At 41.9% G+C, this 144179-nt stretch overlaps 1 protein-coding gene across 1 annotated transcript; it reads left to right on the forward strand.

The window, feature by feature from the left end:
- Nucleotides 1–31370: 31370 nt before the first annotated feature.
- LOC115113522 (cadherin-11-like) lies at nt 31371–108223 on the forward strand. Its single transcript, XM_029641286.2, has 12 exons — nt 31371–31816; nt 88067–88577; nt 89390–89684; nt 90381–90500; nt 93160–93327; nt 97602–97789; nt 100514–100767; nt 101200–101336; nt 101943–102064; nt 102253–102370; nt 105880–106131; nt 106562–108223. The coding sequence occupies exons 2-12, from the start codon at nt 88338–88340 to the stop codon at nt 107056–107058; spliced, it is 2391 nt and encodes a 796-aa protein (XP_029497146.1). The 5' UTR covers nt 31371–31816; nt 88067–88337; the 3' UTR covers nt 107059–108223.
- Nucleotides 108224–144179: the final 35956 nt, after the last annotated feature.

Here is a 144179-nt window from a genome sequence, read left to right on the forward strand (position 1 = left end):
ATCTCTGCTGTGCATCATGACATTTATCATGACATCTGCCTCTCATCACTTACCCCTACACCCCTCACCCACGGTCATGCACCCACCACGAAAGGGTGTGATGGCTAGTGGTGTTAGCACCCTGATATCTTTTCAAAGAGATTCTTTGCATGCACAAGTAGGTGTGCTGTGTTACATAGGGCCGTAGCAGTGTCCAGACTATAAATTATTAAATATCCTTATGCACAGGTTTCAAATGCAAAGCCTGAGACCATCGCAAAGGTAGGCAATAGTGGATGAGATTACAGAGTGTTTTCTTAGCCTCAGCAGAAAAGGCTTCAAACATGGTTGATGGTTCCCTATAGATGTAATTCATATAGGACACCAGCGCCTAGGTTTCAATACCAGACATAGTGAATCAAAACTGTGGCCCATGGTCAACCCACTGGTTCCCTTTACATTGGAGAACTGAAATCGATAGATGAGCCCAAGATTACTCAGCCACAGGGCCCAATTGGTAGGATGGGGAGTGGGAAGAGGACATGTACATTTAAAAGGAGAATTGGTGATTCCGATCACTGATGGATTATGGTATTGGTAGAATGGTGGGATTACTTTAACGATAACAGTAATCACAAGATACTTTTGGTCATGTAATGTATGTGGACACCTGCTTGTCGAACATTTAATTCCAAAATCATGGGCATTAATATGGAGTTGGTCTCCCCTTTGCTGTTAGAACAACCTCCACTCTTCTGTGAAGGCTATTAGGCCTGGCTCGCAGGCAGCGTTACAATTCAACCCAACAGTGATCTATAGGGTTGAGGTCAGGGCTCTGTGCAGACCAGTCAAGTTCTTCTACAACGATTTCAACAAACAATTTCTGTATGGACCTCGCTTTGTGCAAGGGGCATTGTCATGCTGAAACAGGAAAGGGCCTTCCCCAAACTGTTGCCACAAAATTGGGAGCCCAGAATCGTCTAGGATGTCATTGTATGCTGTAGCGTTAAGATTTCCCTTCACTGGAACTAAGGGGTCTAGCCCGAACCATGTGCGGCTGCTCGGCCATGGAAACCCATTTAATGAAGCTTCTGACAAACAGTTATTGTGCTGACATTGCTTCCAGAAGCAGTTTGGAACTAAGTAGTGAGTGTTGCAAGGACAAACAATTTTTTGGAGTTGCAATTCAACGGCTCAGACACGAGACGTATGTGGCAGGGACTACAGACAATCACAGACTACAAAAGGAAAACCAGCCACGTCGCCGAGACCGATGTCTTCCTTCAAGACAGGCTAAACCCATTCATTGCACGCTTTGAGGATAACACAATGCCACCGACGGGACCTGCTTCCAAGGACTGTAGGCTCTCCCGCTTCGGGGCCGACGAGAGTAAAACATCAACATCGTGTGTCAACACAAACGGTATCCCTTGCCGCGTCCTCAGAGCATGCGCAGACCAGCTGACCTGTGTGTGTTTACGGGCATATTCAATCTCTCCCTATCCCAGTCTGCTGTCCCCACATGCTTCAAGATGGCCACCATTGTTCCTGTACCCAAGAATGTAAAGGTTACTGAACTTAATGACTATCTCCCATAGCACTCACCTCGGTCATCATGAAGTGCTTTGAGAGACTATATCACCTCTACCTTACCTGCCACCCTAGACCTACCTCAATTTGCTTACCGCCCAATAGATTCACAAACGATGCACACTGCCCTATCCCATCTGGACTAGAGGAATACCTATGTAACAATCCTGTTTATTGACTACAGATCAGCATTCAACATATGCTAATACCCTCCAAGCTCATCATTAAGCTCGAGGCCCTGGGTCTTGGACTTCCTGTCGGGGTGCCTCCTGGTGGTGAAGGTAGGAAACATCACCTCCACTCCGCTGATCCTCAACACTGGGGTCCCACAAGGGTGCATGCTCAGCCCCCTCCTGTACTCCCTGTTCAACCATGACTGCGTGGCCAAGCACACCTCCATCTCAATCATCATGTTTACAGACGACACAACAATAGTAGGCTTGATTACCAACGATGACGAGACAGCCTACAGGGAAGAGGTGAGGGCTCTGGGAGTGTGGTGCCTGGAAAACAACCTCTCACTCAACATCAACAAAACAAAGGAGATGATGGTGGACTTCAGGAAACAGCAGAGGGTGCATCCCCCTATCTACATCGAATGGACTGCAGTTGAGAAGATGGAAAGCTTCCAGTTCCTTGGCGTAAACATCACGGACAAACTGAAATCATTATTTTTATTTTACCTTTTTTAACTAGGCAAGTCAGTTAAGAACAAATTCTTATTTTCAATGACGGCCTAGGAACAGTGGGTTAACTACCTGTTCAGGGGCAGAACGACAGGGCCATATCCCCGACCTTGTCAGCTCAGCGATATGAACTTGCAACCTTTCGGTTACTAGTGCAACGCTCTAACCACTAGGCTACCCTGCCACCCCAAATGGACCACCCACACAGACAGTGTGGTGAAGAAGGCGCAACAGAGCCTCTTCAACCTCAGGAGGCTAAAGAAATGTGGCTTGTCACCAAAAAACACTCACAAACTTTTACAGATGGACAATTGAAAGCATCCTGTTGGGCTGTATCACAGCCTGTTACGGCAACTGCCCCACCCGCAACAGCAAGGCTCTCCAGAGGGTGGTGCGGTCTGCCCAACGCAAACATTTTGCCCTCCATGACAACTACAGCACCGAATGTCACAGGAAGGCCAAAAAGATCATCCAGGACATCAACCACCCGAGCCACTGCCTGTTCACCCCGCTATCATCCAGAAGGCGAGGTCAGTACAGGTGCATCAAAGCTGGGACCGAGAGACTGAAAAACAGCTTCTATCTCAAGGTCATCAGACTGTTAAACAGCCATCACTAGCACATTAGAGGTTGCTGCCTATAGGCATAGACAAGAAATCACTGTTCACTTTAAGGAATGGAACACTAGTAACTTTAATAATGTTTACATATCTGGCATTACTCATCTCATATGTATATACTGTTTGCTATACTATTCTACGGTATTTTATTCCCTTAATAATGTTTACATATTACCCATCTCAAATGTCTATACTGTATTCTATACTAATCTACTGTATCTTAGTCCGTCCGCTCTGACATCGCTCGTCCATATGTATATAGTCTTAATTCATTCCTACTTTGATTTGTGTGTATTGGGTATATGTTGTGTAATTTGTTAGATATTACTTGTTAAATATTACCCTACTGTCAGAGTTAGAAGCACAAGCATTTTACTACACCCACAATAAATTCTGCTAATCACGTGTATGTGACCAATAAAATTTGATTTGAATTTGACTTGAAAAACAGCCCCAGACCATTATTCCTCCTCACACCAAACTTTACAGTTGGCACGAATCATTTGGGCAGGTAGCATTCTCCTGGCATCCACCAAACCCAGATTAGTCCGTAGGACTGCCAGATGGCGAAGTGTGATTCATCACTCCAGAGAACACGTTTCCACTGCTCCAGTGTCCAATTGCGGTGAGCTTTATACCACTCCAGCTGATGCTTGGCATTGCGCATGGTGATCTTTGGCTTGTGTGCGGCTGCTTGGCCATGGAAACCGATTTATGAAGCTCTCGAAGAACAGTTCTTGTGCTGATGTTGGAGGCAGTTTGGAACTAAACTCAGGGAAAAAAAGAAACGTCCTTTCACTGTCAACTGCATTTATTTTCAGCAAACTTAAGATGCGTAAATATTTGTATGAACATAACAAGATTCAACAACTGAGACATCAACTGAACAAGGAGCACAGACATGTGACTAACAGAAATGGAATAATGTGTCCCTGAACAAAGGGGGGTCAAAATAAAAAGTAACAGTCAGTCTCTGGTGTGGCCACCAGCTGCATTAAGTACTGCAGTGCATCTCCTCCTTATGAACTGTGCCAGATTTGCCAGTTCTTGCTGTGAGATGTTACCCCACTCTTCCACCAAGGCACTTGCAAATTCACAGACATTTTTTGGGGGAATGGCCCTAGCCCTCACCCTCTGATGCAACAGGTCCCAGACGTGCTCAATGGGTTTGAGATCCAGGCTCCTCGCTGGCCATGGCAGGACACTGACATTCCTGTCTTGCAGAAAATCACACACATAACGAGCAGTATGACTGGTGGCATTGTCATGCTGGAGGGTCATGTCAGGATGATCCTGCAGGAAGGGTACCACATGAAGGAGGAGGATCTCTTACCTGTAGCGCACAGCGTTGAGATTGCCTGCAATGACAACAAGCTCAGTCCGACGATGCTGTGACACACCGCCCTAAGATCATGACGGACCATCCACGTCCAAATCGATCCCGCTCCAGAGTATAGACCTCGGTGTAACGCTCATTCCTTTGACAATAAATGTGAATCTGACCATCACCCCTGTTGAGACAAAACAAGGCGGTGGCCCGTTCTTGTAGGTTCATGCTCTACAACATCTGCAGAGTACGACCCTGCCTCACACAGGAAGCAGCGCAGATCCTAATCCAGGCACTTGTCATCTCCCGTCTGGATTACTGCAACTCGCTGTTGGCTGGGCTCCTGCCTGTGCCATTAAACCCCTACAACTCATCCAGAACGCCGCAGCCCGTCTGGTGTTCAACCTTCCCAAGTTCTCTCACGTCACCCCGCTCCTCCGCTCTCTCCACTGGCTTCCAGTTGAAGCTCGCATCCGCTACAAGACCATGGTGCTTGCCTACGGAGCTGTGAGGGGAACGGCACCTCAGTACCTCCAGGCTCTGATCAGGCCCTACACCCAAACAAGGGCACTGCGTTCATCCACCTCTGGCCTGCTCGCCTCCCTACCACTGAGGAAGTACAGTTCCCGCGCAGCCCAGTCAAAACTGTTCGCTGCTCTGGCCCCCCAATGGTGGAACAAACTCCCTCACGACGCCAGGACAGCGGAGTCAATCACCACCTTCCGGAGACACCTGAAACCCCACCTCTTTCAGGAATACCTAGGATAGGATAAAGTAATCCTTCTCACCCCCCCCTGAAAGATTTAGATGCACTATTGTAAAGTGGCTGTTCCACTGGATGTCTTAAGGTGAACGCACCAATTTGTAAGTCGCTCTGGATAAGAGCGTCTGCTAAATGACTTAAATGTAAATGTAAATGTAAAACCGCGACTCGTCTGTGAAGAGCAATTTTTGCCAGTCCTGTCTGATCCGGCGACGGTGGGTTTGTGCCCATAAGAGACGTTGATGCCGGTGATGTCTGGTGAGGACCTGCCTTACAACAGGCCTACAAGCCCTCAGTCCAGCCTCTCTCTCAGCCTATCTCAGTGTGAGCACTGATGGAGGGATTATGTGTTCCTGGTATAACTCGGGCAGTTGTTGTTGCCATCCTGTACCTGTCCAGCAGGTGTGATGTTCGGATGTACCGATCCTGTGCAGGTGTTGTTACACGTGGTCTGCCACTGTGAGGATGATCAGCTGTCCGTCCTGTCTCCCTGTAGCGCTGTCTTATTCATCTCACAGTACGGACATTGCAATTTATTTCCCCGGCCACATCTGCAGTCCTCATGCCTTCTTGCAGCATGCCTAAGGCACGTTCATGCAGATGAGAAGGGACCCTGGGCATCTTTCTTTTGGTGTTTTTTAGAGTCAGTAGAAAGACTTCTTTAGTGTCCTAAGTTTTCATAACTTTGACCTTAATTGCCTACCGTCTGTAAGCTGTTAGTGTCTTAACGACTGTTCCACAGGTGCATGCTCATTAATTGTTTATGGTTCATCGAACAAGCATGGAAAACAGTGTTTAAACCCTTTACAATGAAGATCTGTGAAGTTATTTGGATTTTTACGAATGATCTTCGAAAGACAGAGTTTAGATAGTGAGTGTTGCAACGATTATTTTTTTTACATACTACGCCGGGGCAGCTCTAGCAGTGCAGAAATTTGACGAACTGGAAAGGTGGCATCCTATTACAGTGCCCCGTTGAAAGTCACTGAGCTCGTCAGTAAGGCCATTTTACTGCCAATGTTTGGCTATTGAGATTGCATGGCATTGTGCTCGATTTTATACAACTGTCAGCAACAGGTGTGGCTGAAATAGCCAAATCTACTAATTTGAAGGGGTGTCCATATACTTTTGGATATATATAGTGCGGACCAAAAAATGATTGGTTAAGCCATTATGATCAAAATTCATCTGATGCGAGTCTACTGGAGATTTCAATGGAGAACACTTTATTATCAACCATCATATTCATGACACTATACACTTTTAACTTAAAATCTGATTTCTGAAAGCTTGAGTAATGCATTTGGGATAAAGTAACTAAACATGATTGTTTCTAATTATCAGGTTGTTTGGTAGTGAATGGCCCCACAGTGTTGCCTCGAAATCTGTCAGACACAGATGGTGATAAAGATGAAAAATTCTGTAGAGAGAGATGTTTTGAGAACATGATATGCTATGTTTGTGTGTGTCTCTCTCTCTCTCTCTCTCTCTCTCTCTCTCTCTCTCTCTCTCGCGCTCTCTCTCTCTCTCTCTCTCTCTCTGTGTGTGTGTACAGTGCCTTGCAAAAGTATTCATCCCCCTTGATGTTTTTCCTATTTTGTTGCATTACAACCTGTAATTTAAATAGATTTTTCATTGGATTTCATGTAATGGACATACACAAAATAGTCCAAATTGGTTAAGTGAAATTTAAAAAATGACACATAATTAGTTAAATAAAGTCCACCTGTGTGCAATCTAAGTGTCACATGATCGGTCACATGATCTCAGGAAATATACACCTGTTCTGAAAGGCCCTAGAGTCTGCAACACCATTAAGCAAGGGGCACCATGAAGACTATGGAGCACTCCAAACAGGTCGTGGAGAAGTACAGATCAGGGTTGGGTTATAAAGAAAATATCAGAAATTTTCAACATCCCACAGAGCACCATTAAATCCATTATTATAAAATGGATAGAATATGGCACCACAACAAACCTGTCAAGAGAGGGCCAACCACCAAAACTCATGGACCAGGCAAGGAGGGCATTAATCAGAGAGGCAACAAAGAGACCAAAGATAACCCTGAAGAAGCTGCAAATCTCCACAGCGGAGATTGGAGTATCTGTCCATAGGACCACTTTAAGTCGTACACTCCACAGAGCTGGGCATTACAGAAGAGTGGACAGAAAAAATGCCATTGCTTAAAGAACAAAATAAGCAAACACGTTTGGTGTTCGCCGAAAGGCATGTAGGAGACTCCCCAGACAAATGGAAGAAGGTACTCTGGTCAGATGAGACTAAAATTGAGCTTTTTGACCATCAAGGAAAATGTCTGGCGCAAACCCAACACCTCTCATCACCCCGAGAATAGCACCAGTGAAGCATGGTGGTGGCAGCATCATGCTGTGGGGATATTTTTCATCGGCAGGGACTGGGAAACTGGTCAGAATTGAAGGAATGATGGATGGTGCTAAATTCAGGGAATTTCTTGAGGGAAACCTGTTTCAGTCTTCCAGAAATTTGAGACTGGGACTGAGGTTCACCTTCCAGCAGGACAATGAGACTAAGCATACTGCTAAAGCAACACTCAAGTGGTTTAAGGGGAAACATTTAAATGTCTTGGAATGGCCTAGAATCTGTGGTATGACTTAAAGATTGCTGTACACCAGCAGAACCCATCCAACTTGAAGCGGAGCAGTTTTGTCTTGAGGAATGGCCAGAAATCCCAGTGGCTAGATGTGCCAAGCTTATACAGACATACCCCAAGAGACTTGAGGCTTAAATTGCTGCAAAAGGTGGCTCTACAATAGTTATGCATGCTCAAGATGTTTGTTTCACAATTAAACATATTTTGCTGGTAGGCATGTTGTGTAAATCAAATTATACAAACCCCCCATAAATCCATTGTAATTCCAGTTTGTAAGGCAACAAAATAGGAAAAATTCCAAGGGGGTTGAATACTTTCGCAAGCCACTGTATGTGTGTATGTGTGTGTGCTTGGGGGAGGGGGATCATTGACCAACTAGCTTGTAATTGTAAAATGTTAGAGGGAAAAAAAGCAGTTTTGTTCCTACAAAATCTTTCGGTCTGTTTGGTTTCGAAATGTTCTTCCTGTTTAGTTCATGTGTTGCATGAATCTGGCTCTTTTTTTTAACTGTGTGGCAAAGACGGAGACAACAATCCGAATAATTCTGCGGCCCGTTGGGAATTTACAGTTGTTTGTCTATTAGAGGAGTCTTTAGAGGAGTGAGAAAATCATCATTGTCTTCTGCAGCTAGGAAGGAGATCAGCTGGTGCTAACCCCACTGTGAGGGTAAGTGCTCCAGCTTGACAGAATCAGATCAGACTTTTTCAAGTGACTTTCTGGATATACCTGACTGTCACTATTTATTTTACTCAAATTGATGATGTGCCACCGTTGCTTATCCAGACGTATCCTCTCACTTTCAGACGCACGACAAATAGTCCCTGGTGAGTGACGAATACCTTGTTGTCGGATTGCCAGGCTTCTGTTGGATATGTCTTTGGCTTCCTGTTTCCCGGCTGTAACCCGTTTCATCATGCTGGCAGACAGTGGCACTCCCTATACAAGATGCCAGGAAAGCCATATCAACCCAAAAGACTCAACTTAAGCTGACAGTTATCATTCAGTCCCCTGCTAGTTGAGTTATTCATTGGCTCCGTATGGATTTCTCTACCGATAATATGACGTTGAAAGACGTAGGCCTACCTCAGGTACACATGTACAAAATACAACAATATTACATCCATCATGTCACTTGAGTAAATATACGTTCAGTGATATTATGGAGAGGGGGGAGAACTCCCATCAGCCATGACATGTTGACGCTCAATAGTGGGAGAGTTGTTTCTTTTAACAACAAATACAAAATGTGGAATAGGAAAGCTGTGACATATCTGGTGACAGGTTGCAAAAAGCTTTTTTCCTGGTGAAGAGGTGGGGACTTCACACTGGACAGGGTGCCTGTGGTCTCATCGGAGGACACCCCACCTCCCCCTTCCACTCAGCTGCCTAGGGGGAAAAAACAGATGAAGAGACGAGGAGAGATGTGACAACCAACAAGCAGTGCTATTCCTGAAAGTTAGGGCCTTGGTGAACTGCTGCAGAAGAGACTCTTAAATGCAGGGGAGCAGCACTGAAATGGGCAGCCTGAAAGGCTGGCTGTACTCTACACTACCTCTGATTCAGCCGTCAAATGTGCAATTGCCACAAGCTGTGAAATAAAATTATCATTGAATGCATCAAAATAACAGGCTCTAAGGCAACAGAATGTGAAATCTGTGTAAGGAGGCCAAGTATTTCTTTAAACTTCTGATAAAGGTTTTACTATGGTAATCAACAGTCATATCACCCCTGTTATAGCTACCATCTGGATCACCTCAGTTCACCACTCCAACCCAGCCTAACCCATTACTATCTTCCCCTCTATTTTTCTTCCCTCCAGTTTCCATGCTGGTTTGGAGATTCTGCCTATCTGGAGCTGTTTTCGCTGTGTCCTGAAAGCCTGTCAGGGGAAGACTTCAGCTTCCATGGCATTAAAGCATCAAAGGAGGCCGTCTGATGTTCCGAGAACAGAGGAAGTCATCATACACAATGGGCCAACACAACCCCAACACTCAGTCCCAAACCGATCCAATTAATCATGTATGATTCGGTTTGTATCTCCTAGCATACTCACATAATGGGACGAGTGATAAAACATTTCCCTTTTTCTCATACCGTATTTATACTGCTGGAAAAAATACCACACATACATTTGAAATGTGCTTACAATACTATACATACAATGGTTATTATAAAGCGCCTGTGCCTTTATCCCACTAAAGTCCTCTGTGTTTGAGAGTGAAAGAAGGCTTTAGATCCAGATATTACATTTGAAGAGTTTCTTAAGTGCTCTTTGTGTGTGTGTGTGTGTGTGTGTGTGTGTGTGTGTGTGTGTGTGTGTGTGTGTGTGTGTGTGTGTGTGTGTGTGTGTGTGTGTGTGTGTGTGCGCATGTGCGCGTGTGTGTGTGCGCATGTGCGTGTGTGCGTGTGTGTGTGTGTGTGTGTGTCGGCCCTGAAAGACCCGACTGTTTAAGTAATATGACATTCTCATAAGAATACATTATTGTGCCTCTAGGTTGCAGGGTGAAAACATTGCAAAAGGTGTTGAGAGATGCTGCATCTTGCATCCTTTTATCCCTAGACATCCCTAGTTGTTTGTGGTATCGGACAATGCAATATTTATATATACATATATATATATATATATATATATATATATATATATTTTCTTCACACAAATGGGTTTGTGACATGTGAAATGTAATCTATGAGAGAGAGCATCAAGGACAAACACATGAGCCAAGCAAATCACTAACCTAAGACTTATGATGGCTTGAATGTATTTTGATAGACCTTCACATGTTTTAGTGATACTTGTTCTTACTGTGGGATTTAACCAGATCAGCCATGCTGCCCACTCACATTAAGCCACTTCATCGTGTAATGAAGAGTGTGGTCGGTCTTTGAATGTGAATGGGGGCCACGCATGCACGTGACATCTCCTTAGCAGCTGTGTGCCCAGCAAGCGCACACTAGAGAAGTGCTCTGTGTCTTCGTCGGCGTTGGATGCAATTTAATAATTTAAAGCAATTAACACTGGCAAAGGCCGAGGCATGCAGCGTCCATCTTCCACTGAGTGTACTGCTGTTTGTGTCACAGAAGAATCTCTGTTATCCCAGCGCTCGCAGCTGGCCGCGAGGCAACCAATGAGTAATATCAGAGCCCACGTTACCAGGCTCAGTAAATTGATGCTGGCAAGGAGCCTGTGTTTATCAGAGCCACCATGATAACAGACATGCCTCACATGTTTCTGTTTGTTTCAGCATACAAGCATACTAGCATACTTTGCATGTTCTTAAAACAGGGTTGCGAGCCGATTGTGGCACGCAGGTGGTTTTCTGAGCAAATTGTATTTATTTTTTAGCATTTTCATTATTGGACATACTGTGAATGACACCAGGAAATCGGCTCCAAGTGATTTAAATTGAGGAAATCTGTTCCCAAGAATGCACACGCGTAATAGAGAGACACGTGATCGTATACAAATGTAAGCAAGATATTATGAAAATGATGTTTTAGTCAAATATATCTGTTTGGGTTTCTTGCAGTCAATTTGTAGTCTACAAATTATTTGTTGTTATGTTCCGGCCCCCCGATCATCCTCTCAAGAAAAAAAATCTAGTTGATGATTTTTGGCCTAAAACCACCTCTCTATCCATGTTACTATACAATTGCTTACCTTGGTTGTGGATTTGACAAATAGGCCTAATCCAAGTACAATATAGACTACAATCAGAATCCCAAATGAATTAATCCTCTAACTATCACATGGGTTATCCTTATTCATAACGTGGACACTGTGAAACAAACATGTATTCTGGTGTACCATACGTCTGATATTGCCACATCCTGACCATAGAAAGCCTGTATTTTCTATGGTAGAATAGGTCAGGGCATGACTAGGGGTTTTAGTCTAGTTTATTATTTCTATGTGGGGTTCTAGGTTTAATTTTCTATGTTGGGGTTTGTGTGTCGCTCTGGATAAGAGCGTCTGCTAAATGACTTAAATGTAAATGTAATGTGTGTGATTCCCAATTAGAGGCAGCTGGTAATCGTTGTCTCTAAATGGGGATCATACTTAAGTTGCATTTTTATTCGATATTGTTTATGTTTAGTTGCCTGTTAGCACTGCATTGTCGTCACGGTTCATTTTTATTCTTTATTGTTTTGTTTTTTCTAATAAATATGTGGAACTCTACATACGCTGCACCTTGGTCTGACCATTATTACAAAAGACGTGACAGATATACCACAGTGTCTTCTGCTGTCCAGTCCTTGAATGGGAATATTTCCCTACCTAAACAACATAATTGTGTGTTATCTACTGTGATTTGGGTGTATTGTGTATTGTTTTGTTCTCAACTAGCTATCTTCACTCACTATGACTTGCACAGGGAATTATTATGGCAGCCCTGAAAGGTCAAACCTTACCAGACTGTAGTAGAACACTAATCATCTCTGCCAGCCTATTTCCCACACTGACATTCTCTCATTTGTTATGAGCCATCCATTCACTTCAAAGTGCTGTGGGCCACAAGTGGTGTTTTGCCTTTTCCTCTTAAATAAGAATGAGGGAGGCTTAGTTAGGGGGCTGGAGGAGAGACAAAATACTCCCGTCAATAGCCTTGTCTCTAACATGAAATAGAAGGCCAACCTTATGCACAATTTGTTTAGTTTGTCTTGTAAATGCCCACTGGAAATGCAACATGTCAACCTCCCCGTCTGATACCAATCTCCTAGACTGGTGTCCTACTGTCTGAGACGTAGCTTAGCAATTTATATAATCTGTTAGGCATAGCCAATATGAAATATGACTCACTCTCTAACCCTCTCATGCTTTGGGATTGGATAACATCATCACCTGCCAGAGTAGCGTCCGTTTAGATTTCGAATTGATTTCAAAATGTCATTATAAAGAAGGTGTCTGTGTCACATCAATCTCAAAGATGGTGGTTATACTGGTGGTTGTAGCAGGAGCACTTATGGTGGTAGTTGTAAAAGGCAATGTAATGGTAGCCACAACAAGATGGTAGCCATACTGTAGTAGACTATCAGGTTGCAATAGTAGCAGTTTTGTCATGCTATCCGTTTCTCTGTTCTATCCCTAAATACAATGTCCTTAAAATAGCAAGAAGCCCCCAGTTCCTGCCCCACTAACGAGATCCCTATGCCTGGTGTGTAGACAGTCAGAATTATTACAGAGACGTCCATTTACCAAAGCATAGCAGACGAGGGGGGCAAATGGAAAAGGATAATTTGATTAAGACCAGAGAGCCATGGATAAGTGAATGGGACTTCAGAGCTTCGTGTTTGTAGCTGTGGTATCTCCCAGAAGATAGACCCTATGATCAGATTTGTTCCTACAGGATAGGGCCCCAGGCAAACCAAGCTTTAATATTTGGACCAGGCACCAACTCTGATTGAGAATCTGCTGCTTCACCTAAACCCAGATGGTAGGAATCATCATAATTGTTATATGTACTGATGCTGTCTTCAGCCTTTTTGACACAGTGAGAATGTCATTCACGCCAGTGTGTACAGACAGCAGGCTGAATGAGTCCGTGTGTATTGTAAACAGCTCTGCATTTAAGGTTTTCTGCTATATAGTCATGACAGTGTGGGCGATTGAAAAGTGCTAAATCAACCTTGGTCAGCAGATCTCAGGATCAGAAGTCCCCCCTCTCCGCTGGTCTAGCCCATTTCTGTCTCCCCTCATTGGACTTCCTGTAAACAGTTGCACAATCATTCTTAAAAGCTCTTTTAAAATTATTATTTTTTCTACATCTACTTAATTAAAATTGCTTGTATACCTTTGTTGTAAGGGTAGTGTCCAGAATACACTGGACTTGCCGCATGCATGCATTGCAGGAGCCTGAAAAGGTTGTTTTTGTGTCACTTAACCATGTGCCTCTCAAGTCCCCTGTCAATCCAGGAAAACAGAATTAAACACAAAGGCCAGTTAACAAGGTCCCGAGACATTGATAGATTGGACTGATTTGAGTGTCCCTGAAAGTAATTCACATATTCCAATTGTTTTGTTTTGGAACCTGATTAAAGGAAAACTCCAATGCAGCCTCAGGTTAGCAAAACATTTGAGGCACATACCGTGATAAATACATTTTAGAACATAAACCCAAACACCCTTGGAGTCAAATGCAAAAAGTTCTCAAATGTGACACATAATCCACGACAAGAAAGTCTCTGAGCTCTTCCTCTCTGTCTCTGGTATGATCTTCTGTGTGAAGAAATCATCTACTTGACCCTTCCCCGGCGGTGAAGGCTGATAGAAGCCCTCCGGAGAGCACAGTGGAGACGGAGCCCTTTCTCTCTGCAATGCCATTAGAGTCAACTTGCCTCTCAAACAAACAGGCAGACATCTGTGACATTAGTGTCCTCTCTCCACTCAGATGACCACAGTCCCTGGGGCACTGTGTATCTCTGGACCTGCCATTGGACATATTGAAAGGGGTTGAACATATTTATTTTAGAAAGGGCTCTTCAGAGACTTCCTTTTTGTGCTGTAACTACAAGCCAGAAGGACACAGTGGCTGTCTCACTCACTGCTGCAAGATGTGAAATACTGTAGATCCTACATTATATCACACTACTTGCCAGAGTTTTCTAGATATAAGTTGCCATATAGCATGTTTGGTATATTCAGACTTAAAATGTGTAATCATTGGCAACATTGACATTATTTGGGTTTGTTTAGAACAGGGATGGGCAACTAGCGGGCCGCGGGCCAAATGACCCCCTTTTGTAGGGGTCATCAATTTCCAAATGTGGATCTCAGAATCGTAGAATACACAAGGCACAATTTTGACATTTGGTTGTGCATCGGCAGTTTTCCTCTTGTTATGTCAGTCACTGACAGTCACTCAATTAGCCCATGTCAGCAAATTTTGGGGGATTGGTCAATTAGTCTAGCGGCCAGCTATCTTAACTTGTAGTAATCATGGTCGATTTACCAACTGGGCGGGCCCCATTGATTTTGTTAGTCACTCAGATATTATATTGAAAACTGAAAACATTTCTCTCCACCTTATGGCAACAACATGTCGCTTAGGCTAGGGCCAGCTCTGACTGCATGTGTGGGTATGAATGTGGGTATGCAAGACGCTGCGGCCCCCGCATGATTTTTGGTGGCCCCCACCCCCATCCAAGTTGCCCATTCCTGGTTGAGAATCTTAATGCACATTTTCTAGTGGAAAGCCATGCACAATTCAAAGCCCCACTTACGCACATCTGTTGTAGCAATAATTGCCTGTGAGCAATCAAAAGTCGACTTTGAGTCTTTGACCCCTAATTATGGTGATTGAGTGATTAGGGAAGCAGGTGACCAGAAGAGATCAAGATGCTCTTTCAAAAAATGCACAATGATCAAACAACAAACTTGGCAGCAACATAAACACAACCAACTCGAGCACAGATGAAACAACTACAGTATTCTCATGACACATGAACAGTCACACACACCAGTGAACAATTACACAGTTGAAGCTTTGATACACTGTTAGAATTTCCAGTCTGTTTCACTCCACATAAGCCATTTTGCTGGTGCATGGCATTCATTTCTACCATACACTGCTTTCGGAAAGAATACAGACCTCTTGACTTTTTCACATTTAGTTAGGTTAAAGACTTAATATAAAATGGATTAAATAAATAAAATCCTCAACAATCTACACACATACACGATAAAAACAGTCTACACACAATACACCATAAAGACAAAGTGAAACAAGTTTTTAGACATTTTTGCAAATTTATAAAAAAATATATACATATTTACATAATTTACAGTTGAAATCGGAAGTTTACATACACCTTAGCCAAATACATTTCAACTCAGTTTTTCACAATTACTGACATTTAATCCTAGTAATAATTCCTTGTTTTAGGTCAGTTAGGATCACCACTTTATTTTAAGAATGTGAAATGTCAGAATAATAGTACAGAGAATGATTTATTTCAGCTTTTATTTATCTCATCACAATCCCAGTGGGTCAGAAATTTACATTCACTCAATTAGTATTTGGTAGCATTGCCTTAATTGTTTAACTTGGGTCAAATGTTTCGGGTAGCCTTCCACAAGCCTCCCACATTAAGTTGGGTGAATTTGGTCCCATTCCTCCTGACAGAGCTGGTGTAACTGAGTCAGGTTTGTAGGCCTCCTTGCTCGCACACACTTTTTCAGTTCTGCCCACAAATTTACTATGGGATTGAGGTCAGGGCTTTGTGACGGCCACTCCAATACCTTGAATTGTTGTCCTTAAGCCATTTTGTCACAACTTTGGAAGTATTCTTGGGGTCATTGTCCATTTGGAAGACCCATTTGCGACCAAGCTTTAACTTCCTGACTGATGACTTGAGATGTTGCTTCTATATATCCACGTAATTTTCTACCTCATGATGCCATCTATTTTGTGAAGTGCACCAGTCCGTCCTGCAGCAAAGCACCCCCACAACATGATGTTTCCACCCTCGTGCTTCACGGTTGGAATGGTGTTCTTCGGCTTGAAATTACTTCTGTCATGCACAAAGTAGATGTCCTAACAAATAGCCGAAACTATAGTTTGTTAACAAGACATTTGTGGAATGGTTGAAAAACCAGTTTTAATGACTCCAAACTAAGTGTATGTAAACTTCTGACTTCAACTGTACAAAGGTCCAACAGTTGACAGTGTATGTCATAGCAAAAACCAAGCCATGAGGTCGAAGGAATTGTCCGTAGAGCTTCAAGACAGGAATGTGAGGCACAAACCTGGAAAGTGTACCAAAAAATGTCTGCAGCATTGAAAGTCCCCAAGAACACTACATCATACTTAAATGGAAGAAGTTTGGAACCACAAAGACTCTTCCTAGAGCCGGCCAAACTGAGCAATTGGGGGAGAAGGGCCTTGGTCAGGGAGGTGAACAAGAATCCGATGGTCACTCTGACAGAGCTCTAGAGTTCCTCTGTGGAGATGGGAGAACCTTCCAGAAGGACAACCATCTCTGCAGAACTTTACCAATCAGGCCTTTATGGTAGAGTGGCCAGATGGAAGCCACTCCTCAGTAAAAGGCACATGACAGACCGTTTGGAGTTGGCACCTAAAGAATCTCAGACCATGAGAAACAAGATACTCTGGTCTGATGAAACCAAGATTTAACTCTTTGGCATGAATGCCAAGCATCACTTCTGGAGGGAACTTGGCACCATCCTTATGGTGAAGCATGGTGGTGGCAGCTGTGGTGATGTTTTTCAGCGGCAGGAACTGAGAGGCTAGTCAGGACTGAGGCAAAGATGAACGGATCAAAGTACAGAGAGATCCTTGATGAAAATCTGCTCCAGAGCGCTCAGGACCTCAGACTGGAGTGAAGGTTCACCTTCCAACAGGACACCGACCCTAAGAACACAGCCAAGACAATGCGGGAGTGGCTTTCGGGACAAGTCTCTGAATTTCCTTGAGTGGTCCAGCCAGAGCCCGGACTTGAACCCTATCGAACATCTCTGGAGAGACCTGAAAATAGCTGTGCAGCAACGCTCCCCATCCAACCTGACAGAGCTTGAGAGGATCCGCAGGGAAGAATGGGGAAACTCGCCGAGTACAGGTGTGACAAGCTTGAAGTGTCATACCCAAGAAGACTCGAGGCTGTAGTCGCTGCCAAATGTGCCTCAACAAAGTACTGAGTAAAGCATCTGAATACTTATGTAAATGTGATTTTCAGTTGTTCTAACATTTCTAAAATCCTGTTTTTGCTTTGTCATCATGGGGTATTGTATTTTAGAATAAGGCTGTAACCTAAGAAATTGTGGGAAAAGTCAAGGGGTCTGAATTCATTCTGAAGGCACTGTATGTCTTAAGCTGCCACCATTAAAAGCATAGCTCAGTGCCTTTTCCACTAATGCACCTCACTGCAGTGGAAGTTAAGAGCATTATGCAGGTGTTACAAATATCACAAAGGAGAACTGAGAAGGAGCAATGGGATAGAATATATGAGATTTCCTTCTCTGTTTGAATGGTGCACATAAAACAAGATCATTACGCACACAAACCCTAAATATAGAACATCAGTCCTTTCAAACTTAGTCAGTGAATAAAGGGGTTGGTTGGGGAGACAGATGGATATGACTAACACTTCCTGGAGACTGTTTCTCAAGTCTAATCCATGAAATGGCTATCCCTCAAAATGTGGTTACAAATAAAAGCAAAATAAATTTGGTCATCTGCCAAATAGTGTTCCTCAAATTATTTCAGCACGACCCAGCGAAACAAACTTCCTGTATCTGGCTCATAGCTCCCAGGCAATGATATTCATCGATTAATTATACAATTATTTTCCTGCTTATGTGCACTGAAATACGGTGAGTTTGGCAATTGTCCACATTTTCGAAATCTGTTGCAGTTCTTTTGAATTATTTTGTAGTTTTATTCCCTTGTAGCTAATAGGAAGGGTTAAACAGTTTGTACATGCATTTTTTTTTATCTATTCCAGCATTCTTGATAAGTGAGGGAAATATTTAATGCATAACAATAAATTGCATATTTATTTCCGAGCAAATGTTATCTGGAATTAATTCCTTTTTTTGTTGTTGTTTCTGGTCCACGAAATCCTACGACATCTATATTAACATATGCAGTGCAGAGTGGAGTGTGGTCCCTGTTCATGAGATATTTAATCTCTTTGGGCTTGACATTTGAAAGCTTCCATCCCCACCTCGTCCCTATCACATCAAAGAGAAGTGATATGTGCAAATCCAGCATTGTTGTTTCCATTGCTCATGTCTCGTGTCTCAAATCACCCTTAAACCATTATCTACTCTTAATGTCATTTCACATTACACCACAACCACCTCTTATAAATTCCTTATGCAAAAAAAAGAAATTGTGTGGAGGTAAAGTGGGAAGAATTCTCTGAATAGCCTTGCTTAATTTGACATGAACAGAGTTCAGATTATTCAGCAAAACTGATACAGAATTCTGAGTCATTAGATGAGTGTAAATTCATTTTTTAAGTCAGTTATGAACAAATTCTTAATTACAATGACAGCGTAACACTGGCCGACGCTGGGCCAATTGTGCGCGGCCTATGGGACTCCCAATCACGGCTGGATTTGATTCAGCCTGGATTCAAACCAGCGACTGTAGCATCACCGCTTGCACTGAGATGCAGTGCCTTAGACCGCTGCACCACTCACGTTCGTTCCAGGGGGCCTGGAGCACAGGTGTGTAAAAAGCATTTGCTGGGTAAAAAAACAAACAAGTCTGGTGATTAACTCTTTAGCTGTTATTAATACAATGTGGCACGATGCTTTGTCATGGAGGCCATGTATTGTTGCTGGTGAGACGCTCTGGCCCCTTGTTGGCAGCAAAAACAGGCTTCAGAGTAAGCCAGCTGTCCACTAAGTTGGGTCCACTAAGTTAGGATTTCAGTATACTCAACCAACAGACAAGGATCTGTTATGGATAACTAAGAATAACTAAAGGCAGTAAAAGAAAGAAAAAGGAAACTATGGTCATACCCCATAAAACCCCTTCAAATCCCTGAACAAGAGCCCATTTCAACGCTGTAGAGAATCCATTGTGAAAAGTCTTGAGAAATCGCAGTGTAAATATTTATAGAGACCTTAATGATGCATGGGGCTTGGACACTGTCTCCAGTGAGGTTTGTATTAAACAGAGCTGCAGAGGTCATGATGGGTGTGTCAGATTACTTGGCCACATTGGCATATGAAAGAGAAAGAAAAAGGCTGTTGTCGGCCTGGAGTAGGATTTCTTCTTGTTACAATGTGGAGGAGGTATCATGTTGCAATATGTGTGGCACATTATTGTGAGTGTGATGGATGGGGTAGGGTGAGGGGCAATGCCAAGGCCTAATGTGGTCCAGTCCAGGGTCCCCAACTGGGAAGGATAACGTCTCTGCCTCTGTCTAAACACAGGGCCAGTTATTGACAGGTACAGTATGGCTCAGGTGATGTTTGGGCTGATTAAGATTGCTTTTAGCAGAGTGAGAAAATTATTCTCCAAGGTTGTAATACATTGAAAAAACAGGGAATGATCGTTTCTTTGTTTTACTTAGCATATCAATGACTGAAAGCTACTTTAGTCACTTCTTACATAATTACTGAAGTAGCACATTTGAAACAGATAGGACTTATATAGCACTTTGCAAAGGGGGAACAGACTTCATCCACTATATAATGTACCAGACTCCTGGGTGATGTAACTGTGACTGTGTCCATTTTGTGGCAGGAAGCCCACCACCACATATCAGGCATCTGTGGAGGTATGAATAAATATGGGAATTAATGAATGTGACCTTGGGAAATAGTGATAAAACTCTTGGTGGGAGAGGGTTGGAACAGCTTTCCCTATGGTTTTGTTGTGTTTAAGCAGCACGTCTAGGTCTGGATTTCATCAAACTAAATAAGATCTGCCACTGACTAAAACAAATCATGTGTGTAGCTTTGTTTGTTCCTTGTGTGGAGATGCTTCAAAACTTTGTTTACTGAAGTGGGGGATTTGTTTGTCTCTTATCATGGGGTTCAGAGAGAGGTGAGCATGCAAATGATTCTGGTTTTAGAATTGTCTGCATGTGTTAATACACAAGAGTGCAGAATAGATAGACAGCTTACTGACATATCCAACTTTTTTACAGTGTGCATATCATATGAGCCAAGTCATAATAATTAATAAATATCAAATACAGTACTGCATGTATTTCAGTGACCATCCTTTGTCAATAGACAGAGGTTATGTTTGGGCTATCACACCACAGGAGATCAGATTAGCAGGCCACACATGTCAAAAGGAGGAGGAGATAGTAGACACAGTATATGGGAGATGGACTGGAATAGGTTTCCCTCTAAAAGGTCCATCTAAGGGTCCTGCTGCCTGCCCCTGATCCAGCAGGGCTCTATCCTATGTACTGGATATCACCAACGCAGCAGCCCCCGCCGCCCGCCTGGCCCACACCCTCTGTTTGGTCTGTGAGATTCTCATTTCTGCCCAGCAGCTTGTTTCCTTTCCATTAGCTGGCGCGGCACAGGCCCACGTTGATTCAATTACAACCGCTGTACGTGCCAATGGCTCCCCTGCTCCCCAGCATTGCACCGCCAGCCAGACCATCCATCCCCGCTGCCTTATCACGCCAACTGTCCAAGGCACCACTGAGTATCCCCATTCAAATGTAGGATCTGTCACCTATAAGAATAAAGAGAAGCGAGAACAAGAGACAAAGGCACTCTCACAAACCAATACTGTCTTTTTATTCAAGTTTAACATTGCTGCTGCCCTAGTCATTACGATCAAACTTTCAACGAGTGTCAATAGTTATACTAAATCAAACTTCAGATTAAATCAAACCTTTTTTGTGTATGTGGATTTCTTTGATTACAAAATGAGTCTACTTTTTACGTTAAGGATGCTAGCATTAACTTGAATTAAGGTATTCCTTGGCAGGGTAGCCTAGTGGTTAGCGTGTTGGACTAGTAACCAAAAGGTTGCAAGATCAAATCCCTGAGCTGACAAGGAAAAAATATGTTGTTCTGCCCCTGAACAAGGCAGTTAACCCACTGTTCCTAGGCTGTCATTGAAAATAAGAATTTGTTCTTAACTGACTTGCTTAGTTAAATAAAGGTACAAATTAAACATTAATGTATTCAGAAATGTGGTGTCTTTCTTCCAATGACAATATCTAAGAAGAGCCTGTAATGATACATCTGTCAAACACGGCATATATTTAACAACTCAGACACTAATTAGCCTGAGTTTGATCAAAAAAGGCTGACATCATCAGAAAAAGAACACCATAGACACCGACATGATAAGCCCTGCTAATAATGTTTGCATTTAATTATTCATATACCCTGTATTTTGTACACTCCTTCAGAGAAATTGTTTCAGAGGCTAACATTTATTGGTGTTCCCGTGGAGACGCATTGCTCTGTGAATAATTGTTTAATAACTTCAAAATGTACAATGCGGTTATAGCCAAGAACAACAGTATTTTTTTCTGGCCATGTGACCTAACCAGGAAAAACTCAAATGGCCTTAGTTACAAAATAATGTGAGAAGAAAGTCATATTGGTTGGCTTTTTAATAAACCACATCCTGCTCATCTTCTTTGCCTACTCTACTCTCGTTTTTCTTTAGCAATTACGTCCTGGTGTGATTAGGTAAATGATGCAGTACAGTTTGTGTTTTTACTGTCTCTAAGCACAGCGGGGTACCCTGACTTCTCTCTCTCTCTCTCTCTCTCTCTCTCTCTCTCTCTCTCTCTCTCTCTCTCTCTCTCTCTCTCTCTCTCTCTCTCTCTCTCTCTCTCTCTCTCTCTCTCTCTCTCTCTCTCTCTCTCTCTCTCTCTCTCTCTCTCAGGAAAAACAGTCCGTGCTCCAATGCCCACCGACTGATATCAGATATCTTGCTCTCCATGATGGGAGCTGCTCTGTTTTAGTTTTAATCTGTTCTCCCACAGCATCAAAGCATTTGAATCATCATCTTTAACATGCTCTGTGCGCTGCCTGTATATGCCTCAGATTTTGCAGCAGAAATCAATCTTTTAGGGTGGAGACTTTTAAATAGGACCAGACAGAACTAAACACCATATTTACATTGTATATTCTTCAGAAGCTATATTCATTGCCGTAATACATAGCTATATTCTTCAGAATTCAGATTGTAGGACATTTTGATTCCTGATCTCTGGGAGTCACAAAGATGGTTAGCCTACATAAGCCAATCACTACTCTTCAGGTGTTTTGTCATACAGCATATGTGTTAGTGCAAAGTTATTTGCCCCATACCTTATTTGTTGAAATTATAATTGGTTCTATATATAGAGCAATGTCTGATGTGTATTATTTTACTTAGATCACTGGCCCAGTTCCCACCAGACTCAAAAGAGAAACAAAATGGTGGTTCACATCACAGCCAATAAAAGGAGAGAAGGAAGGTGTTGTTCTCACCCAATGACTAATTTGTGCTTTTAGAGAACTGATTCAAACCTGCCACACTTGCTGATTGCTATGCCATCCACCAGTGTCACCTCAGACATGGTATCTGTTTTTCCTTCCCTCTCCCTGCTTTAGCCTGCTAAATGCGGCTGTATGAACAGTGAATCCATTACCCCAGCGACAGCCAAATTCAATTATTAGACGGACTAATAATCTGACGGAATTGATCGTTCACTATATTCCCAGCCAAATGGCCAATGCAGGAAGGATCATGTTTGATATGCCTTGCTGTAGGATAGGAATAGAACTCTGTGGCTGAAAATGAGCTTTCACCACCCAGAGTGGAGGGCCACTGTTTCATTTGTAATCTGATAATCAAACACATTGTTTGATTAGGCTATGTTTATTACATTGTATGTCCAATGTAAAAAGAAAAAATATCTGAGTCTTTGCTTTACATGATTGGTCCTCCCTCATGCAGAAAATATATTTGTTCCTATGGAAGGCCATTCCCGCCACCAATTTGGGCCCAGAGTTTTCCCTGATCTGGTAGGCTAAACTAACCAGGTAAAACTTCGGATCCTAGTTGTAGGGTATGACAAAGTAATAAATCAGCTGTAAAACCATGTTATGTGGGCTATGATGGGACCAGATTCTTTCTAATCAGGTCATATGTTGTTTTTTTTCTAAACGGGGTGGCTACAGTTCCAGATTATCTGGAAACCTGATTTTCCGTGGCAAAAAATACAGAGGTTTCTTGATCAGCGATGAACGTCTTTGTCTGCTGGAGCCTACAATCTTCATGTTGTACACAAAGGACTTTTGATTGACATGTTCTAACTACTGCATTCCATGCCTCAGCAGGTCATTAAGCATACACTTGATTTCATGTTCTTTTTATTCAGGAGGCGAGTTAGGCTACAGGCATCTTTTTACATGTTGTACCCAAAGGACATGATCAACATGTTCGTACAAACTCGTACAAAGTCGTTTTTTGTCCCAATGCAAAAGTGGGGAGTTACACTAAAGTGTACAAAACGTTAGGAACACCTGTACTTCCATGATTTGTTTATTTATTTATTTTATTTATTTTTTACCTTTATTTAACTAGGCAAGTCAGTTAAGAACAAATTCTTATTTTCAATGACGGCCTAGGAACAGTGGGTTAACTGCCTGTTCAGGGGCAGAACGACAGATTTGTACCTTGTCAGCTCGGGGATTTGAACTTGCAACCTTCCGGTTACTAGTCCAAGGTGAATCCAGGTGAAATGTATGATCCCTTATTGATTTCACTTGCTAAATCCACTTCGTTCATCCATGCTTCACGGTGGGAACCACACATGCAGAGATCATCCGTTCACCTACTCTGCGTCTCACAAAGACACAGCGGTTGAAACCGATAATCTCAAATTTGGACTCATCGGACCAAGGACAGATTTCCTCCAGTCTAATGTCCCTTGCTCGTGTCTCTTGGCCCAAGCAAGTCTCTTCTTATTATTGGTGTCCTTTAGTAGTGGTTTCTTTGCAGCAATTCGACCACGAAGGCCTGATTCACACAGTCTCCTCTGAACAGTTGATGCTTAGATGTGTCTGTTACTTGAACTCTGTGAAGAATTTATTTGGGCTGCAATTTCTGAGGCTGGTAACTCTAATGAACTTATCCTCTGCAGCAGAGTCTGGGTCTTCCTTTCCTGTGGCGGTCCCCATGAGAGCCAGGTACATCATAGCGCTTGATGGTTTTTGCGACTGCTCTTGACTGACCTTGTCTTAAAGTAAAGTAATGAATTGACCTCATCCCGTCAGTAGAGGATGCCTGGTTATTCTTTAAAAGTGCCTTCATCACCATGTTAAATAAGCATGGTCCATTCAAAAATGTATGAACCAGGAACTGATAAACTCCAGACCTGACTGCCCTTGACCAGCACAAAAACATCCTGTGACGTACTTTATCAGCATCGAATAGCCCTGTGATATGCAACTTTTCAGGGAGGTTAGGCAGTTTTGAAAACTATATAGGCAGTTTGGAGAGCTAAGGCTAGCTTTTTCAAACAGAAATGTGCATCCTGTAGCACAAACTCAAAAAAGTTCTGGGGCACTGTAAAGTCTTGGAAAATAAGAGCACCTCCTCCAAGCTGCCCACTGCACTGAGGCTAGGAAACACTGTCACCACCGATAAATCCACAATAATTGAGAATTTCAATAAGCATTTTTATACGGCTGGCCATGCTTTCCACCTGCAACCCCTATAACTAGCCTGTTCAACCTCTCTTTCGTATCGTCTGAGATTCCCAAAGATTGGAAAGCTGCCATGATCATTCCCCTCTTCAAAGGGGAAGACACTCTTGACCCACACTGGGACAGACCTACATCTATCCTACCCTGCCTTTCTAAGGTCTTCGAAAGCCAAGTTAACAAACAGATTACCGACCATTTCGAATTCCACCGTACCTTCAATGCAATGCAATCTGGTTTCCGAGCTGGTCATGGGTGCACCTCAGCCACGATCAAGGTCCTAAACGATATCATAACCGCCACCGATAAGAGACATTACTGTGCAGCCGTATTCATCGACCTGGCCAAGGCTTTCGACTCTGTCAATCACCACATTCTTATCGGCAGACTAAACAGCCTTGCTTTCTCAAATAACTGCCTCGCCTGGTTCACAAACTACTTCTCTGATAGAGTTCAATGTGTCAAATCGGAGGGCCTGTTGTCTGGACTTCTGGCAGTCTCTATGGGGGTGCCACAGGGCTCAATTCTCGGGCCGACTCTCTTCTCTGTATACATCAATGATGTTGTTCTTGCTCTTGGTGATTCTCTGATCCACCTCTACGCAGACGACACCATTCTATATACTTCTGGCCCTTCTTTGAACACTGTGTTAACTAACTTCCAGATGAGCTTCAATGCCATACAACTCTCCTTCCGTTGCCTTCAACTGCTCTTAAATGCAAGTAAAACTAAATGCATGCTCTTCAACCTGCCCGCCTGTCCAGCATCACTACTCTGGACGATTCTGACTTACAAATACCTAGGTGTCTGGTTAGACTGTAAACTCTCCTTCCAGACTCACATTAAGCATCTCCAATCCAAAATTAAATCTAGAATCGGCTTCCTATTTCACAACAAAGCATCCTTCACTCATGCTGCCAAACATACCCTCGTAAAACTGACCATCCTACCGATCCTCGACTTCGACGATATCATTTACAAAATAGCCTTCAACACTGAAGCTGGAGATTCATATCTCCCTCACTAGCTTTAAGCACCAGCAGTCAGAGCAGCTCGCAGATCACTGCACCTGTATGTAGCCCATCTGTAAATAGCCCATCCAACTACCTCATCCCCATACCATATTTATTTATTTATTGTGCTCCTTTGCACCAAATTATCTCTACTTGCACATTCATCTTCTGCACATCATTCACTCCAGTGTTTCATTGGTATATTGTAATTACTTCACCACCATGGCCTATTTATTACCTTACCTCCCTTATCTTACCTCATTTAAACACACTGTATATAGACTTTTTTCTACTGTATTATTGACTGTATGTTTGTTTATTCCATGTGTAACTCTGTGTTGATGTATGTGTCGAACTGCTTTGCTTTATTCTTGGCCAGGTCACAGTTGTAAATGAGAACTTGTTCTCAACTAGCCTACCTGGTGAAATAAAGGCGAAATATATATATTTTTTAAATGTCATCTCTCTTTGCTTATTTGGGCTGTTACCATAATATGGACTTGGTCTTTTACCAAATAGGGCTATCTTCTGTATACCACCCCTACCATGTCACAACACAACTGATTGGATCAAACGCATTAAGAAGGAAAGATATTTCTGACTTGCATTCCAGGTGATAACTGTAACCTTTATTTAACTAGGCAAGTCAGCTAAGAGCAAATTCTTATTTACAATGACTGCCCACCCCGGCCAAAACCGGACAACACTGGGCCAATTGTGCGCCGCCCTATGGGACTCCCAATCATGGCCGGATGTGATACAGCCTGGATGAAGCTGGTTGAGAGAATGCCAAGAATGTGCAAAGCTGTCATCAAGGCAAAGGGTGGCTAATTTCAAGAATCTTAAACATAAAATACATTTGGATTTGTTTAACACTTTTTTGGTTGCTACATGATTGCATGTGTGTTATTTCATAGTTTTGATGTCTTCACTATTATTCTACTATGTAGAAAATAGTTTTAAAAAATAAAGAAAAACCTTTGAATGAGTAGGTGTGTCCAATCTTTTGACTGGTACTGTATACCATATTAGATCACATTCACATTGTCGCTTAACACAAATAAATAGGCCTGTTTTAGGATATGAATAGATAGCTTAACCTATAAATGCATGACGTTACCGCCTCGTTTCCTCTGGACAGAGGGAATCAGAGTGCATAGGCTTCTTTAGGCTACCTGCAGCTGTGGTTGTAATCAGTAGGCTACACGAGTTGACAAGTCATGACAAAAGTCAGTCTGAAGAACTATACTTTGAGCCTCTTCTCAACGCTATTGTGTCAATATTTTTATTACACCGAATCAAAGGTGTTGAGACAAATGCAAGCTCCCCACACGTTTGCCGAAGGCCCTGCTGTGCTAATCTCAACGTGGATAGATGGAAATCACAACATAATGCTACAAATGAAGAAACATATCATATACGTACGGTGCATTCAGAAAGTATGCAGACCCCTTGACTTTTTACACATTTTGTTACGTTACATCCTTATTCTAAAATGTATTAAATTGTTTTGTTTCCTCATCAATCTACACACAATACATAATGACAAAGTAAAAACTGTTTTTTAGAAATATCACATTTACATAAGTATTCAGACCCTTTACTTTATTGAAGCACCTTTATGTAGCGATTACAGCCTCGAGTCTTCTTGGGTATGACGCTACAAGCTTGGCACACCTGTACTTGAGGAGTGTATCCTATTCTTCTCTGCAGATCCTCTCAAGCTCTGTCAGGTTGGATGGGGAGCATTGCTGCACTGTGGGGACCAACTCCATATTAATGCCCATGATTTTGGAATGAGATGTCCGACAAGCAAGTGTCCACATACTAATATATATATTAGTACTAATAGTACATACTATATATATATATATTAGTATGTGGACACTTGCTCTGTGCAGGCTAGTCAAGTTCTTTCACACCGATCTCGACAAACCATTATCAAGCTGAAACAGAATAGGGCCTTCGCCAAACTATTGCCTCAAAGTTGGAAGAACAGAATCATCCTAGAATGTCATTGTATGCTTTAGTATTAAGATTTCCCTTCAGTGGAACTAAGGGGCCAAACTCTGAAAAACTGCCCCAGACCATTATTCATCCTCTAACAAACTTTACAGTTGGCACTATGCATTCTGGCAGGTAACGTTCTTTCCTGCATCCGCCAAACCCAGATTCCTCTGTCAGACTGCCAGATGGTGAAGCGTGATTCATCACTCCACGGAACGAGTTTCCACTGCCCCAGAGTCCAATGACGGCGAGCTTTACACCATTCCAGCCGACACTTGGCAATGCAACGGATTTGTAAATGTGATCTTAGGCTTGTGTGTGGCTGCTCAGCCATGGAAACCCAAATACGTTGAGTGTTGCAACTGAGGACAGATGATCTTCAGCACTCGGCGGTCCCATTCTGTGAGCTTGTGTGGCATATCACTTCGAGCCATTGTTGCTCCAAGACGTTTCCACTTCACAATAACAGCACTTACAGTTGACCAGGGCAGCTCGAACAGGGCATACATTTGACGAACTGACTTGTTGGAAAGGTGGCATCCTATGATGGTGCCACGTTGAAAGTCCCTTAGTATTAATATGTTTTTTAAAAATTCAGGGGGTGCTGCACAACCCTCAGCACCTCTACTTCCCACAGCTATGCCAGTAGCTATTTGAACAGCAACACTATAAAAGTCATTCTAACAACTTTCAGTGCTAAGCCTATTGTGGTTGGAGATATGCACAGCTTCATTCAACTTGTTTCGGTGGTAGCCTAGACCTTAGCCAACTTTCAGACAAGCATTCGGTTTATGAAACATTGTCAGCACTTAGTGTACATGGTCCGCTAATTATTATACATTTTGCGGTAATTAAAAGTATTATATTACTCACTTTACCAACGTATCTACCAGTTGTTACAATGTTTCCAGCAGGGGTTTAATATCTCCCTGTTTGTTATTCTGAGAATATAAATGTATGAGCTCTTCATTATTTCTGCTTTGAGGTATGCACAATTTGTTCTATGCTGATTCAGCTAGGAATGTCATGCCATGGTTATGAGTGTAATAGGTCTACTGTGATGTCTTTCGTTTCACTATTTCAAAATTGTATTTATTTTTATTTTTATATTACCTTTACAGTGGGGTAAAAAAGTATTTAGTCAACCACCAATTGTGCAAGTTCTCCCACTTAAAAAGATGAGAGAGGCCTGTAATTTTAATCATAGGTACACTTCAACTATGACAGACAAAATGAGAAACAAAATCCAGAAAATCACATTGTAGGATTTTTTATGAATTTATTTGCAAATTATGGTGGAAAATAAGTATTTGGTCACCTACAAACAAGCAAGCTTTCTGACTCTTACAGACCTGTAACTTCTTCTTTAAGAGGCTCCTCTGTCCCCCACTCGTTACCTGTATTAATGGCACCTGTTTGAACTTGTTATCAGTATAAAAGACACCTGTCCACAACCTCAAACAGTCACACTCCAAACTCCACTATGGCCAAGACCAAAGAGCTGTCAAAGGACAACAGAAACAAAATTGTAGACCTGCGCCAGGCTGGGAAGACTGAATCTGCAATAGGTAAGCAGCTTGTTTTGAAGAAATCAACTGTAGGAGCAATTATTAGGAAATGGAAGACATACAAGACCACTGATAATCTCCCTCGATCTGGGGCTCCACGCAAGATCTCACCCCGTGGGGTCAAAATGATCACAAGACCGGTGAGCAAAAATCCCAGAACCACATGGGGGGACCTAGTGAATGACCTGCAGAGAGCTGGGACCAAAGTAACAAAGCCTACCATCAGTAACACACTACGCCGCCAGGGACTCAAATCCTGCATTGCGAGACGTGTCCCCCTGCTTAAGCCAGTACATGTCCAGGCCCGTCTGAAGTTTGCTGGAGAGCATTTGGATGGTCCAGAAGAAGATTGGGAGAATGTCATATGGTCAGATGAAACCAAAATATAACTTCTTGGTAAAACCTCAACTCGTCGTGTTTGGAGGACAAAGAATTCTGAGTTGCATCCAAAGAACACCATACCTACTGTGAAGCATGGGGGTGGAAACATCATGCTTTGGGGCTGTTTTTCTGCAAAGAGACCAGGACGACTGATCTGTGTAAAGGAAAGAATGAATGGGGCCATGTATCGTGAGATTTTGAGTGAAAACCTCCTTCCATCAGCAAGGGCATTGAATATGAAACGTGGCTGGGTCTTTCAGCATGACAATGATCCCAAACACACCGCCCGGGCAACGAAGGAGTGGCTTCGTAAGAAGCATTTCAAGGTCCTGGAGTGGCCTAGCCAGTCTCCAGATCTCAACCCCATAGAAAATCTTTGGAGGGAGTTGCAAGTCCGTGTTGCCCAGCAACAGCCCCAAAACATCACTGCTCTAGAGGAGATCTGCATGGAGGAATGGGCCAAAATACCAGCAACAGTGTGTGAAAACCTTGTGAATACTTACAGAAAACGTTTGACCTCTGTCATTGTCAACAAAGGGTATATAACAAAGTATTGAGATAAACTTTTGTTATTGACCAAATACTTATTTTCCACCATAATTTGCAAATAAATTCATTAAAAATCCTACAATGTGATTTTCTGGAGAAAACTAATTCTCATTTTGTCTGTCATAGTTGAAGTGTACCTACGATGAAAATTACAGGCCACTCTCATCTATTTAGGTGGGAGAACATGCACAATTAGTGGCTGACTAAATACTTTTTTGCCCCACTGTAACTCTACATTGTTGTAAAAGGACCCAGCATTTCACTGTTAGTCGACACCTGTTGTCTCCGAAGCATGTGTCAAACACAATTGGATTTCATTGGATTTTAGAGCGATGCACGTAACATCACCTCTCTTGAGAAGTGAGTCGGTATGACCGAATCCAGGTACAAGGGTTGACAACCGGTAAGCCTATTTATGACCGTCTGTTTCAGACCTTAGGGTGAGAGTTAGGCGGTAGACAGCAAGTTTTGTACAAATATTTTCTGGATCCATTTGGTGTATATTCAATTTGACTGCTAAACACAGATCAACTGGCTTTAAATAAAACACCCGACTTCTCCTGAAAGACTTGTCCAGCGCCTACATGCCACCTCCCTTGGCCGTGAGACACCCATGTCAGCTACTTTACCACAGCTCCCAACGTTTCTATGCAGTTAAAAAGCTAATACTAAAATGGTATCTGCTTACAGTTATATTAACTAATAGCAACGTAATGTTACGTGCTACCATAAGCTACAGCTGTAGGTTTTCCTTTCATTTGGTTGTATTTCCCTACAGCCTGATTAAACAATGGCTCAAACATTGCAGCATTGGCCGTAGTACAGTGGGCTGTTAAGGTTAGTAGGGGTAATAATGAAGGGAAGCTAACCTGTAATTAGAAGCAAAACTGTTTCGCATTGTAACTACTTCACTTTATTCACCCTGGAAGTTTTTATTTTCATTTGATGTACATTTATTTCGAAGATGAGTTTTGTCTCCATCTCCCTTGAGTGTCCTCGGTTCCCAGGGAGGGCTTTACTTCCATCCGCCTCTTTTGATTGGGCGAAGATTTCTAAACCTTGTGTAACCACTCGTGCTGTTCTTTTGCACTGTTTGGGTCTGGAAACGTGCGACAGATGCGAAACTGCTTCCATCTGGTATCGCAAGGAAGTGGAAAAGGGGGGTGATTCTACTTAGGCGCCCTCGGCAAGACATCCTGCTTGCATTGCTACTAAGATCTGCGAGCTTCATTTCGTTTCACTAGAAAGCTGGAGAGGACGTGCGTTCCTAAACGGCTGCACCGGATTGTTCGTTGGGGATGCTACGGGTTTATTCCTTTTCTCTTGATACCATACTCGCACTAGGCGTCTAGTTCCACTGTCTTCACAAACGGTCCACGGTATTTCTCTTATCCAGTGGAACTCACTGGAGGAGAGGCGCTTGGACCAGGAGTGATAACGCAAGGACGGGTCGAGTTGGATGTTCATAGCCATAAAGAAGTGGTCATAGTCTGGAGCTGCTAATGGGACAAGCAGTGGACTGGCAACATTGAGTCTGGTTTCACTCCAAGCAAGGTAAGGGATTTAGCCCATAGTTTTCGTCTTATCCATGTATTTTAGTACAGTTGTACAATTTCTGGAGTGATTTCAACTGGAAATTGTGATAGTCCTGCGATTGGACCGGAATTGCTTTTCCAAATTATAAAACCTACACCTCAGATGCGACATTTTTTATACATTTAATACGGAATCTGAGTGGACTGTGTCCATTGTATGTCCAGCACTTTAAATGCAGTAAATTAGGGTTATAGGCGATTTATTTTGATTCTCACCCGGACTGTAAACAAAGCCTATATCGAATTATCTCATGTCGTTTACTTTTTCATACATCCTCGGTTTCTAATCGGTAACCTGTCGGGCCAATGACACATGGACTATTCACGGCTAGTTTGACATGGGTAGGCTGTACTATATATTTGCGCCCCACCAATCCATTTTCAAGTTTTTGTGACGAATAGCATACACGGTAACTTTCTCTGGAAGTGTAGGGTATACGGGCATACATTTCATATCACGAGTTTGTAGTTAAATAGCTAATTGACCTGAATTGGATGGATGGCCAAATATAATTTATATTCTATTTATTTTAATGCGGGACGATATTACACTTTCTCTCCTGCCTCCATTCATAATACGGTTTTTGTTTTTCGTAATTTATTATATTATATTTTAGAGTCAGTTTAATTTCTTAAATTGTGTATTTTTTGTATTTATTGCCCTTTGCTAGCAGTCGTTTGAATCTTTAGTTTAGTCTACTTCTGAGTAACGGTGTTAGTGATAACAGGTTGGTGTATCATTTACAGCTGAATACAAACTGAATGGGGCAAAAACAATTTTCCCCTTGTTGCGTCTCTAACCAAGGCGATATAGCCTAGTGCACATTTTCTGCTAAACTACTCAGCAATTCATGTGAAATGTGAATTTCAGAATTCTCAGGCATTGTAAAATGTTTTCAATATGTTTTATTCATAGGGAGAAGGTCGCCTAAAGAAATGTAGTTGGTCCATTGCGTCGACTGTATGTATTCACAGAACCCTCAGTATTCATGTCCACAGCTCAAGATTGCTGCTTTCAAGATGAAAATAATCTCCCCTCCACCCGCTACCCCTCTATATCCCCACCGCACTGTTGCTCAGCGAAATGTATACTCTGCTTCCCTTCATGTGCTCCTGTAGGAACCATACTAATTTAACGTTCTCCTTATTGAACATGCTTTTACTGATATTATTGATCTGTGTTATGCCCTAACAAGGCATTGGAAAGAAAGAATGCACATCATAGGGTTTATAATTGAATTAATTGTACTTAATGGTGGTTTTAACCCTCAAATAAATTCCCAATGCTTAATTTGTTGAAACAATAATGAATTAATTTTAAAAGAAAGTGTAATAATGCTTGATGGTGAAATCGTTTGAGCAGCACTACCAGAAGTGAATGAGTCACATCAGAGGAGGCTTAGCTCCAATCACAACTCCGAGGCATTGGTGTGTGACTTGACTGCTGAAAATAGTTGACATATACATAGATCAAAGAATCGCATAGTTTGCTTCATCGCTTATTCTATAGCCTATTTCAAATTCACTAACAACATTTTAAAATCAGTTTTAAAAAAATAATAAAAAATAAAAAACCAGAATCATAGTTAGCCTTCCTGTTAACTGTACAATTCTCTGAATGATCGGTTTAGTTTCTGACTGACCAGACTTAAATAGTTGAATGACAAAACCGAATGGACCTCGATAACTACAGGTACAGGCAACAGTCTTGAAACCTCCAGAGGAAGAAAATAAATGTTTTCAAGGAATCAATAGAGGGTGCTGTTGTTCTGTGGACAGCTGGCCCGGTTTGCTTACAGTACCTCGGCACGAGTCTCTGAGGGCCACTCAAAAAGATGGAGCGCCACCACCGGTGTTGCCCATGGTCCCAGGGGACGGTGAATTCAATCTAACAGAGGCTCTGGCTAATGCTGTGGCACTTTGTCAGGATTAACATCTTTCAGTGGCTTCTGTTACCTTCGGTGTCACGTTACCACCTTGGAGTTCTGGGGAGGGGAGAAAAATGGGGCACCGGTTTCCTGCTCTGCTCCACGCTCTGCTATTCCAATTCCACATTACTGTGGGTCGATAGAGGAAGAAACTCCATCATTTTCAAGGAATAAAGGCATTTGTTATTTTGACTGCCAACTGGAGCTTTTCAATGAGTTATTTTTCTACTTCGGAAGAAAAAGAAGGACAGACTCAAAAGTTTGCCCTTTTTAAAATGTAGACTCCATGCACAGCCATCAGCTAAATGGAAATAAACAGCTCTCAGTTTGCCGACCTTGAGCTGAAAGAAATATTTGAATATTGTCATATATTTTGGCAGTAAAGCACAATGTCTTGTTTGGCCTTGTGTCTTTTAGTATGGATTCTAATCATAAGGTAGTCTACAAATGACTTGACTTGACAATATGACCATTTTTAAACACACAGTACCTGGATAATTATTAGTGGATGTCCCCTAGACCTTGGACCTCCTGGGGGTGCATGGCAGCCTAATTAAGACGTCAAGTTATCTGAATATGTGACCCCTTTTCTTACCCTTGCTTCCCTGTTACTGTCCAATAGTATGCTGATATGGGACGTCTGTGTCCCTCCATCAGAAGCTAGTAGGGTGACAGATTGGATTGAATCACATTCCTCATGCCGTGGGACCTAGATTAGGGGACCCCACCATTTCACAATCCAAGACAGAAGATATTCGGTGTCTACTGCTTGGGCTTCTTTTCATTCCCTGTGCGTTTATGTCGTTTACATGTTGTTCAGGTCATGTGACAGACATTAAGGTCAGGCGACGTGGCTTTTAGGCAGTCATGATATGCTCACGCCATCTATCGCACAGGCAATGGGACATGAAAGCAAGGTATTACAGCTTTGATGGTTGAACAATATCCTTGGCCTTTTTTTAGATGGACATTTACGGGGACTTTGAGGATGAATTAAGATAGTAATAGTCAAGTAATAGAATAACCACCAGGTCTCATTTAACGAAGCATTCTGGACAAAGAATAATCTTGAATAGTGTTTATATCTATTTCCATAAACTAATTACAGCATCGATAGTGGGTGGACATATTAGAGATTTAATATACAGTTACAGAATTATGCAGTACTAATCTTGCTTGACACTGATAAAAGTATGACCATGGCTCAGTTTATTCAAAGCTGTCCTTGTTGTTGCACTCCGCATATTGCTGGGTAAATCGCTATGTGGGCGCACAGAACACTGTCACTTACCCTCAAGAGCATCATTGATAATGATTTCATGTTCAAGCGATATTAACATGACTTATTTCTACTTATGTACATACTTGTTGTGTTACTGAATAAGACAATCATAACACATGTAGGAATGTCCAAGTAAATTACATAAATTACACCTTTGTACAAGAAAAACTGGAGCACTTGGGCTGGTAGACTTGACCCTGAGTGTGTAAAGATACTTACTACAAGACCAGAACACCATGTTCCTTACATGCCACCTTTAGTGTACAACATTGTAACCTGAAAGGACTCTTCGTAAGGCCATATCAAGTATTTAGTTTCTATCTTCACCCTTAAGTGCAAGGCTATGTGTGAGTCAATGTCTATTTCAAGGGTGTCAACATGGAGGCCACCTTCTCCTTGGGGTGCCTTTTCATGACAGTAACTTGTGCAGAAATATGTTTTGCTTTCTAACATTGTATTTTAATGCAATGCTTCTGATTAACATACTGGAGGAGTCCTAATTAAGCAATAAGGCCCGAGGAGGTGTGGTATATGGCCAATATATCACGGCTAAGCGCTGTTCTTAACCACGACACAACGCGGAGTGCCTGGACACAGCCCTTAGCCGTGGTATATTGGCCATATATCACAAGCCCCGAGGAGCCTTATTGCTATTATAAACTGGTTAGCAAATCAAATCACATTTTATTGGTCACATACACATGGTTAGCAGATGTTACTGTGAGTGTAGCGAAATGCTTGTGCTTCTAGTTCCGACTACGCAGTAAAATCTAACAAGTAATCGAACAAATTCACAACAACTACCTTATATACACAAGTACACACACGTAAAGGGATGAATAATAATATGTACGAATAAATATATGGATGAGCGATGGCGTGCGGCATAGGCAAGATGCAGTAGATGGTGTAGAATCCAGAATATACATATGAGACGAGTAATGTAGGATATGTACACATTATCACATAAACAAGTGATACCTCTATGTAAACATTATTAAAGTGACGTCATTTAAAGTGACTACTGATACCTTTATTAAGTCCGTAATTAGATAATTTACTGCTCTAACGTAATTAGAGCAGTACAACTAAACTTTTTGTCATACCAGCCAATGAGAATTCAGGGCTCAAACCACCCAGTTTATAATACTCTCTGGAGCTTGTGTATAGAAGGGTAGCTTTGAAAGTGCACGGGAATATGTCACGCCTTATTGCTGGTGATCAACTCTGAAGCTGTGCACAAGCTGTGTGTATGATATGAGCATCAGCATCTATGTGAGTGTGGATATGTGGACACATGCTCAAACTGTGTCCATATGTGTGTCAAAAGCACAAGCTTTAACATTACTGAAGGCCAACATGCCAAATGCTGCATGTAAGCTTAACTGATTATGGGGTTGATTTAGGTAGGGCCTCATTTACACTACCAGCGTTGCAGTCTGAATTATCCACTCATTAAAACAGGCCTCTCAGGAACATTCTAATGCCTTTATTAACCTTCCGGTTTCCTGGAGGGGACATGTTGGCTGAACTGGATTGGATGTCTGGCAGCAGCATGCACAGTCTTTCTCTGATGTACCATTCACGCTTTGATCAAATGGCGTATTATCATATTGCTTTTCTTTAAGCTTGATGCTTGTCATATGATGTTCTAACAAATTCCCCCTCATAACTTCTGTGTCTATACATTTTTGGATCACATGCACTTGGGAAAAGGGGGTAAAAGTCACACAAAATGATACAATTCCATAATCGTTTGAGAATGGCAAGTGTTGTACTGTACATTTGCTCTGAGTATCTTTTGTCAACTGGAAGGCTTTTTGTCACGAGAGGGTTTGGCTGAATTTCACCCTGACCTTCGAAAACCTCATGACAGACTTTCCTATTACATTTACATTCTAGTCATTTAGAAGACTCTTTTATCCAGAGCGACTTACGGTTAGTGCATTCTTCTTAATAGACAATGGTGGAGACAGTATCTGTCTTTAACATCCTTGGCAGGCTAAGGCTACTAATGTATAACTCTGCAATCAGCTTCTGCTGCACAATATATCTGCATTCTTTCAACATTCTTTGACGCTTCATCTATCTTCCCTCTTTCATGTAAGGACACAATTCATGTGGATTCAGGGCTCTTTGTTGTGTAAGAATGCGCCTGCTCATGGAGAAACTGTCATGGGATATACAGTGCATTCGGAAAGTATTCAGACCCCTTGACTTTTTCCAAGATTTGTTACGTTACAGCCTTGTTCTAAAATGGATTCAATTGTTGTTTCCCTCATGAATCTACACACAATACCCCCATAAGGACAAAGCAAAAACAGGTTTTAAGAAATGTTTGAATTATAATAAAAAATAATTTTAGAAAATGAAATATCACATTTACATAAGTATTCAGACCCTTAACTCAGCACTTTGTTGAAACACCTTTGGCAGTGATTACAGCCTCGAGTCTTAGCTATGACGCTACAAGGTTGGCACACCTGTGTTTGGGGAGTTTCTCCCATTCTTCTCTGCAGATCCTTTCAAGCTCTGTCAGGTTTGATGGGTAGCGTCGCTGCACAGCAGGCAACATCCACACTGAGCTAAAGGGTAGAGCTGCCGCTTTCAAGGAGCGGGACTCTAACCCGGAAGCTTATAAGAAATCCCACCATGCCCTCCGACGAACCATCAAACAGGCAAAGCATCAATACAGGACTAAGATCGAATCGTACTACACCTGCTCGGTTGCACGTCGGATGTGGCAGGGCTTTCAAACTATTACAGACTACAAAGGGTAGTACAGCCGAGAGCTGCCCAGTGACACGAGCCTACCAGATGAGCAAAATTACTTCTATGCTCGCTTCGAGGCAAGTAACACTGAAACATGCATGACAGCATCAGCTATTCCGGACGACTGCGTGTTCACGCTGTCCGCAGCCGATGTGAGTAAGACCTATACACAGGTCAACATTCACAAGGCTGCAGGGCCAGATGGATTACCAGGACGTGTACTGTGAGTGTGCGCTGACCAACTGGCAAGTGTCTTCACTGACATTTTCAACTTCTCCCTGTCTCAGTCTGTAATACCAACATGTTTCAAGCATACCACCATAGTCCCTGTGCCCAAGAACACTAAGGTAACCTGCCTAAATGACTACCGACCCGTAGCACTCACGTCTGTAGCCATGAAGTGCTTTGAAAAGCTGGTCATGGCTCACATTATCCCAGAAAACCTAGACCCACTCCAATTGTCATACCGCCCCAACAGATCCACAGATGATGCAATCTCTATTGCAATCCACTCCTGGACAAAAGGAACACCTACGTATGTGAGAATACTATTCATTGACTACAGCTCAGCGTTCCACACCATAGTGCCCTCAAAGCTCATCACTAAGCTAAGGACCCTGGGACTAAACACCTCCCTCTGCAACTGGATGCTGGACTTCCTGACGGGCCGCCCCCAGGTGGTAAGGGTAGGTAACAACACATCCGCCATGCTGATCCTCAACATGGGGTCCCTTAAGGGGGGTGTGCTCAGTCCCCTCCTGTCCTCCCTGTTCACTCATGACTGCACGGCCAGGCACGACTCCAACACCATCATTTGCAGATGACACAACAGTGGTTTGCAGATGACACAACAGTGGTAGGCCTGATCACCGACCACGATGAGACAGCCTATAGGGAGGAGGTCAGAGACCTGACCATGTGGTGCAAGTACCACAACCTCTCCCTCAATGTGATCAAGATAAAGGAGATGATTTTGGACTGCAGAAAAATAAGGAACGAGCACACCTCCATTCTCATCGACGGGGTTATAGTAGAGCAGGTTGAGAGCTTCAAGTTCCTTGGTGTTCACATCACCATCAAACTAACATGGTCCATGCACACCAAGACAGTCGTGAAGAGGGCATGAGACTGAAAATATTTGGCATGGGTCCTCAGATCCTCAAAAGGTTCTACAGCTGCACCATCGAGAGCATCCTGACATGTTTGATAATTGCCTGATATGGAAACTGCTTGGCCTCCGACCGCAAGGCTCTACAGAGGATAGTGAGTATGGCCTAGTACATCACCGGGGCCAAGCTTCCATGACCTCTATACCAGGCGTTGTCAGAGGAAGGCCCTAAAAATTGTCAAAGACTCCAGCCACCCTAGTCATAGACTGTTCTCTCTGCTACCACATGGCAAGTGGTACCGGAGCGCCAAGTCTAGGTCCAAGAGGTTTCTAAACAGCTTCTACCCCCAAGCCATAAGACTCCTGAACATCTAATCAAATGGCTACCCCAGACTATTTGCATTGCCCCCCCCTCCCTTTACTAATAACTCTGTTATTATCTATGCATAGTCACCTTAATAACTCGACCTAATGTACATATTACCTCAATTACCTCGTCTAACCGGTTCCCCTGTACTGGTACCCCCTGTAAATATACCCTCACTATTGTTATTTTACTGCTGCTCTTTAATTATTTGTTACTTTTATTTCTTCGTTTTTTCTGGTATTTCTCTTAAAATTGCATTGTTGGTTAAGAGCTTGTAAGTAAGCATTTCACTGTACGTTCCACACATGTATTCGGCGCATGTGACAAACACCTTTTGATTTGATTGATGTTCAGGTCTATCCAGAGATGTTCGATTGGGTTCAAGTCTGTGCTCTGGCTGGGCTGCTCAAGGACTTTCAGAGACTTGTCACGAAGCCACTTTTGCATTGTCTTGGCTGTGTGTTTGGCATTCAGGCCAAGGAGTTCAATCTTGGTTTCATCAGACCAGAAATTCTTGTTTCTCTAAAAGTCCTTTAAGTGCCATTTAGCAAACTCCAAGCGGGCTGTCATGTAGGTTTGCACAATTTGGGGAATATTCAGAGGTGGAAACTTTCTGTGGGAATTTACGGGAATATATGGGAATTAATGGGAATATATGGGAATTAACGGAAATATATGCAAATTAATATTAATACCATTTAAATGTAGACGTTTTTTGCATTGGATATATTTACCATATCATATGGAGACAGAAACCTAAACCTTTTACCTTATCAAAAGTAGACATAATTGCAAATTATTAAATACTTCCAATAGAAAAATATATATGTATTATTAGTTGAACTGTAATGAAATTAGTTGACTCTTCACATGGGATGATTTCACTGAACAACAAAAGAAAGTGAATATTGAATGATCCCCAATGATCCTTCGCATCTCCCAAAAACGTAAAATCTGTAAAATGATAAGTGTAGAAACTAAAGCTTCCTCTCAGGCTTCCATGTCTTCTCCTTGGACCTCCTCAATGTCCACCTCTTGAACATCAGACTCTGAGGCCTCATCACTGTCACTTTCCAACTTTGTTGAGGATGGCTCATTGTCAGGCTCAATTAGCCTCAAATTTGCCATGGATGGCCACCAATTTTCCAACCCTTGTATTGGTCAGCCTGTTGCGTGCTTTGGTGTCCTGTGTGTTCCCAAACAAGGACCAGTTGCACTCTGAAGCAGCTGATGTTGGTGGGATTTGGGGGATGATGGAGGCAACAGGGGAAATAGCCTCAGATCCACAAAGTCCCTTCCACCAGGTGGCTGATGAGATATGTTGGCATGACTGCCATATCCCATCTCCATCTCAAAGCCCTTGCTTGGAAGTGTATTTCGCCAGACTGCCAAGAACCTTGGCCTCATCCAGGCCAAGGTGGCGAGACACGGTAGTGATGACAACATAGGCCTTGTTGATCTCTGCACCAGACAGGATGCTCTTGCCAGCATACTTGGGGTCCAACATGCACACTGCGGTGTGTATGGGCTTCAGGCAGAAGTCTTCACACTTTTTGATGTATTTCAGAACTGCGATTTCCTCTGCTTGTCGCAACAGTGAAGTGGGCAAGGCAGTACAGATCTCTTCTCTTACATCTGCAAGCAGAGTCTGAACATCAGACAGGATGGCCTTGTCTCCCTCAATCCGTGCAATGGCTACTGCTAAAGGATTCAGTAGTTTCAGGCTGCTTTACCACTCTCTCCCAAAATAAATCATCCAGGAGGATCCTCTTGATGGGGCTGGCCACATTGGCAGACTGTGATATGGCCATTTCTTGGAGAGACTACTTCCTCTCCAGAAGACTGTCAAACATGATGACAACACCACCCCAACGGGTGTGGTGCTCTTATTCTTCTCAATTTGCTTGGTGAGGTAGATTGCTGCTATAACTTGATGACCCTTCACATACGTAACCATTTCCTTGGCTCTCTTGTAGAGTGTATCCATTGTTTTCAGTGCCATGATGTCCTTGAGGAGCAGATTCAATGCACGAGCAGCACAGCCAATGGGTGTGATGTGAGGGTAGGACTCCTCCACTTTAGACCAAGCAGCCTTCATGTTCACAGCATTGTCTGTCACCAGTGCAAATACCTTCAGTGGTCCAAGGTCATTGATGACTGCCTTCAGATCATCTGCAATGTAGAGACCGGTGTGTCTGTTGCCCATTGTGTCTGTGCTCTTGTAGAATATTGGTTGAGGGGTGGAGATGTAGTTAAGTGTTCTTTGCCCACAAACATTTGACCACCCATCAGAGATGATTGCAATACAGTCTGCTTTCTCTATAATTTGCTTGACCTTTACTTGAACTCTGTTGAACTATGCATCCAGCAAATGAGTAGATAAAGCATGTCTGGTTGGAGGGGTGTATGTTGGGTGAAGAATATTCAGAAATCTCTTCCAATACACATTGCCTGTGCGCATCAGAGGTAAACCAGTTGCATGCACAGCTCAAGCAAGACATTCATCAACATTTCCCTGACTACATTCCTCCATTGAGTCAAAAAAAACTTCTGATTCCAGGAGGAACATGAGCTGTTGCTATCGATTAGGTGTCTGATTCATGATTTTCACCTCTAATAGAAGTAGAGGGACTTTTGTCAGATGTTGCTTCTTGTGAGCACTGAGGAACTTTATGCACTTGGCCAGATGATTCTGCATCTTTTTTTGCATTCTTCACATATGATTTGGCACAGTATTTGCAAATGTACACAGCTTTTCCTTCTACATTAGGTGTAGTGAAATGTCTCCACAGATCATATAGTGCCTGTAGCATTTTCCAGTAAAGATGAGAAAAAAATGAGTAAAAAAATAAATAAATCCATGTACAGACAAATAGTTAAGCAGTTAGATTAAACAACTCATTTGTAAGATAAATGTTTTTAAATGAAACATGAATGGAAATAGGTGAATTAACACTCCTCAGTTAGCAGGCTCAAGCAAGCTAACACCCCACATGGAAGCAAATACTAATTTGCAGAAATTGTTATCAAGTTAGAAATGATTTAAATGCACTTTGCTGTAGGACTACTATTTACTAGTTAACAAAAAATAATGTATGTCCTATAAAATATATTCACCCCACCCAGTATTGTAATCGAAACTTACCAGAAAGCATGTAGTCCTTGCCTCAGACAGTGTAGTAGTGTGGTCTCAATAGCATCTCATTAGTGTGCAAGATCTTGAGAATCAGCTGGAAGAGTGCACTGCACATGTGATGGAAGAATGTGCTGTGTATGCAGAGGGTTGCAATTCCATTGAATTGGGGATAGTTGAACCAAAATATGCCACAAGACCAGAATTGCCTTATGTGTATCCCACAAGAAAAGGTTCACTGTTATAAGCTAACTTTTTTGATGATTGTAAGTAAAATTCCCCAAATTCCCGGGCTTAACTTTGCAACTCCACTGTCATGTGTGTTTACTGAGGAGTGGCTTTCATCTGGCCACTCTACCTGCCTGATTTGTGTAGTGCTGCAGAGATGGTTGTATTTCTGGAAGGTTCTCCCATCTCTGGAAGGTTCTCCCATCTCTGAAACTCTGGAGCTCTATCAGAGTGTCCATCCCCCAATTACTCAGTTTGGGAGGGTGGCCAGCTTGGTGGTTCCAAACTTCTTACATTTAAGAATGATGGAGGCCACTGTGTTCTCTGGGACCTTCAATACTGCAGAAATGTTTTGGTACCCTTCCCCAGATCTGTGCCTCGACACAATCTTGTCTCGGAGCTCGATGGACAATTCCTTCGACCTTTGCTCTTACATGCACTGTCAACTGTGGGACCCTATACAGACATGTGTGCCTTTCCAAATCATGTCCAATCAATTGAATTTACAGTAGGTGGACTCCAATCAAGTTGTAGAAACATCTCAAGGATTATCAATGGAAACAGGATGCCCCTGAGCTCAATTTTGAGTCTCATAGCAAAGGGGTTGAATACTTCTGTATATAAGGAATTTCTTTTTTTTTTTTTTTTCATGTGCAATAAAATCTAAAAGCCTTTTTCATTATGGGGTATTGTGTGCAGATTGATGAGGATTTTTTTATTTAATCAATTTTAGAATAGGCTGTAACGTAACAAAATGTGGAAAAGGGGAAGGAGTCTGAATACTTTCCGAATGCACTGTATGTACATATCTGTACCACAGCTGAAGTCACTACCACTATTTTTTGTCTTCCAAGAAAAAGACAATAGGCATTGACAATATTCTCTGATATATTATGCTTGCATCCCACCACTAGTCCATGAATAAAAAATGTAAGGTATGAATGTATGCAATACGTCCTGTATTTTCAGTTCAAACTTGATTCCTAAATCAATTTTCTCATGGCATAATCGAAAGACACTGCTTTGAGAAGAGCCATGGACAAGCTGACCTTTTAAAATAAAACACAGTCCATAAGGGATTTAGCTTCAATATACGGTATGGTAATATGGCTGATTTCTCTCCCAGGCCTTAGGATACCTTCTTAGCCCTACTTTCCTGAGAGCAGAGGTGACTAGCATTCAATTTCAAAGATTATAAAAGTGTATATGCTGTTTGTTGGGTATAGTCGGTTTGTTTTTCACTGACAACTGACAGTCACTGCATGGTGCTTTTCTGCACTGTTGCTCCAATTCATTAGCAGACGTGTCGTGCATAATTGTGCTAGGACTTTGCACTTGACATCTAACGCCATTGTACTGTAGGTTAAATAAGCAAAGGCGCTGAGGGGAGCGAGGGAAGGGCCAAAATAAAGGAGCTAGCTGAACAATGGTGCTTTTGACATTTTTAATAAGATACTATTGCACAGAGGATTCCATTCATTCTGCACAGCTATGCAGTATGTCATTACGGTGTTGGTTTACTATGGAAAGGCTGACAAGTTCAAATATACAGAAAGTACTGTTGCATTGACCTAAGACCGAAGTATAAATGCCGACCCCTGGTTGAAAACAATCATCTTAAGGATCTCGGAGGTGCACCTTGTAATCAACCTCAGCACTTACTTTCCTTTTTAGCCTTGTAAGGGGTGGAGGAGGAATTGATTAGCAATGACAGGCTCCATTACACCCACTCTACATCTGCAATAACCCTAATTGTTGGTTGCCCCTACACCAGCCCAGTCAACTACAGAAAGCACCTAAACAGAAAGAGCTCAAAGGGGAAAGTGTTCCTGTTTAAAAGGAACCACTAAGATGGAACACACAGTCACTAACTGTGCAGCCCATCCTCCCCCCGTGCTCTAATGCTTAAGATAACATCTTTTTGATTTATAAATCACCCGTAGTCTGCAATCAGAGTGCTAAGTGCACCGGGTTCATTCAGTATTTGCTGGCATATTGTTACACATTTGCATAATCAGCTAATGCATACTCTAGCTTTCTTCCTTGTATCCTTTGCTGTGCCTATTGGCAGTGTGAGATTCAGGGCAATTAAACTTTTGCAGAGATGTGCACTCATCGTTATATGGTCTAATTAAAAGTCTTGGAGGATTATGAAAGAATGAATGAAACCGAACTGAGAATCACAACCTGCTTGTTGTTCAAATTTTTGTTGATGTGTAGCTATTCGAAAGTTGTGTCTGTAGATATGAACAGAGACCATGTTAATCACGGATGCATATTCCATCTTTGAATGTGTATCAGTTGCTTCAGCAGCCTGTGAAATTAGCTGAATTTAGCAAAGTAACAGAAAATGGCAGGTGGAAATAACAGTGTTTCACAGTGTCTGGTTCTTTTGCGTTCGTTCGTTTGTCATTTTGAATGAGATGCTGGCTTATATTTGGAAAAGTCCTCCCATACTGTCTGAAAACACTTTGAAAAGGGTCTTATTTTCACCAACTTTCTGGGCTACTCCATGGGAGGTACTGTAGCTAGGATTAATAATGTGTTTCTCTGGGGAAAGCAGGGTTTTGAGAGTAACATTGGAAACGCAATACAACGTATGAAATTGGATTGGAAGCTTGATAGATTGAGACTGTAAGAGGCAACACATATTTCAATAGGCCTTTTCATTTTCACTGTCCTTATTTTCTTCATTGTGTCTGTTTATTAGGTACACCCATTGTACAGGGTCGGACCCCCCTTTGCCTCCAGAACTGGCATTCCACAAGGTGTCTCAAACGTTCCGCAGGGATGTTGGTCCATGCTGACGTGATGGCATCACGCAGTTGCTGCAGATTTAATGGCGGTACATTCATGCTGCAAACATCCCGTTCCATCTCATCCCGAAGATGCTCTATGGGGTTGAGGTCTGTGTCCTGCGCAGGCCACTCAAGTAAACTGAACTCACTGTCATGTTCCAGGCAATGTTTTTCCACTCCTCAATTGCCCAGTGTTGGTGATCGCGTGCCCACTGGAGCCTCTTCTTCTTGTTTTAAAGCTGATAGGAGTGGAACGTGGTGTGGTCGTCAGCTGCAGTAGTTCATCCGTGACAAGGACCGACGAGTTGTGCATTTCGAAATGCCCTTCTGCACACCACTGTGCTGTTATTTGTCTGTTTGTAGCCCGCTTGCACGATTCTTGCCATTCTACTACGACCTCTCTCATTAACGAGCTGTTTTCGCCCACTGGACTGCCACTGACTGGACGTTTTTAGATTGCCGCACCATTCTCTGTAAATCCTAGACACTGTCTTGCATCGAAAACCCAGGAGGGCGGTTGTTTCTGAGATACTGACATTTAGGTCACTCGTTTTGCCCAGTCTAATTTTCAATCGAAGAGTAACTGAATGCCTCGATGCCTGTCTGCCTGCTCTATACTGTATAGCAAGCCACAGCCACGTGACTCACTGTCTGTAGGGGAGATCCATTTTCGTGAATGGGTTGGTGTATCTAATAAACTCTCTGGTGAGTGTATATTGTGGAGGTGCTGCTTGTAATAAAGTGAAGGCCAAAAGCTGTGTCCGGCGTGTTCTCCCCTCAGAGTAGGGACTGTAAATGTCACACTATCTGTAATAAAGGATTGTGAAACTTCTCCCTATTTATCTCAGGCTGCCTGGCCTTTCTTAGTGTTGTCCACCTGCTACCTCACTACCTCTACCTCTCTGCAAGCTTCAGTCAGAATTCTAGAGATTTCTTTATAACTGTTAGTTTAAAACTTTTCTTCTGAGAATAATGCACAGTCTTGAGATTATATTGTAGGTAATTGAAAGCAGTTTGGCAATCTTTCAATGGTCTTTGTTTCTTGGGATGAGTTTTACAGCAGGGCAGGCATTATTACTTACATGGGTTAATTGGTTGACATTGTGGGTGGCCCAGGAGTAGGTGTCCTTTAAAGGGATACTTTGGGATTTTGGCCGTCTACTTCCCCAGAGTCAAATAAACTCCGGGATACCATTTTTATTTCTCTGCATCCAGTATGAAGGAAGTTAGAGATACTGTAGTTTTGCGAGCCAATACTAACTAGGATTAGCACAATGACTGGAAGTCTATGGTATCTACTAGCTTGCTTGCAGTTACCATAGACTTCCAGTCATTGCACTAGTTAGCAACTTCCTTCAAACTGCACGCAGAAACATAAAATGGTTAATCTTACTCTGGGGAAGTACAGAACCAGTCAAAAGTTTGAACACACCTACCCATTCAAGTGTTTTTCTTAATTGTAGAATAATAGTGAAGAAACCAAAACTAGGAAATAACACATATGGAATCATGTAGTAACCAAAAAGTGTTAAAATATATTTTATATTCTTCAAAGTAGCCACCATTTGTCCTGATGACAGCTTTGGACACTCTTGGCATTCTCTCATCCAGCTTCACCTGGAATGCTTTTCTAACAGTCTTGAAGGAGTTCCCACACATGCTGAGCACTTGCTTTTCCTTCACTCTTCATCTCAGGCCTCCCCCTCCTCTCAGAGCTCAGCAGCAGCTCTATCAGCCTCTTCTGTCTGAGCTGAGGCTCCTTCACTTGGTATTATCCCTCATCAGTCTGTTAGCACACCACCAGTCAGCCAGGCTCTCCTCTCAGCACCTTTCACAAATCTTTTTTTTTTTAAATACTGAATTTAATGTGTCTGTGTGATGTAGGCCTGTCTTCCTTGGGTAATCCAAGATCACTTTGACCAGGCGTCATCTTATCAGTCACAGCTGAAGGACAGTAAGACACAACAGAGCCCTAAGACCTATAACTGGGATATATGTGGTCTTAAAATCTTTGGAAATGTATACTAATACTTTCAATCCTGCCTTCAGACAATTCCTTGGAGCGTGAATAATCAGGGTCTGCTCCCAGTTGTCTCAGTCCTTTGGTCACCCTCTGCCTTAGAAGGGGTCACAATGTCAGCAGAAGGTTACACAAAGGGATCAGCTCTACAAGTTGAAATAAAAGGCTCTATCCAGAGGCCAATTAGGAATTGTCTGGAGAATGTAATGTAGAGTTACTGATGTAAAACAAAACTATGAAGTAAACCTTGGACTGGCTTCATATGTTCCAAGAGTGAGCATGTATTTCAGAGGAAAGGGAGTTGGTGAGACAAAGGTTTTGAATTCATCGGAAAGTTACCACACATGTAAAGGGAAGTGCAGTCAGCACATAGTGTAGCAGCTGTTAGGGCATTATACGCCTTAACATACTGGGGTGAACCAAGGAGACCAGATGAACTCATTGTCTGTTGACTCATTGAAAACCTTTTCTTGTGGTCTTTGGCATTCACAGCTTTGTTCCAGCGATCTTCTGAGCTTCAGAATTATCCATGGAACAAAATCTGTCTCATATGAATTATGAAACTAAAATACCCCCCCCCCCCCCCCCGCCCGCGGATGATCATCAGTAGTTTGTTTACTTCTTGTGGAAGAAGGATGCAGGCTATGTACTGTGGTATAATGTGGTCTTCGCTTCCATCCTGTATGCATTAAAATTGTATAGGTATACAAATTATTTTCTCCCGTTTCTCATTTTTTATTTTATTTGTCATTATAATAGGAAATGGAGTATCATTGATTTCATTCGTTTATTCAATTTTGCACATCTAACGTTCTAATTTCCTCCAGGGGAAATTGTATGGGAATGAATAGGGAAGGGGGAAGAGGCTGTATGCATGTGAATCCCATTGCGATGGAACATCTGGTGGCCCACTCAAATGGTTTCTCTGCTTTTGACGTGCAGATTCTAACCACACAAACCAGTCAAACACAGTGACACACAAAGGCTAGAGGAAAAAACCTTGCCACCACATGTTTTCATACTGATGCTGTGGCACTTTTTGATCAACATATTTTTCTGCACTCAGTCATGTGGTCTTGAAGACGGTTTTATTTCTTTTTTTAACCATTGAGACCAGCGAATCTGTGAATAATTGATTTAGTTATGCTTCTAGTAGGTTTGCTAATGGGGAATTATTTGGTCACAAAGGCATACATTTGTAAATGAGGCTGATAAACCTTTGGTGCGAAAAAGGAGTGTTTTGTCTGACACAGGAATTCTCTTGTCCACTGTTTTGGTTGTCAAGTGTTAAAGGGAAGGCAGGATGTGTACCAGGGCCACAATGGCCCTTTCATACAGGCATCTCAGATGCTGGGATATTCAGTCCTGCCTCTTTTCACAGTGCCCTAATCTCTTTATCAGCTCGCAACAATGAATGTTTGAGGCTCTCCTTCTCTTCTCCTGAGCCAGACCCCTTGATTCAGAACACTGGAAAGGGGACTGGTCAGTACTGACTACACTCTTCCCCTGGACAGCAGCACACTCGGCACTGCCTGAAAGAGTTTGAAGTATGTTGTCACTTTCCATTTGACTCCATGGGTAGTATGGCAGACAATGCTAAAATTGAAAGAGGGAAAAAAGAGAGAAAAGAATGAAATAAAAAGTTTTCCTCTTGCATCTATTATGTATTATTCGCTTGGGTTGTTTCAAACTGTCAGGGTAGCTTTGCATCAGTGAACCCATTCACCACTCTGGAATTGGCACCTATTAGACCCCACCAGCTCCTCCACTGTGTCTGCAGGGAAGCCATTTTGATTTCTGTTCCAGGGCTGTTTGTCAGTCTCCAATGAGATGGCTTTTCCGTGACTGGAGACCCCTCTGGGTCATTTCTCATTCTGTGTGTTTGGAAAGTGAATTAAAGTATTTTAGGCCCCACTGATTGGTGTGAGGCCAAGTTTCAGCTAATTTCCTACCTCTGTTAACTCCTTCATATCTACGGATATCTTTATAACTGTTACTTTGAAAAAAATATTCTGAGAATAATTGAAAGTCCTGAGATTATATTGTAGGTAATTGAAAGCAGTTTGGCAATCTTTCCATGGCCTTTGATTCTTGGGATAAGTTTTACAGCAGGGAAGAATTTATTACTACATGGGTTAAGTGGCTGACATTGTGGGTGGCCCAGGGGTAGTCCATTAAAGGGATACTTTGGGATTTTGGCCGTCTACTTCCCCAGAGTCAGACAAACTCATGGACACCATTTTTATGTCTCTGCATCCAGTATGAAGGAAGTTAGAGGTAGTTTTGCATCCCAATGCTAACTAGCATTAGCACAATGACTGGAAGTCTATGGTATCTACTAGCATGCTTGGTGTTACCATAGACTTCCAGTCATTGAACTAACACTGGTTAGCAACTTCCTTCAAATTGCACGCAGAAACATAAAACATGGTGTCCAGGAGTTCGTCTTACTTATTCAAGGGTTTTTCTTTATTTGTACTATTTTCTACAATGTAGAATAGTGGTGAAGACATCAAAACTATGAAATAGCACACATGGAATCATGTAGTAAGCAAAAAAGTGTTAAACAAATCAAAATATATATTAGATTTTAGATTCTTCGAAGTAGCCACCCTTTGTCTTGATGAAAGCTTTGCATATGCTTTTCCAACAGTCTTGAAGGAGTTCCCACATATGCTGAGCACTTGTTAGCTGATTTTCCTTCACTCTGCGGTCCCCAACTCATCCCAAACCATCTCAACTTGGTTGAGATCGGTGATTGTTGAGGCCAGGTCATCTGATGCAACACTCCATCACTCTCCTTCTTGGTTAAATAGCCCTTGCACAGCCTGGAGGTGTGTTGGGTCATTTTCCTGTTGAAAACAAATGGCAGTCCCACAAACCTGGGATGGCGTATCGCTGCAGAAATCTGTGGTAGCCATGCTGCTTAATTGTGCCTTGAATTCTAAATAAATCACAGATAGTGTCACCAGCAAAACACCCCACACCATCACACCTCCTCCTCCATGCTTCACAGTGGGAACCACACATGCAGAGATCATCCGTTCACCTACTCTGCGTTTCACAAAGACACGGTTGTTGGAATCAGAAATCTCAAATTTGGACTCATCAGACCAAAGGACAGATTTCAACTGGTCTAATGTCCATTGCTCATGTTTCTTGGCCTAAGCATGTCTCTTCTTCTTATTGGTGTCCTTTAGTAGTGGTTTCTTTGCAGCAATTAAACCATAAAGGCCTGATTCATGCAGTCTCTTTTGAACAGTTGCTGTTGATATGTGTCTGTTACTTGAACTCTGTGAAGCATTTATTTGATCTGCAATTTCAGAGGCTGTTAACTCTAATGAACGTATCCTCTGCAGCAGAGGTAAATCTGGTTCTGAGAGCCAGATTCATTATAGCGCTTGATGGTTTTTGCGACTGCACTTTCAAAGTTCTTGAAATGTTCCGTGACTGACCTTCATGTCTTAAAGTAATGATGGACTGTCATTTTCTTTGTTTATTTGAGCTGTTCTTGCCATAATATAGACTTGGTCTTTTACCAAATATGGCCATCTTCTGTGTACCACCCCTACCTTGTCACAACACAACTGATTGGCCCAAACGCATTAAGAAGGAAATAAATTCCACAAATTAACTTGTTAGTGTGCCAAGCTGTCATCAAGGCAAAAGGTGGCTACTGTGAAGAATCTCAAATATAACATATATATTGATTTGTTTAACACTTTTTTGGTTACTACATGATTCCATATGTGTTATCTCATATTTGATGTCTTCACTGTTATTCTACAATGTAGATAATAGAAGAAATAAAGAATAACCCTGGAATGAGTAGGTGTGTCCAAACTTTTGACTGGTACTGTAGATAAAGGGCTTCATTGCCAAAATCCTGAAGTATCCCTTCAAGGAAATATATTATTTTCCCATTCTAATTGAGGTAGTTGAGTATGAGCAGCACAACCAGTGGAGGACCAGGTGTGTCATGACCTGCTCAATGGGAACGACTGTGGGCTGAAAGATGTTTGTCACTCCCGCAAGGACATGGAGGATGTAATCTCCAGCAGGGCTGTCATTAACATGACACTCAGATGGGTGTAGTAAACGAGGGCCTGATCGTAATGGTGGACAGGAGTAGGAGATGGGAAGCCATTTCTCTTGCTGTGCTTTCTACCAGAACACCAGGCCCCATACCATATTAAACCCTGTCACCCCCGACACACCCCCGACACACCCACCAATACACATAAGGGAGCAAACAGGCCCCAGTTTCTATTTTCTATACTGCAAAACGGTAGTATTTTCATGTGCTGCCCAAAATGCTCATTCCTGTTAGTACTTAGCCCTCCTTTCCCAACAATCAAACCATTCACCTTTTATTTACTTTACACTGGGAGGAAACCTACTTTTCTTTTAAAGACCAGATGCATTATTGCAGGCCTGACAGCTGCTTCCATTTGAACTACTCTCCTTAGTTACAGCAGAGCTCTGGTTTATTCAATGGCTTCCTAAGTGATGACTATGCAGTGCACTGTAAACTTAAGACTTCAACTTAGGCAATGTGTAACCTTTATTTAACCAGGCAAGTCAGTTAAGAACAAATTCTTGTTTACAATGAGAGAGAGAACCTACCCCGGCCAAACCCGGACTACGCTGGGCCAATTGTGCGTCGCCCTATGGGACTCCCAATCACGGCCTGATGTGATACAGCCTGAACAGCCTGCATTCGAACTAGGGACTGTAGTGACACCTCGTGCACTGAAATGCAGTGCCTTAGACCGCTGCGCCACTCAGGAGCCCGAAGAGTGGCTCCTTTGAAGAATCTAAAATCTAAAATATATTTTGATTTGTTTAATACTTTTTTGATTACTACATGATTCCATATGTGTTATTTTGTAGTTTTGAAGTCTTCATTATTATTCTACAACGTAGAAAATAGTAAAGATAAGGAAAAACCCTTGAATGAGTAGGTGTGTCCAAACTTTTGACTGGTACTTAGGTTACAGCGCTTAGATTTCATGGATGAATATTGTATGTTGAAGTGGAACCTAATGATCTGTTTCTGTCTTCTGTCCTTTTTAAATAGGATAGATTAGCTGTATGGGCCATGATATAGGTCGAATGTGATACTCTGCCTATAATCAGTCTGAGTAGGCCTATAACTCCATTCCTATTCTATTCAGAGTTTAGAGACTTTTTTATCAAATTGGAAATGAGTTGCGGCTGTGGCGTACTGCATGCCTTTTGCTAAAACAGTACGTGCTAAAAAGTATGCGACAATGAGTACATAGAATACAATTTAAGTATGTAGCACACTAGAATGGATATTCAGACACAGCCAGTGTCTTCTGTTGTTCCGAAGAAGATGTGCAGCAGCCTTGGTCTCAGCACATCCACCTGAATAAAGCATTTAAAAAACAATTTGCCAATACGGCTTTGAAAGAGGGGGCGCTTGCATGCCTCACAGTTAGATTTGTGTTTGGCGGAAACGCTGACGTTTCTTGTACCCTCGTCCTTGGTGCCTTTATCTGCTCCCATCTCCTGCTCAGGGCTTGGCAGGTTGCCATAGAAATAGCTAAAGGGCACAATTCGATAAAAAATGTAAAGGCTCACCTGTTAGGCCCATAAATATGCCAGGTGTATAGTAGCTCACACTGATGGCTCTATATTTTTAAATCCATGAAAAATGTGGGTGTAAATGATCAGGGGTTATGCTGAGGTGAGCACACAGATTGACTTCCTTTTCCCATTCACAAGCCACTAAACAGTACAGCACTTGGACTACCACTGGCACTTAATATGAGCAATTACATGCCTGACTAGAATTTGAGATCTCAGTTTTGGGGATTTAGTTGAGTCTCTTGGGTGTTTGTATGGGTTGATAAGTGGCCCTGTGATACTGTGTGTGGCTACATTAGGGACTGAAGCTGGAGCCGCACTTGGCAGTAAGAACAGGCAGATGTGGCCATTTATCACCAGCCGTCGCTCTGCAAGCAAAGCAGCACCTGGGGGCCTGTGCAGGAGGGTGAAAGACTGAGGTAAAGGAAGAAAGAGAGACGGGAGGAAGAGGGAGAGACAGAGAGATCGAGGGTCAGACAGGAATGTGCATGTCTGCCGAAGCCATTAGAAAGTGAAGCTGCTCGGCCTCGACTGAGATTTCTGAATGGATTTGCACAGATATGACATTGATACTAAACTGACCTAATTTTTTTCTCCTGCACCTCCCAATCCTGTCTGGCTGGCTATTCACAGGTGTTTTTCAAAAGAGCCATTGTAAAAATGCATATACTCCATCTTACTCTAACTTAGCTGATACATAAGCATACATGCATCCAGTGAGACTTGCTGGGTTCCGTTGGTATCTGGGTTTTGCGAGCCCCTGCTTTGGTAATGTGTCAAATAAAGTTGACCAGTGCCGCACAATGCCTGTTCTGAATGTAGCAACCTTAGCTGGTTAGTCCCCCTGACCCACCTTATTCTGAAATGGCTTTTCATATACAAAGTGGAGCTGCAAGAGAAAGGATCTTGACAAAAACCTATGACATAAACCATTTATAGTGCAGCTCCATCATAGCGCCCAATGTCAAATCAGCCTGAATAGTTCATTTAGAATAAATGTTTTTAATAATAATTGCACATGGTTTAAGGGAAACAATAACAGATTATGACTGGCCAGTGGCAGTTCTCGAAGTCTAGGGATTGACTTGAAAAAACTAAGATTTAGGAGAAAAAAAATTATGGACGGAAAGTTTAGTCACTGTGGGAGTATGGTTGAGACTGGGACTTTCCAGTATTGCGATGCAGACAGGGCACCACATTGTGTGTGTGTGTGTGTGTGTGTGTGTGTGTGTGTGTGTGTGTCTGTCTGTCTGTCTGTCTGTCTGAGAGTGGCTCTGTGCTGTCTGGGTGCAAACATTTGTGCAAACATTTCTTATAAACATTTGGAATCTGTGTCTGTGCCCATAGAGGTCCTATAATTCCATTCACATTTGTGACTCATCACCAGTATATATACACCTGTTCTGAAAGGCCCCAGAGTCTGCAACACCACTAAGCAAGGAGCACCACGAAGCAAGCTGCACTATGAAAACCAAGGAGCTCTCCAAACAGGTCAGGGACAAAGTTGTGGAGAAGTACAGATCAGGGTTGGGTTATAAAAAGGAAAACACTATGTCTGGCGCAAAACCAACACCTCTCATCACCCGAGAACACCATCCCCATAGTGAAGCATGGTGGTGGCAGCATCTTGCTGTGGGATGTTTTTCATCAGCGGGGACTGGGAAACTGGTCAGAATTGAAGGAATGGTCGATGGCGCTAAATACAAGGAAATTCTTGAGGGAATTCTGTTTCAGTCTTCCAGAGATTTGAGACTGGGACGGAGGTTCACCTTCCAGCAGTACAATGACTATGATGATACTGCTAAAGCAACACTCAAGTGGTTTAAGGGGAAACATTTAAATGTCTTGGAATGGCATAGTCAAAGCCCAGACCTCAGTCCAATTGAGAATCTGTGGTATGACTTAAAGATTGCTGTAGACCAGCGGAACCCATCCAACTTGAAGGAGCTGGAGCAGTTTTGCCTTGAAGAATGGGCAGAAATCCCAGTGGCTAGATGTGGCAAGCTTATAGAGACATACCCCAAGAGACTTGCAGCTGTAATTGCTGCAAAAGGTGGCTCTACAAAGTATTGACTTTTGGGGGTGGGGGGGGTGATTCGTTTTTTGTTGTTGTCTTATTTCTTGTGTGTTTCACCCCCAAAGAATATGTTGCATCTTCGAGGTAGTGGGCATGTTGTGTAAATCAAATGATGGCCTCTACCCCAACACGGGTAGAATCCGCCAATCCACCAGATACTTGCCGTAAGCTCTGGACCTGTGCATCGGATCATCACTGCTAACGCATGGCTATTGTGGCTAACGCCCCTGCCCCGAAGCTAGCACCAGTTAGCTGAGAGCCAGGCGCATCTTCCGACTAACAAACTAAATTACTACAACTACAATTACCTCTTTCGCCATCTGGTCTGGACCCTTTTCAACACGGCGCCCCGCCGTACCACCACGACTGGTCTGCAGACTTAACTCCATCCTCTGTGCCCTCAACCGGCCTTCGCCGGACGTCGGAGCAGACGCTTCTACTTACCCCGGCCTGCTAACTTTCAATGCCGTGTCTCCCGCGTGCTAGCGTAGTAACGACTACCCCACGGCATCCCTGTTCCATCTATTGCTGTTCACTGGACCTATGATCACTTGGCTACATAGCTGATGCCTACTGGACTGTTCATTAATCACGGTATTCCATTTTGTTTATTTTTTGTTTATCTGTCGGCCCCAACTCAGGCCGTGTGTAGTTAACCGACCTTCTCTACCCATTCATTGCCATTTTACCTGTTGTTGTTGTCTTAGCTGATTAGCTGTTGTTGTCTTACCCATTGTTGCCTTAGCTAGCTCTCCCAATCAACACCTGTGATTGCTTCATGTCACTCTCATGTCACTCTCAAATGTCAATATGCCTTGCACACTGTTGTTTAGGATAAATATTATTGTCTTAGTTTACTGCGGAGCCCCTAGTCCCACTCAACATACCTCAAATACCTCCTTTGTCCCACCTCCCACACATGTGATGACCTTACCTAGCATAACTAGCCCGTGCAGACATGCAACCTCTGTTGTCATCACTCGGTGCCTGGGTTTACCTCCACTGTATCCACACCCCACCATATCCCTGTCTGTACATTGTGCCCTGAATCTATTCTACCACGCCCAGAAATCTGCTCCTTTTATTCTCTGTCCCCAACGCACTAGACGGACAGTTTTGATAGCCTTTAGTCGTACCCTCATGGTGATGTGGAGGTTAACCCAGGCCCTGCATGTCCCCAGGCACTCTCATTTGTTGACTTCTGTAACAGAAAAGGCCTTGGTATCATGCATGTTAACATCAGAAGCCTCCTCCCTAAGTTTGTTTTACTCACTGCTTTAGCACACTCCGCCAACCCTGATGTCCTTGCTGTGTCAGAATCCTGGCTAAGGAAGGCCACAAAATTCTGAGATTACCATCCCCAACTACAACATTTTCCGTCAAGATAGAACTGCCAAAGGGAGAGGAGTTGCAATCTACTGCAAAGATAGCCTGCAAAGTTCTGTAATACTTTCCAGATCTATCTATGCCCAAAGCTCGAGCTTCTAATTTTAAAAATGAATCTCTCCAGAAATAAGTCTCTCACTGTTACCGCCTGTTATAGACCCGACTCAGCTTTGCCCTGGACACCATATGTGAAATGATTGCACCCCATCTATCTTCAGAGTTCGTTCTGCTAGGTGACCTAAACTGGGATATGCTTAACACCCCAGCAGTCCTACAATCTAAGATATATGCCCTCAATGTCACACAAATGATCAAAGAACCCACCAGGTACAACCCTAAATCTGCAAACATGGGCACCCTCATAAATATTATCCTGACCAACTTCCCCTTCAAATACACTTCTGCTGTTTTCAACCAGGATCTCAGCGATCACTGCCTCTTTACCTCCATCCGCTATGGGTCCGTGGTGAAACGACCACCCCTCATCACTGTCAAACACTCCCTATAACACTTCTGCGAGCAGGCCTTTCTAATCGACCTGGCCCGGGTATCCTGGAAGGATATTGACCTCATCCCGTCAGTCGAGGATACCTGGTCGTCCTTTAAAAGTAATTTCGTCACCTATCTTAAATAAGCATGCACCTTTCAAAAAATGTAGAACTAAGAACAGATATAGACCTTGGTTCACTCCAGACCTGACTGCCCATGGCCAGCACAAAACATCCTGTGGCGGACTGCACTAGCATCATAATAATGTAAAATGCATATTGTAAGAATATTAGGGCTGCCAAACTATAAAAACATGTAATTGAGTTAATCGCAAGATTTCCTGTGATTAATCACGATTAATGGAAAACTCAGAAATTGCTCAAATTAAGGTGTGATTTAAGATGTTTTATTCGAAGTCCCCGCGATATGCAACTTTTCAGGGAAATCAGGAACCAATACACGCAGTCAGTCAGGAAAATAAAGGCTAGCTTTTTCAAACAGAAATTTGCATCCTGTAGCTCTAACTCCAAAACGTTTTGGGACACTGTAAAGTCCATGGAGAATAAGAGCACCTCCTCCCAGCTGCCCACTGCACTGAGGATAGGTAACACTGTCACCCCGATAAATCCACGATAATCGAGAATTTCAATAAGCATTTCTCTACGGCTGGCCATGCTTTCCTCCTGGCTACCCCAACCCCGGCCAACAGTTCTGCACCCCCCGCAGTTACTTGCCCAAGCCTCCTTAGCTTCTCCTTCACCCAAATCCAGATAGCAGATGTTCTGAAAGAGCTGCAAAACCTGGAACCGTACAAATCAGCTGGGCTAGACAATTCGGACCCTCTTTTTCTAAAATTATCCACCGCCATTGTTGCAACCCCTATTACCAGTCTGTTCAACCTCTCTTTCGTATCGCCCTCTTCAAAGGGGTTGACACTCTAGACCCAAACTGTTATAGACCTATTTCCATCCTGCCCTGAAAGCCAAGTTAAAAAAGCCGAGCTTCAATGCCATACACCACTCCTTCCGTGGCCTCCAACTGCTCTTAAACGCTAGTAAAACCAAATGCATGCTTTTCAACCGTTCGCTGCCCGCACACAATTAGCATCACTACTCTAGACGGTTCTGACTTAGAATATGTGGACATCTACAAATACCTAGGTGTCTGGCTAGACTGTAACCGCTCCTTCCAGACTCATATTAAACATCTCCAATCCGAAGTTAAATCTATATTCGGCTTCCTATTTCGCAACAAAGCCTCCTTCACTCACACCGCCAAACATACCCTCGTAAAACTGACTACCCTACCGATCCTCGAATTCGGCGATGTCATTTACAAAATAGCTTCCAATACTTTACTCAGCAAACTGGATGAGGTCTATCACAGTGCCGTCCGTTTATTCACCAAAGCCCCTTATACCACCCACCACTGTGACCTGTATGCTCTAGTCGGCTGGCCCTCGCCACATATTCATTGCCAGAACCACTGGCTCCAGGTAATCTATAAGTCTATGCTAGGTAAAGCTCCACCTTATCTCAGCTCACTGGTCACGATAACAACACCCACGCACTCCAGCAGGTATATTTCACTGGTCATCCCCAAAGCTAACTCCTATTTTGGCCGCCTTTCCTTCCAGTTCTCTGCTGCCAATGACTGGAACGAATTGCAAAAATCGCTGAAGCTGGAGACTTATATTTCCCTCACGAGCATTAAACATCAGCTATCTGAGCAGCTAACTGATCACTGCAGCTGTACATAGCCCATCTGTAAATAGCCCACCCAATCTACCTACCTCATCCCCATATTGTTTTTATTTACTTTTCTGCTCTTTTGCACACCAGTATTTCTACTTGCACATCATCATCTGCTCATCTATCAAACTTTAATTCCTTCGCTACTATGGCCTATTCATTGCCTTACCTTCTCACGCCATTTGCACACACTGTATATAGACTTGTTTTTTTCTATTGTGTTACTGACTGTACGCTTGTTTATTCCATGTGTATCTCTGTGTTGTTGTTTGTGTCGCACTGCTTTGCTTTATCTTGGCCAGGTCGTAGTTGTAAATGAGAACTTGTTCTCAATTTGCTGATCTGGTTAAATAAAGGTGGAATAAAAAATAAATAAAAAATACAAACCTACAAAAAATCCACTTTAATTCCAGGTTGTAAGGCAACAAAATAGGAAAAATGCCAAATGGGTGAATACTTTCACAAGCCACTGTACAACACGGTTGGACGCGTCTCCTGTCTGATGCCATACATGGTTGCCCTTAGTTTGATGTAATCCAGACTGGTGTTTCCTCCATCTTCTTAACTCGGTCCTTCAGAAAGTGGAGAGCATACACATAACGTTAGCTAGCGAGCCAGCCAGCTAAAGTTAGCTAGCTAACAGTATACTTTAACTTGACATTAGGTTTATGCAGTTTTACTACGCAATACTTTTTTTTTAAAGCCGTGTTTACACGATTACCTAGACATAATGATCAGCTCCAATAGACAGACGAATGCTATGTGGCAGACCAATCCAAACTCATCTCGGCATGTCCGGCCCACTCATTATCTCAGCCAATCATGGCTACGATTATTTAGCTAATCCAACTAGGCTTGTGTTTTAACCATTTAACCATGTAATTTAACCATTTTATTCATATTTACAGATGGCATACAAGTTTGATATTAAGGCAAATGAAAGTTCACATGTTCGAGAAGGCATTTCTGCCAAAAAACACATTTTGATAAAGTAATATGCCTAGTTTCCTGAATCCGGTCACATTTCTGTTCACACATGCCTAAGCATATAGGGCATTCATTCAGACTTAGGAAATTACGCCTTTCTTATGCAAACCTATCCTCCGCACTTCTCAGTAGTTGGTATTCAGACTTAACTTATGAAGGTGCGTAATGGACTTTGCAGGCATGGTTCCCTTGCACGCACTGAATAAATGTAATTCAACTGCTTAAAACTCTTCCTCTTGCAGATTTTTCAATCAATAGGGTTTTCAGTACATTTATTTCAAGCCATCCCTTTAAATATTGTGTATACTTAAGTTTGAATTTTGTCGACAGACTCACAAGAATATATCGAGAGAACGGTTTAAGAATATTAGGGATCAATGTAAGAAAGCCATCTAAATATTTGTCTCCGTTTCAGCACCTGTTGGTATATTTGAAAATACTCTGATTCTATAGATTATTTAGGGTTAGGGAAGTATTTATGAATCAATAAAAGCAGGTTTGGAGAGCCTTTATGTACGAAAGAAAGAAAACGGTGGTTTGATTAATTCTGAACATTGCCACATTTAGTTATTTAACCCATTGTGATGTTGGAAGATTAGTGTTCATAGAATTATAATAGGAAGAATAGTGTAGGATATACCCTTGTCTAGTGCCCTCACTAACTATGGAACTGTATGATGACACAGCCAAGTATTGCGCCACGTGTCGGGTTCAAACTGTTATGGCTTGGTCTGCGATCCGCTCCATAACGATTTAATTAGCATACTTTTCTTTTTTTTACATGATCAAATGTTACTAATGATCCTCTGTAACAACCAACATGGCTGTGACATCATTTACAGAGGAAGCAGATGAAAGTAAACAAAACAACGTAAATAAATGGAATGATAATGTAGGCCCTACCAACTGAAAATAACTAATAGTCAATTGGCAGTTGAATCTGTTGTTAGGTCTATTCCAGCAAGTTAAAAGGCTATAAAATGTAAATTCTGCATAATGGAATTTCATTAACCTCTTAGTCCGCCCCATCCCGCATGCGGTATCGTTACTACAGCCTCAAGCTCATTAGCATCATGCAACGTTAGCGATTTTTAAAAATCGCAAATGAAACGAAATAAATATGCCTGTTCTCAAGCCTATCCTTTTCTTAACAATCCTGTCGTCTCAGATTTTCAAAATATGCTTTAGAACCAGAGAAAATCACTAATTTGTGTAAGAGTGGTGATAGCTAGCTTAGCGTTAGCATTAGCATTTAGCACGCAACATATTCACAAAAACCAGCCAAGGAATCAAATAAAATAATTTACCTTTGAAGAACTTCAGATGTTTCAATGAGGAGACTCTCAGTTACATAGCAGATGTCCAGTTTTTCCTGAAAGATTCTTGTGTAGGACACATCGTTCCCTTTTGTTACTAAGCATATGGCTACCGAAACTAACCGAAAATTCAGTCACCTACATGTCGAACTTTTTTCCGAATTAACTCCATAATATCGACTGAAACATGGAAAACGTTGTTTGAATCAATCCTGAAGGTGGTTTGTCATATTTCTCTCCATTGAAAGCACCGTCCTTGTAGCCTGGTTTGTTCTGAGATTTGAATGGAAAAATACCGGGACCTGACTTTTGCGCACCAATTGGCACGCATACACCTAGCGGGACACCTGGTAAATGTAGTCTCTTATGGTCAATCTTCCAATGATATGCCTACAAATACGTCACAATGCTGCAGAGACCTTGGGGAAACAAGAGAAAGAGTCCGTTCATTCCTGTCGCATTCACAGCCATATAAGGCGATCATGGAAAACGTAGCCTCAGAAATCCTGTGCATTTCCTGGTCGGTCATACATCTTGGTTTTGCCCGAAACATTTGTTCTAAGGGACTCACAGTGAAAATCTTTGCATTTCTGGAAACGTAAGACTGTCTTCTTTCCAAAGCTATCAATTCCAAGCATATTCGAGCATCTTTTCGTGACAAAATATTGCGCTTAAAACGGGCACGTCTTTTTATCCAAAAATGAAATACTGCCCCTATAGGACTAACAGGTTAAGTTTATTATGGGAAGTTGATATATTGATATGCTTCAGTTTATCTGTACATATGACTGGTTTCACATTTGTCTGTATTAAAACAAACATACCTGTACAATATATATATACAAATCCCTTATCCGAACAGATGACTCAATTGCTCTTTTTTTCCCCACTTGGAACCGGTAGGTTCGCTCGGCCATATTCATGGTTTCCTTACACGTTAAGGTGGTGGAATTACTAGGAAATTAAGTCAAGGTCAGAATACAGCGTATCTATAAACACTCTGCCACACCGTAAGTTATTAGATCTCCACACGATCAAAATGAATAGCAGGTGAATAGCACGCTATCCTCATGCTTAAGTTCATGGTCAGAATTTGCATTGAGACAAAAGTGCATAGAAAGGGAATTACGATATGTTCCATTTATGCCCGCTTAACTCGGGTCGGAATCAGGCCCATAATTTACAGGTACAGTAACTGCCATAAGGGAAACGCTGGCATAAAGTGACTTAAAGCGACACCATTCTTCCACAAGAAATTCCATTATTTGGTGTTTTGTTGATGGTGGTGGAAAACGCGGTCTCAGGCGCCACTTCAGAATCTCCCATACTTGTTCATTTGGGTTGAGATCTAACGGCATATGGCATATGGTTTACATCATTTTCATGCTCATCAAAACCCTGTGGATGGGGCGTTATTATCCTATCGGGGCATCGCCATGGTATCCAAAATTCATGGCCTGCCCAGCATTTTTATACATGACCCTAATCGTGATGGGATGTTAATTGATTATTAACTCAGGAACCACACCTGTGTGTATATAATTTGCATCCCTCATTTGCACAAGTGATGCCATTATTTACTTGTAGGTAAATAATGAAGATCAAACGTAAATGATGGTATACACAGCTGGCATATATATTGTACTAGTAATAATACAAACGTGTTCCCTCACTGAAGCAATTATGACATTTTCCAGATAGGTAATGAATTGTGTTTACTTCAGAAGTTATCCAATTTAACTTACCCTATTGTGTTGCAAGAAAAAGTTAATACACAACCATTAAGCATCTGAAGCTGGAGAGCAGGGCACGTTGAATGGAAATGATTGAATGATGCATTATTTAAATAGTGAGGAGTCGAGCTGGCTGGCTCAAACCATTTTCATTATGATATGAATTATTTCACATTGTAGTCTGTGCAATAATCAAGGGCCATGGTGAAAGAGTGAGAGATAGCGAGGGAGAATGTATGCGAGCGAGTTATTGAGACTGAAAAGGAAGAGAGAGGGGACAGAGAGTGAGGGAGGTCGAGTCTGAAAGCGAGGAGCTTATTTCACACTGGATCTAGCTCACCGGAACTAATCAACCATGATGGAGTTGTAGGCAGAACGCACAGAAATCCTCATAACGTTGAAAATGACAGATTTAGTCATTACTGGCAGAGCGGAGCATACAGTGGGAAACCTGCATCTCCTGGTCCCCTCAGTGAGTGGGCGTGTGTGAGGGGAGGAGAGCAGCCAACATTGATGAATGGGCCCCAACTGGGTCCGATTTTGCAGCGTAGAGGCTGGCACAGAGGGAGAGAGAAAGGGAGAGAGAGGGAGAAAAGGAGGTGGGGGAGGGAGGGGTGGTTGGAGGAGAGAGTCCTTTAGCATCCTTGCCACTGCTGCAGCCAAGTTCGTCCGCACCAATGACTCTTAACACCTGTAAATAAGCCCCTGCCAAAGCCTTATCTATCAAATGATTCAAGGTTATCGATTTCCCATGTAACAAAGTTTGCGGGGAGTTTTCACTGTGCGGGCAAATTGTGAACGTCCAATCGGAGGGAATGAATCAGTGGCATAGAGAGTGAGCCAAGCTATGTTTAGTATTCACCAAAGTAGGCCTGAGCCTCTTTTAATTTGGCAAGCGACAGCGGGTGTATGTCAACACCTCCCACCTCACCTCTGGCCAGTGTGCTCTGAAGTAATGGCTGTTTAAATGGAGAAGGCGACTCTAATAGAAGAGCATTTATTTTCCGGAGCTTCTCCCACTCTGACTCATGTCACTTGATATTCATTGGAGGCTGTCTCAGCGCGGCTAGCTCAGGGCTTACTCTTATCAAGATAACCATTCAGTGGCCCAGCTCTTTTGACTACTCCAGGAAATAAAAAATAAATACTATAGGTTACTTACCAATGACAACAAAAAAAGCAAAGAAGAGAAATTGCACTTCCTTATCATTAGAAGAGGAAGATGCCTTATCCCTTAGGACGGATAGTTCCAGCCTGGCATTAGAAACAGGCTCCTTACAAGTGGAGAGAATGGTGGAAATATTCATTCAAATCATGCAATATTGACTATTGAAATGGTGTAAGGCGAAGTTCAGGAATTTAGAGTATGGCAGATTACCCAAGGGCTTATCTCATTAAATGCAGTTGCTTTATCTTAAATAGGGCGAGTTCTTCAAACGTCCTCCACTACACTAATGATCTATTATGTATTGCATGGCTATTCAATTCTATGCTATTTTTATCAGAAGGAATCTCCTCCCCTGAGAGAGCTGCAGTATCATAAACGAACAAATACCAATGTTTAAATAGCATTCGATCATTTTCACAGCATATACTTTACTCCTATGCAGTTTGAAGATGTATGGAGATAGATTGATGCAATCTAATATCTGGCATTGCAAGTCCTATTAGTCAGCACTGGTGAGAGACTAAATCAGTTGCTTTGAGTTGCGAAGTCAAGTAGAATGGTTTATAAACTGAAAGATGGACTTGATTTGATGTTTATTTTTTCCTCCTGGCTGAAACATAGATTTTGAATCGGACACCCATGCTGCTGAGGCTAAATGTACGTTAAAAGCATATTGAATTTCCCTCGATTGCTGGTTTTCTATACAGGTAATACGATGCGGTGGCAGCATCTCCTTCAGTATGAATCACCAGTCAAGGAGGCAGTGGAGGGATTTAATTTGGGCACAAGTAGGGTGAGCGTCAGCAGAGGAGGTCAGCGACCTCTATCTGGATAAATAAAGGACGGTCGTTTGGTGGCAAAAGCTCATAATCAGGCAAATACATATTCAACAGCTTATCCATAAACATCATCCACAAAAGGTGAGCACTGCTCTGAATATCAACATACAGGGGAAAAGATTCAGGCTCGGGGAATGAGCGTTTTTTTCCCTTAACTGTCCAGGCCTACTTTATGTCCCCCCTCCTCCCTACTCCCACTCCAACCTCTCTCTACTCCAAATGTATTAGCTGTGCAATTCCACTCTGGCTCTCCTGCTGTCGTTACACACACAGACTCGCTCACCTTGGCTAGGTAATCTTCTCTTTAACCATGGAAAAATGCAGAGTATCTTTGATAAGGAATGGGGAAGGTCGAATAAATGGCACTGAAACTCATTACGAGGGTGTGCTCCTATTGTATAATTCATACAAAATGCAAAATGAAAAGCTGCCGGGGTGTTGCTAAAGACTAGGTGATTCATCTCCCTTTCCCTCCATCTCACATATTTCATGTTTTGAAAGGACAGGTAAAAGAAAACATAGCTGCTGAAAAGAGTGACAGCAGAGTTGACTTGAATAATGTAATTTGTCGTTATCGACAGCTCAATGGATGAGTCAAATAGGTGGCTCTGAAAAGATGAGTGGGTGAATGATGCTTGTCAAAGCTGACGTTCCGATTGGCTTTTCTCTCCAATGACCTTATGTTTGTTCCCTGGCTAGGATGACATGTTTTCTGTTGGGGACTGGTATTAAGCCGATCCGCTCTGAATACTTGGATTTCATCCAAGCTTGTTTTTGAGCCACCATATTCTTCATCCAGCGATGTGTAATTGAAAATGTAAACAGTCGTTTATTTTTGGGGGGATTCTGCATTGGACAAACCCTCTGGCCCTCCTCTACTCGATAGTCCTGTCAGATGGCTAGGTGGGTTGTTGTCCTTGGTTCACTAAATCAATGTGTCATGGATAAAGCTGGTCTCTTCTGAGGAGATTTCCTCTGATTCCGTTCAATTACCTTTTGCACTTGCTGTGTATGGTGGCACGTGAGGTTTGTGGTTACTTAGTCATTCAGTTTGTTCTCCCACGTTTCATTTGAAGTGTGTGGGGGGGGATTCAATCCCATACAGAGCTGTCAGTCACATCGCCCGTGCACACATCTCCAGGGGATTGCAGAAGGTTTGCAGAGTGTTTCTTTAAGGTGATTTATTTTTGTGTTACTTTGCATTTATATTGACTTTGGCAATCTGTTATTTTTCTATATATCTATATTTTATGTCCACATGTACATTTTGCTTGTAGAACACATCATGTGGGCTGGTGTTCTTGTAAAGCACATGTCAAACTCAATACACACAAGGCTGAGTGACTGCGGGTTTTCGCTTCTCCTTTCGTACTTGAGGAATTAAGGTCACTAATTAGTAGGGAACTCCCCTCACCTGGTTGTCTAGGTCTTAATTGAAAGGAAAAAACAAAAAGCAGCAGACCCTAGGCCCTCCACGGAATGAGTTGGACAAAGCAATAAGTAGCAAAATATCTGCTTATGTTCAACACGACATCATTAGTCTTTTCTATGAGCTTCTCTTACAGTAATTTTACCAAAGGAACTGGTTTGAATATGATATTGTGATAAATGTGAGAAGTTGGAGGACATTTCAGAATAGCCTATGATTTATATGTGAGTAATCCAGGAATGTGTCCTCAATCAGCCTGACTAACCGATGTCTGTATGTAGCATCGCTACTGTATATAGCCTGTCTTTTAACTGTTGATTTATTTCTTTACCTACCTATTATTCACCTAATACCTTTTTGTGCACTATTGGTTAGAGCCTGTAAGTAAGCATTTCACTGTAAGGTCTATACCAGTTGTATTCGACGCACGTGACAAATAAACTTTGATTTGATTTGAGATATGCTCAGTGGTGATATGTGTGTGCGTGTGTGACTAGAATGACTAACATCAAATGTAGGGGAAGTGGGAAACGGTTATCTGGGGTAAATACTGGCCTTAGTGCCCCAGGAGGAAGTTGTGTCCTTCATGCAGCTCTGCCTGGCATTGTTTGACACAGTCATCTTAATTAGACTTGCAGAACAGATGAACCCAGTCTTGCTGGCATTTTTTCATGTCATTTTGGCCCTGTTCAGCTATGTTGGTCGTGTGTGTGTAATTGACTTCGAAACATTGGCATCGTTGCCACCTGTCAATTCCACACAGCTGTGGCCTGCAAAATCCTCCCGAAAGCTGGTATAATTCTAGCTGCTTATGCTCTGCCTGAACGCCCTCTCATTGATTCTGCTCATGCAGCCATGCATCATTGGTAAGAGCAGAGTAGAGTATAGGTTGGGTCCACAAGTACTGCTCCTGTTCTCACAGTATCAGAGTTTAGGTTGAATACCAAGGCCTGAAAGAATGCTGCTGCTGCATCATTCTAGGGACATAGCTCTCAATTTAATTTGTGTGCCCTCTCCTATGTTCTACAGTAGCATTGAATGACTGAGATGTGAAAGATAACTGACATTTTTTAAACATTTTTTTTTAATGTTTCTCAGATGGAGGTGCTTAGCTGATAGAATTGTGCTGCATTTCAGTGTGGAAGCTTTTCTGTGGTCTCTAAACACCTCCCTCTGCAACTGGATCCTGGACATCCTGACAGGCCGCCCCCAGGTGGTGAGGGTAGGTAGCAACACATCTGCCACACTGATCCTCAACACTGGAACTCCCCAGGGATGCGTGCTCAGTCCCCTCCTGTACTCCCTGTTCACCCACGACTGCATGGCCAGGTACGACTCCATCTCCATCATTAAGTTTGCAGACAACACAACAGTGGTAGGCCTGATCACCGACAACGATGAGATGACCTGGCCGGGTGGTGCCAGAATAACAATCTATCCATCAACGTAACTTAGACTAAGGAGATGATTGTGGACTACAGGAAAAGGAGGACCGAGCACGCCCCCATTCCCATTGACGGGGCTGTAGTGGAGCAGTTTGAGAACTTAAAGTTCCTTGGTGTCCACATCAACAACAAACTGGAATGGTCCAAAAACACCAAGACGGTAGAAATGTGTAATTTGTGACAGTAATGTGTGCCCTCTCCTATGTTCTACAGTAGCAGTCACCTATAACAGATCTGACCAAAAACAAACCTTATTTGAAGAATATCTTGTTCCTTATAATAATTGCTCTGTCAGCCTTATAGAATGCTAGTTTGCTAGTAATCCCTATCTCACAGTAGAGGATTTGTAGAATCACAGACCAGGATGAGTTGACATCAGAAGGTCTCAGTGGCAAAAAACATAGAGACATACACCTACGTTCACTGTGTTGTGTGAATGTTTTTCTAAAGGAGCCTATAACACACCATCCATGAACATCTGTCGTGGCTTTGTGTTGTCAGAGTGAATCAGCGACCAGAGATTCACTAGCAATAGTATTCTTATGTTGAAGAGGATCAGCACGATGATGTGCTGATCACCGTGTGTAACGGCTTTCTTCCTGGGAAGGAGAGGCGGACCAAAACGCAGCGTGGTTAGAGTTCATGTTATTTTAATAAGGTAACTCAACAGAATACAAAACAATAAACGTGGCAAAACCAAAACAGTCCTAACTGGTGCAGAAAACACAAAGACAGGAAACAATCACCCACAAAATACCCAAAGAATATGGCTGCCTAAATATGGTTCCCAATCAGAGACAACGATAGACAGCTGCCTCTAATTGAGAACCAATCTAGGCAACCATAGATATACAATTTACCTAGACAGGTCACAGCCCCATAAACATACAAATCTACCTAGAAAGGAAACAGCCCCATAAACATACAAAACCCCTAGACAAGACAAAGCACATAAATCCCCCATGTCACACCCTGACCTAACCAGAATAACAAAGAAAACAAAGAGAATTAAGGCCAGGGCGTGACACCGTGATGAAAGTATTCACACCCCTCGACTTTTTCCCCGTTTTGTTGTGTTACGGCCTGAATTTAAAATGGTACACACAATACCCCGTAATGTCAAAGTGGAATTATGTTTTTCGAAATTGGTACAAATTCATTAAAAAGGAAAAGCTAGTCAATAAGTATTCAACCCCTTTCTTATGGCAAGCCTAAATAAGTTAGTAAAAATGTCACATTACCTTTCATGGACTCACTCTGTGTGTAATAATACACACAGAGTGAGTCCAACATTATTTTTTAAATACTACCTCATCTCTGTAATTACAGAGTTGAACGGATATGATAGGAGAAAACTGAGGATGGATCAACAACATTGTAGTTACTCCACAATACTAACCTATTTGACAGTGAAAAGAAGGAAGCCTGTACAGAATAACAAATATTCCAAATCATGCATCCTGTTTGCAATAAGGCACTAAAGCAAAACTGCAAAAAATGTGGTAACTTAATTTTATGTCTTGAATACGAATCGTTATGTTTGGGGCAAAACCCAGACAACACATTACTGAGTACCACTCTTCATATTTTCAAGCATGGTTGTGGCTGCATCATGTAATGGGCAAGGACTAGGGAGTTTTTTAGGACAAAAATAAATGGAATAGAGCTAAGCACAGAAAAATCCTAGAGGAATACCTGATTCAGTCTGCTTTCCAACAGACACTGGGAGACGTTTCACGTTTTCAGCAGGGCAATAACCTAAAACACAAGGCCAAATATACACTGGAGTTGCTTACCAAGACGGCATTGAATGTTTCTGAGGCCTAGTTACAGTTTTGACTTAAATCTGCTTGAAAATCTATGGCAAGACTTGAAAATGGCTGTTTAGCAATGATCAACAACCAACTTGACAGAGCTTGAAGAATTGGTACCAGTGCTTGTAGGCAGATCATTGTCATCGCAGGGTCTCAAAGAATGACTGAGATGTGAAAGATAACTTCTACATTTAAATTATTATTTTTTTTTAAAAGTTTCTCAGATGGAGGAGCTTAGCTGATAGAATTGTGCTGCATTTCAGTGTGGAAGCTTTTCTGTGGTCTCTAAACACCTCCCTCTGCAACTGGATCCTGGACTTCCTGACAGGCCGCCCCCAGGTGGTGAGGGTAGGTAGCAACACATCTGCCACACTGATCCTGAACACTGGATCTCCCCAGGGGTGTGTGCTCAGTCCCCTCCTGTACTCCCTGTTCACCCACGACTGTCCACCCTCAACTTAACCAAGACTAAGGAGATGATTGTGGACTACAGGAAAAGGAGCACCGAGCACGCCCCCATTCCCATCGACGGGGCTGTAGTGGAGCAGGTTGAGAACTTAAAGTTCCTTGGTGTCCACATCAACAAAATCTAGAATGGTCCAAACACACCAAGACAGTAGTTTTTTATTTTTCCTTTATTTAACTAGACAAGTCAGTTAAGAACAAATTCTTATTTTCAATGACAGCCTAGGAACAGTGGGTTAACTGCCTGTTCAGGGGGAGAACGACAGATTTGTACTTTGTCAGCTCGGGGATTTGAACTTCCAACCTCCCAACGCTCTAACCACTAGGCTAGTGAAGAGGGCATAACAAAGTCTATTCCCCCGTCAGGAAACTAAAAAGATTTGGCATGGGTCCTGAGATCCTCAAAAGGTTCCACAGCTGCAACATTGAGAGCATCCTGACTGGTTGCATCACTGCCTGGTACGGCAATTGCTCGGCCTCTGACCGCAAGGCACTACAGAGGGTAGTGCGTACGTCCCAGTACATCACTCGGGCTAAGCTTCCTGCCATCTAGGACCTCTACACCAGGCGGTGTCAGAGGAAGGCCCTAAAAATTGTCAAAGATCCCAGCCATGCCAGTCATAGACTGTTCTCTCTACTAGCGCATGGCAAGTGGTACCGGAGTGCCAAGTCTATGACAAAAAGACTTCTCAACAGTTTTTACCCCCAAGCCATAATGAAATGGCTACCCGGACTATTTGCATTGTGTCCACCCCAACCCCTCTTTTACGCTTCTGCTACTCTCTGTTTATCATATATGCATAGTCACTTTAACTATACATTCATGTACATACTACCTCAATTGGGCTGACCAACCAGTGCTCCCGCACATTGGCTAACATGGCTATCTGCATTGTGTCCCGCCACCCACCACCCGCCAACCCCTCTCTTACTTTGCTGCTACTCTCTGCTCATCATATATGCGTAGTCACTTTAACCATATCTACGTACATACTACCTCAATCAGCCTGACTATCCGGTGTCTGTATGTAGCCTCGCTACTTTTATAGCCTCGCTACTGTATATAGCCTGTCTTTTTTACTATTGTTTTATTTCTTTACTTACCTATTGTTCACCTAATACTTTTTAATAATAATTTTTTGCACTATTGGTTAGAGCCTGTAAGTAAGCAATTCACTGTAAGGTCTACATCTGTTGTATTCGGCGCACGTGAGAAATAAAACTTTGATTTGATTTGATGAGCGTGAATGTCCATGGCCTACGGTGCACCTAAGAGATTCCATGGTGTCTGATTGATGTTGTCTGTAAGGCCGATGATGTTCCCATCAAGGGGGAAATGAAACCCATTATGGATTTGATAGGTCTGTGTGTCATTGTGTGGAAATAGTCTGACTTTGCAGCGTTTTAAAAGACAGAGCGAGGAATTATGACTGCTGTAGGGGGAAGTCAGTGTTGTGTAACAGTTCCTTGGGATGAAAAAAAAAGAGAGATATACTCAAATCCTTTCCATATGTCCGTGCAGCTTAATGCAATTTATTTCATTGGTACAATAAGAATTCCTCCCTCACTGCTGTCATAAATAGTATATGCCAGTTTTACAGAATTACAGTGGGAAAAAGGTAAGTATGTGAAGGGGAGATGTTTTAATCTGACTAATAAAATGAAGTGTAAGAATGTATAAACAAGACTTTCTGGTATTCAACCTGATATAATGTAATGTCGACTGTTGGAGCATTCAGTTACTGTACACTCAATCACAGGACAACTTTTATTAAACAGCTTCATTTTGTGTATTTCAGAGAGAAGCCGTTCATGATAACTCATTACGGAGAATCAAAACCTAGAGGGTTTCATCGGTAACAATGACGCTGAGGCTCTGCTTTTTCACTTTAAAAGTATACCAAACAAAACCCATTGCTTGCATAGTTTTTTTTTAAAGCATACAGCTCTCTGCACAATAACTACTTTTTATCATTTCCATAGAACATTTTACAAAAATAGATTTACTCGAACAGTGCAGATGTAAGGTTTGGCAACAGACTGCCGGTAAAATCTTCATCCGTTTTGTACGTGACTATGTTTTCTTAATTAAGTAGCTTCTCCAAATTAAGATTCAAAGATGTCTGCAGAAAGAATGGGGTGTCAGTTATGATAGGATACCTTGAGTTTGAAAAAAAAATCTATTTTGGTTATCGAACTACAGTAAGTGAAGTGGATTAACACCCGGTAACAGAATGGCGGTAAGAGAATTTCATCACGGGTCCCTGATCTGTACTATACAGAAATGAACAATTGTGAACGTCATTGTCTTCATGGTGATGCATCCTGAAAGGTACACAAAGGTAGAACATTTGTACTGTATATCCTCCTTGCATGTTTGGGTATTATTCTTAGCTCCACCCCCCAAACAAGACCACAGAGAGAGGGACGGGTTGTCCAGACTGTTTTCACACTCTTGCTTTGACCACCACGTGACAGAACGATAAAATGAATCATTTATAAGCTGAACACAACAGAATGCCACTGGAAGAGAGGACAGTAGCAGGTGACCCAACTGTTGTTTGTGACTACTATGAATTCCCGTTGTAGCCAATTCACTTGCAGTCGTTCTGTTACACTTTTTTTTGGTAACAGAATGACATGTTTTAATCACTAAATGAATCATAGAAAGGGACGTTTTCAGCTTTCAGAAATTGTGTACAGATCCTTGCGACCTTGGGGCCGTGCATTGTCATGCTGAAACATGAGGTGATGGCGGCAGATGCTCCTAAATCTGCGTTGCTTGCTGTTTGGGGTTTTAGGCTGGGTATCTGTATAGTACTTTGTGACATCGGCTGATGTAAAAAAGGGCTTTATAAATACATGTGATTGATTGATTATAAATACATTTGATTGAATGGCACGACAATGGGCCCCATGACCTCGTTACGGTATCGCTGTGCATTCGAATTGCCGTCGATGAAAATGCAATTGTGTTCGTTGTCCGTAGCTTAAGCCTGCCCATACTCTACCGCCACCATGGGGCACTCTGTTCACAACGTTGACATCAGCAAACTGCTCGCCCACACAACGAAATACACGTAGTCTGCAGTTGTGAGGATGGTTGGACGTACTACTAAATTCTCTAAAACGACGTTGGAGGCAGCTTATGGTATAGAAATGAACATTCAATTGTCTGGCAACAGCTCTGGTGGACATTCCTGCAGTCAGCATGCCAATTGCCTCTTGGCTGCATCTCTGATCAGTCTTCTCCTTGAGCTGAAATGAGCTGAAAGTTTAGAGGGACGGCCAGGTCTTGGTAGATTTGCAGTGGTCTGATACTCCTTCCATTTCAATATTATCGCTTGCACAGTGCTCCTTGGGATGTTTAAAGCTTGGGAAATCTTTTTGTATCCAAATCCGGCTTTAAACTTCTTCACAACAGTATCTCGGACCTGCCTGGTGTGTTCCTTGTTCTTCATGATGCTCTCTGCACTTTTAACGGACATCTGAGACTATCACAGTGCAGGTGCATTTATACGGAGACTTGATTACACACAGGTGGATTGTATTTATCATCATTAGTCATTTAGGTCAACATTGGATCATTCAGAGATCCCCACTGAACTTCTGGAGAGAGTTTGCTGCACTGAAAGTAAAGGGGCTGAATAATTTTTGATTTCTTAAAACAGTTTGAAATATCCAATAAATGTCGTTCCACTTCATGATTGTGTCCCTCTTGTTGTTGATTCTTCACAAAAAATACAGTTTTATATCTTTATGTTTGAAGCCTGAAATGTGGCAAAAGGTCGCAAAGTTCAAGGGGGCCGAATACTTTCGCAAGGCACTGTATGCCTTAATAAATAAATAAAATAGACTCTTAGCTTTCATTTGACACCAAATTGTATGTGCTCCTGTGAACTTTACATGTTAGTCCTCATGGGGCTTTTTACATGGAAATGCCCATGTCTAAAAAAGAGTGAGTGATTTGACCTTATTAAAATATACAGCTTTGTGTATTCTCTGCAGTGCTGTACCATGTTTGAGGGTCCACTTATTAATGTTCCAGATTTGTTATGGACATAATGACCATTTCATGGGGTTGGTTGACTGATGCTATGTGATTCTCCTGTCATATGGAATCCATAAATAGAAAGCATGTCAGCCACAGAATAAACATTGTTTGATTATAACTGACTTGTATTATGTGGAAATATGTGGAAACTGTGCTTTATAACATCCCTTGGTGCTTTGAAATCAAAAAGCGTGTAAATTGTCTGTGACACCCACTACTCAGATAGCCGTATAGAATTATTCAAAGTCACTTTTTCCACACTGAATAGAATCAGAGGAGACATGTTGCCTCCCACCCCCTCTGTGAGCAACACTCTATGAGAAACTCTTCTATGAGAAACACATGTATTATATTTAAAAAAATTTTTTTATTTAAAATCATGTATGATTTAGAAATATTTATCTCCGTGAGATGTAGTTATTGTGATTGTGTCCCTTGGTGACTTTATGGCAGAGAGTACCCGAGTCTCTAATCCTAGAAAAGTCGTGCAATGTGAGAAAAAGACAGCCAGCATGGCGGCTGTTTTAACTACAAGGCAAGGCAGTAGGATGTCAACATCTCCGGCAGACGGCCTCCCCCTCTGAGCTCTACACCCTGACCCCTGTCTTAAAGCCAGATCCATCAGAGATATAGGGGCTTTTATTTCAGCCTTAACTCCTTTGAATATGCAGATTATTTCCATTCTTCGCAGACACATTTAACTGAAGGGTGGAGCATCAGCTCTGTGCACATCCCAGACAGGGATAAAAGCACTTAGCGTCAGGGTTTTCAGCTGCAGATTACCGGTTTACCCATAGCCCCGCTACACAATGACTAGATGTATTGTCTTGTTGCCATGCTAGGAGACTGATTTTCTTTTAGTTTTTAGTTTGTCACTATAAGAAGATAAACAGCCTCCCTCTGTCTGAAGACCTGGTTCTGACTGCCATTGCTAAATCCACCTCGTTGTTTGTGGAGGATTTGCTGGGATCTTTCCTGTGCCACTGCTGTGTTTCATACTCCCTAACACTATTGATTGTTACCAGGAGGTGTGAACAAATGTAGGGTGGAAAAGTGACAAATCAATAATGGTACAGTTTAAAGTAGCAGCCAGATATTTATTTCTACAATGCTACAATTCATTCTGAGTTTCCGTCTTTCTTGGCACGTAGGGCATTGCAATACTTGCAACAATCCATCATCTACATCCAAACCTGACAGCAAGGTCAAACGGTGAAACTATGCCTCGATACTCTGATCGACTGGGCATCAAGGCCACCTGGAAAAATTGGAATTGTGTCTGAGTGCCCAAATCAAACCCAAATGTCCCACAAATGTTTGCCAGGCTCCAGTGACACAGCTCAAAGCAATATTGATGCTGTCCCAGTGCAAAGGGAAAAAAAGATGAACTCACTTCCTGTGGGATTACCATGGTTTTTAAATCCCAAAGGAATCAAACTCAGAGATACAGAAAACAAATGTAAGCCCTGGAGGATTAACAATCTAAATTCTCTACTTGCAAGAATGAAAAAGAGGATTTCCCTTCTTCCTTTGATACCTGTCATATTAATAATTTATTAATTTCTGCAATTTATGGGATAAAGCATAGCTCTGTGCATCAGAGCCTAGACAGCTCCGGTCAAAGCGAGCCATGGCTACATTTATTTTTTGTCTCCTTTGTGCGGTACCTGAAATGGCGGATTGTGTGTAGGCCTGTTTTTCCCCCTCCTTCCTTTCCTTGCCGAATAAAAGAGCACTTTATATAAAGGGAAAAGGATAAAGCCATGGCCAAGATACAGATACAGTAATGCTGCATTGAATGTTGGATTAAACCCAGAGAATACCTAGCCTAGAACTCTGAAGCTCTGGGAGACAGACCTGATGATAACGCTATATCGCCTTCCACCTCACAACACTGCCAAAGGTCACTGCTGTCACAGGCTGCAGAGACATGAGATTTTTTTTCTCCCATGGCCAACTCCTTTCGAGACAGGGGTTAAGGGTGCATACAGATCATCGTCATTGCTGTGTAATCAATGTGTCCATTCATGCTTTGGGTTTTTGTAGCACACTGTACTGTGTAATATACAGTATTCACTTTTCCTCCATGTGTCGTATTCAAAAGCAGAGCATGTTTGTTGATTTAGGCCCAGGACATTGTGCTGATCCTGAGATGATGAGAGGCCCTTTGTCCATTATTGGTCTATGTGTTTTAGCTTAAATACCCCGTTTTCATACCACTGCTCTGAACTGACACAATTATCTTTTGAGGACCTTGATGGAGTTGAACATCTCTGTCAATATCTCATTTTAAATGAGCAGATTTCCTGCCAGTGCTCAATCTTCACAGGATCTTTAGAGACAGGTCACAACACACCATCGTTCATTTTCTCTCCAATTAGTCCACACAATCATGTGCTATGAGAGGAGAGGGTGATGGGTAATTTCCTCACTGGTGACTCCCACCGAGTTGGATATAATTGACTTTGGAATGTGACTCATTAACATGTGTCTGTGGGATAGATGATCCATGGGGTTTTTATTCACAAATAGACATATCAGTCCCGGACGTAAAGTATATTGCTAATTAATGGTGGCTGGGCTGAACCGCCAAGACCCGGTAAGATTGATAACAAGTGGGATCACATTTCCTGTCTCTTATCTTCCTTCCCTTGTTTATTTCCCCTGTTGGCCACTCTGTTGTGTCTAAGAGTTATTATCCTCTTGCGTTGCTCATTTTTAATCACTTTCACTGAATCAGAAGAAAGGACTAAGCCTGTCAACTGTTGTTGCCACACTAATGTTTCTTAAGGCGGATATGGTCAGTTTAGTCAGCAGTGTACGGTTGTAGTAGGACTTGAACAGTAGTCCCATCTCATGTTTAGACAGGTGTGGTTGTGCATTGGGGGTGAAAAATCGATACAGTAACATATCGCAATATTATTTTAATATGATATTATATCAATATTTGACTCCCAAGTATCGATTTGTAAAATAAATAAAAAAGGTAGAGTTAGCTAAAGATAGTCGGCTGTACATGCGCCAAAACCCTGGCTTGTTCTCCATCTTCTTTTTAAGTAGTGAGCCAACATCTTTTCAGAACTTTTATTTACCTGACTGATCAAAACTCGTTTTCTCATGCTCTCGCTTGTCTCTCTGCAGCAGACATCGAATCGCAATACATATAGAATTGTGAGAATCGCAATACATATCATATCGGCACCTGATAATGTCATATTCTGAGGTCCTTGGCAAGTCCCAGCCCTAATTGTTATGGGTTTCTAATGGTATAACATCCGGTAAATAGCCTATACATTTGACGCCAAAATTCATGTTGTTTGGTAATACTTGTGAACACCCGTCAAGAGTACATTTTTCTTCAGAATGATGACATGATGAATCCCATCCATAATGTACTCGTAAATGACAACCCGGTACAGCCAGAAGAGGACTGGCTCCTATCAATGTTTCTTCCTAGGTTCTTGCCTTCTAGGGAGTTTTTCCTAGATGCTTCGACATCTACATTGCTTGCTCTTTGGGATTTTAGGCTGAGTATCTGTAAAGCACTTTCCCACTGGGCACAGACTTCAGTTCAACGTCTAGTTTGGATTCACTAACGTGAAATCAACATGTCATTGGATTTAGGTAAAACGTTGGTTGAGAAAAAATACGAAATTCCCCCTGTTGATGACTTCTTTCAAATCCGATCAGTTTTCCACATTAATTCAACATCCTCACAAAGATTTGTTTTGGTTGAAATGACTTGGAAACAACGTTGATTCAGCCAGTTTGTGTCCAGTGGGTTGTGACAACTGCTGATGTAAAAAGACAACAAGGTCAGTGTATTTTATGGGTCAACTGAGCTCTGATCTGGACACTAGTGGTATGCATTCAATTTGAAATCTCTTTCTGTGAATTGACATTGTTGTCTTCATCATCGATAAGGGGAACTGTGAAGCACTGAAGTGGTCCCTGACATTCTGTATGCTTTCCCTTTGATTTCTCTTTGCTCATCTTGTTCACTTTGCTCTCTCTGTCTCTCTCTTCCTTTCTCTCTCTCACTCATCACCTTGACGTCTTCTGTGTTTGTTTAACAACCATGGAGACTGTTTCAGGTCTGCTGCTCTTGCCCATGAAAGAAATCAGTTCAGTGGCTATGAAATTGTGAGTTTAGTAATGTTTTTTTTCTCTTTTCGCTACTGCAAAGGCAGATTACCAGCCGGTGGTAGCTAGATGGTTTGTAAGATTCTCTATGGGTTTTACTGATACAATCTGCTGATACATAACCCACAGTGTAGATCTTCTATATCATTATTCAACCTGGCAGATCCATTACCACTGACGAGTTACTTCCTTTTAGCAATGGCTAAAATGACTTATAATGCCGGCTATGACATTAAAACCATACTTTTGATTTCATGGATGGTCAGTCCTTGCATCCATAGCTCTGTCAATGCATTTGATTGGTTGCATTTTTCGAGCACCCGTCCCTCAGCTTTTTCCCGAAACAAAGTGGTAGGGAGATGCTTTGTTGTTGTTGCGGATTACCTCTTTAATGCGAGATGAGCTTTTCTATCATTATAGAAAATCAAAATAGGAAAGCTGTCAATCAATTTGTTCAGCAAGGGAATACATTTCACAGAAGATAATCTTTAAAAAATAAAAAATCAGATTAGTGAAGTTCAAGTATGACAATGTTTTTAAAATAAAGTCTGTTCATACAGCCTGTCTGGTGAAAAGGTCGTCTCCCTCCAAAAATATTTTGGTATTTTTTCCCTTCTGTGTATTTTTTCCCTTCTGTGTACCCTCCCCTCCGTGTATTTTTGGTCTCCATTTTCCTTCTGGGTATTTCAACGCAGAATTAACTAACAAAACCCACAGACACTCTATTGCAGTGCCTCACTTTGCTCCTTCCTCCTCGTGTGTCATCCTCCACCCATAATGGTTGGGATCTGGGTCTGTTTGTCTCCTGTCCCCTATCCCTTTTCCCTTTGCCTCAAATCAATTCCAGACACTGCAGTTTCCTGCTCCCTAGATCAGGCTGGCTGGACTGGGCCATCTGAAACTCCAGGTACTCCTTCATTTCCAGGAATAGGAGAAGGCTGGGGAGTTTGGGGCTTTGGAAGCCGACTGTTCCACTGTTCCACAGTTTGAGTGTAGCTGTAAAAATACATTATGCTGGCAATTCCTCTTTTTGTGACTAAAATACTAGCATCTCGTTGCCAGACGAAAGGGAAAAGACTGGATTTTTTTTTACAATAAACCTCACATGGTTTAATAGATTGAATAGCCGAAGAGATGCAGATGCAGTCTTCAATTATTTTTGTTCTTCTTTTTCATTAACATTCTTGGATACACAGCAATGAGGCATAGCAATTAGACTTGCATAACAACCGAAGACATAATTATTATGTTATGGATGTGACACAAAAAGAGAAACCCTGGTTCTTACTAATTGAAGGCACCACTATAGCATACATTGCCTCCTGACGTCTGCTGGTTGTCAGTAGTAGAGATCCTTTGTGAAGGTTTGGAGTACATGCCATTTGGTTTCACATTCAGTGGAAAGATGTCAGATCGGTGCTTGCAATCACAGTCGCATTTTTGCTATTTCCAATTCAAATGACTTGCTTCTCCTTTGTTTCTTTAACTGTATTCTCGGCTGTTTAGAAATGATATTTTTGAGCCAAACAGTTCTTCAGCATTTTCTTAATGACACAAACTCTTTGGTTAATGGTATTGTTGTACAATTGCAACATGAATTCAGTTCTGCTGACTGCAGTAAGGGTTAATGAACCAGATGCGTAGCTTCTGTTTGCATCTTACAATTTTTAGTCATTTGCAAAGAGAGTCTTTCTCTGCATTTGTTCATTTTGAGTTGAAGATACATTTAATAAATGACAGAGGTTGGGGATACTGGTATGACTAACTTACCTTTAGAGATTCCTAGATAGGCCTATTGTTCATGCTGTATGGGTTCATATACATAATACAGTGTGTACTCATGTCCTCTGAGTGAGGATGCCTAGTGATACAGATTACTAGTCTATGAACAAGCTGATGTGGGTACTTGTAGTTCATAATTCCCCCTTAACTTTTTGTAGTGGGTTAAGAGAGATCAGATACCCCCTACTCCACCAGATGCACACATGAACACACAGAGTCAGAAGCTGGTGTGAAGTGGAACAATCATGTGTGTCTCGCTGAACCGTATCCTTCCCTTTGTGGTTTGTCTGTGACTGCCCTTTGTTCAGGCTGTGTATGTACTGCATGTACTGTCTCAGCTGTAGCTTCTTCTCGTACTTTCCGTCTCGCTTTCCTTCCAGTTTGAGTGACAGGTGCATCCTACCTTCACACTGCCCTATCAAAACCCTTCCCACCCACACTCCTGTAGCCATGTATGCAGAAGAGGCATTGTGGTTGACCTGTGCAGGGCTTCTAACCTTCAGATATGTCAAGGTAACTTAACCTGAGTGCTGAGCCTTGTTTGCCACAGTAAAATGATACTCAGTTATAAACCTTTCAACTCCCAAGGGCATGCACTGCCTTCCTGAGCACACCAGAGAGGAAAGAAGCCTAGGGCTGAGCTGAAATATCATCACTTTGAGTGCAGCTCCTCTGTGATACATACCTCCTCCGCCATTTCCATCTCCATCCCACAGCCAGCCGTCTCGGTAACGAGACTCCTACCATCGCTTCAAGCTCAGCTGCATCCTCTGCATCCTCTCCCTCGCTCTTTTTTCGGTTGCTTTCCCTTACCCGCATAGTGCAAATGACTGGCTGCTATCCATGGAATCAGTCGTTTTCCATGGCTCTTTGACATCCCTCTGAGCAACGGCATCAACAGCAACATGAACAACAGCATGCAAAGTCTGTAGCAGCAGTAACAGTATCTTCTGTACATGCACTCTTCCTTCACCTGTAGCTGTGGCGGCAAATTGTGGATGATGGCATTAGCATATTATTCATGACTCTGTCTGATCAGAGAGAAGAAAAAAAAGTGGGTGCATCACTCTCCTGTTAGAATACTAATGACCTCTTTGGCTCTGAAGTGCAGAAAGCCAGACTGGGGTATTTTGTTTGTGAAACACCTATACCGATTAGTCTGTGTAATTGAATGGCAATTAAGAGTCAGGTTACGCCCTGGGAGCACAATCGTTTGTTTCTTTTCTCTATTTTGTCGCTTTTAAAAGCCACAGGAAGCAGCCCACAGTAACCAGAAACCAAAGACCACTTTTCCTCCTTGCAGTGTGGCTTCAAAGCCTCTTTCCATGCAGTCGTATTGAGTAGAAAATCGTTTTTATTCCCAGTTGTTTATCCTTTCTTATGTCTTCTTTTAAAGAGTTAAGTCTGTCAACGCCATGCATGCTATATCTTTGCAGATATTCTAGCAGGTCTTTGTTGTGAGGCATTGATTTACAGAAGCCGTATCGTATACAAAAGGTAAACACAGTATATTCAAAGTCCCTGAACAATGTTAATAAACTTGTCAGCAGGGCCGGCACCAGGTATATGCGACACAAGTGGTCACTTTGGGCCCCCGGCCGCTGGGGACTCAGTCGGCGTCTCAACTTACTGTTGAACACAAAAGGTGCAATTCTTTCGAAATGTGTTTGTGCTTCAGCAGTTTTTCTCATGTTATGTCAGTCACTGACAGTCACTAAATTAGCATGTGAGCTAACAATGTTTAGCTTGGTAAATTAGTCTAGCCATCTAACTAAACTTGTAGTTATCATGTCCGAATAGGGCCCAGGCATGCAGGGCAGGGTCCCAGGGGCCCTGACTGCCAGGGGGCCCCCACTGATTTTGTTAGTCACTCTCACTCAGCTGTTATTAACATGGCATACGTTTTGGCAAAAATGTTCTCTATACTGCATAGAAAAATGGGTAGAAATGCAAAGTGTTTGCTCCCCGTCATGACAAAATGTGTAGAATTGCAAAGTGTTTGCTCCCCGTCATGACAAAATGTGTAGAATTGCAAAGTGTTTACTCCCCGTCATGACAAAATGTGTAGAATTGCAAAGTGTTTGCTCGCCCCATAGCAAAATGTGTAGAATTGCAAAGTGTTTACTCCCCGTCATGACAAAATGTGTAGAATTGCAAAGTGTTTGCTCGCCCCATAGCAAAATGTGTAGAATTGCAAAGTGTTTGCTCCCCCCATGGCAAAATATGTAGAATTGCAAAGTGTTTGCTCCCCCCATGGCAAAATGTGTAGAATTGCAAAGTGTTTGCTCCCCCCATGGCAAAATGTGTAGAATTGCAAAATGGCAAAATGTGTAGAATTGCAAAGTGTTTGCTCCCCCCAAAATATGTAGCAAAATGTTTGCTCCCCCATGGCAAAATTGCAAAGTGTTTGCTCCCCCCATGGCAAAATGTGTAGAATTGCAAGGTGTTTGCTCCCCCCATGGCAAAATGTGTAGAATTGCAAAGTGTTTGCTCCCTGTCATGACAAAATGTGTAGAATTGCAAAGTGTTTGCTCCCCGTCATGACAAAATGTGTAGAATTGCAAAGTGTTTGCTCCCCCCATAGCAAAATGTGTAGAATTGCAAAGTGTTTGCTCCCCCCATAGCAAAATGGGTAGAATTGCAGAAAGCTTGCTTTAAAACAAACAAAATTATCTCTCTAAAACGAGTGAGAGAATAGCAGAATCTCCTGATCTCAGAGTCCTCTGTGGTAGTAGTGTTGGAGCAATTACCTATCAGAGTGGAGCTCTGAGGACTACACAAGACAACAGACCCGATCACTTGACCCTGATCGGCTTCTTTCAACGCTGTGAGAATGAGGAGGCGACGGTGGTGTTATTTCTCTCTTCTTTTTTTTTTCAAACAAAGATTTATATGTGTGCAAGGGGTAAAATTCGGAGAAAGCCCGATTCCTAGGAATAGAACCACCACTCAGGTGGATACAGGGGTCATGCTCCAAAATACAGCATTGTTAAAGGAAAACATTCGGCGCCTATGGTGTAATATACAGACTGCAGTGCGCCTGGTTTGTCCATGAAAGTGGCGGATTACAGAACATGTGGAGGGCTTAGAAGGGTGGTTTATTTTCATTATGATACGGTCTGTCGAGCAATCTGCCGTGATCATATGGCCACTTTGCGTTGAGTGAAAACATGGTCTTATCAGTATAACCTGTACAGTACCATGCTTGTATCTTGAAAGGAGGCATAGCCTACTTTTTAGAGGTATAATTTATTGGAAATTGAATGAAAAAACATTCAGCTATATATTTAATGATCTTTGTTATTGTTGTAATCGTAAATGATTTTATTCCATGTAGATTAGGTCATCGTACGGAGAAATCATTCAATATCGCATTCAAGCGGTGCGAAGGTATGTCACACATGCCATTCTTAGAGCAGCATTACCTCCACTCTTTTACATCCCCTCAAGCTGCACAGTCAACCAAGCACTAAAGCCTCCTCCACTGCTCCAGTAAGTGCATCAAAGCTGGTCAGGAAATGGGAAGGCCAGGAAGCAGGCGGCACGTGGGGAATTCATTCCAAAGATGCTGCGTCCCTCGCAGCAACCCCATTTGTAACGCTAGACTGTCGCCTCTACCTCTCTCTCTCTCTCTCTGTCTCTCTCTTCTTTATCTCCTCCCTCTCTCTCTGTATTTTTCTCTTTCCCTCTATCCCTCACTCTTTCTTTTTTCTCTTTCTTTCTCTGTCACTCCTTCTCTGTCTTTCTCTCTCTCTCTCTCTCTCGCAAAAAAACACTCCAACTGGACAGTTTTTTTCTCCATCTCTTCATTCAGACTCAATCACGGATACTCTTACTGACAGTTGTAGCTGCTTTGTGGGATGTATTGTTGTCTCTACCTCCTTGCCCTTTGTCCTGTTGTCTGTGCATAATAATGTTTGTAGCATATTTTGTGCTGCTGCCATGTTGTGTTGCTGCAATGTTGTTGTCCTGTTGTGTTGCTACCATGCTGTCTTGTCATGGGTTGCTGCCATGCTGCGTTGTTGTCTTAGGTCTCTCTTTATGTAGTGTTGTGGTGTCTGCCATGGAAATTCCCACCAAATGAGAGAGACTCTGACATTCAATAAACATATTTTCTTTTATTAGATACGAATTGCAGTAATGGAGGGGATCACATAAAGTGCAATGTTAAAAGGTCAATGAAGAAGAGTTTGGGTCTCAGTTTATAGAAGGAAATTACAGCCCCCATTTTGGGTGGTGTGACAAACAAACAGAGCGATAGCCGTGAGGATGTACTGGTTGCTGACCTTAAAGGACTACGGAACTGAGAAACTGAGGTTGGCCTGAGGTGAGTTTTTTATTGTTGTCAAGATATGTCGCGCCATTTCTCAATGCTCATTGTCTCCACACTGTTTCTAAAAGAAGCCAAAACCATTTGTCCTGCTCGTCTGTTACAGCTTAGTTCAGTCTACTGCTAAAAAAGGGAATAACAGCACTTTGTCTGTGAGTCCAGAACTATGGGTCAGACACGCAGACAAAGGGGAAGTGTTCTAGAAGAGGGAGCACATCTTATCAGTACATCACGTGACTTTAGTTAAATACATAGACACACTGGATAAACTTTATTTTATTATTTTGCCACCATACGCCTCTCTTTTGTCGTGATGTGTGTTTTGACCCATATTTTTAATTTTTAATCCCAGGCCTCCACCCCGCAGGAGTCCTTCTGCCTTTTGGTAGGCCGTCATTGTAAACAATAACGTGTTCTTAACTGACTTGCCCAGTTAAATAAAGGATCAATAAAATAATGAAATAAACATTTCCCGTGCCCAGACAGCATAGGCGACTCATTGTATAACAACACCACCCAATAAATAAGCTGTTTGCACACACTATTCACACGAATCAGTACATGTGCACACAATAGACATACTTTGTGCACCCACACACACACACACACACACACACACACACACACACACACACACACACACACACACACACACACACACACACACACCATACGGTCATAAACAGTTGTGAAAACAGACGGGTGGAGCCTCCAGGGTTGTGGAAGAAAGGGGCATATATCACATCTACTCAGACATGAATCACCCTTATTGCTTTAGACCGACTTCATCTTGTACGTGCGACTGGACCTTACAGAATTAAACTGGCACTAGAGAATACGAGAGAGCCAGAGAGAGAGGGAGGGAGAGAGAGGGAGCTTCTCTTTGCTTTTCTTGTACAATGTTAATGATCAGTCACGCAAGACAAAGCTGAGCCCCTCTGCACGGGGAGGTTCAGATTTGAGCACAGTTCCATACTCTGTCTGCTGTTTTTTTTTTTTAAACGATCGCTCCAATAACCATCTACTTAAAAAATAATCATAATAATTGTACAAGGAAGAACACATCTCCCAGCTATAAAAACCAAATCCCAACCCCCACATGCACCTTCAGTGGCTGAAGAAATGCTTTACTTATTTAGGACATCATTTAGGTTCTCATCATAACCCTAATGAGGCCCTGCATTGAAAGAACCAATAACATTTGATTTGTATTCACTGCTTAATGATATTTCCTTTGAGGACTATGCTTACTGGTTAGAGTTCAATTATGTAAGAGCCCCACTGAGCTGATACGTGCTTTTCGGGGTTCCCCTTGATCAAATGGTGTGGGATCGTATGCCTTTTCAGCATGGAGTCTATTGATGTGAGAAAGACTAGAGGGATTGTTTTAATTGGTACTCAATATTAAACATCAGCATGGAATTTCTTCTGAAACACAAGCAATTTTTCTTCTCCCCTTTTCTTCAAAGTCTCAGTAACAATTTTGACCCTGTGTTCAATTTAAAATATGAATATTCAAGAGGAACATGAAACACACAGCGTTTTTCCCATGAGTCTTGTGACACTCACCTGGACTCCATCACCTCCTTGATTATCTTCCCTATATCTGTCACTCCCCTTGGTACTTTCCTCAGGTGTTATTGACTCTGTTTCATGTCGGTGAATTGTGTTTCGTGTTTCTCTTATTTATTAAAACACTCACTCCCTGTACTTGCTTCCCGACTCTCAGCTCATTCGTTACACTTAACCTTAAATTAAGACCAAAAAGCAAATTTTTTTCCCATAAATGTTTACAACATAGCCAATTTTCACTTTGCAGCTTGTCCATCTTGCGGCAATCGCTCAGTTCTGCCTCTAGGGCAAGACCCATGACAGTAAACCTGCATATATTAGTGTCTACAGCTATGGCCTATCCGCCCCTTTACAATATTTACAAGGTGCTATAGAGTGTTGATATACGCTGAGTAGACAAACATTAAGAACGCTGGGATCCCTTATTGATGTCACTTCTTAAATCCACTTCAATCAGTGGAGATGAAGGGGAGGAGACAGGTTAAACAAGTATTTGTAAGCCTTGAGACAACTGAGACATGGATTGTGTATGTATTATATTCAGAGAGTGAATGGGCAAAACAAAAGGTAGGTGCCAGGCGCCCCGGTTTGTGTCAAGAACTGGAACACTGCTGGGTTTTTCATGCTCAACTGTTTCCCATTTGTATCAAGAATGGTCCACCACAAAAACGACATCCTGCCTACTTGACACAACTGTGGGAAGCATTGTAGTCAACATGACCAGCATCCCTGTGAAATGTTTTTGACACCTTGTAGAGCCGATACCCCGATGAATTGAGGTTGTTCTAAGTGCAAAAGAGGGATGGGGATGGGGGGGGGGGGCAACTCAATATTATTAGGAAGGTGTTTCTGATGTTTGGTGTATTCAGTGTATTTTTCCATATTCACAAATTCTCCGATGTCTCTCACACCATTCCACAGTAGTGCTGCATTGAAACATTTAGCTGTCTAGCCATCCACTGGAATACTTAACACATGACTCACAATCACTGTATTACAGTAATAGATGAGACATTTTGCATCGCTGTTGAGTCACTTGCCATCAATGACTGACTTTGGACCAGACTCCTTATTCAGCACATCCATAGTCTTAGCCAAGACGGATGAATGCCTGTGATTCCCGAGGCATTTAAATGGGAAACACTTCCCTTGAGATGATGGGGTATCGGAGGCAATAAAACCACTCCTACACACACAGTTGGCTGACATTTTTGGTGGCCAGTCAATAATGAAAAAAAAAGCATAGAATGTCTTCTTTTTCTGGAGTAGCTGCCAATTTACAACCCGAGACACTGGAAAGCATGAAGCGTTATCAGGCGTTCATTATGGGGACTGACAGTGGAGAGGTCCAACTGAGTTAGGGTGCCCATTTCCCTACTTCACTGGTGGATGTGCTTTATTTGGACTTTATTTATGAGCTCTGCCACACAAGCTGGAGATTTGTTCTGTTTTTTTCTCTTCTCTCCCTCTCTCTCTTCCCTGCTGGACCGTGTGTTTCACCGTACGCAGTGTGTTAAAGCATTATTGTTGTGGTTGGGCTCCCAGCTAGCATCGTTGCTGAGGCTGAAGGTTCTTAGTGGCTCAGTGGATAGGAAAATCTCCCGCAGGTCCATTTGTTCCCCTGTCCATCCATGAGCAGCCAAGCAGGAAGTGATGAGAGCCAATCATGGGACTGACAACAACACAGCATCTGGTTAATTGTCGGATGTGTAACATAACCTATTGGCATGTGATTAGGCCTGCTTTGTTTGCAGTTAGGACTGTGCAAATCGACTATTAGACTATTCTGTTTTTAGCTCAGTTGTAGCTTTGTTGACCATAAGTGCATGGTCAGTGAATGAAAATGAAGTGATGCATTTTGTACCAAATTAGAATTTTGAAGGAGACTATTTCCCTTTTGCTCTACTCACCTAATGTAATACTACAAGGGACAAAACATAGGCAACACTTCAATCTGAGAACACCAGTGGCTTGATGTCTAATTAAATAAGAGCAAATGAGTTTACAACCTCTGTCACTTAATTAGAGCAAGATACAGAGGCACAAAATGAATTAATATGTCGAGATTTAGAGAGGAGTCAATTAAAACTTTGGTTGGAGTGTGGGCTGACGATAACTACTCTTGTACAGAAATGTTTTGTCCCCTGTGACCGACTCTGTGCATTTTCGTTTCATTTCAGGGCCTACGTTGGGAGGAGAAGAAGGAGGAAGAGAGAGAAGAAGAAAGGGGTTGTGATGAGTAACTGCATAAAGCATAACCAAAGGATCCGGTGAGGCTTAGGGTCCAAGTCCCCAGGCTAGTGAGTGAGTGGAGTGAAGCCACCATCCAGGAAGGACCTCAGAGGAAGGTTTTCCCAGGATTATCTCTGGGTTGTGCCTCTCAGGGGACACAGGCACACGTGCAGCAAGGCCCAAAGGAAGGCGGAGCAGCACTGGTCGGCTGGCAGCAGGATGTGGGAGGGACTGGGACTGCAGGTGTTCCTGATGTGCCTGGGCGCCGTGCTGTGCAGCGCTGTGGCCGCCTCGGCACCCCTGGAGCACAGCCACCGCCGCCGCCTCTCTCTACACAGGCACCGGGAGAGGACAGGCAAGGAAGGACAGGTCCTACACCGCTCCAAGAGAGGCTGGGTCTGGAACCAGTTCTTTGTCATTGAGGAGTACACAGGGCCAGACCCAGTGTTAGTGGGCAGGGTAAGGTCACCGTTTTAAATTCTTCATCATCACCTTCCTACCTCTCTTCTCTTTTCTCTCCCATTCTTTCCCCCTCTCTATCTGTTGATCGCTGAATTAAAGTCACAGGGGGTTTTCATTACCAGTGGAGACCTTGCAATATCCTCAATTTGTTACACAAAGCAATCAGTGGCCCACTTGATTAAAGATTATAAATTAGATTTCCTTTTTAATATCAAAGCATCCCCCAAAGACATTGACATCTGGGAAGCAGGCAATTTTAGGGGTCCACAGAAATGACGATTAGAAATGGGGACCTAAATTTGCCTCTAATTCCGGCAGTGACAGAGATGGTACCTTGTTATTATTGGATTGGGATATCAATCATGACATCAATCAACAACAAAAACAACATGCATGCAGGACAGGTTTCTATGAACAATATTTCATAGAATATAATGAAAAGTTGGTAGATATTGCAAAATAAATTGAAATACAATTCATATATGCGTTTGTGGGAATATAGTTATGCGTGTTTTGAATTGCAGACATTAACCAATCAACTAAATGACTAACTGTCTGATAATGTGACAGACCACTAATTGTAATGTTGCTGTGTTGCACCTAATGTTTATCATCAGAGTAAATATAGATTGATTCTCTATGTTGAAACATATTGGTTTCAAGGCAGTTTTCTCTAAGCTATGCATTTAAATGTAATCACATTTACATGATTGCCTGGGCTGAATGTGCTTCTCATTATCCATGTTCCTCCTAGTGATCACACTACATGTTGTAATTTTGCTGACATTTTTCTTTCCATTTGTTTCCAGCTCCACTCAGACGTTGATGCTGGGGATGGCAATTGCAAGTACATTCTCTCAGGGGAGGGTGCAGGCACCATTTTTGTCATTGATGACAAGACAGGCAACATCCATGCCACCAAGACCCTGGACAGGGAAGAGCAGGCCCAGTACACCCTCACAGCCCAGGCTGTGGACAGGGCCACCAACAAGCCTCTGGAGCCTCCGTCTGAGTTCATAGTCAAGGTCCAGGACATCAATGACAACCCACCTGAGTTCCTACATGGGCCATACTATGCCAGGGTGCCTGAAATGTCCAACGTCGGTGAGTCTGGCTGGGGAATGGACCGTGAAGGATTCTCTACCCTCTGTCTAATTCTCCCTTCCTCAGACTGTTTACCAGTGAACAGCTTGTTCCCCATGTATTATTCAAAATTACTGTAATCTGACCGGGGGAGGCAAAGTTGGAAGCGTTGCTGTTGTTGTTGCGGCTTTGCAATTTCCCTCTTCCTTGTGAATGTTTTTTTTTGCGTGAGTGTGTGTGTGTGTGTGTGTGTGGGGGGGGGAATCACACCATGTAATACAACATCCTTAATGCTGGCCTGTCAGAGTAACAATCTATTTCCCTGCGATTCCACCAGCTGACAACCCAAATGGTGCTTCTGGGGCTCAGACTCGGCAGTCTAGACCAGCCCAGCTTCAAATATGTTCAGAAACCACTGTGATGGCAAATTAATTTCAAATACTGGCGAAACGGCTAGGCTTTGTGTGAATCCCAAAACCATGAGCACTTAAGGACATTATAACTATGGGAGGGATGCTGACTGCACCACATTTTCAGTTAAGAATAAGCAATTTCTAGAAAGGCAAACACTTCCAGCATCAGGTATATAGCAGGAATTTCATTTTAGAAACATAGTATTGGCTCAAGCTAAATGCCATAATGATTTTCTTATTGCAGGTATTATGTTGGGTAAATGGTGTTGAAAATAATAACACCTGCTGTTCTTGTGTCGTCCAGGTACCTCAGTGATGCAGGTAACAGCCACAGATGCTGATGATCCCACCTATGGGAATAGTGCCAGACTGGTGTACAGCATTCTCCAGGGCCAGCCCTACTTCTCAGTGGAACCACAAACAGGTACCCAACCTCTCTGTCCCACCTTGTTTCATATATATATATATATATGTAAGTGGCTTGCGAATGTATTCACCCCCTTGGCATTTTTTCCTATTTTGTTGCCTTGCAACCTGGAATTAAAACAGATCTTGGGAGGGGTTTGTATCATTTGATTAACACAACATGTCTACTACTTTGAAGATGCCAAATATTCGGTATTGTGAAACAAACAAGAAATAAGACAAAAAAACTGAAAACTTGAGCGTGCTTTTGCAGCAATTACAGCTGAATGTCTCTTGGGGTCTCTATAAGCTTGGCACATCTAGCCACTGGGATTTTTGCCCATTCCTCAAGGCAAAACTGCTCCAGCTCCTTCAAGTTGGATGGGTTCCGCTGGTGTACAGAAATCTTTAAGTCATACCACAGATTCTCAATTGTATTGAGGTCTGGGCTTTGACTAGGCCATTCCAAGACATTTAAATATTTCCCCTTAAAACACTTGAGTGTTGCTTTAGTTTAGGGTCATTGTCCTGCTGGAAGGTGAACCTCCGTCCCAGTCTCAAATCTTTGGAAGACTGAAACAGGTTTCCCTCAGGAATTTCCCTGTATTTTGCACCATCCATCATTCCTCCAGTTCTGACCAGTTCCCTAGTCCCTTCTGATGAAAAACATTCCCACAGCATGATGCTGCCACCACCATGCTTCACTGTGGTGTTAGGTTTGGATGGTGTTCCAGGGATGATGAGAGGTGTTGAGTTTGCGCTAGACATAGCGTTTTTCTTGATGTCCAAAATGCTACATTTTTGTCTCATCTGACCAGAGTACCTTCTTCCATATGTTTGGGAGTCTCCCACATGCCTTTTGGTGAACACCAAACGTGTTTGCTTATTTTTTATTTAAGCAATGTCTTTCTTCTGGCACTCTTCCATAAAGCCCAGCTCTGTGGCGTGTATGGCTTAAAGTGGTCCTATGGACAGATACTCCAATCTCCGCTGTGGAGCTTTGCAGCTCCTTCAGGATTATCTTTCGTCCCTTTGTTGTCTTTCTGATTAATACCCTCCTTGCCTGGTCCATGAGTTTTGGTGGGCGGCCCTCTCTTGGCAGGTTTGTTGTGGTGCCATATTCTTTAATTTTTTTTATAATGGATTTAATGGTGCTATGTGGGATGTTCAACGTTTCTGATATTTCTTTATAACCCAACCCTGATCTGTACTTCTCCACAACTTTATTCCTGACCTGTTTGGAGAGCTCCTTGGTCTTCATGGTGCCACTTGCTTGGTGGTGCCCCTTGCTTGGTGGTGCCCCTTGCTTAGTTGTGTTGCAGACTCTGGGATATTTCAGAACAGGTGTATATATACTGAGATCATGTGACAGATTGTGACAGATTATGTGACTTCTGAAGGTAATTGGTTGCACCAGATCTTATTTGGTATATTGTAATTACTTCGCCACCATGGCCTATTTTTTGCCTTACCTCCCTTATCTTTCCTCATTTGCACATACTGTATATAGTCTTTTTCTACTCTATTATTGACTGTGTTTGTTTATTCCATGTGTATCTGTGTGTTGTTGTATGTGTCGAACTGCTTTGCTTTATCTTGGCCAGGTCACAGTTGTAAACGAGAACTTGTTCTCAACTAGCCTACCTGGTTAAATAAAGGTGAAATAAAAATAAATACAATTTAGGGGCTTCATAGCAAAGGGGGTGAATACATATGCGCTCACCACTTTTGCGTTTTTCTTTTGTTGTTGTTGAAAAAAGTTTTTTTTTTTTTACTTCACCAATTTGGACTATTTTGTGTATATCCATTACATGAAATCAATTTAAATGACAGGTTGTAATGCAACAAAATAGGAAAAACGCCAGGGGGATGAATACTTTTGAAGGCACTATATATATATATATATATATATATATATATATATATATATATATTGTATGTCTTGTATCAAAAATGTATCTTATGATAATCAGTCAATTCTCACATTTTGTATACGTGCCAAGTGAGTGTTGAGGATTAGTCCTGTCGTGCTTTGGGATTTCTCCAAGGCAAAGTCTGAGTGTACCTGTCCTTTGCCAAACAGAATTAACTCACGGCCAGATTAGGCAAGCAATATCCTGGTTGAACTCTAAGCATCCTGGGAGCCAAAGTACCCCCAGCCAAACAGGGAGATCTCAGAGCGAGAGAGAGATCGGAGAGAGAAAATCCTGCTAATAAACCAAAGCTGGATATTTCACTGGATCATGTCCAATGCTCACATTTATAATTTGTTTTTGGCTTATCTGCATTTCATGCACAGGCTCATCTAAATATCACCAGAGAACAACCATCCCCATCATATTCTCCTGTGATGTGAGAAGTGCCAGTTTCCTCACAGAAAAATAAATAAATAAACAACTGGCTTAAAAAACAGTTCCTCACTGCTGTTCTGAGCAGTGTTCTGCAGTTTCTATTGAAATAAGCCACTTCTTTTTCCCTTTTACATATCACAGTAATTACCCCAATATTAGAAAAGGAGCCCGATGGATGAGATGGCAATGTGATCTCACGTGTCAGTGATGACCAATCATGCCCTGCTCCTCCCAGTAGGCCTTGCATAGTAGTAGGCTGCTGAAAGGTCACAGGCGGCTCCCTCTTGAATTAAAGCCATTTTCCTCTTTCTCCTCTCCTGTCCCCAGGGATAATCCGGACAGCTCTGCCCAACATGGACAGGGAAGCTCGGCAGGAATATGACGTCGTCATCCAAGCCAAGGACATGGGGGGACACATGGGGGGATTGTCAGGGACAACAGAAGTGAAAATCACCTTGACGGACGTCAACGACAACCCACCCAAGTTCCCTCAGAGTAAGTGAAGAGTCATGTCTTTCACTTTTTCTATGTTTTTAAAAATGTATTTTCTATTTTCTAAAGCTAACTTAGTCCCTGAGATGGTCTTTCTTCCCGTCGTCACTGTCCCTCTCTGCTGAGGTAAGAGCAGCATCATCCTCGGGGGACAGGTCTGCTTTAAGCCAGTCTAGCGCTCTCTGAGCTCCTCAAGCCTCAAAACTTCAACATATGGATGGCTGATGGCCCCAGAGGCCATGCAACACGGAGTTTGTACAGGGTATAGATGTTAAAGGGGGATATTAAAACTTAATTATTAATAAACAGTTTCATTGCGCTCATAGGAGCTGTGATGACAGCAAGTATCTTAAGCGCGATAAAGAGTTGTGAAATATTAACAGTGTTAATGTCAGTATTTCTGTTCGACGGAGAGGGGGAATGGAGGGGAATTCTTGTAGCTCTAAACCGCGAGCTAAACACAGATTTACGTCTCATATAGTAGAAATGGTCCACATCAATTTCCCCCTACTTCTTGAGAGCAGAGCCTGAAGATTTGTCCCAGAGAGCTCCCAATCTTTCCCCTACTATCAGCACTGAGGCTCGGATGTATCCCTGCTAACAGCGGCTCTTGGATGGAAAATTAGCTACATATTTGGGGTAAACTAGTCCTGGGTGGGGTGAGAAACTTCTAAAACTGAGTCAGTGGGCTGACTCAACCACGTGCAATAATGTCAACTCTTTCCCAGATGATGAAAACTGGAACATTGTTCAATAAGTAATGACCTACTTTTTGAGATGACATTCACATCAGTATTGTCACATGTTTCAACCTCTGATATTATGTTAATATTTATTTCCAGCTCTCATGGTCAGAGCCAGTTTTAGACTGGGTGGATTCAGTAACTTTCTCATGAAAAGATCCCTTGTGTTTTTTATGTAGTCTGATTGAAGTAGCAGCCCTTTATATGATCAGGCCTTTTTTTTAAAGGCTCCTTCCCATGTCAGCGTTATTTTTAAATGCAGCTGAAGTGTTTGGCTCTGAACATTTCAATAGGAGGATCAGACAGGGCGGAGAGGGCATATGGCCCTACTGCTCTACCTCGGCCAATGGCAGGTGTATGCACCCCTGTAGACACACACACTCACACACATGCAAATACAAACACAAAACACTGTCTGCTCATGGGCTGTGGACCTCAGGTGCTGGCCAGCTGAATCTCCACAGGTATCTCTTGTGTTCCATTTATATCTCTCTCTCTCTCTCTCTCGCTCGCTCTAATCTCTTTAATTAGGTGTGAATGCAGAACAGGTAAAGATACAATGTCTTTCAAAGATGGACCACACCATTAATTCATTTCAACAGTAAAACGCTGTAGAATGAATAGTAAAATACCATAAATGTGTTTTACAGCATTAAAAGCAAATAGAAACACTAGGCTTTAGAACACCAGCTAACAGTAACTGTAAATCGCCATATTGGTATTGTTGCATCATCAGTAGGAGAGTTTAGGAATTTGTGAATTTACTGAGACCATGACCTCAGCGTATATTAATGAGCATAATTTGCTGGTGTCAAACCATATATGAAAACATTATACACATTTTGAAAGCTGAGAAACAGCCCTTTCAACTGATATGACATGTGATAGCACCACATCAATCAACTGGCAATCAGTCAAGAAAAAAACACCTGTGAAAATGTGTATCTTAAATGCTTTTTTCCCCTCAAACAACTGCCATTGACAATAGAGAAAATCTTAGAGCATATTTAGTGTTCTTTATTTTGTAAAGATTGATGATCTGAAATCGGAATAATACCTTTTACAGTGAATGAGTTACAGCCTTTTTAGTGAACAGTGGTATTTTTCTAGAATTCTATGGAATGTTCCATGACCAGACACTTTCTTATCTGGATAGTATTTTAAACACATACAGTGAGCTCCAAAGGTATTGGGACAGTGAAAATGCTTTTGTTGTTTTGACTCTGTACTCCAGCACTTTGTATTTTGACTGGTCCACTGTGACAAAGCTCTTAAAAGGAAAGGCTTATACCAAACAAATGTCAATCATAATAAGTGTTATGAACAAAACATTTCCCCTGTCTCAATACTTTTGGAGCTCACTGTATATGCACCAAAATATATTACAAAGGGCATTTAGTCTTACATTTGATAAGGAAAGACATACACAAGTGATATAATATTAATTTAAAAAAATGTTATTGAAGGAATACGGTTAGGGGAATACATTGTCTCAATCAAACCTGAAAACAAAGTGCAAGTTACATCATGCTATCAAAACCATAACAGTAGTTGACATTTTACAACTTCAACTTCTTCTAACATACATTACATAAGCCTATAGGCGAATACAGGAAGAGTCAGAATTAAAGGCATGCAAGAGAAGGGAATCGACCAGTGACAATCTGAGCTACTGGGTGAAGAATAGGAGCCTCTTTACTAGTACCTAGCTATGTATAGTCAGTTGATGTCGGAAGTTTACATAAACTTAGGTTGGAATCATTAAGACTCGTTTTTCAACCACTCCACCAATGTCTTGTTAACAAACTACAGTTTTGGCAAGTCGGTTAGGACATCTACTTTGTGCATGACACAAGTCATTTTACCAACAATTGTTTACAGACAGATTATTTCACTTATAACAATTCCAGTGGGACAGAAGTTTACATACACCAAGTTGACTGTGACTTCAAACAGCATGGAAAACTCCAGAAAATGATGTCATGGCTTTAGAAGCTTCTGATAGGCTAATTGACATAATTTGAGTCAATTGGAGGTGTACCTGTGGATGTATTTCAAAGCCTACCTTAAAACTCAGTGACATTTTTTTTGACATCATGGGAAAATCAAAAGAAATCAGCCAATATGACTTCAGAAATGTATTTTGTAGACCTCCACAAGTCTGGTTCATCCTTGGGAGCAATTTCCAAACGTCTGAAGGTACCACGTTCATCTGTACAAACAATGGTATGCAAGTATAAACACCATGGGACCATGCAGCCATCATACTGCTCAGGAAGGAGATGTGTTCTGTCTCCTAGAGATGAACGTACTTTGGTGCGAAAAGTGTAAATCAATTCCAGAACAACAGCAAAGGACCTTGTGAAGATGCTGGAGGAAACTGGTACAAAAGTGTCTATATCCACAGTAAAACGAGTCCTATATCGACATAACCTGAAAGGCCGCTCAGCAAGGAAGAAGCCACTGCTTCAAAACCGCCATAAAAAAGCCAGACTAGTCAGTTTGCAACTGTACATGGGGACAAAGATCGTACTTTTTGGAGAAATATCCTCTGGTCTGATGAAAAAAAAATAGAACTGTTTGGCCATAATGACCATCGTTATGTTTGGAGGAAAAAGGGGGAGGGTTGCAAGCCGAAGAACACCATCTCAACCGTGAAGCACGAGGGTGGCAGCATCATGTTGTGGAGGTGCTTTCCTGCACGAGGGCCTGGTGCACATCACAAAATAGATGGCATCATGAGGTAGAAAATGATGTGGATATATTGAAGCAACATCTCACGACATCAGTTAGGAAGTAAAAGTTTGGTTGCAAATGGGTCTTCCAAATGGACAATGACACCAAGCATACTTCCAAAGTTGTGGTAAAATGGCTTATGGACAACAAAGTCAAGGAATTGGAGTGGCCATCACAAAGCCCTGACCTCAATCCTATAAAATAATTATGGGCAGAACTGAAAAAGCATGTGTGAACAAGGAGGCCTACAAACCTGACTCAGTTACACCAGCTCTGTCAGGAGGAATGGGACAAAATTCACCCAACTTATTGCGGGAGGCTTGTGGAAGGCTACCCGAAACGTTTGACCCAAGTTAAACAATTTAAAGGCAATGCTACCAAATACTAATTGAGTGTATGTCAACTTCTGACCCACTGGGAATGTGATGAAAGAAATAAAAGCTGAAATAAATCATTCTCTCTACTATTATTCTGACATTTCACATTCTTAAAATAAAGTGGTGATCCTAACTGACCTAAGACAGGGAATTTTTACTAGGAATAAATGTCAGAGAACTGAGTTTAAATGCATTTGGCTACGGTGTATGTAAACTTCCGACTTAACCTGTATATACAGCTGCTCCCACAGTGACAAAGATAGGCAGGGGCTTATTTAAAACAAGATTACATGAATGTAGTGAAAAGTTGGGTGAATGGTATTCTGTACCTCGGAGTAAGTCAAACCAGGCATCGGGCGTCGACTACAAGTGTGAATGATATTTTCTTAGTTGTAACAGTTTCTATTGTTTCTCCCCACAGGTGTATACTCCATGTCAGTTTCAGAGGACAAGGTTTCGGGTGAGGAGGTGGGCCGTCTGAAGGCTAAAGATCCAGACCTGGGCGAGAATGGACTTGTGTCATATCGTTTCATCGAGGGCGATGGGATGACTGTGTTTGAGATTACCACCGACACTGACACCCGCGAGGGTGTCATCAAACTGAGAAAGGTGAAAAGGGAGTGAAGGCGATTTACTATTCCACAAACATTGTGGAGGAATGAAGGGAATGTTGTGAGACAGTGTATAGGGTCATCTGCATTGAATCGCCTTTTTTGCTACTGCCCTTCCACTAACGTTCTGAGGACTAAAATGCTAGCCTCAATACTTGACATTTCTTGACACACCTGTGTGTCTGTGCGTGTTTGAATGTGTAAAGCTGGCTATATGCAATTTATGTGTGGTAGAGAGAGAAAGAGGAGGAGAAAGAGTGTGTGAGACTGAAGCACACACTGAGCAGTGGCGAGAGAGAGAGAGAGAGTGATTTTTCACCGTTCCACTCTGTGATTGCAATGACACCGCTTCAGTTTCTTATTACGAGCATTGACTTTCATGGCTGGTTCTCTGGGAGAGGAATCTCATCCAGGCAGTCCGACTGTGGGTCGGCTGCTAGCGTGGAGCTGCAGCTCTGCTGTGCTCTGGGGCTGGGATTATGCCGACATTTACCGACCTGGAGAGGTCAGCCTTGCACTGCACTGCACCGTGCCTGGGCTGCCTCTAGGTACTCACTGGCACCACTGCGCCTGGAGCTGCCTGCCATGGTTAGGCTTAGCCGGGCCTCCAGAGGGGAGAGGGAGAGAGAGGCGCTGCTTCCCTCCCTAGTCCCTACGCAGCAGCAGCAGCCTAGACGGAGCATTGCCACCTGGTGGTGCTTTATTATTTAAAATCCCTCAACTGTCTTTCACAGCACAAGCTCCCTCACACTCAGATCAGCAGCAATCTCACTCACGGTCCTCTCTACTCCTCTCCAAAAATAACACAACTCCGAGAGGAAGGCCTTTGCATTCTCAAGGGTTTACGCAAGCTGGGTAATTTTGGCAGTTCTGTGGAGTGTGAGTACCAGTGTGTGTCGTCTACGTGCTGAAAAATGGCACTGTTCTATTAATCATGGCTCCGGATTATACCAGGTAAGCCACGACAGCGGCCATTGAAATGTAGGAATGTAAACAACTTCCTCTATGGCCGCATGAACCCAAGTGGGATCATACTTCGCTGCTGAGTGCATATCCCCCTCATTTCCATAACAGAGAGGTGCAACAATAATGAGTCTTATGAACGTTGGGTAATAGAAATTGTAGCTGGGGACAGTGGAAGAATTGAATCAGGGGAAATAATGGTTTGACGCTGAGTGGTGGGGGGGGCGTTGTAATTCTTAAAAGTGTTTGGCTATCTCAAATTCCAGGACCCATGTCCCCAAATGAGACCATTCTGTCTGCTGATTAGGCTGGGTGTGGTGTGTGTGGAGGTGGAGGAGAGGGGGACGATACAGCGTGCCGACAACAATCAGTTTGATGCAGCCCTGCTCTTCTCAATAACATAATGCCTCCACAATACACCTCTTGGGAAATCATCACCTTTTGCTCTTCAAAACATGTTGAAAATTAAAGTTGAAATGACTGACGGAATTGCCAGAGTTTTAATCAAGTATTCTGTTTCAACTGCGGGCTACCAGGCGCAGGCTGAATGCTAAGAGGAAGTCTGGCATTATTGTGAATATTATCTATCGCTGATTAGTTTCAGCAGCAAATTATTAAGTGCCAAAATAAAAGAACAGAGAGAGAGAGATAGCGAGACGGGGGAGGGTTGAGAGGAGGGAGACAGAAAGAAATGGAGATGGGAGAGAAAGAGAGGAGAGAGAGAGAGATAAAGGGGGGGGGGGGGGTGAGACAGAGAGCAAGGGGACCACAGCTTCAGGAGACAACGTCAGTGAGGAACATTCACCGACCTGTTAAAGGAAAGAACTGGGTCATGGCTGTTCCTACCACTTCATTAAAGACATGCAAAAGAAATACTGAAGGATGAACAAAAAAACTGAGATAGGAAAACAACTTCACATCAATCACCACACAGGCAGAGAGAGAGATAAAGTGTGTGTTTGTTTGAGTGTGTGCATCCTGGTATGGCGCCCCCTCAACTCCGGTCGGTACTTTAAAGTCTCACTCGGTATTTTATGCGAGTGATGTGAGACAGGGTAATAAGAAAACATGCAGATGTGTGAAAGCAGTCAGAGGCTGTAGAGGGATAAGGGTTGTTCACACTAAATGGCCATTAACTATGTTTGTGCATAATTGATTTGGGAGTGTCTTTCCATTTTCTTGCAAGTAAATGAACTGGTGGTGATTTGAGGCTATGACTTAGATAAGGCATTAAACTGAAACAAGGGTCATCTTAGGTACAAGGACTGAGCAAAGAATGTCTTGGTGTTGTCTCATGCTGACTCATCACTGTCTTATTTTGCAACAGCACCCTCTAGCTAGCATCTCAACTCCATACTGACATTTGATTTGACCCTCTTAGAAAAAAGGCATCCCAAATAGGTTCTTCGGCTGGATAAACATTTTTGGTTCTAGGTAGAACTCTCTTTGGTTCCAGGCAGAACCCTTTTGCAGGAGAAAGGGTTCTACATAGAACCTAAAAGGGTTCTACCTGTAACCAAAATGGTTCTACCTGCAACCAGAAAGGGTTCTTTGAATGGTTCTCCTATGGGGACAACCGAAGAACCCTCTAAGGTTCTAGATAGCAGTGTACAGCTACAGTAAATACTTTTTTATGATGCAGTAATTGTATTATAGAAATAATTACGTTTAGACAACCTTCTCATTTTTGTCCCAAGATATTAATGATGATATAGTTTGAATGTATTATTGCTAAATCCACTCTGCTCCCTCTTTCCAGCCTGTGGACTTTGAGACTAAGAGGGCATACACCCTGAGAGTAGAGGCATCCAATACACACGTGGACCCCCGCTTCATCGCCTGGGGACCCTACAAAGACACAGCCACGGTTAAGGTTATGGTGGAGGACGCAGATGAGCCGCCTGCTTTCCTGGCAACTAGCTACAGCTTCGAGGTGGAGGAGAATGCCCACGATGGGACCGTGGTGGGCCGTGTACACGCTAAAGACACAGACGTGGCTAACAACCCTGTCAGGTAGGCTTCTTGGAACACTCTCTGTCACTCTCTCTGTTACTCATTTGTGTTTGTTTTTAGCGCCGCTGTCAACCCCACCCAGACCCATTGTGTTATAATACATCCTTGCTGTTTTAAATTGCCAATGTTATGTTGATATGTAGATGATTTCAGTTTCAAAGGCCTCGTCTTGTCAACATAAAATAGTGCAGGGCCCTACTCAATCAGTAAACAAAAGAAATAGCCTATATTATTTCCTGCTCTGCGGGAGCAAATATTTAAATGAACATGCCGTTTCTTTGTTGTAACTATAAACCTTGTTCCATTGAATACATTCATCCAAATAATGCAAACGTGCATTCCTACAGCACAATAATAATTAGGCTTTTGATTTATCTAAGGAACCAGGCCCTAATCGAATACGTGTTTACTTATCATTACTGTTCACTGCAGGTACATGATTCCACGCTACACGGACGTTGAGCAGTTCTTCAGTGTCGGCCCGGAGGATGGCATCATCAAGACCACCAGACCGCTGGACCGGGAGACACTACCCTGGCACAACATCTCTGTCAGCGCCACTGAGATTGGTACGCCACCCTCCAATATCCACCTCGGGTTTCAAATTAGAGGGTAGCTGGAAATATCAGAGACATCATGCCTCCCAATCCAGGAACTGTTGTGTTCCCACCCGGCTCTTATGTGGTCCTAGAGTCGCCACCCCTCAAGATGTTTTTAAGAGAAGATTACCACAAAGTGCCTTTCAAAAACTGAAATGAGTAGCTAGAGACTACTGCAAAACATCCACATCCCCCCCAAATCAGAAATAAACATCTTTAAGTTGCTGTTCGCTGTCTGTGTGATTCTACTCCAGATGATTATGTCTGGTTTTGAAGTATATCTGTATCAAATATGTCCATCTCTCCTATCAGGGATAATTTGATGCATCAAAAATGTTGTCTGGAACTTTAGAGATCAAGCAGTTCTGTTATATTATGCATGACACTTGTCTGACAGCATCATTTCCAAGCATTCAACAACCTACATCATTTCTTATACAATAAATAGGTTCATACTGTGCTGTCTTCTCATTGTGTTTGCAGTGGGAGCTGGTTTTGTTTTCTAGCCAGGCAAATCCCATGAATGCGCACTGAATCACTAACTTGTTTGTTATTCATTTTTGTCATTCTGCACAGGGGGACATCACCAAGATACAAAAGTACGTGTCAACATCAAAGTCAAAGATATGAATGACAACGCCCCTGAGTTTGCCACACAGAACGAAATCCTTGTGTGTGAAAATGCCTCCCCTGGCAAAGTAAGTCTAATCATTCACAATGTATATTGTACTTTTACCCAAGTCACATTTAGATAAGACAGATCTTTATGCATACTAGTAACCACCATGTGCAAAAATATATTTATATTATAGTGACTATATTGAATATGTTCAGTGTTTTGGTGAACTCGGTCTGTACTAACTCCTATGTGTGTTGTTCAACTCAGCTCATAGAGACAGTCAGTGCGGTGGACAAGGATGAGATGGCCCACCGACAGTACTTCCACTTCAGCATCGCCCCAGAGGCTGTCAACAACCACAACTTCTCCCTGAAAGACAACAGAGGTGGGTGGGCTCAAACGTTCTATTTCCATCAACGAGAAGAGCGACTTCTGTTTGGTCCAGTACTCCAGTCAGTGAGATAGAACAACTCGGGGTCTTTTTCCTTCTTTACATCAAATCAGGTTTCTCTACATTTGCACTGTTTATGCATCGGAAGTGATTCAGCAGATCTTTGTAGACTGAAGTTGGATTTGAAGCTAGATCCCATAGAGCTCCCCACTTATTAATTACCATGGGTGTCTCTCTGGCGTCCTAGCCTCTACATCGGTGAACTGCTGCGTAGGAGACTGAGCCTGTTGGATCAGTTTGCGGAGCTTGTGATTGCATTAGTTATCCCTACATCACACTCTGTCTGATCAGCCAGGGGTGGAGAAGTGAGAGAGAGCGAGAGAGATAGCACCTTTCCTTCTGCCTGCCGTGTTTGGGGGCCTGCCTGGCTGGTGACTCATCCCAGCTGTGATTAAGCTCAAAGCCCTTTCCAGTCTGCCAGTCACAGTGATGGAGCGGCTGGTTAGGCGATCCTGGTCAGAAAGAGTACCTGTTACATTCCATTTCAACAGATGAGGCACAGTGGTATTTATCCCCAGAGGATGCCATCTCTCATCAGAGGAGAATTAGTCATCATGGGAATAGCATTCATCAACCTTGTTGATAAACTCTCGGATTAAAGATAATGAGAAGCAAAAGTTAATCACAGAGTGTTGACTCCATAAAAATGCTTGATTAGACTTGCTTATATCCATAGAGATTGCTCAGGACCATGTGACAAAGCTATTGCAATAACTACGATGGAGACATTCAACAGCTGCTGCGAGTAGTTCAGTCAGCATTGCCATCTTTGAACAAGCAATTACATGACACTTCTCTTAATGACATGCATCCATCAATATTTTCATTCTATAAACTTAAGCTCTTTTTTTCATCGTCAGCCATCTCTTTTAATACTCTTCCAGACCGCGCCGTGGTCACAAGCCACTTCCAAGCATATCTGCTTCTGTGATGGAGGAGAATGAATGAGGGGGAATGAATGTGTTAATTACAGTTTAATGGGATCATTTAAAAAAATAAAAATCCCCAGATAAAGTCATATCAAACTGTTCCAAGCAGTGCTGCAGTGACTATACAGCAGCCAGCATGGCGAGGACTGGCTCTCTACCCGTTTGATCTGCTTTCATTTTTTTTTTTTTATATATATATTTTTTTACCTTTATTTAACTAGGCAAGTCAGTTAATTAAGAACAAATGGTTATTTACAACGATGGTCTACCAAAAGGAAAAAGGTCTCCTGCGGGGACCTGGGACGATGAATAAATACAATATAAATATAGGACTAAACACACATCACAACAAGAGAGACACCACAACACTACATAAAGAGAGACCTAAGACATAGCAAGGCAGCAACACATGACATCACAGCATGGTAGCAACACAACACGACAACAACATCGTAGCAACGCAACATGGTAGCAGCACAAAACATGGTACAAATATTATTGTGCACAGACAACAGCACAGAGGGCAAGAAAGTAGAGACAACAATGCATCATGCAAAGCCACCACAACTGTCAGTAAGAGTGTCTTTGAATGAAGAGATTGAGATAAAACTGTCCAGTTTGAGCATTTGTTGCAGCTCGTTCCAGTCGCCAGCTGCAGCGAACTGAAAAGAGGAGCGACCCAGGGATGTGTGTGCTTTGGGAACCTTTAACAGAATGTGAATGTCAGAAAGGGTGTTGTATGTGGAGGATGAGGGCTGCAGTAGATATCTCACATAGGGGGGAGTGAGGCCTAAGAGGGTTTTATAAATAAGCATCAACCAGTGGGTCTTGCGACGGGGATACACAGATGACCAGTTTATAGAGGAGTATAGAGTGCAGTGATGTGTCCTACAAGGAGCATTGGTGGCAAATCTGATGGCCGAATGGTAAAGAACATCTAGCCGCTCAAGAGCACCCTTACCTGCCGATCTATAAATTATGTCTCTGTAATCTAGCGTAGGTAGGATGGTCATCTGAATCAGGGTTAGTTTGGCACCTGGGCTGAAAGAGGAGCAATTACGATAGAGGAAACTAAGTCTTGATTTAACTTTAGCCTAGAGCTTTGATATGTGCTGAGAGAAGGACAGTGCACCGTCTAGCCATACTCCTAAGTACTTGTATGAGGTGACTACCTCAAGCTCTAAACCCTCAGAGGTAGTAGTAACACCTGTGGGAAGAAGGGCATTCTTCTTCCCAAACCAGATTACCTTTGTTTTGGAGGGGGAGTCAAAATGAGTGCTTTTCAACAGTATTTTCAAAAAGCCCACAATATGAGCAGAAAAGATTACAGCCACTCTGATTTGTTGGGTTTATCTGGAGCCAAAAGCCTCCTTTCAAATGGACAGCTTTCCAATCTACATTTATCAATGGATTTTCTCTGGATTTTCAGAGTTTGTGGTGTCTGTCTGAGACAGCGGGGGCTATTTAGTTTTTTCTTGCACTCTCAAAACTGCAGATGTAAGAACACTTAATAAGTATCATTTTATGAAGAAAATGTTCCTTGAAAGCGGCTTCTTATGACGTGCTTCTTTCAGCCATGTTACCTTGTTCATATAGGATATTTAAGTTCTCATGGCTTTAGACTGTGTTCTACTTCAACCCTTAGGAGATACTCTACTAAGACAATGATAACCTATGAGGTCGACCTATAATGAATAGCGCAGGATTCATAGAGCCCTTTCACCCTTCTGTTCTGTATGCACAATAGTTTTTGTCATGAGAAACCTTTTCTGAAAAAGCTATAGTGGGCTGAGGACACCGCTGTGAGAGAGGGAGGGAAAATGACTAAGCCACAAGCACCTAAATGAACTCACTCCATCTCTGTTTCTGAGTGCGACCTTGCACGGAGTCAGGAGAGTGCACTTGGCATCCTTCCACCCTCACCCAGCCCCAAGTAAAACCAATACAGCTACCTCCACTAGAGCTTTGATTGCACTTCTAAAAGCTAATAAATGTTCACAATATTACAATAATGTAATATCTGGAAAAATCACAGCTCATTGCTTCTCCTCCCCGCAGCTATACGTCTGCCTTATGAACTCGTTGGCTAAGTAAAACTCTTTGGTTATAACTATGATCGTGTTAAGCAGTTTGTACAGTCTGTACCTGGAATACAGTGGCTTGCAAAAGTATTCACCCCCTTGGCATTTTTCCTATTTTGTTGCCTTACAACCTGGAATTAAAATTAATATTTTTGGGGGGGTTTGTATCATTTGATTTACACAACATGTCTACCACTTTGAAGATGCATAATATGTTTTATTGTGAAACAAACAACAAATTAGAAAACTTGAGCGTGCATAATTATTCACCCCCTCAAAGTCAATACTTTGTAGAGCCACCTTTTGTAACAATTACAGCTGCAAGTCTCTTGGGGTATGTCTCTATAAGATGTCCCCCCTCAGAGGAGACATTTTGAAGGACCCTCTTTACTCTGTACTTATTATACTTCTGCTCCCCTCTTGTTCACCACAGACAGCACAGCCAGCATATATGTGACCCGGAGGGGCTTCAGCCGGATGACCCAGGATGTCTACTTCCTTCCCATTGAGATCAACGACAACGGCAACCCTCCCATGAGCAGCACCAACACGCTGACCATTCGAGTGTGCAGCTGTGACAGTAAGGACACCATCCTGTCCTGTAACGTGGAGCCTTACATCCTGCCTGCAGGCCTCAGCACCGGAGCTCTCATCGCCATACTCGCCTGTATCGTCATTCTCCTGGGTGAGCATCAGCGCCAAAGAAAACATCAAGTTGCATTCAATCTGTTGTTGATCTAATATTTAACTTGTTTGATATTTTATACCATCTTGAGTGGTGCTTATCCTTAATGTTTTCAGAATACTTTTAAGTATTTATGGGCAGATGCTTGACAGAGTATTAATAGTGTGCGTTTTGATTATGTACACAGGCTCAAATGATTATTTAACTTGCAATTAACACTGTTTAAAAATGTTGACAGATTCATACCACCTGTAATTCAACATACTGTATATTTTTGCACTTCTAATCCAAATTATGTGCAGCTCTGATTTATTTTCCACATCTGTCAAAGCGTGGCTAATTAGGGAATTTGATATGCTAAAGGTATTTAAGAGCTGTAAGAGCTAGAGGTTCTACATGATTGGCTGATTTGATATGTTTCTCATGGCAGCAATCGTGGTGCTGTTTGTGGCACTGCGTCGTCAGAAGAAGGAGCCACTCATCGTCTTCGAGGAGGAAGACATCCGTGAGAACATCATCACCTATGATGATGAAGGCGGTGGAGAGGAGGACACAGAGGCCTTCGACATTGCTACACTACAGAACCCTGACGGTGCCAACGGCTTCCTACCCCGTAAGGACATCAAGCCTGAGCTCCAGTACCCGATGAGGCCTGGCGGGCACCCCGTGGCCAACACTGTGGACGTGGATGATTTCATCAAGACCCGCATTAACGACGCGGACAGCGACCCCACGGCCCCTCCCTATGACTCCATCCAGATCTATGGCTATGAGGGCCGGGGCTCCATCGCTGGATCCCTCAGCTCCCTGGAATCGGTGACCACAGATTCAGACCTAGACTACGACTACCTCCAAAGCTGGGGCCCGCGCTTCAAGAAGCTGGCCGACCTTTACGGCACCAAAGACTCCGCCGATGACAACTCTTAACGTTCACCCATTTCCCCGACCATCTCCTTGCGCCCTTTCTCCAACCCTCCACTGACTGTGTGGTGCTTGAAGTTTACTATAAGTATACCACAAGCATTTTTATTTATAGTAAACTTTGTTATTTGTACGTGTAAAGTATACCTGCAGTATACTAGATACCTGTTGGGGATGTTTGGTAAGGAAGGACAGATGGTATTGAGGAGTTGGAGACAAGAGCGAGAGAAAGAAAGAAAGATAAAAAACTGAAAAATTAAACAAAAACAAAAAAATCACCTCTGTGGGATGTACTGGTGTGTATGAAAAATGAAGACATGCTTAATGTTTGTGGTGAGAGATCAAATAACACTTGGTATTTCACTTTTTTAGTCATTTTGTAGGTTACTACGGTTTGGGGTTGGAATGTGGGTCACAGAGAGACATGTAATTGTTGATACTGTGAATGAGCTCACAAAGGAGAAGAGAAAATTGTTGCCTTATATCAATGAAAAACCTATGAGAAAACAGTAACAGAAAACCTGAGACTGGTCGCTCCTGTAGCACCTCCCTCTTCCTGAGGAAGATGGATTCAACAAAAACAGAGACAGTGTTTTTTCACAAATCCAGAGAAAAATCCCCCCTTTCAGCCCAATCTCACCAATGATCAATCACAAGGAAAGACCTGTGAGCTCAAAAATCGCCTTAAGTAATGGACTTTCTTGCATCACAGTGCATTTTTTGCAACTTGAAAAGTATATCCTAAAGCAAGCTGAAGTCCATATAACGTATGTACAGTACAATGTGCAAATATGTCTCTTGAGGATCAAATTTGCGCCTATTGGTTCTTGTAAATCTTTTTTATTTTTTAATTATGTTATGATTACTATGATTTTTTTTTTTGTTCTCTTAATTTTTTACATTTTCTTTGTTTGGCGTATGTTTTTCTCCCTCGTTGAGAAGATAGCAATCTGTCCTGTTGTAGTGAATAATGCCTAATTTCTATGTCGAATTTATGGTACCTATTTGTAAAATGTTCTTATTTTAGTACACATGCAGATATCAGTATTTCAACATGTAAGAAAATGTTACAGCATCACCCTTATATTTTATGAACATTGTACTGTTGCTTTATTATGTGCTTCTATCTAAGAAGCGAAACACTTTGAAATAAATGCTTTTTATAAAATGATTGACGTTAATAAATCTGTAAGAGCAAAAGAGCAATCTGTTCTTTCCCTAGAGGTGATCTATGTTATGATATTGAATAGTGTCTACTCGATGATGCTGGGAGGACTTAGAGCAATAAAGGAGGTCAATATACAGTAGCAAACTGTGACACAGAACAACCAGTGACACCATGAACATGCACACACATTCACACACACCACACACACTGCCCACACACACACTGCACATCCTTTACAGAGCTTTTCACTGGTATGGACCCAGCAGTCAGTGTTCACATTGACCATTTCCTGAGATGAACGTATCTCTCCCAGGGTTGCTCTAGAGCGAACTTATTCAACCTCTCCAAGGGATGCTTCCCAGCTAAAGGTCAATGTGCACTTTAACACTAAAAAAAGCCAGACCTGGATGGACCCCACTTTGAGACATTTTGACAGCAACATTCTAATAAGTACATTTCATATACAGTGCCTTCAGAAAGTATTCACACCCTTTGACTTTTTCCACATTTTGTTGTGTTACAGTCTAAATTTAAACTGTATTACATTTAGATTACTTGTCACTGGCCTACACGCGATACCCCATAATGTCAAAGTGGAATTATGTTTTTTGAAATGTTTACAAATTGATTAAAAATGAAAAAGCTGAAATGTCTTGAGTCAATAAGTATTCAACCCCTTTGTTATGGCAAGCCTAAATAAGTTTAGGATTAAAAAAAATGTTTTTTAAATCACATAATGAGTGATGGACGCACTCTGTGTGCAATAGTGTTTAACATGTTTTTTTTTTAATGACTACCTCATATCTGTACCGCACACATACAAGTACATGTAAGGTCCCTCAGTTGAGCAGTGAATTTCAAACACAGGTACAACCACAAAGACCAAGGAGGTTTTCCAATGCCTCGCAAAGAAGGGTGTCTATCGGTAGAAAAAAACAGACACTGAATATCCCTTTGAGCATGGTGAAGTTATTTATTACACTTTGGGTGGTGTATCAATACACCAGGTCACTAAAAGGTTTAATGGTAGCGATAGGTCAAAACTAAGGTTGGATCAACAACATTGTAGTTACAATAATAATCGAATTGACAGAGTGAAAAGAAGGAAGCCTATACAGAATAAAAATATTCCAAAACAGGCATCCTGTTTACAAGGCACGAAAATAAAACTGCAAAAAATGGGGCAAAGAAATTAACTTCATGTCCTCTATACAACGTGTTATGTTTGGGGCAAATCCAGCACAACACATCACTGAGTACAACTCTTCATATTTTCAAGCATGGGTGTGGCTGCATCATGTTATGGGTATGCTTGTCAACGGCAAGGATGAGTTTTTTATGATAAAAATAAAAGGAATAGAGCTAAGCAAAGGCAAAATCCTAGAGGAAAACCTGGTTCTGTCTGCTTTCCAACAGAAACTGGGAGACAAATTAACCTTTCAGCAGGACAATAACCTAAAACACAAGGCCAAATATAGACTGGAGTTGCTTACCAAGACGACATGTCTCTGAGTGGCCTAGTTACAGTTCTGACTTAAATCGTCTTGAAAATCTATGGCAAGACTTGAAAATGGCTGTCTAGCAATGTGCAACAACCAATTTGAAAGAGCTTAAAGAATTTTAAAAAAATGATCTGCAAATATTGTAATGTCCAGGTGTGCAAAGCTCTTAGAAACAAATCCAGAAAGACTAATCACTGTCAAAGGTGTTTCTAACATGTATTAACTCAGGAGGTTAAAAACATATTAAATCAAAATATATTAGTGCTATTTTTTTTATATTTATTTTACAAATGTTATAATTTTTGTAGATTGTTGACAAAAAAGGACAATTAAATAAACGTTTATCCCACTTTGTAACACAACAAAATGTGTAAAAAGTCAAGGGGTGTGAATACTTTCTGAAAGCACTGTGTAACACAAATAATCATTTGTTTTTGTTTATGAAGGTCTGGGGTAACATTAGGATACACTTTTTTTTCAAAGAACACTAGCAATTTCATTACCATGTGTGGAGCATATGGAACAGCGGTTATTCTTGGAAATTATATTTTGCTTTGATTAATACTGTTTGAGGTCGGTTCGGTTTCGGTTAGATTATATTTAAAAAATTCTGGTTTGTGATTTTGGTTCAGATAATTATTTTTAAACATTAAATGCATTATGAAATAATGACATTAAAATGATTTTAGAGCTTTTTATTGGAAATTCCAAAGCCAAAAATAGTGAACAATAGTGAACAAATATTCCATAGTCTCCTTAGGTATACATCCACATTAGGTATACATCAATAAAAATACACATTTTCAGTGTTTATGTTACTTATTTTTTATATGATTACTTATTATTTTTCATTCCTTTAGTCATCCTATTTAGCTAGACTAGTCTGCTTAAGCATGCTGTAGAGTTGTCAGACAAAATCATTTGACTATGTATTGGTCATTGTAGTTAATTACTTTGTTCCATCGCTGAACCACAGTACCAGTAAAAAGTTTGGAGACACCAAATCATTCAAGGGTTTTTCATTATTTTGACTATTTTCTACATTGTAGAATAATAGTGAAGACATCAAAACTAGGAAAAAACACATAATGGAATCATATAGTAACCAAACAAAGTGTTAAACAAATCAAAATATATTTGAGATTCTTCAAATTAGCCACCCTTTGCCTCGATGACAGCTTTGCACACTGTTGATATTCTCTCAACCAGCTTCATGAGGTAGTCACCTGGAATGCTTTTCAAATAACAGGTGTGCCTTGTCAAAAGTTAATTTATGGAATTTCTTTCCTTGTCAATGCATTTGAGCCAATCAGTTGTGTTGTGACAAGATAGGGGTGGTATACAGAAGATAACCCTATTTGGTAAAAGACCAAGTCCATATTATGGCAAGAACAGCTAAAATAAGGAAAGATAAATGACAGTCCATCATTACTTTAAGACATGAAGGTTAGTCAATTCATTTCAAGAGCGGTCACAAAAACCATCAAGCGCTATGATGAAACTGGCTCTCATGAGGACCGCCACAGGAAAGGAAGACTCAGAGTTACCTCTGCTGCAGAGGATAAGTTAGATTTACCAGCCCAAATAAATGCTTCAAAGAGTTCAAATAACAGACACATCTCAACATCAACTGTTCAGAGGAGACTGCGTGAATCAGGCCTTCATGGTCGAATTGCTGCAACTAAACCGAGCAATGGAAATTATACCGGTGGAAAAGTTTCCTTTGGTCTGTTGAATCCAAATGTGAGATATTTGGTTCCAACCGCCGTGTCGTTGTGAGACGCAGAGTAGGTGAACGGATGATCTCTGCATGTGTGGTTCCCACCGTGAAGCATGGAGGAGGAGGTATGATGGTGGGGGGTGCATTGCTGGTGATACTGTCTGTGATTTATTTAGAATTCAAGGAACACTTAGCCAGCAGGGTTATCACAGCATTCTGCAGCAATACTCCATCCCATGTGGGTTGTTCTTAGTGGGACTATCATTTATTTTTCAATGGGACGATGACCAAGGAGAGTGATGGAGTGCTGCATCAGATGACCTGGCCTCCACAATCAGTTGACCTCAACCCAATTGAGATGGTTTTGATTTGTTTAACACTTTTTGGTTTACTACCTGAATCCATGTGTTATTTCATAGTGTTGATGTCTTCACTATTAGTCTACAATGTATGAAATAGTAAAAATAAAGAAAAACCCTTGAATGAGTAGGTGTGTCCAAACGTTTGACTGGTACTGTATGTGTCTTGAATAGATTTATTTAGGAAAGGTCAAGGACGGAGGGGGCATGACTTTAAAAATGGCAGAGGTACTTCCATTTTAAATTCATATGCAGTCAAAATGACTGCCTCTGCATATGTAGTGTTAAAAAACAATGGCAAAGAGAGGGAATAAAATGTTACTTCCCTCCACCTGAATGAGGCTTACAACTAATTTCCCCTGGGAGGTAACTGGAGGTAAACAGAAACTCAACATCCTCTAAAACCCCCGACCCCTCCCCTATGTGAGTCTCATTCTCCTACTCCTCCCCTACCTGAGTCTGGCAGGAGCCTGGGAATCAGCCTCTGATGGAGGGGCAACACACTGAGAAACACTCAGTTACTCTAACAGGGACCTTGCTAAAGTGAGTGAGAAAAGTGCTGTGTGAGCCTTTTGACCTTGGAATTACTGTAGTTTTAAACTCTAAGGTGTGTACTTCAATATCATGATTGTTTGGGATAAATATATATATTTCCCCAGTGTTATCATTGCCATTTGGCTTTGCATTATAATTTTAAAGCTACAATCAAATCAAATCAAATGTATTTATATAGCCCTTCGTACATCAGCTGATATCTCAAAGTGCTGTACAGAAACCCAGCCTAAAACCCCAAACAGCAAGCAATGCAGGCGTAGAAGCACGGTGGCTAGGAAAAAACTCCCTAGAAAGGCCAAAACCTAGGAAGAAACCTAGAGAGTAACCAGGCTATGAGGGGTGGCCAGTCAGTCCTCTTCTGGCTATGCCGGGTGGAGATTATAAAGAACATGGCCAAGATGTTCAAATGTTCATAAATGACCAGCATGGTCAAATAATAATAATCACAGGCAGAACAGTTGAAACTGGAGCAGCAGCACGGCCAGGTGGACTGGGTACAGCAAGGAGTCATCATGCCAGGTAGTCCTGAGGCATGGTCCTCCGAAAGAGAGAAAGAGAGAATTAGAGAGAGCATACTTAAATTCACACAGGACACCGGATAGGACAGGAGAAGTACTCCAGATATAACAAACTGACCCTAGCCTGACAATATGTAACCTGAGTTATATATCTGTCATTCTCTTTGACGACAGGTTTAAGAAGCTGTAGATTTGTTCTATGTGCGCTATTTCTATGCTTTCGTTTTTGTGCGTTTTACTTTTGCTTTCGTACACCAGCTTAAAATACAATATTTATGGTTATGGAAAATATATTTCACAGCGGTTTAAATGGTACAATGATTCTCTACACATTGACTGCTTGTTTTGTCACATAAACTGAATTCAGGCAAACCATTGGCAGAGAGATATCTGCATATTGCAACTTTAAGTGTGCAAGATTACCTTTGACCAATTTCCTTTTTAGAGCAAAAACAAGGCCAGCATATCAAGCTGTATCAAGAATGAAGACAGCAGCAGAACAAATTTAATCAGGGTGTTATTGCTTTTTTCATGTTTGCTTTAAGCCTTAACCACAGTCATCTTGTCAGAGTGGATGATAACATGAGAGTAATCTCAAATGTACAAGCGGCATGAGACAGCATCCCTGGTTAACTGATCGGCAATATCTTCAATGATATTACAATTTGTGTACTTCTGGCCCTCGGATGAATGTCAATCACTTTCTTGTGTTTATTATCCTTATAATGTGTTAGCCTTTCACGAAAGAGACTGATTAACCCTTGTTTTTTTAAATGCAGATGACAGTGTGTCCTCAGTGTTTCAGGACGTCAACCCTGTTTAAATCCGAAGAGTAACGTCCCATATCTGTTCAGGATGCAATGCTGTTGGACCTGAGAAATAACATGTTTAGAAGAAAGACTACAGGTCAGCATGCTGTGCCAAGGTTACCTGACATTACAACTACTGTTAAGCATAATATGTACATATATGTCTGGATAAATATAGATATCACCATGGAGCCCATAAGCTTCATTTGATGTATGAGAGAGAGGTGTATGGATCAGGTGTCAGTGTATGGATGTGAGGAGGGCAGAGTAGGCAGCTGGTCTTACTCACCGTTACCTGTGACAGGTCTGTGGGTGGCCCTGCCAACAGTCTGCCACCTCTCCCATCTCTCTAGGCTGAGGAGAGCCCCTAGCCGAACTCTCTTTCCATTAGCCAAGCCACTGAGGTGATTATCCTGCAACCTCAAGGCCCCGGAGGGCCTCTCTAATTCCTCTCTCAGGGATTGGGCGGCAGGCTTTGACCTCCCTCACTCCTCCACAAGCCAGAGAGGGAGGAGATGATGCACTCCAGCAGGCTGCAGGGTTGTCTCTTATCTCTGGAATCCATAAAAAAGTGTCAGATTCTTCCTCAGGAACCATGAATCAATAGTTCCTTTCTGACACTGGTGCTGCAGACATTAAGTGTTGGTCCCAAACACCACCTGGGGCTGGAGGAATGGGAGAGAAAGGGAGTTTGGAAATTAGCCATCTCTGACACATTCAATTATCTTGTTTTGTGGCTACACTTGTTGTTTGTGGGGTGTGCGTACATGCCTCTGCGTGTGTAAATTCTCAATTGAAAGCAGTGGAGGTGAATGTGACAACACCCCTCTTTGTCAGTACAGTATGTCATTGTATGTTTGAAACATCCAAATGTGTGTCAAGAACCACGGAGTTTGGGGAATTAGAGACAACTTCTAACTCTGTACTGCAGGGGTCAGGGGACAGCCCTCTGTGCAGTCCCATAATTGACCTTTTATATCCAGTCATATGTGGGAGATTGTAGACAAGAGGGCGAGGGACTCCTTGTTTTGCAGACTACGAATGCAACCTGTTTGTCTCATCTTTATAGTTGTCCCTGGCCGCAGATCAGAGTAATAAATTATGCACAACCAACATGACAGCAACATGAAATCTGACCAAGGCAAATGACTCAGTCTGTGTGTAATTGCTCACAGATAATTATGCATTGTACCGTAGCTGAGTAACCTCAGACTTGGAACATAACACTGACTGTCAGCTGATTGTTTTTTTTTGTGTGTCTCTTTGTACATTTTTTCTCTGTGTTGATTTGGTGTTCCATGCCATTACATGGTGCCACAATCACATGTTTTTTTTGTGTCTGAAACCCCTCGGTACATTCAGCGGAATACTCTTCAACATAATACCTCGCAGTTAGAGGGAAGGGGGACATGGCTGCCGACTAGTGCAGCAAATGACTTTAACTTTAAGCAACCACAACAGACTAGAGAATGGAAGCTGGCAAATATTTGATAAAAGTGTATAAATATGACATGAGATTCTCAATTGGTTTTGCTCAACTCCTCTTGTCCTCTTCTCCTTTTGAAAAAGGTTGAAGGTAATCGACGAGAGGAGGCGAAGGAGAGGAAATGTGGAAACCAACACTCTTGTATGAAATGATTCTCTCCTTCTCCACATCAGGCACATTTACTAAATATATCTGTAAAGTGGTTAAAAGAAATGTAGCTGGTTGTGCCAGATTTTAAATATAAAATGGAAGTAGAGTATCGTTTTTAAATGTGTGCATGGTTCTCTCTCTCCTACATATGGTAACCATTTATCTATTTCTGGGTCTTGTAGGAGACCACAATGGAGGAGTCGAGGAGAGGAAGGTTGTGGCTAGTTAGAGTCGGGTCGGGGACAACTGTAGCATTTTAGCTATCTCTAACCCTTTTCCTAATTCTCCTAACCTGATACGTTAATTCTCCTAACCTGATACATTAATTCTCCTAACCTGATACGTTAATTCTCCTAACCTGATACGTTAATTCTCCAAACCTAATACCCAAATTCTCCTAACCTAATACCCAAATTCTCCTAACCTTCTGCTTCAGTTCTCCTAACATGCTACGCAATGCCACCTCTACCTTTAACTGTACACCATATAACTAAAACTTTTAACCAATTGAGAATTTCCCAAAGATATTAAAGCCCACATGCAGTCTTTTTAATTGTATTTTTTCAATCATCAATGTTTGCATAATAAATCACTGTGTGTGTTTATTTCATGAAAGTAACTAAAACTATTTATGATCATTTATTTCCTCCAGCCTCCCTTTGCCATTGAAATGCTCAGACTGATGGTGTGGGCATGTTGATACAAATGTTAATATATTTACGTGCACAGCCCAGATTGGCAGACAGGATCCTCTAGAGTCGAGACTCCAGAGAGCCTACCCCGCTTATCCTTTAAAGTAGGAGGATACATATGCAAAAAAAAAAGATGACTGTTCATTGGTCAGAATACTCAGATCAGATTGTGATGTCATGCTGTGGGCCAAAAAATTCCAGCCCACTTGAAAAGGCAGAAATTCCAGGCATTTTCTTTTTTTTCTAAAGAAAAGCTCTTACAATAAAATGGCATTATCATAATTTTCACAATGTCAGAGTGTCATTTTGTCCTCAAAGTGTGGAAATGTCATAAATAAACAGGAAATCACGTTTTTGACTGCCCTGACCCTTTAAAAAGGCCAGCCCTTCAACCCTCTCTGTTGAATAAAATTACATTCAAACTTACACTACCGGTTGTCTGTGCGGTTGGTCCTTCAGTGGCTCGAAATGTGAGACATATCTTCAGGGAAGTATTATTTATCTGACTTTTTAGAGCGCCTATGCCGTTTAAATTTATATCACCAGCTACATGCGCAAAACCATGTGAACACCTGCAATGCTTTGGTTAGTATGCATGCATCGCGTGCATGCACTTCCGTCTTGGGCACGTGCCTTAGGTCATGAGCAAACACATCTTGATTGCCACACACAGAGACCTGTGTTTTGAAGTCAGTTTAATAATAATAATTTTGACCCACTGACAGACCACGGACAGACAATTGGCAAAGTAGGTTCAAATATTTTATTGAACATTCGTTTCAGACAAGTGACGTTAAGGTGTGCTTAATGCTTAGCACACCAACCGCATTATTGTATTTTGGTACACCAGAATTACATTAATTTCCAATGTACGGCTGGATTTATCGAACGTATGCGTTAAACTGTATACGTAGACGGCTTGACAGAAATGTTAGCAGAAGGGAAATGTTGAACTTTTGTTGCCTACATATCCAGATGATGTTGCTTACTATTTTGCGCAGTGACGCTGTCGTCAAAGCTTTAATACAATTTATGCACCACACCGAATGCACTGCAACGCAATGCTGTAAGGCAAACGCAGCGTTTCATTGGAGAGGAATGTAATTCTGGTGTACCAAAATGCAATGACTGTCGGTGTGATCGAAGCATTAGGCCTACAGTGCTGTTAGCTTCCAACTATGCTAGTCCTCTTTTGCATGTGACATGTCATACTTTATGAATGCGTTTGTCACATTGAGGATAACAGTTTTTGACAAATGTAGCATTTAGCTAAGCCTAACCCTATCCCCTTTCTTAACCTTAACAACATTCTCCTAACCTGCTACTTTAATTATCCCAATCTGCTGCGTTAATAACTCCTTACCTGCGGCGTTAGTTCTCCCGACCTGCTACATAAAGTCGCTTCTGTCTGTAGCTGGGTTATGCTACTGTATAGCTAAAATGTTCCAGTTGTCTACAAACAATCAGTATCACTGTAGGAAGATTAATTGCTTATTTAAATTTTCTTACCAGCAATTGCATCCTCCAACCAAAATAGTTAGGTAATGTCCCTTCTTATGCCACTTAAACAATTGTCAAACACATTAACTCAATGAATACCTTTTTGCACGAGATGATCTAATTACCACAATTTCAGCTTCTAAACATGCAGATTGACTTTAAAGTATGCCATCACTTTTCTGGTCTACAACAGCTGACGTGAATGTGTCGGTCTTCACCTCAAAATGTCGAACTTTGTGTACTGTAAAAGTTACTGCAGGAAATGTGGGAGGAAAAATAAATAAAAGCTGGACATGCCTGGTGATTTATGGGACGTCAGAGGAAACTAGCAATAGCTTAGCTTCCATAATTCACACCAGGATCCTGAAAAAGTTTCAGGGTCATATTACTTTTCTGATCCATGCCCTTCCCCCAAATAGGAAATGGGAATAAATCCATATTTTGCTTCAGCAGTTTGTCTCCTTTCCCAGTTTCATACCAAACACCTGGGACTCTTGAAAGAGCAGATAGTGTTCATGCCGGCATTGCTGCCTTAATCCTACTGACTTTTTTATAAAATACAAACTATTCAAAGTACATTTCAGTCATTTAGCAGCCACTCTTATCCAGAGCAACTTACAGGACCAATTAGGTTTACGTGCCTTGTCCAAGGGCGCATTGATACGTTTTTCACCTAGTCAGCTGAGGGATTTGAACAAGCAACCTTTGCAGTTACTGGCCCAACGCTCTTAACCACTAGGCTACCAGCTGCCATAATCTAATTAAATATTCAGAATAAATGTGTTAACTGTTGTGCTATTTTCAGTTACCTACCTAGCTTATGTTTTAAGGTAAACATGGGATCAAACTATGCACTGCATGAAGTTATTGATTATCTCCACTTGTTTCCATCACAGTTATTGATTACTGCCCCGTGGGCCTTTAGAATACATGGATATTGGTATTACTAAAAAAGAACACTTGGGGGCATCAGAAAGTTGGAAAAGTAGCTCTTGATGATATTTTGTCAAGTTTGTCTTGCAATGTGTTGGAGAGTTTCTCTGACATATTTTAAGTACTTTCTGCTCAGCTCCATGTAAGCATGCACATTTGGAACTAGCAGGTACGGCCATTATATGTGGCAGCAAGTGACAAGGGAGCATGTAAGTAGGCCAACCTAATACCTAGTATCTAAGATTAGTAAAAAAATAAAAAAGCTTCAGACAAGTATTTTAGTACCTACACAGGAGAGCCCGTAAGAAAACAATTAGGATTCTTTTGCCACTTTGATTAACATTTTACTTTTTTTTTGTCTCTCAGGCTTAACTCACTAGAGGTATAGCTAATTAAAACATATATATTTTCAACTCTTAATAAGTAGGTTCACTGTGCATGCTGATGTAGTGGGGCTTGTTCCATATGTCTGATTTCACTAGATTTGGGTGTATTAGCTAATAAGGCATTGTTGTAAGTTTATGATACAGGTGTACACAAGAAGGCGTTAACTCTAGAGTTTCATTACACTCTGTATCTCATAAAAAATAAATTTGACTTTGATTAATTCCTCATGGTAGACCCAACATACTGTACCTTTTTGCTTAACAGTGCCTTACAGTAGACTCTACCTGTCTAGAAAAGTAATGCCATTACGGCAATAGAAAAAAAAACATACTCTAACGTAATAGAGAATTACGTTTGTAAATCTGCTCTGAAATGTGAGTATTTGTTTCTGATTAGCTTGAAGGGCATTCTAGAGCGTGCATTATTTCCCAAAAACAAGCTGCTTTTGAAAGCAAAAGTCAAATTGAAAACATTATTGGCATTGTTAAATTAGATTTTCATAATGGCATGCTAGGACTGATGGTTTGATTAGCTAAACTATCAAGTCTGTTTGTTTGGTTAACATAGCACCTACTGTAGCTATCTAGTAAACTTGCTAGCTAGCTACATCAGTGGATGTTCAATTACAGTGTTTTCAACAGTGTGTTCAATTACAGCCATGGTATAAAAGGTATAATCAACTCGGGGCCATATGCCATATGCGTTCTCTGGAAAACAATGCAACGCGTTGTGGAACACACCTTCACATCGTTCATTATTTCCCATAGAACGCATAGCCCCTCATTGATTATCTCTTATTATACAACAGGTGGGTCTAATCCTAAATGCTGATTGGTTAAAACCACATTCCAGCCGGCGTCTATTCCACAAGTTACCACCAGCTAAATCTATGTTGTTAAAATGACTATTTACTCTGTTCCATCTCACTGCGCAATCCACTGTCTCATCAGCCCAACCAGCTAATTTATAAACTTGATCTGCACTATAAAAGCATCTAGACATGATCTCACATTTCTTTTAGACTAGCATTTCGTTTTTCAACAGCGGAGATTTGTATAAACCTTACTGAACGTTTCTCAGCCAGTCGAAATCATGAATCAGCGGGCATCATTTTTATGGATAAATATTTAAAAAAAATCTATTGAAAAAAGGTTAAACTAAATGAAGGGCAGTTAGTTTGCAGTCTTTCCAGCTTCTGTTTGAAGTGATTTTGTTACTGTACTGTAGCTTTGTTGTTGGCTAGCTCCTCTGAACAACAGTATCCTGACGAGTGAGCACATTTTCTATGAGGTGAAATTGTGCCTCATTAGCTCATTGGTATGGATGTATCCAAATAAATGTCACTATAAAACAGTTTAAACAAATGCAAATGTAGCTACTTTGCTGTTATTCTAGCTGCAATGTTTGACGTGACTGTAAATTAGCCGTAGTTGGCCAGCTAGCCATCAAGGAAAAATAACGTTGCCAGCCAATGTGGCAATGGAACATTTCAACAACAAAAAAAGACAGGGTCGTGTCCATAGATGCAGAGCAAAAAGACTGAACGACTTGGTCGCGTCTCTGGCAACCGAACCGATAGAACGAACGACCAACCAGTTTGCACAGCATTCCTAGATTTGTGTCGGGACTATATCTTTTGGAAGGATGAAATAGTATGAATAAATTGATCAAAATAACGTTTTTAACGAAAATATGGACATTTTTATTTGAATATGTTGGTAACCCGTTGTAAAGAAGTGATTATGCCTGAGAAGCCGGTGTTGTTAGACTGTGCCAATATATCCTCCAAACACCGGCTTCTCGAGCGTTATCACTTCAATATCATATGGCTGAATGTATGATCATCTTGATTTATCCAGTATGCTAAAGGGCATGATTTGTCGCTATGGTGCACTGCACAACATTTATCAAATAATCGTAGTTTATTGAATAAGGCCATTAATTCATATATTTATTAAAGACTCATGTAAAATACAATTGCATATTTATGTGAACATTTTCAAAAATGCCAGGCTACCTGAATCTCTTGATTAAAAATGTGCAGGATTATCTTAGTATTCATAGTATTCATTAACCTCTGTAATGTATATATATTTAACCGAAAGGTAAGATAACTTATTTTAAACCACTAGATATCATCATTTGCATATTACTGCTGTGGACTTGACTCTCTAAAGTGGAGGCTAACACTCCCAATTGTAACCTAATTTCTATATGGCCGTTTAAAAATTACCACTCATAATTAGGTTAATTAAAACGAGTTCTATTATTTCCTTCAACTTTAAGACAGATACAGCATACTCCTTTTTCAATTATATCAAAGGTTTGTGGTTCAACGACAGGCAGGCAATATGATACATTATCTGTACCTGTCTATGTGTGTGAAACTAAAATAACCCAACCGTAGCTTTAGCTGTGGGTGTCGGACACCAGCATCTCTATCCTGTCCTGTTACAGCGGAGTCACATTTTCATGAACAATGCAGTCCTTGTTCCAATATGTCAAAATTGTATCATTACCCCTCTCATGCACACACTCTATCGTTGGTGCAAAAGCCATCATGGTGGTCATCTTTGACTCTTACACTTTTCTAGAAAACAATCGACTAGAACCGTCTGTGAGAGGCCACTACAGCCTACAGGTTGCCTTGAGGATGTGTTGACAATGAAGAGAGGGTAAATCAGACCCCACTGTCAGAGCTACTGTTTACTCAAGTGCTCAAGCACACGACGCAGTCAGGAAGTACTCTTATCCACAACGACATCTAATCACACCCTGAGGTGGTGGTGGTGCAGAGAGAGTATAGGCAGCTCAGTAGACCGGATCGCTCACTGTCATCCAATCAAAACGGTCTGAAATCCTCTCCTAATCCATTAAGGAAGTAGTGGTGCATACTCCTTTTTAGTTAAAGAGTAACACTAATCACGTCAAGTAAGACATAGTCACGTCTGTCAAAGGGACTCTCTCCAGTCCTTATAGAGTATTGTCAACTCAAAGGGTTGCTTGGGATTGTTGTGAAGCGGTGCTCAAAAGCAGAGTGGGTAGATGCAGATGGAAAACAAATGTGTGCAGATCATGAAAAAATGGTGAACTATGGTTCACTTAAACCGATCTCTCCAGTAAGTTTCAGGCACTTTGTTGCCTTTTCTATATCTTAACCAGCCCCTTAGTTTTCTGTATGTAGCCTATGCACTCTACAGAATGTGGCTTAACAACAGAGTACCAGTAAAGTGGTTGAAGAGGAGGTATGGGTGAGAAGGGTCAGTGTTTGGGGTCCCAGGCTGCACCGTTCAGTCCCAGAGCAGAAAAACGTAGCTTTTTCTAATTCTACTACAGTGCATGAGTAGGTCTTCTATCAATAAGGAACAAGAACCATATGTGGAAAATTCCCTTCCATTTGTAAAATCATGAGAAGTCAGTTGAAGGTTTGATTCGGAAACAAATGAATTCATATCATGATTCTTCTGAGGGTAAATATTGTTGGTATGTGTAGGAGTATACAATAGCAATGAATTACAATCCCTTTTATGATATGTTTTCTGTAACCAGGACGAGGTGGAATGATTTACAGAGTGTATTGTATAATGTAGATGAATTACTTTACTTCATGAAATTGTAGTGTGTATAACCTGATGGGGATATGGAGCGACACATCTAGCATAGACGATCCAGGTGGGAATTGTGATCCAGAATAGGAGCCCATGCCCTGGTCAAAGTTATCCCACAGGTGATACAGTAACTCATTGTGGGCATCGGGGTGAAGTAAGCCACCATCTGTATGGATTGCCATTGGCACCAGGTTGTCACAGCTCTGGCTAGGGTGAAACTCATCAGAGGCCTGGCACCCAATTTGGGTACAGATGAAGGCTCCTCTACAGATGTGTTCCCAATCAATAACTGGATTATTACAAAATCCACCTAACTGTGACCTGAATATAAATGACTCATATCAGACCTGTTCCTTAGACACTATTCTAGACTATCGAAAGGAACAGATGCAAACCTTACCCTTGTGTCAAATTGAGGGGGGATGCCAATCTGCTATATTTAATCACAACTATGACACGACTACTTCAACCATTCTTCTTATAAATATAACTAAACACCTCAACAACACTGGATATATATTAATATGTACTGTACTGTAACATGTCATCACTTATTTATCTATACTGACAAAACACTAGACACACATCTGCAAATCACGATTGGTCATGTTCACAACTGTACTGCGTGCACCTTGATGACTGATGTTGCTACGCAACACCAGCTAGGCCATGTTGATCATGGAAATCTACAGGCATGAAAAGACATGTTAGTGATCTTAATCATTTAGTTCCTCAGCTGAATATCCTTTGTATAAACAGCCCCTTGTTAGCAGATGTGGATTTGGCTCCATGTCTGGTTAATCAGATGTATTATCTAAAGCTGAGATAAGAGACTAGACCTTATCAGTTGGTATTTGCCAGTGGCCGTCTTGGTAATACAGCGTGAAACCTGGAGCAGTTGTGTATCTAGAGGCCTAGAGGAGGCAATATATATTAACTCTAGGATTTGGAGATCCAGTAACACAGTATACCAGGTTTCCTCTTCATCATTTATTTTGTTCACATCTATTTAATCATGCTAAGCCCACCCTTGTGGATAACAACAAAGATGTCAGATATAGTTAGAAAGAGGGACTTCTGTGGGGAAGGACGTCAGAGTGGGGCCACACAACAGTGATTCATTGTGAAGAGTCAAAGCTCCCTTTCACTGAAAGAAAGTCCTCGACCTTCACTACAGGCAGTTAGTGGTAATCACCAGGGTTTTTCACCCTCCTCATGGTGAGTTACATCTGCATTCAGGTTCCACCGCTACCTTAATGCAATGTCTCAGACAAATGGACTGAAGTCATTTATTATATGGTCATGCTCCACAAGTTTAATTAGAACGTTTACAATCAACTCGGTCTCGTCATAGAATTATGACGCGTTGTTCAAACTAATGAGATAGTCTGCCATCTACTCAAACATGATATGCAAATATTGTTTTTGGTGCAGTCGAATAGAAGCCTTTTACCATGTCAAGTGTGTGTAGTTTTCAGAATTATTGCCGATATTCAGTCGTGTGATGATGTTGTCTTGCTTTGAAGAAACAAAAATGATCAAGGTGGATTCATGTGGAACATCGTAGCCATTTGCCATCCTCTGGAACATCTGTGATGACTGGGTCATCACCTCCACAATTAAACAATACATAAGATGGATATGATTGTGTTATATACCTTATCTTGATGTACAAGAAACTGTACTTGTTTTGTTAGATGAACTCATCTGTGACTGACGCTGTATCAGTTTGAGAGGCGGAAGCAGAACGGAAGCATCTGTGCTATTTGCATTTAATTCAATTGCACTCCCAAAATGATAAATATATTGTATGGACCATATACAGTACAACAACAATTGCTATCAAGTTTTTAACCTCTTAAATTTAGAATTTATAACAGTGAGAGGCGTTCAGATGTATTCTAACATAAACATGGCTGGTTCAACTACTTTGTCAGATAAAAGCAGTTGAGGGGTTGAACACTTCAAATTCCTCCTTTGAATACCAGTGAATAAAGGATTCACAGACAGAGTGCATTCACAAAGTCCTTACTGTATCATGGAATGCAAGGACACAGTGTTCCCTAGGTGAATGGGTTGTGCTTGAACAATTCACTTTGTTGTTTTTCTCCACCCACGACAAGCATTTGCAACTAAACACATTCATCTTCAATTGAAAAAGGACCATAGTTTGCATTCAACACGACTTCTCCTTCCTCAACAAATCTCTTTCTCCTTCCTCTAGCTTGCTGTTCATAGTTTTTCTCTGCCCATTTTGCACTAATATTTGTGTCTTGCCAATTATCGGTGCCCATATAGATTTCTGAGCACCCTATTTCATACATGGGTTAAAAGTAATGATTCATGTCCAGGGTAGATAATCAATCTCTTCCAAATTTCATCAGTTTCTATGTAGTAAAAAATACATTTTAAAGGTTAAGGCTGCACTTATTCGGTATAATTCATTACACGGCTGACTCGAGGAACAACAAAACAGAGCATGGAGGCAATTTTGTCACAAATTAAACAGTTTAAGAATTGTGGATTAATGTCCATAACATGATGCTACGCTATTCAAATTCACTCTAACAAGCATTCTTTGTCAATTATAGTTTTCTCGCCATGCATTTACATTGATTACAGTTCCAATTAGAATGTGAAATGCTACAGATTTTGGAGAAAAATACATTTGGAAGATGCGACAGTATCCAACTCAAATATGATATCCTCAGGAATAACCTTTTGTCCTCAACAAGCCCCAACAAAACAGTCCCTTGGAGAATTGTGATACATTTTCTATCAATATCCCAATGTACTAGTGTAGCCATCGTGGTAATCCACTATATGCAAAGCCCTAGTGATTATTCCTCCACAGTCCTTCCATTATTATTCTTGTCTAGTCTGCACTGAAATTAAGCTTGTGTTTCTACAATGAGCTTAGGTGGAATTACATTTGCAAACAAAAACGAGATACTATATTAGAAATGTATTTGAAAAATCTGTGCTTCGATGTTCTCACAAAATAATGCATTGGGGTCCTAATCACACTTTGGTGACGTGTGGGTCACATTCCATATTCATAGCTGAGGTCTACGACCTCTTGGAGAGCTACTGGGTGTTCACACTTTTGGTGCAACCCTACTCCAACTGGCCTCATGGTACTAATCAGCTGAATCAGGACAACAATCCCCGATTTACAGTATCAGACAAACACATTTTATTTCTGTCCTTTTAATACTCTTTCCCCATTGCAGAATTGAACTGAAACTATAGAGATGATCTTTGATTTTGTGACTAGCAAAGGAACAATGGAGTGTGCTGGTGATTTAAAAAAAATGTATTCTTTATTTAACTAGGCAAGTCAGTTATAAACAAATTCTTATTTACAATGACGGCCAAACCCGGACAATGGTGGGCCAATTGTGCACCGCCCTATGGGACTCTCAATCACGGCCAGTTGTGATACAGCCTGGATTTGAACCAGGGTGTCTGTAGTCAAGCACTGAGATGCAGTGTCTTAGACCGCTGCACCACTCGGGAGCCCCAAGTGACTAGCACCAGCAATTCATTTATAACCATTAGTTGAACTAAATCCAGACATCATAAATAGCATGCAGAATTAAAATACAGCATGATTGATTTCAGGCTACCTCGTCTGACCCAGGTGCTAATGGCTTAAACAAAGCTGTTGTGGGACATGATGAAATTAGTCTCCTTTGTAAAAAGCCATTTTCAACACTGAGCATTTCCATACTTTCCATTGTCTGACAGTCTTTCCTCACCCCCTACATGTCAAATAAAAAGCTGTTATCCCTTTCCCCAGGGGGGCAAGGTTCAGCGATCTTACAGTGTGAGACAGCAATGGAGATTTTACACATTTCTGTTGAAATTGAAAAGAAGCCGTGCTATTGCTGTGCTATTGCTGTGCTATAGTGTTTCCAATCTGGGTGTATAATCTAGCCGCTTCTGGTGATCAAACTACCTCAGTGGAACTTTGAAGGGACTTGGGTTGTAGGCATTGACCGATCCAACATCTTTTGAGGCAAAAAGAAAAGGTTTAGCTTCACAATGCCAGGTTCAAACAAAGTGCCCACCAGCCCATTGAGCTAATCTGTGTTCATTGATGTGATAGGGGGAGTATTGTGGCACACCCTTCTTATTTCACCACCACCCATCTTCTGAATATGAACAGCGTTTCCCATTTCAAGGGTCTATGACCTCATTTCTTCACTAATGCTGCTATATGTCCTTTGCTCTCAGGGTTAAAATAATTTGTACACAGAGGCATTAGCTAGCAAGGTTCTTTCATCCCCCATTGTATTGGAACTCAGCCATATATTCCTAATTAGTTGGGTCTTTGTACATCCCTTTGAAATGCTAGTCAGATGGCAAATCCTTACATAATAAGAAAGTGGAGACAAAAAAGCAGAGATTTAGGAATAAGAACAGGTTTATGATGGTATTCACACCCAAATAATCAGAAATGTTTCGGAGAGATCTGTGATGGAGTAAATGCTTGGGCAGCTGGGGGACTCCATTGTGCCATTGAACACCATTTGTATCCGTGAGAAGTTAACTCGAATGACTAACTTTCATTATAAACTACACCCAAATCCACCTATGAAATGGTTTCCAATCTGATTAGGCTAAGGAACTATCGCTGGTGGTAAAGCATCATGGTTTCATTTCCCTCATCTAAATGCGGAGATCCCTGCAAAATGTAGGTCGCAAATTTTTTACATTTATTTCACCTTTATTTAACCAGGTAGGCTAGTTGAGAACAAGTTCACATTTGCAACTGCGACCTGGCCAAGATAAAGCGTAGCAATTCGACACATACAACAACACAGAGTTACACATGGAATAAACAAAACATACAGTCAATAATACAGTAGAACAAAAATAAAACAAAGTCTATATACAGTGAGTGCAAATGAGGTAAGTTAAGGAAATAAATAGGCCATGATGGCGAAGTAATTACAATATAGCAATTAAACACTGGAATGGTAGATCGGCAGAAGATGAATGTGCAGGTAGAGATACTGGGGTGCAAAGGAGCAAAATAAATAAATAAATACCAGTATGGGGATGAGGTAGGTAGATACGTAGATGGGCTGTTTACAGATAGGCTAAGTACAGGTGCAATGATCTGTAAAATGCTCTGACAGCTGGTGCTTAAAGCTAGTGAGGGAGATGTGAGTCTCCAAATGTGCAACTATGCTATTTTAGTCCTGCACGTTACTGATTCATAAAACCATCTATAAACCAATGATTAGGCTAAACAGTTTATAAACTATTCAACAATCTTTGTACCCTTTACAAAACCTATAATGGGTATACCATACAAAGATGTACCTTAAAGTAGAGTTACATTTTGAGCATTTTGCTGATGAGCCTTTATTGACCTATTTTCAGGTCATATAGTGTGGATTCTTTTGATAAATGAAGGATCGAACATATACATTTTTTTTTTTAAAGGGGCAAATGTTTTATGGTGAAAGCTTTAAAAACATCCCCAAATCATAGTCTCTGTTGTAGCATTAAGACAGAGTTCATGACTTTGTGAAAAGAATGGTCAGATTTATTTATGGACACTTGCAGACTGAAGAAGGGGAGCTCAATCACAGTGAAAATGTGTTGAGAGCCAGACGGAAGAGTAAGAATGTTTCTGGATGACATTCTCCAAGAGTATAAGTGGATGATGGCCCACCTCGTCAATTGAGTTATCATTTAGACAGCGAAGACAGAAAAACTGAAATGTAAGAACATGTTTTATTGTGCAGCTTTGGCTTTAGGTGCGTAGGACATAGAGCTAGATATTGTCGTTGAAAATCCCCTTCAAAAACCAAACATTTAAAAAGACTTTTCCAATACAAGCTCGTGTTTATTTTTCTGTTAACCTTCTGGTGTATTTGGAAGAGAGGTGGTCACTGGAGAGCTGAGAATAGCTGATATGAAGAGCATTTAGTCATATCTGCTACATTTTGCATTCAGTTCAAGAGTGGTTTAGAAGCAATTTTTCATGGCAGTCAAATTTGAATAATAACTGTCCCTGGTGAAAACATATAATTACCACAACCTTGTGGACCAACAAAAGGGTAAACTACTTATCCTCAACCTTTCAATGGAACATTGTATGACTTCAAAACTTCCTCAGTTCAGTGCAATTGAATGATTTTAAACGATTTAATGAGAGTGAGATATTAGACTTGCTCAAGCTATTGGTTATTTACTTCGGACATCAAGCTCTGAAGAGAGGGAAAGAGAACTTGAAAAACCCAGCATTAAATAAAACGTTTTACCACAGCTCATGCTAATATTGAAGCTATTTTATGGAATCTTCTTGACTGTATAATGACTTGGGTGTTCATAAATGGAATAGCTCATCTTTTTCAAATTACAACTTGTTCTTCATCTTCATTGTCAGTGTGAATAGGTTTGTTTCACTGTTTAGCAGATCCTAGAATGTCATGTGATGTGTGCTGCTCAGCAGCAAGTATTTACAGTACGGTTTCTGTTTGAGATGTGTGTGATTTTTAAAAACAGCACTGTGGAGGATAATGGAGATGTCTGATTCATTTACCTTCAAAGCCCCCACATAAAAAAATGTATGTGTGTTTGTTGCAAATATGCGCCTTTGATTTTAGTAATTAATTACTGCATCCAAGACAGCAAAGGGAGAAAAAAACACTATTGATCTTCAAGTGAGGAAAAAGCAGCCTTTATGATTCATAAATGTCTAGAATGGTTCTGTTCTATAATCATACTGTAGCTGTGACACATGAAGGAACATACAATTCTGAACTGAAAATATTTTTTTCCTGTTATCTGCTGAGCATCAAAAAGGCTTGTCACGTTCTGACCATCGTTCATATGTGTTTTCCTTGTTTTAGTGTTGGTCAGGACATGAGCTGGGTGGGCATTCTATGTTGTGTGTCTGGTTTGTCTATTTCTATGTTTGGCCTGATATGGTTCTCAATCAGAGGCAGGTGTTAGTCATTGTCTATAATTGGGAACCATATTTAGGTAGCCTGTTTTGTGTTGGGTTTTGTGGGTGATTGTTCCTGTCTGTGTTTGCACCAGATAGGGCTGTTTAGGTTTTCGCATGTTTATTGTTTTTGTTAGTTTATTAATGTATAGTGTCTTTATAAATTAAACATGAATAACCACCACGCTGCATTTTGGTCCGCCTCTCTTTCACCAGAGGAAAACCCTTACAGAATCACCCACCACAACAGGACCAAGCGGCGTGGTAACGGGCAACAGCAGCGAAAAGAGGAATGGACATGGGAGGACGGTTTGGACGGCAAGAATATGGGCTATACTACTTGGGAGGAAATAGACAGGTGGGCGGTCGACCCAGGGAGAGTGCCGGAGCCCGCCTGGGATTCGATGGAGCAGTGAGCGGAAGGTTTCAGGAGAATGAGGTTGGCGACGCAAGCACGGCGGCATGGACGGAAGCTCGAGAGTCAGCCCCCAAAATTTCTTGGGGGGAGGCACAGGGGGAGTGTGGCAGAACCAGAGCTGGTGTTGGAGGTGAGCGAAGCAGAGACTGTGAAGGAGTTAATGGGGAAATTGGAGGAGAGAGATATGAGGGAGTTGCTGTGTTGGTGCATGAGACACGGAATTCGCCCGACAGAGCGTGTCGGGGATTTGAAGACACCTTGGTCAGCTCTCCATACTCGTCCTTAGGTGCGTGCTAGTCGGCTGATGAAGATGGTGCCAGCCTTACGCACCAGGCTTCCTGTGCATCTCCCTAGCCTTGCACGTCCTGTGCCATCTCCGCACTACAGTGTTCTTAGCAGTGCTAACCATGGCGAGCGTGGTGCTGGTCAGGCACCGTGTTATGCGGTGGTTCGCACGGTGTCCCCAGTACGCGTGCTTAGCCCGGTGCGCTACATCCCAGCTTCCCACATCTGCCGGGCTAGGGTGAAGATCCAGCCAGGGCGGTTAGTGCCAGCCCTGCTCTCAAGATCTCCAGTACGCCTTCACGGTCCGGTCCATCCAGTGCCACCTCCACACACCAGCCCTCCGGTGGCAGCTCCCCGCACCAGGCTTCCTGTACGTGTCCTCGGCCCAGTACCACCAGTGCCAGCACCACGCATCAGGCCTACAGTGCGTCCCGCCTGTCCAGCGCTGCCGGAGCCTTCCTCCTCTCCAGCGCAGCCAGAGTCTCCCGCCTGTCCGGCGCTGTCAGAGCTTCCGCCCCTCATGCCAGAGGCGCCAGTGCTCCTCAGTCCAGCGCTGCCTGCCAGAGCCTTCTTCTCCAGTGTTGCCGGAGCTTCCCGTCTGCCCAGCGCCGTCTGAGCCACCCGTCTGCCCAGCGCCGCCTGCCCAGTGCCGCCAGTCTGCCCAGCGCCGCTAGTGCCGCCAGTCTGCCCATCGCCGCCAGTGCCGCCAGTCTGCCCATCGCCGCCAGTGCCGCCAGTCTGCCCATCGCCGCCAGTCTGCCCAGCACCGCTAGTGCCGCCAGTCTGCCCAGCACCGCTAGTGCCGCCAGTCTGCCCAGCGCCGCCAGTCTGTCCAGCACCGCCAGTGCCGCCAGTCTGCCCAGCGCCGCCAGTGCCGCCAGTCTGCCCAGCGCCGCCTGAGCTGCCAGTCTGCCCAGCGCCGCCAGTGCCGCCAGTCTGCCCAGCGCCGCCAGTCTGCCCAGCGCTGCCAGTGCCGCCAGTCTGCCCTGAGCCGCCAGTCTGCCCAGCGCCGCCAGTGCCGCCAGTCTGCCCAGTGCCGCCAGTCAGCCAGGATCAGTTAGATCCGCCAGTCAGCCAGGATCCGCCAGTCTGCCAGGATCCACCAGTCAGCCAGGATCCGCCAGTCAGCGGACCCTCGGTTTCCTCTGGCCTCAACTCCTTTGAATCACACTGAGCAGGTGCACTATGTAGAACGTATGTGTGGCAGTCTGAGTACAGGAAGACATACATTCAGAGACATACATGGATGAATAAATCACTTTGCACATCTATTGCCATCTTTCTCCATCCCAGCCCTCTCCTTCCTCAGCAAAACGCTAATAGCAGATGACTCACGACCCCATTGTGCATTATTTTACTGAGCTGCCTTTTTCTTTTAGAGTGAACGTCCCTTTAAGAACCATTGAATGGAAACGTTAGAAAATGGACAGCCTTTCACGCCGATTACACCAAAATACCACTGCCATTCATGTGAGATTTCTGTTTCAGACATACAGTACATAAAATGGTAGAAAAGATAGACTTGCAGAAGGAGCAATGATTGAAATTCTTAGAACATTCAACATCCAACTATGTCTACAGTTCCAAAGTTATTGCTTGGAGGGAGAGAGCTTTAATGCTAGCTGAAACTCACACACCAAAGCACGTGTAACACGTTTCATAGCTCAGGAGATTTGGCTCAAATATACTCAAATATTGCATGTAACTTTTCCTATCTACTTTTCCTCTTTGGAGTGAAACCTTATGATTTTAGTGGTTAAAATACTAATTATACCATCAACCACAACCATAGTATATGGAACAACTTTGATATGCAACTAAAAAGTTGACCCAGTAACATACAGATAGATGTAGGATCTTAATTTGACCTCTTTTTTTTGTTACTGAGACTTTTCCTGCCCAGCAGAAAATGCAAACTTGTAGTGTATTCGAAGTTTAAAAAGGCTTCTAAAGTTTGTCATTTCCATTTAAAATATCAGACTTGATTTGCCCTAACGAAAAATGTATCAACCCTTACAAAATAATTCACATTTCCTGTTGCTGCTGAATTATTTTCCTGCTGTAGCAAACTGGCTCAAATTAAGATCCTACATCTGTAGGCTCCATGGTACTTTGAGATATCTTAATGTAACACCATTGATGACTGATAGACTTTCTTTCTCACATCAGAAAATAAATGAAGGTGGAAATATTTCACTCTCGTATTACATCTTTGCAATTCAAATAAGCATGAGAAAGATTATGTATTTTTAGATTGCTCATTGACCCCATTACCCCATACACCTTTAATGCAATTTTGGCAGAACAAGGTAATGGATCTTGGGATCGATCAATCTTTTTGAAGTGTGAACGGGCCATACTAGAGAAATGTATCCACAAAACATATAATAAGGCAAAGCAAAAAGGCTCATGTTTCAAACACACTTGATGTTGATGGTACACTTACTTTTATTTGCTATATTATTATACCCACGTTGTATTATAAACATGGATACATTTCCTACAATTTCTGCATGTTGGATGTTTGGCTCTGTAAAAATGGCATACAACCTGGTAGATGTGCTCCTTCATCTTCGGAGACCTCATAGCCCATTTGAGTAAAGGCTGGGTCCTGACAACCCAGTCCTATCCTGGGGCCTCATTTATAAAACGGACTTACGATCAATTTTGATCTTAAGTATGACTTACGCAGAAAACCACATATAAGTAGTTATTTATTAAACCTTACTTTGAAATGGAAATGTTCTTATCTCTACGCAAAGTGTAGACTTGACGTAGGTGATTTTCCTGCTGCCTATGTATGGCTATTCTTTTTTTTAAGGTCAGACCATTTATTTTTCTCATCAGCCACAGTTCTGTATTGCTGCCCCACCTCGTTCACTGCAGCGGTGACACACTCCCAAGCTCCCCGTTTGGCTTTGTTTGTCAACACACTATTTAGTCCACTGTATAATACGTGTTGCCTGTCTTCAATCTCCTCTCACATCGCCTTTATCTCGTATTCCAAAAAGTTAGCTCTTCTCTTTTGGTCCATGGCTATTCCTGACTAAATCCTCATTTGTGCTAGCATTCTATAAGGGGAAAATCGCTGATTGTAAGACACGTTCAGGTGCCGTCAATTTTAAGTTAATTTGGGATTTATAGATTTGTAAGTTACAAATGGGATTCTTCGAACCTGGTTAAGCAAGTGTAGACCTTACCGTGAAATGCTTACTTACAAGCCCTTAACCAATAGTGCAGTTCAAAAAGCGTTAAGAAAATATTTACCAAATAAGAACATTTTTTTATAACACAATAACAAGGCTATATACAAGGGGTACCAGTACTGAGTCAGTGTGCGGGTTAGTTGAGGTAATTTGTACATGTAGGTCAATGTAATAGTCCGGTGGCCATTTGATTATTTGTTCAGCAGTCTTATGGCTTGGGGGTAGAAGCTGTTAAGGAGCCTTTTGGTCCCAGACTTGGCGCTTGGCCCCAGTGATGAACTGGTCCATATGCACTACCCTCTGTAGCGCCTTACGGTCAGATGCAGAGCAGTTGCCATACCAGGCGGTGATGCTACCGGTCAGGATGCTCTCAATGGTACAGCTGTATAACTTTTTGAGGATCTGGGGACCCATGTCAAATCTTTTCAGTCTCCTGAGGGGGGGGAAATGTTTTGTCTTGCCCTCTTCACGACTGTCTTGGTGTGTTTACAGCATGATAGTTTGTTGGTGATGTGGGCACCAAGGAACTTGAATCCCTCGACCCGCTCCACTACAGCCCCGTTGATGTTAAAGGGGGCCTGTTCGGCTCGCCTTTTGCTGTAGTCCACAATCAGCTCATATGTCTTGCTCACGTAGAGATTGTTGTCCTGGCACCACACTGACAGTTCTCTGACCTCTTCCCTATAGGCTGTCTCTTCGTTGTTGGTGATCAGGCCTACCACTGTTGTGTCGTCAGCAAACATAATGATAGTGTTGGAGTCGTGTTTGACCACGCAGTCTTGGGTGAACTGGTACTACAGGAGGGTACTAAGTACACACCCCTGAGGGGCCCCTGTGTTGAGGATCAGCGTGGCAGAAATGTTGTTGCCTACCCTTACCACCTGGGGGCGGCCCATCAGGAAGTCCAGGATCCAGTTGCAATGGGAGGTGTTAAGTCCCAGGGTCCTTAGCTTAGTGATGAGCTTCATGGGCACTATGGTGTTGAAAGCTGAGCTGTCATCAATGAACAGCATTCTCACATAGGTGTTCCTTTTGTCCAGGTGGGAAAGGGCTGTGTGGAGTGCGATTGAGATTGCGTCATCTGTGGATCTGTTGGGGCGGTATGTGAATTGGAGTGGGCCTAGGGTATCCGGGAGGCCTCTCTTTGGTGTCAGATGAACAAGAATAGACTGATGAGTTTCGGAAGAAAGTTATTTGTTTCTGGCCATTTTGAGCCTGTAATTGAACTTACAAATGCTGATGCTCCAGATACTCAACTAGTCTAAAGGCCAGTTTTATTGTTTCTTTAATCAACACAACAGTTTTCAGCTGTGCCTTTTAAAATGATAAACTTGGATTAGCTAACAAAATGTGCCATTGGAACACAGGAGTGATGGTTTGTCACGCCCTGGCCTTAGTATTGTGTGTTTTCTTTATTATTTTGTTCAGGCCAGGGTGTGACATGGGTATTTATGTGGTGTGTTTTGTCTAGTTTTTTTTGTAGGTATGGGATTGTGGTTAGTGAAGTAGTCTAGGAAAGTCTATGGTTGCCTGGAGTGGTTCTCAATCATAGGCAGGTGTTTATCGTTGTCTCTGATTGGGAACCATATTTAGGCAGCCATATTCTTTGAGTATTTCATGGGTGATTGTTCATGTCTCTGTGTTTGTTGCACTAGATAGGGCTGTTTCGTTTTTTCACGTTTCTTGTAAATTGTTCGTATTTTTCATCTTTCATTAAAGATGTATAAAGATAACCACGCTGCATTTTGGTCCTCCTCTCTTTCACCAGAAGAAAACCGTAACACGGTTGCTGATAATAGGCCTCTGTACGCCTATGTAGATAATCCATTAAAAATCAGCCGTTTCCATCTACAATAGTCATTTACAACATTAACAATGTCTACACAGTATTTATGATGAATTTGATGTTATTTTAATGGACCAAAACTGTGCTTTTCTAAGTGACCCCAAACTTTTGAACAGTAGTGTACTGTATGTATATCTATATGTGATTGCAAAAGTATGTGAAATGTACTCATGACTTACGACATAAGCTTGTGTTTGCTTGCTAGCCAGCTAATCTAACTGCAGGCTAACTAGGAGGAGCATTGCATCATTGGAGATGACATGCGGCCTCGGAATTGTAGTTTATAATAGACCAGGGCTCTCCAACCCTGTTCTTGAAAGCTACCCTCCGGTAGGTTTTCACTCCAACCCTAGTTGTAACTAACCTCTTTCAGCTAATCAACTAGCTAATTATTAAAATCATGTGCACTTAATTAGGGTTGGAGTGAAAACCTACAGGATGGTAGCTCTCCGGGGACAGGGTTGAGCAGAGCCCTGCTGTAGACAAGGACTCGTGCAGTATGACTAACAAAAATGATAACACATTAAAATGTGTATCAAATCTTCTGGGGAGTGCAAATATACTAACAATATAATAACTGTTTTAAGGTGATGAAATTGTCCTTTAAGAATGACTCCTCAGCTCCAGGATCTTTCGCTGGGTCGGGTGCCCGCTTTATTAAACAGGCATTTTAAACAAGCACAAACTCTGGAGCTGTCTGGCTCTGATTACTCCCCAAACTGGCCAGGGACCTCATTAGTGGAGCCCTCCCTATAATTGATAAGTTTACACAGGAAAGCCGGAGAGCCCCAAGAACTCTGAACTTCATTAGCTTTAGCTCCGAAGGGGATCTCCCCTCTACTCTCCATTTCGTTTTGCTCCCAACAGAAGCACTGGCATTATACTCGACCCTCTATGAATATAACAAACAGATTATTTTAAAGATGCTAATCATCATTTTACGCTCGTATGTGTATAGAGGTTGTGAAATTGGGTTTAACTAGGAGTTGAGACGGCCCAGTAATAGGCTGTATAGGATCCATTTTTAGAGAGGCAGAGACAGAGATGTAATGGTACAGTTGCACCTTTCATTGGTATTCATTGTGGTAGTGTGTCCACACAACATTCGTCACCTGTCTTCTGGTTAGTCAGGGACACCCCAGTAATTCCTGTGGTGTAATTACTAGGACCCCAACTCTATAATGGATTTTTTACAAGAAAATGTGACATTTAGAACTAGAGTGCCAAGTGAATGGCAGCTAAATTGGCAAGATCTTAGTGGAGAAAATAACTTGATCAAAAGTCAAAGTGTCGGCGGTTGTGAAAATGATCAGCCTTAAAGGAACATTTTATATGAATAAACACAGTATCAATAAGTATGAATCCTTTTTGTAACACAAACTGGCAATTAGCTTTTCAAAAAGCAAATATCTGAGCCTGGGGAATAGCAGGGTAACACTCCAGCCAGAAAAGCACTAGTGTTATTACTCAACGTTTTAAATCCTCTCACTGTATGGCTCAGAACTGTATGTGTTAAGGCAGGAAGTCAAAAACTCAAGTAAACATTATCGCATAATCTCTGACCATAAGAGGCTTTTCAAAAACACATGCTCATTTCAGGATAATCCTACTGCTTGTAGTTATTTTCCTGAAAATCAAAATGCCACTCAGGAGTTCTTTATCCTTCAACCCATTGACTCAAGTGGATAGTGAGTACTGTATCTGATTGTAAAAGCATCAATCCTCCTTACCAGCACTCCGTACTCTTATCCCCTTCTTACAAAACAATAAACCACATTTATTGATGAGCATGTGGAACTCATCATCTGACAAATATAAATACCGCATCTTCTCTCTCCTGGCAGGTTTTTCTAAGGATATTTCCAGTAAGGCATAAAATGATCTATTGACAGGGGGATGGCAGGGGTAAGGAAAACCCTTAGGTAACATACTTAAGTTGTGTCCAGTTTTGTTTGACCAATTGTTTAGGTTAACATCCAGTGTCTCTCAAGAAGGTGTCAATTATTTTGACTATGTTTCCCTTAATCATGATGAAAGGAACCCATATGAAGCTACAGACGAGCAGAGTGAAGAGAATGAGAAAGTCAGCCTAAATCACCATCAAACATCAAGAACCCTCTCTTCCTCAACACCCAGAATGATAAATCGTCCACTTGAGACTAACAGAGGTTATGTCAAGGGTAGAAGACTTATATGTCACACAATATTGGGTCAAATGGGGGTGAAGATAGACACAATAGGCTCAATTTTAAATGGGATATGTACAGCCTGTGCTGTCATACACTTGGGCCTGTGACCAGTTTCAGACACCACTTTTGGCAAGATTGCTTGAGTTCAAAGGTTGCTTTCTAAGGGATCAGTCCACTAGGTTGGCCAGTCTGGACCATAACCTCTCCTGTCATGTGTAATTAAGTTAAAGCAATGTGATGAGTCTCCTTGGGGGCCATGGGTATGACCCCATTATGGAGAAGTGAGAGCATGACCCTGAGTCTGCATGGTCTGGTGAGGGATTTCACCACCTGTCCCTGTCATGGCATAGATGGATTACTGATACTTGAGGTAGGGCCTTCAACATTTATATTCAAAACACAATTATGGCTGATCTCGAGTTTTTGAGTTATGTTGATTAGGGATTAGATCAAAAAGCCATTTGAGACATTACATACAGACTAATGTACTGTAAGTAGTGTACCCACGAACAAAGCCACAACCAAACAACAGAGGGAATACAAGAAGGGATGACTCAGAATTGTGTCTATCCCTGGCTTAAAACTCATATCCATATCATGTATTAACGATTTGCGTCAGTGTACATGGCTGCCCAGTACACTGAGGCAAATTCATGTAGAGATTCGTTCCAGAATATTGCACACTGCTAGTTGAGGCTGCTAAATTGATACTGCGTTCAGCCATATGGTGCAGAGAGAAACTCAGCTGCTGTCCCTATTACCAGAGAGGGTATAACAGCTACAGATATCACACCTTCCCTGGCAAAGAAAAAACTGATTGGAATGCACTCAATGCACCCACAAGGATGAGGTCCTTTATTCAAACATCTGCCATGAGCTGGAAAGAGATGAGTTTTTCTGGGGATTTATATTTGTCTATCATTGTCATGTGACAATCAGAATGCCATGTAATGGTGCATTTTAACCTAATCTGTGGGAAATACCTGGTTTAACTTCAATTCTAACACAATGATGCAATGTTTGAATCAAATGTGAACGTGTCTCCTTGAAATTCTCCGAAAGAATGTGACACCCCCCCGCCATCTCTGAGTAATAGGCAGAGATAATAAGGTCTCAATTATTCATATTCTCTTTATGTTCTTTAAAGAATTGTCAGAGAAGTGTTATGTCTTCATCTAATTAGTTGGTGAATCAGAGTGGGAGTAGGAAAATCAAATGAGATGAGGAGAGCGAGATGAGACAAAAATAGGTTATGCCTTGGAGCATCGTAACTACTCGTCTAACGGATTATTTTGCTGTTTTTCAGCCAATAGAAGTTGACATGCGTACTTTTAGGAGTAGGCATATATGACACACTTGACTTATTTCAAGTCTTCCTGTGAATTGGATTAATAATCTGTGAACATTTTTATCCAAATATTGATTTGTTGTCACTTCTCTTTAACAACCTTTCAGATACTGTCTGTGTCCTCTGAGGAACAAGGGTGTCGAGGTGGGCCTGAAACAGTGCTAACAGATGGGAGTACTGTATTCGGATCACAAATGGAGGTGGGTGAACACATTTTCACCATGCTAGGGGCCTATAAGACATGTTACCATGTGAGCCCTCTAGACATCAGCTTGGTTTTTGCATATTCCATTCACTCATAAATAATAAACTCCTGCTGTCAACCGAAGTCTGTGAGAAAACACATGCCATGGCATTTCATACACACATAGACGTAATATCCATGTCTGTTGAAAATGTAGGGCACTGGCAAGTGTATGAGTCTAGGTCATTTTATGGAGTTGGCATTATGATAGAAGAGAATAAGTCTGGTGGACACATGGGTTGGTTGTCACAGTGCATATAACTTAGGAAACCTTTGTTTCGTATACTCTTTATTAGAGATCATCATGTTGTCCTGTCAGTGTCAAACTTTGAGACATTGAGCATTTTTCATAGCTGTTTAATAATGATCAAATGTGATACTAAGTCGTTGAACGAGATACTTAGAGATAATAAGTCGTTCAAATAAGATCATTCTAAACAGTCTGTTTGTTTTTTTTGCCTTGTGCTTCAGGGCTTCCGTAGATCTTATACCATTCCTCCATGTAGAATATTGCTCGATCTTTGATACCCTTCATTTCCGCTCACGGACTGCCCTCTTCAATTCAAACCACAGGTTTTCAATGGGGTGCAAGTCCGGACACTGAGATGGCCATTGCAAATTGTTGATTTTGTGGTCAATTAACCATTTCTTTCTGCATTTTGATGTGTGCTTGGGGTTATTGTCTTGCTGGAAGATCCACTTGTGGCCAAGGTTCAGCCTCCTGGCAAAACAGCAAAACAGCCGATAACATCAAAGACATATTTCACAGTAGGTTTGGTTTAGTTAATTATATCCCCATTAGCTTTTTTCACAAAACAGTAGTTACAGTCCCTTGCAAAAGTATTCATCCCCCTTGGTGTTTTTACTATTTTGTTGCATTACAACCTGTAATTTAAATAGATTTTTATTTGGATTTCATGTAATGGACCTACACAAAATAGTCCAAATTGGTGAAGTGAAATGAAAAAAATTACTTGTTTCAAAAAATTCAAAAAAATGGAAAAGTGGTGCGTGCATATGTAAAAATAAGTTAACATTTACATACAAATATACTTTTTAAAAAGGCTTTAGATTTATAGCAGCATAATACAACATATTATTATAGAATCATATGTGATCATTGCTACAATATCTTTATCATCACTATTATCCTTTGCTATGAAGCCCCTAAATAAGATCTGGTGCAATCAATTACATTCAGAAGTCTCATAATTAGTTAAACAAAGTCCACCTGTGTGCAATCTAAGTGTCACATGTTCTCAGTATATATACACCTGTTCTGAAAGAGTCCCAGAGTCTGCAACACCACTAAGCAAGGGTCACCACCAAGCAAGCGGCACCATGAATACCAAAGAGCTCTCCAAACAAGTCGGACAAAGTTGTGGAGAAGTACAGTTCAGGGTTCGGTTCTAAAACAATATCCGAAACTTTGAACATCCCACGGAGCACCATTAAATCCATTATTAAAAATGGAAAGAATATGGCACCACAACAAACCTGCCAAGAGAGCGCCGCCCACAAAAACTCACGGACCAGGAAAGGAGGGCATTAATCAGAGAGGCAACAAAGACACCAAAGATTATCCTGAAGGAGCTGCAAAGCTCCACAGCAGAGATTGGAGTATCTGTCCATAGGACCAGTTTCAGCTGTACACTCCACAGAGCTGGGCTTTACAGAAAAGTGGACAGAAAAAAGCCATTGCTTAAAGAAATAAATAAGCAAACAGTTTTTGTGTTAGCCAAAAGGCATGTTGGAGACTCCCAAAACATATTAAAGAAGGTACTCTGGTCAGATGAGACTAAACTCTACCTTTTTGGCCATCAAAGAAAACGCTATGTCTGGCACAAACCCAACACAAACCCAACACCTCTCATCACCCTGAGAACACCATCCCAGATATGTTTTCTCATCAGCAGGTACTGGGAAACTGGTCAGAATCGAAGGAATGATGGATGGTGCTAAATACAGGGAAATTCTTGAGGGAAACCTGTTTCAGTCTTCCAGAGATTTGAGGCCTCCGACGGAGGTTCACCTTCCAGCAATGACCCTAAGCATACTGCTAAAGCAACACTCGAGTGGTGTAAGTGGAAACATTTAAATGTCTTGGAATGGCCTAGTCAAAGCCCAGACCTCAATCTAATTGAGAATCTGTGGTGTGATTGCTGTACACCAGCGTAACCAATCCAACTTCAAGGAGCTGGAGCAGTTGCAGAACACCTTTTTATAACCGACATACCCCAACTCATCTTCACAACAACTTTGTCAAAAAGACTTTGCCATGGTAATTGACCATCTAATGTCATACCTAGAAGTTTAGCTTCCTCTACTGGCTCAATGGTCACACCCTTTTATGTACAACTCCAGTTGAGGTGTAGGTCCGAGATAACGTTTTGAATCAATTACAATGCTTTTAGTTTTAGATGTATTTAAGACACGTTTAATATTCATCACCCATTCTGATAGACTGTGACCCCGTATTTAGAATTTCAGTGACCTCACTAGCGTTGGGTGCTGATATGTAGTGTGGAATCATCTGTTTAGTTACAAAATTTCTCAATTTACAGTATGACAGCGAATCAGCTGAGAAACCTGATTTGTTTGCCACCTCTCCTGCATCATTTCTTTGAGCAAACACTTTTTCAGTTCATCAGTCCATGGGGCTCTAACAGTTCTCACTGTTAATTTCTTGACAGGTCCATGCTTGTCAACAATTGGCATGAATCATTTTACTAATACTTCCAGTGCTGCGGTTTTGATTCACTTCCTCATACACACCAAACCAACATAAATTATAAGGGCACAAGGCGAGACCCAGATGCAGACACAGGAGGCAGATGGTTAGAGTCTTTTGTTGTTTATTTAATCCAAAAGGAGTAGGCAAGAGAATGTTTGTGGAAAGGCAAAAGGTCAAAACCAGATTCCAAGAGTCCAAGAAGTAAAGAGTGGCAGACAGGCTTGAGTTTTAGGGCAGGCAGAAGGGTCAGCCGGGCGGGTACGGAGTCCAGGAAAAAAAACAGGCAAGGGTCAAAACCTGGAAGACTAGAAAAAGAGAATAGAAAACAGGAGCACGGGAAAAACACGCTGGTTGACTTGAAAACATACAAGACAAACTGGCACAAATACACTGGGAAAAATAAGCGACACCTGGAGGAGGTGGAGGCAATCTCAAGAACAGGTGAAACAGATCAGGGCGTGACAAATGTTTTACATCTTCAACAAATTACTTTAGGCCCGACCTTTGGCTTTTCTTGTTATTGCCACATCATCCAATGGGAACTGGTATTACTTTGGAGCAAAGCTCTGCAGCATTAATGAAGATATGATCAATAAAAATGGATGTCACAAATCCATCACTATTGGTACGCACTCTAGTTGGTTGTCTGATAACCTGGGTCATATTACAGGCATTAGTCACAGTTAGAATCTTCCTCTTGAGAGGACAGCTAGTTGCTAACAAGTCAATGTTCAAGTCAAGCACAAAAATAAACCTCTCTGTTACTGTACTTCAGTATTTTGGAAATAGATTACTACTTCCCCAGAGTCAGATGAACTCATGGACACCATTTTTATGTCTCTATGTCCAGTATGAAGGAAGTTAGTTCTGTGAGCCTATGATAACTAGTGTTAGCACAATGCCTGGAAGTCTATGCTATCTACTAGCATGCTGTTAGTTACCATAGACGTCATTGCGCTAAAGCTAGTTAGCAATTGTGCTGACACCTTCAAACTGCACGCAGGGATATTACAATGGTATCCACAAGTTAATTTAACTCTGGTGAAATAGATAAAGGGCTTCATTGCCAAAATCCTGAAACATTTCTTCAATATCACACACTTTCAAACATTTCACACATATTATCCAAATATTGACTCTTAGCACTTGGTGGCCTATAGCAACATCCCAAAAGAACAGGCTTTAGATGAGGCAGATGAACTTCCAACCACAGCACACATTTGACATGAGATCCTCTTTAAGCTTACATGAATATTGGGCTGCAGGTGGTTAGTGGTTATAGTGTTTTGGTTACTGGATCGAATCCCCGAGCTGACAAGGTAAAAAAATATGTTGATCTGCCTCTGAACAAGTTAACCCACTGTTCCCCGGTAGGCCGTCATTATAAATAAGAACTTCTTCTTAACTGACTTGCCTTGTTAAAAAATAAATTGTAAATAATATATATATATGGCTCTTAACATATACAGCGCAACCTCCTCCATAGACATTTCTGTCTTTTCTGTAGATGTTATATCCTTGTATTGCTACTGCTGCGTCATCAAATGAATTATCTAAGTGAGTAATGGGGGTTCTTTTCTGCTTATGCATCCTTATTGTGACGCCAAATCCACCACTGGTGTGCGTAGCCATGAGCTCTAGTTTCATGTCATCTGACCATGGCACCGGTTCCAATCCAAGGGCCAATGCCATTCAGCAAAGTCCGGGCGTTTACATTTGCTGGATGACATGAAAATAGAGCTCTTTGGCCATGCACACCAGTAGGGGGGTTTGGCGTTTGAATAAGAATGCATAAGCAGAAAAAAAACACATCTACTGTAATATTTGGTGGTGGATCTTTGATGTCATGGGGCTACTTTGCTACCACTGGTCCTGGGGCCCTTGTTAGAGCTAGGGTCCCTTTGTCAGAATGTTCTGTCTGACTGGCGTGCCCAAAGTAAACTGCCTGTTACTCAGGCCCAGTAGCCAGGATATGCATATCATTGGTGGCATTGGGTAGAAAACACTTTGAAGTTTCTAAAATTGTTGAAATAATGTCTGAGACTATAACAGAATTGATATGGCAGGCAAAAATCCGAAGAACATCCAACCAGAATTATAATTTTTTTGAGCTCCCAGGCTCTATTATGTAAACCTATTGTTTCTATGCATGTATGTTACCCAGATTGCAATTCCAATGGCTTCCACTAGATGGCAACAGCCTTTATTCAAGGTTTCAGGTTTCTTTTTTGAAAAACCAACAAGTATTTGGAGTTTTTGTTTGGTTACCACCTGAAGCAAATCAGTCTTTCGGCGCACACTTACGAATTTCCCTTTCCTATTGAACATACTACTTTACATGTGAAATATTATAGTTTATTTACATTTTAGAGTACGTGAGGATTAAATAGAAACATCATTTGACTTGTTTGGATGAAGTTTAGCGGTAGCTTTTTGGATTCCTTTGTCTGCATGTTGAACGAGTGGATTACTGAAATCAATGGCACCAACTAAACAGAATTTT

This window comes from Oncorhynchus nerka, linkage group LG28, assembly GCF_034236695.1.
Source record: "Oncorhynchus nerka isolate Pitt River linkage group LG28, Oner_Uvic_2.0, whole genome shotgun sequence".
Lineage (NCBI taxonomy): Eukaryota > Metazoa > Chordata > Actinopteri > Salmoniformes > Salmonidae > Oncorhynchus > Oncorhynchus nerka.

What these genes read in the sequence shown, in the direction of transcription:
- LOC115113522 (XM_029641286.2), top strand. Translation starts at nt 88,338, where the DNA reads ATGTGGGAGGGACTGGGACTGCAGGTGTTCCTGATGTGCCTGGGCGCC. An exon ending in CTCAGTGGAACCACAAACAG is followed by an intron (nt 90,501 to 93,159) that starts GTACCCAACCTC and finishes TCCTGTCCCCAG; the next exon opens with GGATAATCCGGACAGCTCTG. An exon ending in CTCCCTGAAAGACAACAGAG is followed by an intron (nt 102,371 to 105,879) that starts GTGGGTGGGCTC and finishes TGTTCACCACAG; the next exon opens with ACAGCACAGCCAGCATATAT.